The sequence below is a fragment of the Syzygium oleosum genome, unplaced genomic scaffold, assembly GCF_021117445.2.
Source record: "Syzygium oleosum isolate NSW1041296 unplaced genomic scaffold, Sole_v2.1 Sole_v2.08, whole genome shotgun sequence".
In the NCBI taxonomy this organism is placed as follows: domain Eukaryota; kingdom Viridiplantae; phylum Streptophyta; class Magnoliopsida; order Myrtales; family Myrtaceae; genus Syzygium; species Syzygium oleosum.
In genome coordinates, this window is record NW_026607492.1 from 4076719 (window position 1) to 4211795 (window position 135077).

Consider the following 135077-nt stretch of genomic DNA (forward strand, 5'->3'; position numbering starts at 1 on the left):
TCTCACTTTATCATGCCCGTTTTGTATGTTATGATTAAATCTGTCTGCCACATTAATTACATAATTGACAATTCTATGAAAATTTTCGACGAAGATTGGAATCACGCTCATTTTTGAAGATTTTGGAAATCAAATCAAACCAACTCGTTTTTTCCTTTTTTGTTTTTTCCTTTTGCTATTTGAATCACTTGTCTGCATTTGGTCATCTGAATTTATAGCCACGATAGGAATGGATAGGATAGGATAGGATATGAAATCCAAGGGATTTGCTATATCTTATCTACTGTTTGGTTAATTGTGAAAATAAAGCTGGATATTTTCACATCTTATCATGTTCATTATTTGCTATGAATGTCATATCAGTGCAAATGAACCTAAAAATTGCACAAACGGAGATGATAAAAATCTCTCACAACACTCTTACCTACTTCTTTTTTATTTGCTTATTTTTTTAATTTTTCCCTCTCTTTTTTATTTTTTTTTATTTCTTTTTTCCCCTTCCATCATTCTCTAATAAAATTTTATTAAATAGTAAACTATACTAATATACCTAAAATATGTAATAAATATATATTAGTATTGATTTATATATATGAAATTTATATAACAAGATATAAAGAAAATTTGAATATATAAATAAACATAAGAATAGATAAAAACGAAATTATTTTTATTTTTTTGTTATTTTGAATTAATTTAACAAGTTTGTTATTCAAGAAAATTAAATTTTATGTTATGGATATTAGAAATCATATTCATCTTTATCTCACCTCCCCCATGGGATAATTTTATCCGGGTTATATCCCTCATTTATCCGACTTTATCCTATCTTGAGTAGACACCAAACACAAGATATGGTAAAATTTATCATATCCTAAATTTTATTCCAACTACCAAACGTAGCCTTGTTGTTGTTGAACTTATATGCCTCAATTCTCAAATTGGCTCTTGTTCCTCAAGGGAGCATGCTCGCAGATTGAGCGGTTGATGTTGGAGCTGTGAAAATATTGAGATGAACTATTGATTTGATGCGCCATGAAGATTTTTGTCCATATTAATTTCTTTAATTAAACTGATAGATTTGTATAATTTCATTGGGACCTAAAATTTTGGATACATATAATTTGCGTTGTCGGACTTGTAACCGGGTCGATTCTGGAATGTTTGTCTTTGATTTTAGTCTTTACTTTTTACATGTTACTTGCGAAAACTTGCGCTTCACGACGGGTATGCTTTTATGAAGAGTTGTTGCTTCGATATAAAAGAAAAGGGATGTTAAATCAAGTAAGAGAATTGTGTTTCATTATATCTAGATTATAAACCCTTTTTTTGTCTTTGGCCAACATCTCATGATTGCTAGAGTGATCCCTAGCCACTTTGCGAGGATTCCCCAAATGGAATATACCATGAACTTCTTGAAAAATATGAAAACAAACGAGAAAGTTATTTTAATTTTGATGTGGCCAACAGTGAGATAATTTTAGCACAAACTTTTAAAAAGAAGCATAAATTTATTATATCCACGAGATATATCCACGAGATAATTCTTTTGGAGAAATTGTAACACAGGTCAAAATTGTTGACATCAGTCCGTGTTTCAATGCACATGCCTCTTTGGACTAAGTCTTGCATGGACTAAACTCCATGGACCCAATTGAATTACAATCCTCGATCATGTGATATACGATAACGACATCCATGTCACGTAGACCCGAGTTCAAGCAAATACTCGTCTTCTTTTTCTTTTTTGGAAAGTCGAAAGTTCGTCCCGCACTAAACTTACGCCTCCGAGGACACTCGAAAGTTTGCAACAAAATTGTTCCTAGGGGGAAAGTGTATTATTTAAGTATTTTTTCCAATCTCTATAAACTCAATAAAAAAAATTTCAATAACTTTGTGTATAGCTTTTTTTTTTTAACATATCACCACAAGTTATAAAAAATATTTCAGTCAAGGAAAAAAAAACAAAAAAAAAAAACTCATATGGTGGGACAGACTCCAATCAGATCAACAGGCCCATGGGCCTCAAGGATGGATTTATATTTCCCTAGGGTTTGAGTTTCGCACCTGTTTTGTCTCTTTAAGCTCGCGCACAAGCTCTTCTTGCTCTCCATCTTGTCGAACCTGCGATTCCTTATTCTGCGTTAGCTCCGGTACGTCGCCGATCTTGGCCTTCGTCTTCTGCGCTCCATGTTCTTTCTTGAGAATTTTCTGTAGCTTTGTTATTGCTTTCGTCCGAAGACAGCCGTCGACAAGCTTCTTTGCTTGGATTAGGTTTGATCTTTGTCTTTTTTTTCAAGAATCGAACGACGGCGCAATCTGTCGAAAAATCTGTTCTTTCGATTTGAAACTGTTAATTAGATTGGATTCCTTTATTGGGTTCTCTTTGTTTTTGCGAATTGAAACCGGTTTCGGAAAAGCTAGGCGGACGCAATTTGTCCGGACTAGGTTTCTGTCTTGTCGGGAAATAAATCAGAATTGTTTAGATAGGGGTTCTTGCCTTTCTCTGATGCTGGTAAGTTCTTGTGTATGAATTTCATGGCGCTTGTCTCTTGTATTGCTCATGTCTTGTTCTCCACTTTGTGATTGCTCTTTGGTGCCCTCACTCCAATGCCTTTTTTCTGCAGTAGTTATGGCTGACGAGAATTCCAGCAATGTCAAGGAGGAGGTGGCGGAAGTAAGTTTACTTTTCTCTTTAATTATCGGAAGATATATGCTGAATCATGGTATTTCAATTTATGCGAGTTTTGCTTTTTTTTTTTTTTATTGTTTATTGAAGTTCTGCCGCCTGAAGCAGCAGATTAGATTCTTTTATCAGCCAAGTAGATGACAAAGCTGTTGCTTTAAGCGATTGAATGATTCGCACTCACGAGGGTGATACTTTGGATGAGCCTCGGAGATTAGGCTTGCCACTTGTCAGAACTGAATGATAGGGTTAGGATGTCATTGTGGGGAAGGGTTAGTTTGTCTCTGAGTAGATGATGATTACCTTATAGAAGCATACGACATCACTTGATTGTTTTGTAATCAAATTGCGGGTTTTTTTGCAGTAGCACATGCTTTCTTCAAAATCACACCAGTCAACTGTATAATGGCAATTTCTGCTGCTTTTGTTATTTGCTATTTCAGTACTAGATAGATGTCTACATAGCTAGATGTACTGTGGGCCATCTCTATTGGTAGGTAATGGGCTGTCTGAGATTGCAGTTTACTGATTTTTCCCTGCATTGTAGCTTGCCCCATTCGATCCTACTAAGAAGAAAAAGAAGAAGAAGAATGTGATTCAGGACCTTGCAGATGATTCGGTGGATAAGTTGGCTGAAAAAACGGAGAATCTGTCAGGTAAGATGAGTGGACGCTCATTATTTTACTGCAAGCACATTTTCTTCTACAATTGATGAGACATATTGTAGTGCATTCTCCTTAGCTTTTCAGTCTAATCTCCTCTTTTAATCACTTTATGCAGTTTCTGATGGTCTTGATAATAGTTTTGCTGGTCTGAAGAAGAAGAAAAAGAAACCAGTGAGTCTGGAGGCTTTTAAATATTTCAATTTCAATTTCAGTTTAGTGTGAATGGCAGTACTGCAGTAGGAGGTATTCACTTGTTATGACTCTTGTAGGTCGAGACTAGCACAATGAATGATGAAAATGAGGGGCCAAGGGAAGATCATGATGGTAAGAATGCTTCACGATAAAGTCTCATACAGAACATGTGTCTCCAAGTATCGGAACTGATTTCCTCTTGGCACTTTTAGATCATCCTGGGGAGGATGATGAAGGAGAAGGAGCTCCCCTTCAGGAAAGGTACCCTTGGGAAGGCAGCGATAAGGATTACGAATATGAGGAGGTATATCTCTGATAATGATGTTAATTCTGATTGTTATAGGTATGTGCATATGTGGGGTCTTCCCACCCCCTCATACCCCCTCCCTCTCCTTTCCTCCGAGTCCCCAGGTATTCTATTGCCATGAACAACAGTGTCGAGATTGTATTTCCTTCTTCGAGTCTACTTATGTTTGTGTTCTTTAATATTTTGTTGTAGCAGTGCCCCTAGCTCAGTCAGCGTATGCTTGCATGTGTTTGTCGTGCTGGTTATATACGTGTTTACAATGGTTCTTCCTTGTTTGTGTTTTTAATGCTGTGTCCAATGAGCTTCCCTTCCAACCAAAAAAAAAATGAGCTTCCTTCTTATATCTCGAAACTTCCATTTCATGTGGCCGAAGCACTTGAGTGTGATCTATCTCTACCACAGTTTCTTTCCAAATGAAATGCATGGCCTTTTTTTTGACGAACTTCTTTTTCAGCTTCTAAGTAGGGTGTTCAACATTCTTCGTGAGAATAATCCGGAGCTTGCGGGAGATAGGCGTAGGACAGTTATGAGGCCTCCACAAGTCCTACGTGAGGGAACAAAGAAAACAGTCTTCGTGAATTTCATGGATCTTTGCAAGACGTACGTTTACCTTTATTACTTTTACCCTTTGCATGCTAGAATTCATGAGGAATTCATTAGCATTAGTAGCTAGTTATTGCTTTGATATCTATATCAGTAGCTAATCGGATCTCTGCGTGTGCTCACATTTTACTTATTTCAACATAAGCCTCTATATTTCCTTTTCCAGGAAAGTGATTATGGTTTTTCTTTTCCGGCTATTTTGAGCTCAACTTCCTCTTCTAATTTGGGAATTGTTACATAGGATGCATCGACAGCCGGACCATGTGATGGCCTTCTTACTAGCAGAACTGGGAACAAGTGGATCTCTTGATGGACAACAAAGATTAGTTGTTAAAGGCCGATTTGCCCCAAAGAATTTTGAAGGAATACTGCGACGATACATCAGTAAGCAACTTACCGAGGCAATATATCATGTTTTCGTATGCAATGAATGACCTTTAATGGTGGTTTGTGCTGCCTTGTTTGTCTGGCTTTCTTGGAGATAGTACACACATTTTGAAATGATCTGGCCGGCAAAACTAATTCTTGCATTTAGATGTACTTTTTACTTCCCTTTTGGATTTCCTTTGTGAAAGTTCTAAGAACTTCTGAGTCACTATCAGCATGCAAAGTGGAGATGATGCAGAATAGATTATTACTATCTATGTAAGGATTTGTTTTTGTTTTCTTTTAATCAACATGGCAGTTAGCACTTTGGATTAGTCGGAACTAGCTTTTGGTTTGCATCAGTCTTTCCAAAGCAATTGTATATCTGAAGCAAGCTTTATCTCACCCTTCATTTGGTTATTATTTTCTGATAAGTTTTGTACAGCACTTTACTTTCACCCTTTATCTAGTTCCTGTTTCTGATAAGTTTTGTTTGCTCCTTTCTGTTTTCCTCCTATAAAGCACATCTTGCATCCTAGTCTTTGATATATATTTATCCTGGTATATGTCATTCTTGTTCTAAGACATCGTCGCCACTGACAACATTCCCCTCTTTTTAACTAGATGAGTATGTTATCTGCCTTGGATGCAAGAGTCCAGACACAATACTTTCAAAGGAGAATCGGCTTTTCTTTCTCAGATGTGAGAAGGTAAAATATCACTACTGCTATACATTTTTGGTATTTCAGTCAAATATCCATTTAAGAGGACTCTGTTTCTCTATAATTGCAGTAAAGGACTTATTCTTGTTTTTATGTTGGGCCGCCTGTTTTTGTGGCTGCCTTTCTCTTTCAATTATTTTATCTGAGACACAGGAAAAGAAGGAAAAGTTCTGTAGCATGGTTACCTGCACTGGATATTCTTGAATGAGTAGAAAATCACAGCATATGTAATTTGGTTTATATCGTTGGAATGTTAAGTTGAAACAGCAGCACAAATAATTGTCTCGGCTCTGCACCCCTCTCTCTCTCTTGTATTGCCAATATAAAATATTAAAATCTCTTGCAGTGGTTAACATCTTGAGCGCCCTTTCTTGTTGGACAGTGTGGTTCTGGACGATCTGTTGCTCCAATTAAAGCTGGATTCGTCGCTCGTGTTGGCCGAAGAAATGCTGGGACTTGATCTCTCAAACTTTTGTTTCTCTTCATGCAATAATAGATACGAGTCTTGTCTGTTCTTGCCTCTTTTTTTCCCTTTTTTGGGATGGTATCTATTATGTGTGTTACTCCATGATTTTGACTGACACTACTAAATTAAATGTTATGTTATTGTGGATGTGAAGATCTTATGCAGCAATTACTTTTATTTGGCTTCTTTTTTATAATCTTGGTGAGGCACATGCTGACATTATCGGCTTGATCAAACATCGGGTGCATGATGTATGATTTCTTATGTTCTGTTCCGCAGCATGTGCATGCTTAAGCTAAATTGATTCCATGGCTTGACTATTAAGTTATATGAAAATGTCATTGGTTACTGGACTTCCTGCGAAAGAATGGCTGTAAAGCAATGATAATGACCGAAAAAAGATTCGGGCTTATGTTATTCGGGTAACACCAAGTGATGAAGCTTTTGCACATTCTAGTTGACAAGATTGTATGGACATTTCTTACTCTTCTTAGCTGCTGACGAGCCAGCGAATGGCAACTTTAGCTTAGATAATCTATTATGGTTCATGAAGATGGCTTTGTGGGGATAAGCAAACTCTCTCTCTCTCTCTCTCTGAACTCAGAGCATTGAAACTTGATGAATTATCCATCTTTTTCAGACTTAAGCTGTGAGTCCTAATGGCTCACTTCAGGTGCCATAGAAGGCCCATCCCCATGTAGGGGGCCTGTATAAAACTTTTGATTCTAGCTTGTTCTACTCCTCGGGCAGATTCTTTAGGCTTGAGCGGAAATTCCAGGGATGGGATCATGGGACTGAATGTCAAAGAAAATATCAGAAGCAATGAATGGATTGGCGTTGGCCTCTTCAATTTTTAATCTTGCTTTGACCCAACTCAATGTCGCCTTCCCATTATGACCAATCCTCCCTACTTGCGTGACTCTTGGAGTAAATGTGTGTGGATCCATTTTCGTTTTTGGCTTTTTCCTTGGACGATTGCATGTATCTTTCAAGCACCCTGTTCCTGATAAGGCATCCTTATGTGTTGGTCGTCATGTATCCACTAATTGAATTCGGTCATTGGCGAATTCTGTCCATACCATTTCTTGGGAAAGCATGAAATAAATATCCGACTTAAGTTATCATTATTGTTTGAATTATGCGTTGGAAGAATCCATCTCTCGCGAGACAATGACGAGGTCATTTGATTTTTAGTATCAGTGCTGAAGTCAAGTACTGTCTTTTTTATTGTTAAACCCTTTCCATTAGATTGCTAGCAGAGATTGTGGACTTACGTACTGTCTTTCCTTTTTCCTTTCCGGTTCCTTTTTCCCATTCTGTCTAGTCAAGCCAAGATCCAAACAAGCAGATCTAGGCTGATAATGGATGGAGGGGGAGAGATATTAAATACAAAAGATGAAAAAAAGAATGAAGAACTCGACATAAACAATGGAATCACAGCCAGGGCAGTTGCAGGAGGTGTCCACCCTTCTGCCCACCCATTTCTCTATTATATCTCTTTGGTCGGAAACAGAAGAAATAGAGCTGTCCAATGTCTTCAGATAGTCCACTTCCAGCCGTTACACGGATCCAAACAAACGAGGTTCAAAAACATGAGAAGAAAAACGAAACAATTTGATTAGCATAACTAAGTAATTCTTCACATCGAAAAACAATCAGAAAACAGATGGAGCTGCTTTCAATGGAAACACCACAGCACCCAGTGCATCTCCTCCATTGCCAAATTGGTAAACTCATCTTTGATTCGGATCACCGCATTCACGCATTTACTTGCGATCGCCACGGAGTAATCTCGAATACAGCGATACTCGAGCGGATGCGAGACGAATTATCATGTTCAAGAAGGATGAATCGGGTAGGCAAAAGATTCCTCTCTCAAAAGGTTGAGTGTTCGAATCCCGGGCGCCGCAGGGTGACTTAACCGGTGGCACGTGTGTGGTGGCTAGCACGTGTCGCCCCCAAAGTTTACTCCCCGGTTGTCGGCCGTGCGGGGGTTCCTTGGGTTATAAAAAAAAAAAAATCGGGTAGTCAAAATATTCATTTTTTAAGATTTTTGGGTGTTGGGGGGAAGAGACAAAACACTTGTGATGAGATCAACCCTTAGCCCCCCTCATTGCGAGAGAATAAAAAATTGAACAGAAACGAGTGAGAAACAGCTTCTCTGTTCACAACATCAACATCAACATCAACATCAACATCCCACGCTGTCGCCAAACCAACTCCCCAAAGACTTTGATAATCAACTCAAATCAAATCAAATCAAATCACGGTGTTTCTCTCTTGCAGATAAAGAGAGAGAGGGAAAGAAAATTTCACATCACACGTGCCACCTTCCATTTCCACGCCGGGAAATCCTCAGGCACTTTCCTTCTCTTCTTCTTCCTCCTCCTCCTCCTCAGCACCCCACCCTGCACTTTCTCGCTCCCCCACCCCAAAACAAGCCCAACCCTAGAAAGATCTCCCCCACCGCTTTCTCTAGCTCGCTTTCTCGCTTCCCAAGCACTTGCCCTCGAAGCCCCTCCTTCCACTCGAGTGGCATCACTGTTCAAAACTGGCCCTTTTTGTGGACCTCATGATCCACATCTGAATTAAAATCTCAGACGCATCTCTCTCTCTCTCTCATGGGTCCTAATCAAAATCTGTCCTTTTAACCGTTTTAAGAAAGAAGATCCCATTCCACTGTACTTGCGAGAGGACCCACCAATTAGTTTTGCGCTGAAGTTGCGGAATTTCTGATGGGGGCGATGACGTCGGCGATGGCGGCCAAGTTCGCGTTCTTCCCGCCGACGCCGCCGTCGTACGAGGTGGCGAGGGACGAGGTCACGGGGAAGCTGAGGGTGACCGGAGTGAGCGTGAAGGAGAACGTCGACGTCTTGAGCTTGCCCACGAAGAGAGGGAACGAGATCGTGGCTCTGTACATAAAGAACCCGGTGGCCGCGTTGACCGTGCTGTATTCGCACGGTAATGCGGCCGATCTGGGTCAGATGTACGAGCTGTTTAGTGAGCTCAGTGTGCATCTGCGAGTCAACCTTATGGGGTTAGTTTGTTTCTTGGGTTTTTTCTTTTGTGTGATTTTGTGTTCACTTGATAGATTAGTTTGGTTAATGGTGTGTTGGTTGATTTTTGGAAGGTATGACTACTCTGGATATGGCCGGTCCACCGGAAAGGTAAGGTGATTTGGTTTCCTCATGCTCTGTCTGTTTTTGTGTGGAGAGGTGAAAGGGTTCTGGTTGTTACTGTCTCACTAATATGTGAACCATGTGTTTCCTATTTTATAACACTGCTTGAAGAATAGCATATAGCCCATTGGAAGTGTGGATGTTAGATCCTGTCTTCCTTAATTAACCATTAATGGAGTTCTCACAAAGAATAGCATATAGCCCATTGCTGAGCTGAATGAGCTGTGAGTGAAAGATGAAAACCAAAGTGGGCATTCTTGTTAAATTGAATCTGTCTTGTATGGGATAAGTTTTGCCATGAGTTTCTGTTGAGGGGAGTTTTCTGATTAGTTCTGCTCTGGACAGCCAAGTGAGCAGAACACGTATTACGACATCGAAGCGGCTTATAGATGCCTTGTAGAGAAGTACGGGGCGAAGGAAGAAGATGTTATCTTGTACGGGCAATCGGTCGGCAGTGGACCAACTCTTGATTTGGCCACCCGGTTACCAAGACTGAGGGCTGTTGTCCTCCACAGTCCGATTCTATCTGGGCTTAGAGTCATGTATCCGGTGAAGAGAACATATTGGTTTGACATTTACAAGGTTTCGTATTATCTCTGTGAGTTGATTCTTTGTCATTTTTCTTTTCTTCGCCTTAATTTGGTTTAGTGATTGCCTTCTCCATGTATGGTGCAGAATATCGACAAAATACCATATGTCACCTGTCCTGTTCTGGTGATACATGTAAGTTTTTCTATGAATTTCAGATGTGAGGCTTTGTTATGCGAAGTAGCTTTTGATGTAAGCTTACTGCGATAAGATCTTCATATTGCGAGAGATGTCACTATGGATAATTACAACTACTACCTAAGTTTTTCTCGCTTAGAGACTTACTCAGCTAGCCAATGGGATGATCTTTTTTCATTAGTGTAAATTGATAGTTATGTTGATGGTTAACTACTTCTTGCACTTGATTGAGTTTTACCATATTGCCTTGTGCATTTGATGGGCTACAGGTCATGCTTTTTATGATTTTTTCACTTTCCTGTATTTTCTCTACAGCAAGATTGTCGAGCTTGAAAGTTTGAAAGAATTATATAGTAGTGGATTAAGAATCCCCTTGCCTGTAACACATGGGAATTTATATAGTAAATTATGAAGTTCAGTGACTTCTATGATTGCGTAAAGCATGGGGATGTCGTGGTGTAGAAAAGTCAATGCCATTTTGTATCTTTATTGGAGTTACTTTACATTTTTTAGGGGCAAAAAGAAGAGCCTACTGTTTGTAGGAGTAGTCATGAAGGGCATTATAATCCGTAAAGCAGCTAGTTCAATTAGTGTTCTAGAAAAAGTAGATCATGATGCACATATTTTCTGCAGAGATTAATGATGGAAAGTATCTTTTGCATTACAACTTGCAATTTTGCAATTTTTGACGTGCCACGTTTTAGATGAGAGCCTCGCATTATTTTGTTCTTTTAGTTGAATTTTGTGTGCGTGTTTTCACCTTCTACTGAACCCTGGTGTAAATGGCTACTTTGTGTTTGAGAGCTTCTGTAAATTGCTTGGAGACAAATGTTATCTCCACTGGGCCGTTTTTAATGCTGTCACTAATGGCATATCTCAGTTCTATAATACTTTATTTGTCTATGTCATTGGAATGATTAGTCCTGTTGAGAGAAAATTGAATGGAATGTTATGCAATGGACTTTGGAATAAGTCATAATTAATGTGTATTTTTTACTTTCTTTAGTTAAGAGACTTATCAAGTCCACCCTAAATCCCACATTTTACATGGCTGCTGAAATTTTGAACCTTGTTTCTTTTGTTAAAATGGAAAACTCTTGGTTTCTATGCGGCTCTCGAATTTTTGTTTGGTGAAGGATGGACCGTCAACTTCTTTTCAGAAAACAATTTAGACATTACAGGAAATATAGCGCAAACTTGCTAATCCAGTCTCGGCATTTTGGATGTAGGGAACGACGGATGATGTGGTGGACTGGTCCCACGGAAAGAAGCTGTGGGAGCTTTGTAAAGAGAAGTATGAACCACTATGGATCAAAGGGGGGAATCATTGTGACCTGGAACTTTACCCGCAATACATAAAGCATCTTAAAAAGTTCATATCAGCCATCGAGAAAGCGCCTCATTTGAGGAATAAACCTGCTCTAATTGGAGATCAGCCAGAGAACCCTCGGACTAGCACGGACTTCAGAGAAAAATCCAGATCAAGCACGGATAAACGAGAGAAATCGAGGCCTAGCACCGATCAGAGAGAGAGGCCGAGGTTAAGCACAGATCGAAGGGAAAAATCAAGAGCCAGCGTTGAAAAAAGAGAAAAGTCACAAAAGAGTGTAGAATTCCCTGAGAAAGTAAGTAATGGCACCGATCAGCCAGAAAAGGCGAGGAACAGCATTGACCGGTAAGCTTTAGCTATATAAGTATATGTTCTGAGTTGTTTATGATTCTGTGGAAAACTATTCTGCATCTGCAAGTGGCCACTTGAATAGGAGCATGTCATCTTGACTTCGGTGATGCCACTGTTTTTTTTTGCAGTTTTGGAGGCATAGTGAGATCAAGGTTGCGCAATATAGATTGCTTCAAGCCCCCGGCAACAGGTGTATGATGAAGGAAGGTTTAATTTCAAGATATTTGGAATGTATTTATGCATTTCGTCAATTTAATTTATTTGTTGTCGGGTAATTTTGAATAGGAAAATTAATTAGGCTAATGTATGAAATGAATTCAACAGGCAAGTTATTTATTTCAAATAGTTGTCTGTCTTGCAAGTATAAGGAAAAGAAATATTTTCTTATTCAGATGAATAAAATTGGATCTCTCTCTCTCTCTCTCTCTCTCTCTTTGTGTGAGCACGGGAGCATGGGTGTGTGTTTTCGTCTTTTGGCATTGGGGGGTTGTCGATCTTGGAAAATAGTCCAAGCAATCGCTAGCATCTCTTGTTCGTGCAATGTATATGGATTTTGCCATTTAACCTAAATATGCCAGTGAGCCAAGCTTTTTATGTTATTTGTTCAAGTTTTGAGTTCAGCTCGGGTACCTTTCGAAGCAATCTGAGTATGCCTTGAGCGCTGCCCGAGCTTATTGAGTGTATAGTTAAGTGTTAAAAATACTTGTGCCTCTACTCTTTTCACCATTTACTGGCTTCTCTCTAATGTTTCTATGACCTGAAGCCCAGTTGCAGATAATTTTTCTGCAGAAATTAAGTTGAAGGGGTTCATTCATCTTCTGTTCCTTCTTGCTTTTGTATGTCCAGTCTGAGGTTTCAAGCCCTTTTGTTCTCCTTTCAGGTCGATATTTCTCTTACCCTATGGCTTGTTCTCAAAGGAGAACCGATGTACGTGGATTGAGGCTCCTCTTGCATGGTCGAACCGGGCAGTTATTCAGATTGATGAAGTTTCTGTAGTCTGAGTTATGGTTGTAGACTGTAGATTATGTACAGTAGGGTCGTCTTCCGCGTGTCTTTGAATCTAGTTCATGTGCTGCTAGGATTTGCTTGTTTCTGAAGTGTTTTTTGTTTAGTTAGTTATATCTGCGGTTTAAAATCTGGGAAGAATGTACACAAAAGGATCTTGGGTATGTTTCGATAAAGATAATGACATAAATGGTCCTTTAACTTTGGCTTAATATGCAATGTGGTCCTTGCACTTTTAATTTGTTCAATGTGGTCCTTGAACTTTAACTCGATATGCAATGTGATTTCTAAACTTTTAATTTGTTCAATATGGACCTTAAATTTTTGGTACATATTCAATTTCGTTCCTTAATTATATGAAAATGTTTAATATTGCTTTTCCATTAATTCATGGATCAAATTGAACATTTTCATATAATTAATTAAAAATTCAGGGATCACGTTGCGTATTATGCTACAAATTTTAGAAATTGAGTACACTTATCGCGAGAAAAATCAGTGCATGGAGAATTTTACCATCTCTTTATTTGGGCCATTTAACAAGTGTTTAAGGGTTATTTTTTACAAAATCTGTACTTGGTGGTTAATTTCTTACCGGGAGGAATCATTTGTGGTTGACTGAGGATCAATTTCGAGGGCACCGCAGGTCAGATTTATCTTGAGCGCATTGAGGATCTTTTCAAAATGTTGGCCATGTATGAAAATTGAATCCGATTCAATCAAAAGTGTAGTTGGCTGGAAAAAAGAAGTTTAGTTTGAGTTTTGTTTGGAGCATTATATATTTGAGTCGAGTCGGGTTTGAGCTGCTTTCATTAGGCCTAGTGTCGGGCATATCATATCGAGTGTGGCTCTGCTTGCATGCACATGCCTGAATGAAATTATTTTGATAAGATACGACATAGCATGGTACCAAATGAACATGCACGAGACAGCGCTTTCATTAACCGATGGGCAAATATACAGGTGAATACTACGACGCTTGAGTGAGATACATGGGGGTACGAATACTAATAGTTGCATTCCTTAAAAATGACATAATTTCACAGCCAAAAAACCATTAAATATATTTCCAATGAGTAAATAAGTTAAACCTCAGAGAACTTTTACTCGAGTATTATAAAATGCCACATGAGTGTCGTCCATGTATAAATTGCTTCATTAGAAAAAAGAAACAGTTATTTCTTTTCCATAAATCCGCAAGAGAAGGAAGCTTTGTTAATAAGAGAAAATGACACAAAAAAACGGCACAAATGATTTATAAACTTTGGCTCAATGTGTAATGTGGTCACTGAAATTTCAGTTTATTTAACGCGGTCCCTAAACTTCACCTCAATAGGTAATGTGATCTTAAAGCTTTCAATTTATTCAACGTGACCCCTGAACTTTTGACATATATTCATACTAGTCTCTATATTGTGTGAAAATAATTTATGTACAGTATTAGATTAAAATTCAAAAATCGTATTAAATAAATTAAAAATTTAAGGATCATGTTGTATATTAAATGAAAGTTGATGGACCATTTAGAAGAAGCAGGAAAGGAGGGGAGAAACCGGCATGAGTGTGGCGACACAGCCAAAGGTTCAAGCAGGGTTTTAAGGTCGGCGCGGCTGCTCCTACCTCCTCCTCCTCCTCCCTACTTCTTCTTCTTCTTCTTCTTCTTCTTCTTCGTCGCGCCGCGCTCTATGAAGTTCCCTGCCGCTACGCCCACTCCACCCTCGCTCTCTCCTCCTCCTCCGTCTCTCTTCCACTTTCATGTCCATCTCTAAGCCCCCCATTCCCTTCCTCGCCGCCTCCCGTTCCGTACCCTTCCTCCCGATCGCCGCTCGCCGGACCCCCCGCGTCCGCCCGTCCCCGGTCATGTGGCGGACCGTCGCCAGGCTCGCCGTCTCGGGGGTGCCGAGGCGGGTCCCCGCCGCCGCCGCCGGCTCCCGCCGTTGCTCCCGCGCCTGCAGCTTCCTCGGCCTCCCTCCGGAGCCGGCTGCCGATTCCGGTAAGCTCAGGCTCAAGGAGTTCGAGATGGGGCGGTCGGTGGTGGGCTTGGGTTTTCCGGAGGTCCTCCCGCGTGGTCGGGGCGGGGAGGTCTCGTCGAATGAGGATTTCGCGGGGCGGCCCAGCTTCGGGCTGGGGCTGAATGGGTTCTGCCCCAAGGGGTACGCGAGCGTGGCGGAGGCCGAGGTGGTGTCTTCGACGGATGTAGAGGAGGACGTCTCGGTTGCCGAGGAGGAGGAGGTGAAGGAGCTGTTGGTGGAGATGACCAAGGCGGAGAGGAAAGAGAAGGTGTATTGGAATAGGCAGCGGAATTTGGCCGCCAGAGGAATGGGGAGCACGAAGTATCACAGGCTGAGGAGGAGGCAAGTGAAGGCCGAGTGCGAGGCGTGGCAGCGGGCGGCCAATGAGTATAAGGAGCTGTTGAATGATATGTGCGAGCACAAGCTGGCTCCGAATCTGCCGTATATGAAGTCTCTGTTTTTAGGCTGGTTCGAGCCTCTGCGGAATGCCATTGCCGATGAGCAAGAGTCCTACAGGTCGGGCAAGAGGAAGACTGCTTATGCGCGTTTCTTCGATCAGTTGCCGGCGGATATGATGGCAGTGATCACGATGCATAAATTGATCGCGCTGATGATGACTGGACGTGAACATGGCCATGGCCACGCCCGAGTTATACAGGCAGCTTGCACGATAGGCGACGCGGTTGAGCAGGAGGTAACCCTGTTTAATCTATACTTTTATGCCGCTAGTTGTTTCGATTTTCGCAGCAATTTGGTACTCCTGAATTTCTTTGTTTATTTTCCTTTTCAAATAAAGAACCGTTCTCAATGATTCCTGTGAAGGGAGGTTTGCATCTATATGGTAAGACATACTTTTTCCCTCTAGCTGTGCCGAGTTGATATGTAATAACTGCAAACTACTTAGACCAACTTCAAGACTGTCGTTAATATCTAGGTTTTGTAGCCCAAGGAATTGCAGAATCTAATAACTTCTCAAATGCTTTTCCCATATTTTACTTTAGAAAATTGTGGCGACACACCTTCGTGAATTGATGCTAATATAGATGTCCTTTTGTTTTTACTATCTGAGCCAACCATCTTCTCGTGGCTGTTGTTGCTTGCTCATTTTCATTATGTTTTATGCCATCAAGAGTAATGGAAGTTTCTGTTATCAATTTGTGATTGTGCCATGAAATGGAAGGTTCACGTTAGAACTTTAGAAGAACTGAACAAGTGTGAGGGTTTTTTGGGTAAAATGGCTGTCATCTGGTGTAAGCGACCCATAGGATGTTGGTGTGATAAGTGGACTCCTCTTCCCCTCCCCTCCCCTGGCCGCAATAATTGGGGTTTTTTTTAGGAGCGGTTTCGTTCTGATTATCGTTTTTCAAGTCATTGTGGTGGAAATGAGAGAAGCGTGCATGATTGGGTTGCTGATATACATGTTACTCATCTGTATACATGAATACTGAAAAGGATGCAATCCCATGGTGCATATGAAGAAATCAAACGTCAACTTTTCATGATCTATATATAGCATGTATCTTTTTTTTTCATGTGCCCCACGCCAGCTAAACCATAAAAATATGGTTCCTTGGTTATGCCTTGGGCATAATTTTTCCTCCAGACTGATTTCTTATCATCATAGCTTCTGCAATTTGTCAGGTTAGAATACAAAGTTTCTTGGAGAAAACAAAAAAGAAGAAGGTAAAAGAAGATGATGAGGACAGAAGAGATGGAACAAATGCAGCATCCCAGGAGCAAGAGAAGTTACAAGAGAAGTTAAGGCACAAAGTCACTGATCTGATAAAAAAACGTAAATTACCGGCTGTGCAGAAGCTAGTGAAGGGACAGGATGATTTGAAACCCTGGGGCCAGGAGGCGAAAGCTAAGGTTTTCTAAGAACTTTACAGTTACTGCTGTATGTTTATGTACTTGTGAACAAACATGTTGCTTGGGGACAGTAAGTGGTTATCTATTTCTTTTTCATGAACTTTGTATTAACGAGGTATTACTTCCGTTCATTTCTCAGGTGGGAAGCCGTCTGATTGAGTTGTTGATACAAACTGCATACATACAGCCTCCTGCTAATCAATTGGCCGAAGATCCACCTGATATACGGCCTGCATTTGTGCATACGTTCAGGACTGTTACAAGAGATAAAAAGTGAGGGTTCGTTTTTCCTTTCCTTTTTGGTGATTGTCAATGTAGTTCAATCTTAAATAGGCATTTTTCTTTTAATCCCAGGAGTTCCAGCAGAAGATATGGTCTTATCCAGTGCGACCCATTAGTTCTCAAAGGCCTGGAACGAACAGTAAGTAAATGCACTTCTCATCTCCCATAGGATAATGCTTCCATGCTACTCATAGATTTTTCCTTGGGGAAAGGAAGTTGTAGGTTTTTACTTGTGAGTTGCTTTTTAGGCCGATCTTCTTCTTTTTAGGATGTAAAATGAGTTATGTTTCTTCATTTTCAATGAATAATATCTTTGCTATTTGAGCAGGCAAGACATATGGTGATTCCATATATGCCGATGTTGGTACCACCCGTCAAGTGGACAGGGTATGTTTTCAATCCGACCTGATCAAATTTGCGTTCCTTTTGATTGCATGTTTCATTCTGAGGTGACGGTTTATTGACAATGGCATTCATCCCCCCCCCCCCCCCCCCTTCTCTCAGTTATGACAAAGGGGCGTACTTGTTCTTACCTTCTTCCGTCATGCGCACGCATGGAGTTAGACAACAACGTGAAGCGGTTAAGAGGGCCCCTCTGCAGCAACTTCAACCAGTATTTGAGGTTTGCGAAAGACCAAATATTATTTTGATTCATTAAGATACTTATATAGAGGAATGATCCAGGTACTATTAACATCTTAGTGTCATCATGTCCGTTGCACATTTCTAAATATATGAAGAAATGTCTTCACAGCTCCTTTGATGACTATTCTGTTGATCGGTTGTTATAACAAATTTTACAGGCTTTAGATATATTAGGGGCTACTAAATGGCGTGTCAACAAAAGATTGCTTTCTGTTGTGGATAGGATATGGAATAGTGGGGGCCGCCTTGCGGATCTTGTGGACCGTGATGATGTAAGTCATATGAAACTTATTTTGCTAGAACATTTATTCTGCACGTAACTTCTTCCTTACCAAACTATTTCCGAAATAAAGTGTCAGTTGAGAACAAGTTCCCACTCTTTGTGAACTTTGTCATGACAGATAGCTTTGCCGGACAAGCCAGATACTGAAGATGAAACACAGATAAGAAAATGGAAGTGGAAAGTAAAATCCACCAGAAAGGAAAACAGGGAGAGACATTCACAGCGTTGTGACATAGAACTTAAACTTGCAGTAAGAACACACTTTGCAGTCTCATTGAAAGAATAAAGAAAAAGAAAAAAAACACGGCTTTTGCAATTGATGCCAGCAGTTACTTTCGCCTTACAGGTTGCAAGAAAAATGAAGGATGAAGAGGGTTTTTATTATCCTCATAATCTTGACTTCCGTGGTCGTGCCTACCCCATGCACCCCTACTTAAATCATCTTGGTTCAGATTTATGTCGTGGCATTTTGGAGTTTGCTGAGAGTCGCCCCCTTGGGAAGTCAGGCTTGCGCTGGCTGAAAATTCATTTAGCCAATTTATATGCTGGTGGAGTGGACAAATTGTCTCATGAGGGAAGATTAGCATTTACAGAAAATCACTTGGATGACATATTTGATTCTGCTGACCTGCCTCTTGAAGGAAAGCGATGGTGGTTGAATGCTGAAGACCCATTCCAATGCTTGGCCGTTTGCATTAATCTCACTGAAGCTTTAAGAAGCTCTTCTCCGGAGACCTTTAGATCAAATATACCCGTCCACCAGGTGTGTGAGCAGTCTTCCATTTATCGGCTGCTTTTAGAAATTTTCTTGGCCCTTGCAACGCGATGGGAACACAAGCAGAAGAGATGTGATACTTCATGCACAACTTTGTGAATATTTTCTGAAGGGCAAAGAAGCACCAGTTAGTTGAATGCAAGTTTTAAATTGTTCAAAATACTAAGAGGAATTTAGGAAGCACGGTACTTAATATAAAAGAGAAAAAGGGAAATTGCGGTAACTGGAAGTGTATGGGAAGGGAAGTACCCAGATTGCTGCACCGTGTATGAGAAAATTCTTTGATGTTTTTATTTTGGTGAAATTATTGTCATTATGTTCTTTGTTGCTCAGTTTTGTGAATTGACAATAACTTGAACCAAATTTAGTCATTTCTTTTGAATGATTTAGAAACTGACACTTGTTATTCTCAGCGCAAAAAATACAATCCCCCCCCCCCCCCCCCCCTCTCAGATTAATGATTATATACTTGTCTAAATTATCGTTTTCTTATTTCTCTAGGATGGTTCCTGCAATGGTTTGCAACACTATGCTGCCCTCGGAAGAGACAAGGTAATAGCTCTTTCCTTTTTCTCAAAGTTAAGTATCAAGTTCTGGTGTCTGCTTGTATATCTCTGCAGATAGAAGATAACTCTAGATAACTCTTATAACCAAGAAGTAGTGTAGGCCTTATCGGTGTTATGGGTCAAATGGGACTCCCAAATTAAAGCTTTATGTGCGTTTTTGTATCAGTTATTTTCTATGCTTTGTACTCTCTTCTGTCCACTTTGATTATCAATGATTAGAACCTTAATCAGTTTAAAGTTAAAATAAGGCTTTGTTATGGAAGAATCCGTAGAACTTTTCTGCTCTTGTGATGGATATCATATTTGTTGTACTTCTGTTGATCATGCAAGTGTGGAATCACTTCCTGCTAAAGCAAAATATTGCCATGATGTCAGGTGTTCATGTTGCACCTTGTACCTCTCATTTTGGGTTTCTATTAGCACCTAATATTTTTAGCACATTGTATCACATCGCCTGGCCTTGTGAGAAGTGCATATATACTTGATGGCGAAGACGACCGAGACATCAGAGGATAAGGATAGTTCCTTTCGGTTGTGTTTGTTTATGCTCAATAATCCAAGATGGCTATCACATCTATGCTGCATGCATATGATTGTGTGATCTGGCTTTTATAAACCCTAAACCTCTTTGAGATTGATCAAGGAAAATTCTGCATTCAGTTGGGTGCAGATGCTGTCAATTTGGTTGCAGGAGAGAAGCCTGCTGATGTTTACTCGGGAATAGCAGCTCGGTAAGCCATTTTCATATTCATGCAGCCAGCCTTTTCTACTCCGGTGTTATATTTAAGGGAGCTGCACTTTCTCTGTTAAATACACATTCTGACCTGTTCCTGGACAGTATCTGCCACTTTGACTAAAGCTGTAATTAAATACTTTTTGTTAATTTCGTTGTAATTATTGTTTCTTAGAAAAGATTTAAGAAGTAGCTTATCATATTTACATACCGCCCAGCTTGTATGCTAGAGATTATGCTGGGATCATTATTTTCTAGCTTGCCTACTAGAAATTACACTTCGGCTCCGTTTGTTTTGCGGAAAATGAACAATTTGGAAAACATTTTCCTAAAAATGATCACTCGTATCTTTTTTAAAAATAAATGAACAAAAAATATTTTCATCGTCCACAAAATTGTTTAAACGTAAATTGTTGTCGATAATGAAAAAATTTTCAATTGACTAATTATTTCAAGCTATAAGAATAATCTTTTTCAGGAAAATGTTTTCCAAATGTTCATTGTCCGCGAAACAAACGGAGCCTTCATCAATCTTCCTTAACAAGTTGCATTGACGCGACAGTTGATTTTGGATGAATCTCAGAGAGTGAGTTATACTGTGTCATTTGTGATTTGACTAAAGTGGAATACATACTCTGTTTAAACCCTGAATATCGCCTCCTGTTAAAGGTGTATATCAGTCCCTTTCTATATACTGAGAATGAATATCATCAAATGAGCTAATTACATGCATCAGAAGCCATGCTGCTTGTGTTACCGGAATAAAATAGGTAATTCTGCCTTCAAAATCAATGCAGCATTCATTCACTGAGAAGATGGACTTATGTTTGTATAGACCATAATGGTGCAATATAATTTTCCCTATTTTATTTGAATCTAGAGGTTTCTAGGTCAATCTGTACTTAATTACTTAAGTTATGGTTAACTAAACTTCCATTTCCATTGACCCATGCATATCAAGTTATTAAAATCATGATGCAAATAATAGTTCTAGTTACTTGTTAAAAATCTTCACCCAATATGGAACAAATGGTCACCACTGATGATTTTAGTATAGGTTTGAGAATTTGTGGAATTGAAAATCAGGAATTGGAAGAAGAGGACAAAGCTTACTGTAAGTTCTATAGCCTTCATTACATTGCTGTGTCAGTATCAAGAGTTAACTGAACTAGTGTTTTCTGCTGCCAAGTACTTGATGGGTCTGTCTCGTATCCTCCAATCCATTAGAGGATCTGTTTATGTACCTTAATTGTCACCATGAGTTGAAGGATAGGTTGAAAAGGTGTGTATAATGTAATTATTAGGTAAAAATAATCTTATCGATGAATCTGAAGGGACGATGAGTGTGATAAAATAGAAGCTTTCTACTTTTCTGCCTTATATTTCTGTTTCTTCATGTGCATCTTTTTCCCGTGTTTTTTTTAATTAATTTTGCTGGAATATCTAGTGCAGTTAAGGTTCAAAACTATTAGCTGGTAAATGTTCTGCTTCAGTTTTGTCATTTGTTCTGTTTGTGTCCTCCATGTGCTCTCTTGATAAATATACTTGCAAATGGGATGATCGGATGTTTCCCCTGTGCAGAGTACTTGAAATAATGCAAACGGATGCAAAAAAAGATCCGGCTGTGTTTCGAGATGCATTGCACGCAAGAACCTTAATTCATCAGGTCCAGTCTCAACTTTTGGTTGGGGTTAACGATTAATTGTTCTGATAAAAGATGATTGTATGCTATTATTCTAATACATTCATCAGTTAGATGAAAGATGATAGGACTAGGAGTGCTATTCAGGTACTTCTGCCATAAACCTGATATTCTCTAGTAGTTGACAGCTGACGCTCATAATTGGGCATGCCAGGTTGATAGAAAGTTGGTGAAGCAGACAGTTATGACGTCTGTATATGGTGTCACTTATATTGGTGCGCGGGATCAGATAAAGAGGAGGTTGAAGGAACGTGGTGCGATTATGGATGATACAGAACTTTTCCGTGCTTCTTGCTACGCTGCAAAGGTAGGGGTGATTGTACTGTTTATCTTCGTTCAGTTTTGTTGCTGTGGTTGTTTGTGGAGCGACACTTGTTGGCTATTTGTAGTTATTGCAAAGCCATCTGAAAGTAAAATGAATTGATTGATTGATTGTTGGCTTAACATGGATATGGATTGAAGAAAACAATGCTGTTGGAATGACAATGCTGTGACATTTATGGTTGTGCAGACCACCTTAACTGCTCTAGGGGAGATGTTTGAAGCGGCAAGAAGTATTATGAGCTGGCTTGGTGACTGTGCTAAGGTCACTGTGTTTTTTTGTCCTTTTTCAATTTATACGAGTCTTCGTTGGTCACTGACTTCAATTTTTTTTTCCTGAGGCAGATTATTGCATCTGAGAATCAACCAGTTCGGTGGACAACTCCCCTTGGGCTTCCTGTGGTGCAACCTTACCGTAGAGTAGGAAGACATCTTGTGAGTATCTTTGTCTTTGTTTCTTTAATAAACTCGAAATATGCAAATCCCAATATGAAGTTTGAGTTTTTAAAAATTTTCAGGTTAAAACTTCACTTCAGATTTTGACATTGCAACGAGAAACTGAAAAGGTAATTGTTTTTCAATATTCCATCCCCTTCCTGCTGTAATTGATGTAGATATCCTTTGTTGTGACTATCTATGTATCATTTACCTATCATCTTGTACTCATCTAAACAAGAATTTTCACCACGATCTTGTTTGCTCGAGGATCTCTTTAGTGCATAGAAATCCTAAATATTGAGTATAAAGTAACTTGTCAGCAATAAGAATACTCCACTGGAGTTTAGCAGTCCTAGTATTACCATTTTGATGAGGTGTAAGGGAATTGATGGGGCATTAAGTCATTGACTAAAAGTTTAGGTATATTTGACATTTGCATGAACAATTAATCTTGCTATTGAATGGCCTTTCTAAATCTTAAGTTGTTAGAGAAAGACGGGGTTGATATTTGGGAAAAAGCCACCAAAAACCCCAAACTATGCCCACTGTGACACATTTACCCTAAATTTTTTTTGTGTGACACCAAAAATCTCAAATTTGTACCTGCGTGACACATATATCCTTTATCAAAGTACCATCAATGAACATTGTCAAAAATCTACCTACATGGACAACGGAAGGCAAATGGTGTTGATATGGCGCCCGCGTGACTTGAGCGAAATAAGAACAACATTGTTTTGGCTGGAAGCTTATCTTACGAAACCTTAACGGAGGGTAAATGTATCAAATGAGTATAAGTTTAGGGTTTTTTGTGTCACAAGAAAAAGTTATGGTAAATGTGTCACAGTGCGTATAATTTGGAGTTTTTGATGTTGCAAAAAAAAGTTAAGGGTAAATGTATCATAGTGGACATAGTTTGGGGTTTTTTGTGGCTTTTTCCCTTTATATTTTCTATATTTACAAATCTAATTGAAGAAACTATCTCGGAGATTCTGTAGGACGTGTAGATCAATTAGTGTGAGCAAAATAATGGAACTCGTAAGATAATCTTACATTTTTCTTGAAAGGATTGCTAGCCTGTGGGGTCATTCTACAATTGTCGGTTTAATTGCTAAGTCGTGAAATTATGCATCGTATAGCAATTTTGGCTGTGCTTTTCTGGACTATTAGCTTGAACAGTTACTTAGTTGAGGTTCCATATTACTATTATGAACAGCGCATTTAATGTGAAGAATATGATGAACCAAGCTCTCTCTCTCTATCTCTCTGCGCGTGCGAGGGGTGTTAGGCAAAGTCCCACGACCTATTCCAGCCATGCTTGCCTTTCAATGCTTTCATAATCAATTAATCATTTGAATGAGAAAGCAACCATTGATGCATCAGTGTGTCTCTCGCGGAATTGCTGTGCAAGTACCAATATTGGCGACGCATGCTTTCCAGTCTGGTTTTGCGAGCATTAATGCAGGCGCGCCATCAATTTCTAGCCATAGTAGGAAGTTCAGAATGTTAAATTTTTTTTTGTTTAGTACCTGTGCTATTCTATATTGTCCTGTCATTCTATTGTCTAGCTAAATATTTGAGGTAGTGTAGAGGTCGAGCCTTTTAAAGGAACAATCTGAAGTACCTTATGCCCTAGGATTGTGCTAAAGTGAGGCATCATCATTCAGCTAGTCAAATTTGATCAATTAGTGATGAAGTGGTTTTGGATTGGAGAAGGATATAGATCTACTGTCCCACAAGCCATGTCTACTCTGGTACGAAAGAAGATATAGGTGTTAGTACTCAATGAAGAGTAATTAAAAGTAGATCATTTCAGGATCTCCGCTTTTTTTAAAACTAGTTGTAAGTTGTTCAGAGGCTGAAAGTGACTACTATTGGCATCATTTTTGGGGTTTGGTGGTTAGTTGATGGTGGCTTCGTGATATTTCCCGAATAGAGCTTTTCTATGACTTGAAGAGAAGAGTTTTGGATATTTTGCAAAATTCGGAATGAGCAAGTTTTAGGATTACAACCTGAATCTTATGCGTTGCACTGGGTTTTTCCCTGTCTTTGCCTTCCTCCTTATTTCTGTGACAATCATGTTGAGTTTCTGGTTCTTGATTACAGCCAGGGTTTTCACAGATTTCACTTTTCCCATGATAATGTTGAGATTAAAATTGAGATCGAATTTTTTGGATTCTACCTTAGTTTCTGGCTGCTGGTGATTACTTGTAGGTCCTGACCAAGCGTCAGAGAACAGCTTTTCCCCCAAATTTTGTGCACTCTCTTGATGGTTCTCATATGATGATGACAGCAGTTGCCTGCAAGAAGTCAGGGTTGAACTTTGCAGGTTTTCCCCGAGTCTTCCTTATATGTGACTTCCTCATTACATATTTGCTACTAATGTGGTTTTGGTTATCAATTCATATGATTGCAGGGGTTCACGATTCCTACTGGACACATGCATGTGACGTGGATGAAATGAATAGGATATTGAGGGAGAAATTTGTCGAACTTTACGAAACTCCGATCTTGGAAAATGTACAGTATCTTCCTTGTTGGATATTCTTTATTTATCGAAAAATGGAATATCTACTTGGGAAAAAATCTTTTTTCTAGAGTTTTGATCGGAGTAAGTTGACCTTTTTTAAATTAACATTAGAAGCCTTGGAATATTATCATCTCATTTATAGGTCTGTTTTAAAAGGCACAGCATCTTGAAAGCCTGAACTGACCCTGGTAATCCGGTCTGATTTTTTCACATCATACCCAGTAAAATTTATGTGTGGAATCCAGAGTAGTATTTTTGAGCTAAACCAAGATTAATTTTTTGCTAATTGCTTTGCTGTTTCTTTTATTGTGTACAATCTCCCGGTTTTTTTAGTAGGCACGGCAAAGTTCTACACAGCACTGAAACTCATAGCACGAACTTGCTTAGTTGTGCATGCATGCATCAAAAGTGGACACTTGCGCATGCACGTCTGGGTAAGCTACACACACATGTTTTCCAACCCGTAAAGGAGAAACAATAAGGATAGTTGTTTGTTGGTTAGTCACCTGCAAAAGTGGAGCTCTTTTACTAGTCAGAAGCTGTCCCTTTGCATATTCTTGAATTGGAAGTCGTTATAAACATTGAAATCCAAATATATACACTTTTCTTATACATTCGTCAAATACGACCTCAATCATCTGATCCTTCTTTGTTTGGGTGCAGTTGCTGGAGAGCTTTCAGAAGTCTTTCCCTTCATTATCTTTTCCTCCTTTGCCTGAACGAGGAGACTATAATCTAAAAGATGTTCTCGACTCGCCTTATTTCTTCAACTAATCCAGTATGAGGATTTCAATTTGTACTCAGCTGGCATGGCCCTGTGCCCCTATGGTAGCAGCCATGTTGCGTGACGCATATCACTATAGTTTGACTTGAGGGTTGTCAAAAGGTCTCCTGTAGGAGTTCTTGCATCATGCAACGTGTACATCGTGTACGTGTCCGGAGCCATCGGATCTCTGTCCAGTTACTATGATATGTTGGGCCTTGGTATCGAATTACATCAGACTTCACCAGAAGTCAGCTGTCCTCATCTAGACAGGCATGAGTTGGATCTCAAAAACTTGAAAGTTCAGCCGCCTTATATGCATGGAGATACCGAAATCATGACACATACAAAACTTCCAAAGTGATGAGAGTACCGATCATGGGATGTCAGGCTTGACTTGGGAATTTGCGTCTTGTGGGGAATGTCAGCCTCTCTTTCTTCGGCCAGCACTGTGGATGAGATCCAGGTATTTTACTAGAGAAGCCAGGCGATCTACGAGGATAAGAGAACTCGTCCTGCTTTCCTGTGCTTAGGGACTGTCCCGCTACTATCTGTAATTGTCAAGTACATATGTTTAAAGACTTCTTGTGGTGCTCAGGACATATGCCATCAGTCACTCTCTCAATGTAAAGTGTAGAAAAAGGAGGAATAAGATTTGTTGTATCATGAAACTCATTGTTTTGTGCATATGTAAAAAGGTTAACAAATTTTGTTGGCATGAGTGAAAATCCAATTTCGAGTTGCGGAGGCCCTTTTCCCTTTCTTATGTTCTTTGACAAAAGTATCAGATGGTGGGGCATTGTAAACTACAGCTCTCGGTGAAACCGCTGGGAGAACATTTTCTGTTGATCTGTTCTGGCTGTTACCATATTTCCAGCTAATGCTCAGAGCGTGGAGTGTGACTTTGAAAGCCGGAATTCATTATGAGAACAAAGAGAGAGTCGCCGGAAAAAAAGTGTTTTAAGTCCCATTTTTGAGCCCGCGGGGATCGGGAAGTGGTCAGCCGTGCATGCAGTCAAAATTCAGCATGACCAGGCCAAGAGAACAAAATCTATGGCTGCTGATAAATTGCCAATTTCTCATTAACTATTTGCAAGTCTCATCCAAATTGACCGATTTTTGGCTAGTGCATGCTCTCGCACATATACCTTGCGGAGAAGCATGTATTTTAAAGGGCAACATCCATCACTGTGCCCAACTCTCATGGCTTTATGATTTTAGTCATACTATAAGTCTATAACCATTCATATTAGTTGCACTTTAAGATTGCAAATACATACCTGATCAAGTTTAAGATCAACTGCATGACATCCATAATTGATATTTATTTCATAATGCCTAGAAATAACCTGTCGCATCGCATTTGACTTTCGACATGGTTGCTCACAGCGATGAGCTCACCGGATCATTATTCGATAAGCATCCAGCATACCAAAGCTCGAACAAATATGGTAAGTAACTGAGAACATTTTCCACCCGCCAAATCGGGCAAGCATGTGGCAGTTCTTAAACACACATACATGCATGATACATGCAGCATTCCCTCATGAAAATTAACGTCGCCTTGTATTGTTTTCTCACTCAGTTAACGAGTTGGTACAGCAGACGCTGACCAGCCACTATAAACTTCCAATCCTTTAGAACACTACTTTGAGTTTTCTTACCACCACTATCTGTTCCTAAATATACTGCAGTTTAGTCTATAGAAAGGTCTAGCTACAGAACTGTCCATGTCACCATGGTATGCCTTGAGTTCATCCCAATTCCAACGGAAGAATCTGGAGAGTCTTAGGCATCTCAAGTTGCACTGCTCTATAATTGTTCATTCCAGTTAACTCCACCTAAATTCGCAATTCTTGCCAAATTATGTCTACTATCAGCTGTCATGTCTTTGTACCATCAACCTGCCTGCACCAGTACACGTCGCTATTTCTTGGAGTAGAAAGCATCATGCAAAGGCAGGGGGCAACTCTTCATCCATTTTACAACCATAAATAAGCACCACAATTCTCATTTTCCATCGGCAGGTTGAGTTTATGACCCCTTTTAGTTAGTAACTGCACAGCCATGATGATATTCAAAATTTAGCCAATGCTATCGCGAGATCCTTATGAATCCTAAATGCGTCTCCAAGCATATAAAGGTAAGCTGTGCTTCCAACATAAGTTCCAGACAGGGCAACCAAAAGCTGTATATCTCAGTAACCGTAACGATCATTCAATGAGGTCCGTCCATCACCTGATTGTCCTGCATTGGCAAATGTCTAGAAATTCAGGTTTTTCCAAATTGATATAATGAACTGGTAAGTAAAGAAGTGTACCTTCAGGAGGCACCCATGATTCATAATCCGAGCTAGCATTGAGAAAAGACGGCTTCTCGGGACCAAGAACTCGTTTAGGCTTTTTCACATCATTGCTGGACGGTTGTCCGCTAGACATATCTTCATTTCCTTCACCGTCCAATGAATAATGCCCTTTTTTATGTTTCAGTAACAATGCCACAGCATCCTCTACCGCAAGTTCAGATCCTCTAGCAGAAGAGCTAGAATGATCATTGGGTTTGTCTTCACTGCCTTCAGGTTTCCGCTTCCTAATAATGAGACCGCATGCACTTTCAATCCCTGAAGTGGACCTTGCGTGTGAATCATCACCAGCCAAAATTTTGCTCCTGTCTTTGTAACCAACAAATTGATCAGAATCAGGGATATCTGAAATTTCTGGCTCCTTGTGCGTTTCTCTTTCTTGAATATCATCTATGGCACCAAGCCACTGAGGCTTTACAACAGTATATGGAACAGCTTTTTCCTCCGCCTTATCCTCGAGGGTCTTCACATCTTCCAGCTTTTTGCTTGTTTTGGCATTTTGATTGATAGTTCGTTCAGATCTGGCGCCATTAGCTGACTTCCCCTGCTTATTTTTTTCTTTTGCTTCTGACGAAATATGCTTCTCAATAGGGGCCAAAGGATTATCAGAAGCAATAGATTTTGGTTCTTCCACTTTCAAATCTCTTCTTTTACTAGCTTCTCCTGTTGGATCAGCAAACTTCAAGAGATAGACTATCCGATCCAACTCAGACTGAAGCGAGGATATTTCCTTTTCGATATGCGTAGTTTTGTCAAGGACTGAAATAGAAACAGAGAACCGGCGACAAGGAAATAAGCAAGATGGTCTTAATCAAGTTGATCAAACAACAGTGCACTAAGAAACTTCCTTTAGTGAAATTACTTACTAAGCTGAGATGAAAGCCCAGACATGTAAGCATCAAGTGCATCTCCAGCTTCAGTTTCTGCTGCAGTATCTGATTCTATTTTCTTCTTCTCATTCAGAAGCAGCTCTTTCTTCTCTTCTATTTGTTTCCTGATTGCATCCCTCTTGTCAAGAAGAGTGTCTGCAGTTTCTATGGCTTGGCTTTGAGCAGTCTTAGGGACATTTGCTTTTTTCTTTGATCGGTCATAGTATTCATCGTCATCACTGAAAAAGAACCAAAAAAACATGCATTAAATTCGATGGTGCAGTCCCAGTTTTATTCCTTTGAAAGCTAATTATAGCCCCAGTTATCACTTGTTCTGGTTTTAATTCCCTTTTTACCAGCTAAATGGCAAATCTTCAAGTCAGAAAGAGAAGCTGGCAATTATGAGATACCTCAAATATTCGTCTTCGTCTTCAGTTGTTCCTTTGTTTGTGCCGTGGGATAACTTTCCTGTACGAGCGCCTAAACTCTCTCGTATGCTATCATTCAGGGTCTCTTCTAAGCTTTCAAGTTCTTCCAAGATCTACAGAAAAAGAAAATTGCAATGTCAATTCAAAGAAATGAAGGAAATATTTGCTTGCTAAATGACAAAAACTGAAAAATGATCACATCAAATTGAAAAGAACCAGACCAGTAATGTTTACATTACCTGAGTAATTCTCTGTTCATTACGAGCAATTTGAGTTTGTTGTCCTTGTGTTAGTCCGCCTTGAGAGATGTCTTTAGCACGAATAGCATCTATTTCTTTCTTCATGTGAGCAATCTACAGTTGAAAATAAATGGGGCAAGCAATCAGATTCACACATTACACAAGATAAAAAGCATTCCAAACTGTAGAGCTTAATATTTCAACAGTGACAACAATCTTTCTGTTGATCATATTTGATCTGCTAGCTACCACCAATTCTCAAAATCAAATGTCCAAACAAGAGTTGAAATTTATACACGTGTTTCGTTTGCTAGGAGTGAGTCGGGAAACTACACTGAAGCTAAGAATATTGAGGTTCTGTAATTTTCTTTTAAATCAAAAGCAAGATAGAATAAAAAAATGAGCAACCGCCAAGCAAATCATTTCGACAGTAGATGACTGTAACCATACTATATAACTCACACAGCACAGGATCAAAGATAATCAAGGATGCAGGCGAATCATTTTGACTATTGGATGGCCAAATCACATACTACGAAGCATATGGGTAAGCTTCACTAGTGGTCACTGAACTCCAGTCGATTTTGCAATCAGGTCAATGGATTTTGATCTCAATAACTCAATACACTAAACTTTCATTCTTTTTTCTTTTTTCAATTCATGCACTTTGATCACAATCCGGCCAATTCTCTAGCGACATACTAACATGGTGCCTCGTGACAATGACCAGACTTTGAGAAAATTGGTACATGTCTATCATGTAAGCAATTTGCCCGAATATTTGTAGTCAAAGTGCGTCAATTGCAAGAGTGAAACTTTAGTATACTAGGTAATAAAAATCAAAGTTTAGAAACCTGATTGCAAAATTCAACTAAAGTTTAGTGGCCATAGCAGAATTAACCCAATGCTTGCTCTACATATTTGATCACAGAATGACTTATATTCAGCTTGCACAACCTTCTAAGTGATGTAGGCCACATCGATCCTCTAGCTCCTTAGGCTCTAGTTGGTATCGAGTCCTCTATCGGATTTAAACTGTCTTACTTCTTTCCCCTACACAATGACCTTTTTCCCTGTCATAGAAAAACCATAGAACAAATTTTCCTTACCGCAATTTGGCCAAAAAATACATTTTCCAAAATACAACTTGAAGGATCCCACTCTTGAATTTAAGTTTTTGGATGTCACAAAGCATCACGCAGACCAAAAAATAAATGATGCTACCAAAAAATGACAAATAGCTATGTGATCTCTTCCAACAGAGTACACTTTAAGATCGAAAGCTGTGGTCATCTCAGAGTAGTTGATAATTTAAAAAAAAAAAAAACTAATCCCTCCTCTGATGATATTCTATAGCCTTTTCTCTTTCATGAAATGATCTCATATGCTTTCAAAGCATTTTTGCTCTCTAAAGGGTATTATAACCTGCTTCTCCTCGCTTGTGCTTTCTGGCTATGGTTCACTTTTAGTTTGGGCATGACCTTTATTACTTTAAACTGATCGCTCTTATTGTGCCTTGAGATTAGTGTTTAGAGGCTCTAAATTGATATAATGCATGCAAAATTCATAATGGACTAAAAAACCTGACTGATATTAGAAATTTAACGTCATGCTTCTAAAGCAATGGCATATGAACATTCCAAACACTAACAAAATTCATAATGGACTGAAAAACCTGACTGATAAGAAATTTAATGTCATGCTTCAAAAGCAGAGGCATATAAACATTCCCAACAATAACAAAATTCATAATGGACTAAAAACCCTGACCTTTTGAGTTCGTTTCAACACTTTTTCACGGGTTTTTTCCTGCTTCTCCGTGAGCTGCCCTTTGTAAGTTTGCCAAGTCACTTCCTCTGTATCATCCTGTCGCCCAGCTCATTTGTAAGTTCAATAATCAATCTTTTTTAGATTTCTAACAACAAAGCCTGAACTCAAACTTGATGAGAACTCAGGGAACCATTTGAACAACTCATCTGAATGCCATAATAAAAAACAGATTGAGCGCATTAGATAGAAGCACAAAAAACTGCATATCCTTCCATATTTTTCTGAAACTGCATATAGAAGGGCAAATAAGAGCTGCAAGCATCATAAGAAAAAGTAACTTCTCACAGACCTCCTCTTCTTCAACAGCATCCTCTCCCATGCCCCAGGAGATACCATCCGCAATATACACTTCCTCCTTTGCCCGTCGAAGAGATGCTTCCCTGTCTTGCATATCTTCTCGCATTTTCACATCTCTAATAACTTTCACGTCAGCCTCCTGTTAAAACGAGGAAAAAAATTTACACTTCCCAAGGGCATAACACAAAAACTGCATTACCACACTAACAGGAACCTCTATTCTCTGTTTTTGTGTAGTAAGGTTAAACAACAATAGTCATGAAGTTAAAAACGGACAATGTCAAGCGAATTAGAAAAGCTAAAGCTCGTTGAAGAAGGTATAAATGGATTAACCAAGTGTCCCTACTTTGTATTGATCTGGCATTTATATAAACATAAAATGGTCAGTTCCGCAGTCATTTGGAGCCAGCTCTGGCAGTGCGGACAAGCTACGTATTAAGTCTTCTTTTCCTGAATAATAATAATAATTCTTGGCAGGCATCACCAAGGATACTATCCGAAATAACTTCTTTTCTCCAGCACACTATTGGGCCCCATTGAACTTTTGTTCAGCTTCATAGGAGGCATACCTCTTTGCTGGGCCTAAAAGAAAAATTGAAAAGCTTCAAACAGTTCCAGATTGTAATGACGTTAGAACCCATCTGCCTCCTCCAATTGATTCATATACATTACATGTACACTTACTCAATTAGTTCAAAGTATTTCTCGCAGTGATTCTTCAGTCACATGTAATACCGATAACAAAATTACGCCTTTTTGGAATCCTGTATATTATTTTGATATCTCAAAATGTTCCGGCGGGTAGTGCTTTACCGAAGTTAATAATAAGAAAAATAAAAACTCTATCAGTATGACCATGGCACCAAAAGTAATAGAGAACAAACCTAGTAGCTTTCTTTCATTAATGTGCTATAGTGCTCAATTAGCGAAAGTCGTTAATCATATCAACGAAGGAAAAGTATAGAATTTGGAAATCTTACTGGTGGCATCAAGTCGCTTGGACCTTGGAATATGTACAGCCGTGAAGATCTGCACAAGCAAAGGAACAATAACGCTCATGATTGCGTCAAGCAAACACGAACATACACCTTAAGCATCAAGTGCCCTCTATTTTATGCTCCAGTATATCCATTTTCGTAAAGAAACGTGCCCTTTGTTATATCAATACACCTTGTCAAATGCAACTGAGGAGATTTGGCGTAAGGTAATCAGCTTAAAAGTAGATCTTATATGATATGTACATTCAGCAATAAATTATTGACACATACAAGACTTGAGATCAGTTCCTGATTATACTAATTATATCCACGGGTCCACCTGGCCTAGTTAGAACAAATGGTTCAGGCAACGAAGGCTAGGGGGAACATATAGAGATGGAAAATGATTGAAATTACAAGTAAAAAGATCGAGAAACTCACTGGCCAAATCGAATAACATCACCAACGTGCAAGTCCACGTATACTTTTTTCTTGACCTGTTTAAAGGCAAAAGAAAGACCTATTAAACAAAATTTGATAAGAATTGCTCCTATTGCCTAGTAGAAGCACGAAAATTTAAGTTTCTGCTGATGGTGAAAATTGATATTTCAAGAATATAAAACAGAGAAGTATCTGGAAACACCCATGAACAATTCAAAGTCTTTATCAGGTGGCTCTGAGAAACTTTGGGATCCGCAGAGCTACATCAAATAAAGGAAAGTTATGTACTCTAAAAAATTTCATACTGTCTTATCTCTTGACACGTCAGACTTTTGGTGAAATTCTTAGATACAACAGACAAAAAATATTTCGGCTGTTTTAAGATGAAACTTCCCACTATACATCACATAAACATACGATTCTTTTCGAAAATCGCTATGAATCAAATTACGGTTAATTCCTTCAGCAATTTCAAAGCAAAAAATTTATCGATAAAAACCATGGGATGCAATGCATACTTAAGAGAAGATATTATGCACTCTCTACAGCAGCAAATTGTCTCTTTTGTGAATAAACAATAAAACTGCACTTGAAGGGGGTCTTGAACCAGAGACATAAGGCATGCCATGTGCCTAGCAGCAATCCAACTTATGTACTGGTCGTGATCAATTGTCTGAATTAAGTAAAGAGTTACTTGCCACTATAGTACCTGGTTCTTGTTCACGAAGGTCCCGTGAGTACTCCCAATGTCAAATATATACGCATCTCCTTCCCCATTGAATTGCAGAACTAGCAAAAGAGGTGAAACCAAGCAGTCAGAAGAACACATCCTGAGCAAACATCTTTTAACAGCTCATTTACAAACTTAAGCCATAATTAAGGTCAGTCTTTAGCAATTCCTTTCTCCAATTGCCCTTAGCCAGCAAAAGATTCAAGATTCTTCAGCAGAACGGCATGGATGTGTCCACAAGAAATATTTTAGAGAAAACACAAAGAGGAATCGTCGCATTACCAGCATGGAATCGAGATACGGTGGGGTGCTCAAGCACGAAATCGCACAGATCTACCCGTCCAAACATGTACGCCCCCTTCTCGTGCCTAAAATCCCAAAGACGAACACATTTTGAATTCAGATGACGCGAAAAGAGCGTGGGGTAAATTGAAGGCTACTCGTAGGAACTCGCATCCACGACTCAAGGCACGACGCAAAGAGACTCACACGCTGAGCTGATCGATAATCGCGCCGTCCTTGAGCACTTCTAGGGAAAACTGGTGCCGAGGTGGCTCGCTCCACGGAGGGATCGCGTAAGGCACCGCGGCGCCCGGACGTTTCGCCGCGCGGCTCTCGGGCGCGGAGCCGTCGTCAGGATTCGAGGCGTCGGCGTCGGGGTCGTCGCTGGCGGCGGAGGAGGGTATAAGGTTTCGCGGAGGAGGCGGAGCCATCGGAGCGACCGAGGCGGAGGAGATCGTCGAGGCCGCGGCTGCGGCTGCTGCTGCTGCTTCTTCTTCTTCTTCCGGGAGAGTTTCGGGAGCTTCCGGTTCGGCGGGCGGGTCGGGCTCGAGCTGAGAGGCCCTCGGAGGCGGAGGACCCATGGCGGTCGTCATGGCGGTTGCGGCGAGAGAGAGAGAGAGAGAATTGGAGTGAGAAAGTGGCCGTGCGAGATGAGCAGGGCGGTCTGAAGCTTTGGTTGTGGCGACGGGAGACCGACGTCGGCCGACGGCGTCCGTAAAAATGAAAATGTGCTCGGACAAGATGTCGTCCGAGGTTTGCATGGACTAGAAGTGAGAAATATTTGTTCTTTTTCATGTGTATTTGTTTGGCGAAAAATACATAATATGAAAAATATATATTTTTAAAATAATTACTCAGATCCATTAAAATAATTAATCAATAAAAAAATATTTTTTTATCGACAACAATGTCATTATTATCCTCTCTCGCGCCTTTTAACACTTTATTGAGATGTGATTCATATTCCTTATTGACGAGAACGCATAAGGGTCTCGCTCTCCAGTGAACAAGCAAGGCTCGGAAGTTGCTCAGTGCGGGTCGTAGGAGGTCATGGCCTTGCGATGCTAGAGGGTTTTTGTAATTTGGGCCTATATTTTTTTGGCAGTTTAAACTTGAATCCATGAGTAGCTTACGAGTGATCTTTATACATTTTCTCTCTTGTAATTAAGAATTGTAACAAAGAAGTGGGAGGTTATTCTTGACGTAGCTCTAATTTAAGGGTGGACCGAAATAAAATCTTGTATTTTGATTTCTCTTTCTCACTTTTTATTCTCTATTTTATTGTGTTTGTACACCTAATCCTAACACCGCTCCGCGCCACTATCCTTCCCTCCACTTTTGCGCCTTCTCTCGAGTGTTCTGTATTACCCCCGTGACACCAGGTCATTTGAATACAGCGTTTCGTCCTCCCGCAAGAGGAAGTCATGTGTCTATCTCATGGTCGAGACTGTTCCTTTTTCGGAGTCGGGATGAGTCACAACAATTCGCGCGTAATTGATCGATCTGAAACGTAACTTATCGTCATACTCTTATAGCTTTGCACGATAACATCATAAACCCCCGAGAGTCGCATTTGTTTCGGGCACGAGGTGATGATAATACAACAAGGGTCTTCTTGAAATGTTTAGGATCTACAAAAATGTGCACGAATGTGAAAATTTGAATGTAAAGTAAAGAAGCATTTTGGGGAGCGATTATGTGAAAACACAAAAATCGAAACACCTGAGTAAAAATTAAACGAAATACATAAATAAATGTAATAAATGGAAAATAAAGTGAAACAACAGGGAACGAAACGAAAGCATAGGGGATGATTGACGGAGGAAGCTGGAAGCAATCGCGGAGTCGAGCAAAAGTCGAAGAGATGGAGGAGGAAGTGATTTGATTCGTAGCGACCCCCGAAAGAATCGCAGGAGAAGATGAAGGCAGGAAGCGCCGCGAAATTGATCGTCGACGCTCTCCTGCAGCGGTTCCTCCCGCTCGCTCGCCGTCGCATCGAAACTGCTCAAGCTCAGGTCAGTCACTGCTCCTCTTGCGCGCCCCCCCCCCCTCGCTCGCTCGCTCGATGCGTTCGGTTTGCCCGGTTCTTCGGGCTGAATGGGGTCCCGATTTGAATCGGAGATGGCGTTGTATTCGCCGTGACCGATGGGGGGGTACGGAAGCTTGCAGTATTCGTCAAAATGCCGGCGTGATGCGGCCGAAGCTGTTAGGTGTCGAGAAGTGAACCGGTTGCGGAATCGTAGGGCTTTGTCGGAAGTTTAGGTCGTAGAGAATGTCTGTTGAACTGTTAAGGAAGGGGACTTGTCGAGTGAGAAAGGTGTTGTGGAAGGCCTTATTGATGAGGGACAAAGGTGAAGTATTTGGCAAATTGTGGGTTTTAGGTCTCGGTCTCTCTTGGGTGGCGTAATAGAGGTCCCTTTTCTCTGCTAGTTGTTCGTGTGCCTCAAGGTGAGGCGGTATAAGATGGGATCCTTAGGCATAAATGCGGGTGAAACGAGCGACGGCTGCCTGGTTTTTGCAAGAGTGTTAAACTGGTTCGTCTAGCTATAGCTGATTACGGCGAGCTGAGTTCATTTGTTTGGATTGATGCGGGCACCATTATCTCCGAGGCGCATGCTGATAGACGGAATTTCCTGCTGTAGCACTACTGGCTTTCTCTGTCATCCTCTTTTGACCATGGGGAATGGATTTTCTTCCAACAGCATAACGGCATTAGCTGCCGAACGTTTAGGTTTGATGGTATGTTGAGTTTTCTCGTAATTTGTATTCACAGGATGGGCAGTACCTTCGACCATCAGATCCAGCCTATGAACAAGTACTCGATTCATTGGCTATGGTTGCACGGCATACGCCTATACCTCTTCTGGAAGCCCTTCTTAGATGGAGAGAAAGGTACCTTCTCATTTCTTCGTCAAGATAATTGACCGCGTTTGCAAATGCATTATGAGATGTCTTTAGGGACCTAGCGTGTGAATATTGTTAGTGTCCGTGTCTTCATGACTTCATAGACATCGGGTGACTGAATTTTGACTGATCACATGCAAAGACTCTAATTGTTTCTCTTAATATAAATTATCTTTAAAAATGAACGTCATCCTATCCAAGATGAAGAATGAATTTGAGTATTAGTATTATGTGTGTGCTTGTTGTTCCATCTAGAAAACTATTGAGCAAACCCGTGTCCTGTTACAATCAAATATACTTTGGGTGCAGCCTTTTTGAACAAAAGACGGGATCATCCGTTGATGCAAGCTGAAGTCCACCCAATAGACTAATCAGCCATTTTCTATGGGCTTCGCTGCACCTCTCTCTCTATTTCTGCTTTTCGTTTATGTCTAGATGGTGTCACAGAGATTCGATGTATTTTTATCTGAAACCTGTTTCTCTTAAATCAGTTGAATTTTGAAACAGAAAGAATGAAATGTAAAAAAACATTATTCCAGTCTACTTCTTTTCTCTCTTCTTGTTACAAGCCACTATTGTTGCTTCTTTGATAATTGAGCCACCATCTTTATGATTATTGTCGTCCGCTTGTCCTTTACCTAGTCCAGCAAGTGGGGCTTGTTTTTGGGTAGGCAGATTAACGCTGGACCAGCTGATCTGAGCGCATGCTTGTTGCCGTTGTGGCAAATAATTTACTGAAAGTAATTTACACGTGCCCTTTCAAGAAAGTGTTCATTTGTAGTTGGTGGGACTGACATCCATGTCCTCTTAGGAGTGATGCCACGCCTTTGCCGACTCATTTTGAGCGAAGTTTCTGTCAACTTTTGCATTAAATTATATATAGTGAGAATTTTTCTTGATGAACTTGCTAAAAAAACCCTGGGTTTAACTGTTTGAATAGGTTAAACCACATACTGATTGGCCATCTGGTATGAACACCAGGACACTTTCAAAACACTGTGTCGAGAGGAATTGCAGACATGTCATACCAAGTTTGCGTTGTGCTTAGTTGGAAGTTTCATTTTTTTTTTGTGTGTTCAGCCAAGTCAAAGCTAGTACATCTTTATTCTGTGTCATATGTCATTGAAAGTTGTAAGGGTAGCTATATTGTGAATGATAGTTCAAAGAGATTATCAATCTCCTTGAGGTGTTATAGTAGCAAACTTAGAAAGGTTAAGAACTTGTCACTTTTTTCATATGCTGTGATATGGGTGAAATAAACATTTTCGTTATCTTATTGCTTATTATACTCTTTCTGGATTTCTTTTTCAGTGAGTCCCCAAAAGGTGCGAATGATGCATCTACTTTCCAGAGGAAGGTATTGCTTCTATTTTTGACATTTCAAAATCATTTGTGACTAATTACCGTTTTTCCCTACAAAAAGGATTTTGTTGCATGTGATTCTATGTGTGCTTGTGCATGCTCATGGACATGCATGCTAGTGCACTTGCTTGTCTTTGCACATGCATGGCTTCTCTAAATATCACAGTTTAAGAACGAATATATGTCTCTTTCTGAAATTTGATTGGTTGATGGATTATCTCAACAAATGTGATACTCAACTTCAAACTGCCTTTGCATTGGACAATACCTTGTAATGCGTGAAAACAATACTGAAATACTACAAGTTCGTGTTCCCTATCTTCAACACTTATGTGTATTAATGCCACCGTCTTGAGTTTTGTGATGACTGCGTAATACTTTCTCCTTCAGCTTGCAGTGGAATGCATCTTTTGCTCGGCATGTATTCGGTTTGTAGAATGCTGTCCTCAGGAGGGACTCACAGGTTTTGTCACTCTTTCAATTTCTATTTTGGTTGTGATGGTGTAACAAATTGCTTATGTGTCACTATATCGTTGTTTGTATTGTTGCTCTTTTGCTAACGAACTAATTTGGTGGAATTGTTTTCATGGCAGAAAAGCTTTGGAAGGGGCTTGAAAACTTTGTTTTTGATTGGCTAATTAATGCCGACAGGTGAGGCTTCGCTGTAATGTTTATATTAAGGAACTATGACAATTATAGGCGCCCCCATCTTGTAGAAGACCATCTCAATTTAGAGACTTCGATTACTGATGTGCAGATGATGCTTTCTGGACCTTTGACCTAGGTTTACATCTTACTTTCTGTATAAACTTTGTATCATGAAAATGTGCAAATTGAGGCAGCAATTTTCTGGTGAAAAATATGGTTTGTATTATTAATGTGAGCACAAATCGTGATGATTTCAATCTGTTGTTTTAGGCAAGATCTACTATGAGTGTAAATTTTGTCTTTCCAGTTTTCTTTTCAAATCAAACTGAGCCAAAAGTTTTAATTTGGATAGTTCCAAACTCAGAACGAGAAACCGACTGAAATATCAACTGTTGAACCGATTGACTTGTAGCAGTTTGACTTGTTTAATGGTTGAGCCTTTGTTTCTCTCTCCTTTTAATCTTGTTTTGAAGTTTCTTTCTTTGGCCGAAAGGCAAAAGAAGTTATATTGAGAGAGAGAGAGAGAGAGAGAGAGAGAGAGTGGAGCGCGGAGAAAGGGGTTGGAAATGATTTGCAAGTTAGACTGAGGAGTTAGTCTGGTTTGTTGAAGATGAATGGAATTAAGGTTTTCTGATTTGAGGAAGACAAGATTGGAGTTTGCATGTGAAAGTGAGAATCGAGAGGTGTCAGAGCGCCCATTAGGTTTCTTTGGCAGTGTAAATTTATACTAGTTGTTTGTTGCAAGTTGGAGTGATAAAGTGCATGTATGGAAAATGGTAAAAAAACACAAAAATGTTGACCTGAAAAAAGAAGAAGGGGGGAAGTGAATTTAATAGGTATGGTGAAATTTTGTGATTTCAAATCCATTCTAGCGACTTCCTATGAGACTACTCTAAATTCAATGGCCACTTAGTCTTTACTTCAGTTCAACTTTGGCTTTTCATTCTTAACTGATGCAGACAAATTGTGTCAGTTTTCCTTATTAGCCGCCAAGTGTTTAATTAACAATCCCATCTTCAAGCTTTTGTTTTGTTTGATTGCGTATTGAATAGCCACGACTTTAATTTGATTGGCATGGTTAGGCAGCATCATGCCTGCAACATGCATATATAGCCATGACATCCAGCAAGCAGACTAACTTATGTATTGCAGGTTTATTTTTTATGTTGTCTTTTGAACAGCTTTTGATTTAGTGCTTGTTGCTTTTCTATCTATGAGTTGACTAAACTGCTATTCCAGGGTGGTAAGCCAGGTTGAGTATCCCTCATTAGTTGATTTGCGCGGGCTTCTTCTTGACTTGGTAGCTCAGCTTTTAGGTGCCTTATCTCGGATCAGGTATAATTTGTTATAAATAATGCTTTATTCTTCCCTTGCTTGGTAGAAGTGGATGAGCTGGTTCTTGAGAAAGCAGTTGTTTCCTTTTCTTTTTCTTAGTTTGGTTTTGTTACCTTTGGTTGGATGAGAGGGCAAGAAGATGGGTTTTCATAGGATGGTTACAGATTGTCATCACTCGAAGGTCCTAGGTGCAAACTTCTGGTAAATGAGATATGTACCTTTTGTTTTACCTGCTATGGAGTTGGCAGGTCCATCTCCAAGTTGTGCACAATTTATGAATGTTGTTTGTGCTAATTGGCAATCTCTTTTGCCGGACAAAGTCAATTCCATCGTCAACAAAATCGTCATGTTTTTTTTCTTCTCATTAGTATAATCATTATTATGAAAGTTCCTGTAAGAGAGAGGGGGTTCTTCTGCTGAGTAGGTTCTCTATAGATTTCTGTCCTTCTCGCTTTTTCTACCTTGGCTTTATTTGGATGCTGTTGTAGTCCAGTGTGGAAAATGGCATCTGGGTTCTGATAGTTTGGAAAGAAAAAAGAAAAAGGAGAAGAAGAATGAGAGCTTTCAGCTGTTGGTGGAATGTCTGTATATATCAGTCTGTTAAGTATATCCCATATTGCAACGACGACAATAGTGTGCTGGTCAACTGCTGAATGCTCAGTTATGTAACTGAATAGTCAAACTCTTCCAACAACATAGTTCTTTCTCATTGATTTCACAGATTCAGTTCCGTCACTGAGCGCTTTTTTGATGAACTCAAGACTCGTTCTATCGATAGCAATGTTGCTCGAAATGAAACTCTTTGTATTATAAATGGCATGCGCTACTTGAAACTTGGGGTAAGTGGCATATCCATTTATTTTTCTTCCTCTCAGTGAATATCAGTGTTGGAATTTTTTAACAGAGTGGATGCCAGGTTAAAACTGAGGGAGGATTGAATGCATCGGCATCGTTTGTGGCAAAGGCCAACCCTCTCATACGGGCTCCTCATAAACGGAAAAGCGAGCTTCATCATGCACTGTGCAATATGCTTTCAAACATCCTAGCCCCACTTGCCGATGGTGGGAAAAGCCAGTGGCCTCCATCAGGTGTGGAGCCTGCTCTTACATTGTGGTATGAAGCTGTTGGCCGTATAAGAGGGCAGCTTATGCAATGGATGGACAAGCAAAGCAAACACATTGCGGTAAGTGACTTTCTATCAAATTTTACTCTTTAGTGAGATTCATATTTTTTGCCATTTGTTAACCCATAGAGAGAAACTTCTATTTCTGGAATTTCTATCTCCAAAAGTATTGACAGCCTTCATCATGTATTTACGCAATTTATCACACCAACGTGTGCAGCATGAATGCCAGAACTTTCAAGATTCTTTTGTCACCAACTAAAGGACTTTGAAATGCCAGAGTGGAAGATTAACTCATCAAGTTCCTTGAAATTTATGTATTTTGCATGGAGACTTTTATAAAATTTCTACCATGTGAATATTTTACTTCGCAAGTTTTATTTTTTTAGTTCTCCTCGATTCACATACCTTCTTGCATCTCTCTGACTCTCTGAATCTTAATGATTTCTATTATATCGACTCTTACAATGTTCTTTTGACTAGGTTGGTTACCCATTGGTAACTCTTCTTCTCTGCCTTGGAGATCCTCAAACCTTCAACAGCGGCTTAAGTTCTCACATGGAACAACTCTACAAGCTTCTCAGAGTAAGTCCTGTCAGTTGTCAGTCGACTGACAAGAGAGAAACATGGATGAGATGTTCTGATGTCGAGCTGTAGATTATAGATAGTGTTTGCCTTTTATTGCATATTTACTCATATTTTATCGGCATTACTGCAGGACAAAAATCATAGATTCATGGCCCTGGACTGTCTTCATCGAGTAATGAGGTTTTACTTGAGTGTTTATGCATCTAGCCATGCCCAAAATCGCAGATGGGACTACTTGGATAGCGTGACCTCTCAACTTTTGACAGTTCTGAGGAAAGGATTGCTCACTCAGGATGTGCAACATGATAAGCTTGTTGAATTCTGTGTGACAATGGCAGAGCATAACCTTGATTTTGCCATGAATCACATGGTGTTAGAGTTGCTTAAGCAAGATAGCCCAAGTGAAGCGAAGGTGATTGGCCTCAGAGCTCTGCTCTCCATTGTGATGACTCCTTCAAGCCAGCACTTCGGCCCGGAGATATTCAAAGGTCGGCTAGCTTGTCAGTTAGCCTGTTGTTCATTCCAAAGGTTGACTTTGACCATTTAACTGAACATGTTTGACATTTGTTGCATTAGCAGGTCACGACATTGGCCACTACATTCCAAAAGTTAAAGCTGCCATTGAGCTGATAGTGAGGTCTTGCCATCGGATTTACAGTCAGGCTCTTCTAACTTCCTCAAGGACCGCAATTGGTATTAATTTCTATAAAAGTTCCATCAAAAAGTCTAAAACAAGTATAGTGATTGCTTCCTTGAATTTTGACCTCAAAGAGGGCTAGCATTTTTCAACTTCACTATGAACATAGCCAGAATGGATCTCTAAGAATGTTTGTTGAGTGGATCTCCTTATAACAATAATCAGAAAAGTGATCATTTTCTTATGGTTTATCTATGTGTTGCTCGTATAATAGAATAAACTGTGTACATTTGTCTCGTAAGCTTGTGGCACCTGGTTTGACTTAAATTAGTTCCGTTCCTCCCATACGCTCGATTGCTTAGTGGCATTTTGTTCCAGTTGTAAGCCACTACAAATTGAGCTTTATAAAAATTGGAAAGAATTTAATGTGCACTGGCCTGTTAAATTGCATGGAGTTTCATAAACATCTGAGAATTTATTTGCTGAAAAAACACACACAATCATGCTGATCTATAAATCACGGCCTATGAACATAGTGATCCATTTTTTTTCTTATGGAGGATTCTGTTTATGATCTGTATTAACTTGAAGATGCAGTCAACACCACTTTTCTTAACCAAGGAGTTGCTTACTGGTGGATCTGATTAGAGTATACAAAAGAAAGTATTAACTGTTATTGCTGTTGGACAAAATGGTTGAATCACGTTCTGTGTGTATAAGGAGTGCAAATAACTTATTTGTTAAATATAAAGACATTACCTGAGAATAGGCTTGACCTTCATGACCTGCTTGGCAGCCATTCCGCATGAGAAAAAAGAGCTGTTTAAAGCAAACGCCTTTAGCCGTCTTTTGATGTTTTTTCTGAGACTGGTAGTCTTGGAAACTTAAATCGGCCCTTCTGATAGCAAATCCAGGAATGGTGATTGATGTAAGGTTGCTTGAAACAATGTTTGAAAGCAGCTGTGTGAAATACTTGAAAGTTCCGGAGTGCAACAGCTTCTTCTCTCCATAAATTTGGGACCTTTCATATGTGGTGGTGTCTTATTGATTAAATAATTTCCAGGATCAATATCCAAATTTACTTACTATTCATTACTTCTCTGCTGAAACACTTCGATTGACGCATTCTGCTACTCTAGATGCTGTGACCAAAGACAAGGCTCAAGGATCTCTCTTCAGGTCAGTGCTGAAGTGCATACCCTATCTGATCGAAGAAGTTGGCCGAAGTGACAAAATAACCGAAATAATACCTCAACATGGCATAAGTATAGATCCTGGTGTTCGTGAGGAAGCAGTACAAGTACTGAATCGGATTGTGAGGTATCTTCCCCATCGTCGTTTCGCAGTTATGAGAGGGATGGCCAACTTTATTCTGCGACTTCCTGATGAGTTCCCACTACTCATTCAGACTTCATTGGGGCGCCTATTAGAACTCATGCGTTTTTGGCGAGCTTGTTTATCTGAAAATAGGGTTGACTCCAATGTGGAAGAGGTGAAGAGTGTCGATCGGGCATATGAGGGATTCAAGAGGCCTTCTTTCCATCATTCAGCTGAGAAAATAGAGTTTCATGCTTCAGAGATAGATGCTGTGGGTCTTATCTTTCTCAGTTCTGTTGACAGCCAGATTAGACACACCGCACTGGAGTTGTTGCGTTGTGTTCGTGCCTTGAGGAATGATATAAGAAACCTTTCAGCACGTGAACACTCAGAGGACTATTTTGTCAGTGAAGCCCAGCCTATTTTTATAATCGATGTCCTCGAAGAACATGGGGTGGGCAATGACTTTCATCAACTCTTTCTCAAATTTTTGCATGGGGATTAGTGTGTGAATTGCAATGTTCTTACTATTTATCAGCTGTCCTTACAGGATGAAATTGTTCAGAGCTGCTATTGGGATTCTGGGCGTCCTTTTGATTTGAGACGAGAATCTGATGTCATTCCTCCTGATGTGACGCTTCAGTCAATAATATTCGACAGCCCTGATAAGAATAGGTGGGCTCGGTGTCTGAGTGAGCTTATAAAGTATGCTGCCGAGCTATGTCCTAGCTCTGTTCAAGAAGCAAAGTAAGTTAATCATGTCGGCTGACGTTAATTTTATCCTCCTAACCACTGGAACAAATGCTATCTGACATCTCCCTTTGCTCGATAATCGATATTTGTCTGTTAGCCTTGATGTAAGCATAAAGGATGCTAGCTCGTCAGAAAACCTTGGTCCATTGGTTGGGATGCTATACTGTCCGAAGTTGAGAGGCGGCATGGAACATAAATTAAATTACGATTGCGAGCCTAATCAAGCAGTGTCTAGCCAAAAGGAGGGGGTGCTCTCCAGTCCCATAAGCCCTCATATTTTCTGCAAAATTGTCTAGAACAAAGGGCAATCAAGTTATAACCAAAACTGACCAAAGGCATGGCAGAGTGTGTGACCAATCTGATAATGGAGAAGTTTCTTGTTGAGATATCATTCTGTTAGCAGGGAGGAGAGAGATGTAACATGAGTTATCAAATGTTACTGGTGATGGCTCCATTGTACAATATCTCAGAAGCCATGTTTCCAGAGCTGTACTTCAGTCTGCTTTTGTTTGCCTAGGAGTATAGGATCTCTAATATTTTTGAGTGAACTGTCCTGTGCCCCTTCATCCATCAGTTTACTGTGGCAAATCTTTATAGTCTATCAGAGTGTGAAAGCTAATGTACAAGTTGCAACTTATAGAAGCTATGACTTTAACAGCCCCTTATAATGTTTACAATCTCAGATTTACTTATTCACTGTGATCTCTGATTTGTGCATCTTGGAAAAGGGTGCCTTTGATTAAAAGACCTTAATGGCAACTACTTATGTAGGGTGGAGGTCACGCAACGCCTTGCTCATATTACACCAGTTGAGTTAGGTGGAAAGGCGACACAGGCACAAGATATGGAGAATAAACTGGATCAATGGCTTATGTACGCAATGTTTCTATGTTCGTGTCCGCCAGATGGTAGAGAAGCTGGTGGCTTGGCTGTAAACAAAGATCTCTACCATCTGATTTTCTCCTCATTAAAATCTGGATCAGAGGCCTACACGGTAAGTACACGGATATCTCTGCAATCTTGAAAATTCTAGTGCATATTTATGCAGATATTTCCTTACATTATTTCGTGAGGGTTCTACATGAAGTTCCTCATAATGTCAACATCCTGGGTGGACTAGCTGTTTTTAAATGTGGAATGCACAAACTGTGTCAAAAGTTGATGGATATTTGTGAAGATGATGTGTGATGACAGTCTTAGTCTAGTTTGATGGATATGCTACTTGTGGATCAGTTTTAATTGCCTTTTATCAGAATATAAAACTGCGCCATTTCTTTTTCTTCTATGGCATATTCTATTGACATGGGGTTAATTGCTGTGCTTTCAGCTAAGTGTTTTTTCTTCCGTCTGTTTGGTGTAGCATGCAGCTACCATGGCACTCGGTCACTCACATCTGGAAGCGTGTGAAATCATGTTTGGTGAACTTTCATCTTTTATTGATGAGATTTCAATGGAAACGGAGGGAAAACCAAAGTGGAAGGTACTTGAATTTCCGGCATATTATATCTTTATCTGTGACTTTTGGATAGCAAGAACGTACTTGCCATCATGTTCAGTTTTATCTCTCACAAGGTCAAGTGATGCACGCAGGAGTATTGTCCATAATTAGGAAGTCAATTTTGTAATTTTCTATATATTCTGACCTTTAAATGAAAGTTAATTGTGGGTTATTTTTCATTTTTCTGGTTAACAGTCTCAAAAAGCTCGGCGAGAGGAACTCCGCATTCACATTGCTAATATATATCGGACAGTTGCTGAGAGTATCTGGCCTGGCATGTTGGTCCGTAAACCTGCCTTCCGTCTCCACTATCTGAAGTTCATTGATGAGACAATGAAGCACAACACTTCAGCACCTCCTGAAAGTTTCCCTGAGATTCAACCTCTCCGTTATGCACTTGCTTCTATTCTAAAAACGCTTGCCCCTGAATTTGTTGAATCAAAGTCTGAAAGGTTCGATCTTAGAACCAGGAAGAAACTATTTGATCTGCTTCTCTCATGGTGTGATGATGCAGTGAGCACATGGAGTCAGGATGGTGTTACTGACCATCGTCGTGAGGTTGAGCGGTACAAGTCCTCGCAGCATTCTCGGTCAAAGGATTCTGTAGATAAACTTTCTTTTGATAGAGAAGTTAGCGAACAGGTGGAGGCAATCCAGTGGGCCTCGATGAATGCTATGGCTTCACTTCTATATGGGCCTTGCTTTGATGACAATGCAAGAAAAATGAGTGGCAGAGTGATCTCTTGGATCAATAGTTTATTTATGGAACCAAGTGCGAGAGCTCCTTTTGGTTACTCACCGGCTGATCCACGAACTCCCTCTTATTCCAAGTACACAGGAGAAGGTGGGCGGGGAACTGCTGCTCGTAACAGAGGTGGTCATCTTCGTGCTTCACTGGCAAAGTTGGCCTTAAAGAACCTGCTTCTCACCAATTTGGACCTGTTTCTTGCATGCATTGATCAGGTAATGTCTTTCACACACTCTTCTACACCAATCTGGACCTGTTTACAGCTGTATACTGTAACACACTAGGCTCAATGGGCTATTTTAAAAACTGCCTCTAGCTGGCATGGCATAGTCATCTCCTCTTGGAACTCACATAGGTTTACCTTTTCTGCAGTGCTACTATTCAGATCCTACCATTGCTGACGGATACTTCAGCGTGTTGGCTGAGGTCTACATGCGGCAAGAAATACCAAAATGTGAAATCCAGCGACTCTTGAGCCTTATCCTGTACAAGGTGGTTGATCCATCTAGGCAAATTCGTGATGAAGCGCTTCAGATGCTAGAGACGCTTTCAGACCGTGAGTGGGCAGAGGATGGCATTGATGGTTCGGGAAGCTACCGAGCTGCTGTTGTTGGAAATCTCCCTGATTCCTACCAACAGTTTCAGTACAAGTTGTCATGCAAGTTGGCTAAAGATCATCCTGAACTAAGTCAGCTTCTGTGTGAGGAAATTATGCAGAGACAACTTGATGCGGTTGATATTATAGCACAGCATCAGGTCCTGACATGCATGGCTCCATGGATTGAGAATCTCAATTTCTGGAAACTCAAAGAGTCTGGTTGGAGTGAAAGATTGTTGAAAAGTCTTTACTACGTGACATGGCGGCACGGTGACCAATTTCCAGATGAGATTGAGAAGCTGTGGAGGACTATTGCTAGCAAGCCTAGGAACATTAGCCCAGTTCTAGATTTCCTGATAACAAAAGGGATCGAAGATTGCGATTCAAATGCATCTACAGAAATTAGTGGTGCATTTGCTACGTATTTCTCTGTTGCAAAGCGAGTAAGTTTATACTTGGCTCGCATATGTCCACAGCGGACAATCGATCACTTAGTTTTCCAGTTGTCTCAGAGGATGCTGGAAGATAGTATTGAACCTGTTCTGCCAGGTGGAAATAAGGGCGATGCAGGTGGAAACTTTTTATTGGAATTCTCTCAGGGTCCTCCAGCAGCCCAGGTTGCAGCTTTAGTGGACAGCCAACCACACATGTCACCGCTGCTTGTTCGAGGTTCCCTTGACGGTCCACTTCGGAATACAAGTGGCAGCCTGAGCTGGAGAACAGCAGCTGTGACTGGAAGAAGTGTATCAGGCCCACTTAGCCCAATGCCTCCTGAGCTGAGCATAGTTCCAGTAACTGCAGGACGATCAGGTCAGCTGCTTCCTGCTCTGGTGAACATGTCAGGGCCATTAATTGGGGTCAGAAGTTCAACTGGAAGTATGAGAAGCCGCCATGTTTCTCGAGATAGTGGGGACTACCTGATCGATACTCCAAACTCTGGAGAAGAGGGGATTCATTCTGGTGTTGCAGGGCATCCCGTAAATGCAAAAGAACTGCGATCGGCATTGCAAGGGCATCAGCAACATTCACTCACCCATGCAGATATAGCATTGATTCTGCTTGCAGAAATCGCATATGAAAATGATGAAGACTTCCGTGAGCACCTTCCTCTGCTATTTCATGTCACGTTTGTGTCGATGGATAGTTCAGAAGATATTGTGCTGGAGCACTGCCAACACTTGCTTGTTAATTTGTTGTACTCGCTTGCTGGACGCCACTTGGAGTTATATGAAGTTGAAAATAGTGATGGAGAGAACAAACAGCAGGTCGTGAGCCTGATCAAATATGTCCAGTCAAAGCGTGGGAGCATGATGTGGGAAAATGAGGATCCCACAGTTACTAGAACTGAGCTTCCAAGCGCAGCTCTTCTATCTTCCCTAGTTCAGAGCATGGTTGATGCAATCTTTTTTCAAGGAGATTTACGTGAAACTTGGGGGACCGAGGCACTTAAATGGGCGATGGAGTGCACCTCAAGACACCTTGCATGTCGCTCCCACCAGATTTACCGTGCACTTCGACCCACCGTTACCAGTGATACATGTGTATCACTCCTCCGCTGCCTTCACAGATGCTTAGGAAACCCGGTGCCTCCAGTTCTGGGTTTTGTTATGGAAATTCTCTTGACATTGCAAGTCATGGTGGAGAACATGGAGCCAGAGAAGTTAATACTTTATCCTCAACTCTTTTGGGGGTGTGTGGCGATGATGCACACAGATTTTGTTCATGTGTACTGTCAGGTACTTGAGCTCTTCTCCCGTATAATCGATCGCTTATCGTTTCGAGATAGAACAACAGAAAATGTACTCCTCTCAAGCATGCCCAGAGATGAGCTTGATGCCTCTGGTAGTGACATGGGAGAATTTCAGCGGATGGATTCCAGAAGTGCCTCTGAAATTCCGCCATCCAGTGGGAACCTGCCAGTTTTTGAAGGGGTTCAGCCTCTCGTGCTAAAAGGACTCATGTCGACTGTTAGTCACGGCGTCTCTATCGATGTCCTCTCACGGATCACCGTGCATTCCTGTGACTCAATTTTTGGGGATGCAGAGACAAGACTCTTGATGCATATCACGTGCTTACTCCCATGGCTCTGCTTGCAGCTGAGCAATGATCTAGTGGTGGGTCCTGCTTCTCCGCTCCAGCAGCAGTATCAGAAGGCTTGCTCGGTTGCGGCCAACATATCTATCTGGTGTCAAGCAAAATCGTTGGAAGACTTAGCTACGGTATTTATGGCTTACTCCCAGGGTGAGATCAAGAGTGTCGATAACCTCCTTGCCTGTGTGTCGCCGCTTCTGTGCAACGAGTGGTTTCCAAAGCACTCTGCTCTTGCTTTTGGGCACTTGCTCCGGTTATTAGAGAAGGGGCCAGTAGAGTACCAGCGCGTGTTGCTTCTCATGCTTAAGGCATTGCTTCAGCATACTCCCATGGACGCTGCCCAGAGTCCACACATGTATGCGATAGTGTCCCAGTTGGTGGAGAGCACATTGTGTTGGGAGGCGCAGAGTGTTCTGGAAGCCCTCTTGCAGAGCTGTAGCTCCTTGACAGGTTCCCATCCACAAGATCCAGGGTTATTGTCCGAGAATGGCCTCGGGAGTGATGATAAACTTTTAGCTCCTCAAATGTCCTTCAAGGCGAGGAGTGGACCTCTTCAATTCCCCATGGGGTCTGCATTTGGGGCAGGTCTGAGTATGGCCTCGCAAGGAGGATCGACTGAACCAGGTTTGCCACCGAGGGAGGTAGCTTTGAGGAATACACGCTTGATCCTTGGGCGGGTGCTTGATAACTGTGCTCTTGGACGGAGGAGGGATTATAGAAGACTTGTACCATTTGTTGCTAATTTTGGTAATCCGTAGTGACTTGCAGTCTCTTAACAGTTCAGACAGACACCATTCCATACATATTTATCATGTTAGTTACATGTACAGTGTTGTATATAGTCATTGTAAGCGATGAGTAGATGTCCAGGCTTGTAATGTGTTGGGGTAATTGCACAAGAAGCTTTAAAACTTATGTATCAATTCAATTGATTTTGCTCGCTCTAATAAGTTAAAGAGGATCAAGTACTTCCTGCAACTCCCCCGCATATGTTGTGATGGAATTTGAATTGTCGTTGATCATTTCTTATTCTTCTTGAATCGCGTGCATTCTAAGTATATTGGTACAAGACCACAAATTGGCTTATAGCTCGTGAAGAACTTGTCTTCATTACAATCCATTTGTTTCAACTCTATTTATAGCAGTATGTAACTGTAAGTTTGTAACGACCGGAAATTGATGTTTTATAAATGAGCTAATTCAAGTTCATTATGGATTTTCTCGTACAATGATATGAACAAGGGTATAAGATTCTTCAAACCTTGGAGCTATTGTCCGAATGAGAGAGCTTTAAAAGATAGTTCTGTTTTTTTTTTTTGGTAAGGAAAAGATAATTCTGTTTGTACACGCTCAAATTGATAATCAAATCTTTCAGAGGCTTGAAGTATTTCCATGTTGCCGGCGAATGTTCCAATCATTTGTCGTCATTGTCCATTCTTGTGTAAGGCTGGTTTAAGACAGAACCGGGCTTATTTTCTAGGGAGGGGGCATCATTTTGCTTGTATACAAGGTGCATTCACGGTTGGTCTGATAGTCAAAACTGGCATACGGACAACACAAATTAGTCTTCCTCATGAAAACAACTTAATAGCCGTGCAAAAGGGGGAAAGAACGAAAGGTAGTTCAGATGATAATAAGGGTGACCTCTCGCGAATGACCAGTATTTTAAGAGAACAAGCAAAGGGAACAAGAAGAATAATCCGAGTACTTAGATATTAGATTTTGAGGCAATGCGCTGGTGTCAAAAGATGCCTATTTTGATTCCACTTGTAATGAGAAAAGGATAACTTCCCCACCGCATCCTTCCTACTTTGCTCCGACGGATGCCAACGGTGCTAGTGAATGCAGGTAAGAACTAGACCCATGATTCGAGTAGTTTCATGCCATAAATAAACTCGAACAAGAAATAGGGAGATAAAGTCTAAATCACAACACTATTATTTCGAGTCTATAGTTGGTAAAGCAGTATCGAGCAGAAGACAACAATACTAACCCCAGTCCTCACACGGCTTTATACATTTTTCAAACTAGCAGATTTGTACAATGACCGGCGCGACACGTTTCCGGGTTTGAATCCTACAGAGTAAGGATTCCCATGTCTTCTCTGTTATTAAAGTTGACTCAGCATCCATTGCTATCTCGTTCTCCACATGACCAAGTCCAGATGCTGTAGCCATCATTCACGGGGAGATTCATGCTTCTTGAACAAAGCATAAGCATCGCTGTAGATAGCCACCAGGTTTGAGAAGACGGCAAGAACAATCATGAAAATGGCTAAGATCCTGTCCTTCTTGGTTGCTATGCTGTGATGATCCCTGCAATTAGCACAGTGGAATTGGTGTTGAGTTTTTAACGATTCTTCCAACGAGAAACAGATACTGTCAGATTGAAATTTACAGGTAGCAAGAAAAAAAGCAGCAAGAAGAATCGAGAACTTATCTACCATAGAATTTAATTATGTCACATGGCAAACAAAGCAAAACCATTAGAGTAAAATGAGATAAACTTCATAAACTCTCCTGCCTGCCTGCCTGCCTGCCTCTCTCCCTCTCTCTCTCTCTCAAAACTGAAAACCTAAAAGTACTGCCATTCTTAGCTGGCAAAGGCATGTTGCATTGGTGGCATCATCATTTCTTAAGCCACAAACCAGCACATTACACTCCCAAAGTCAGGGACCTCAAATATCCTTTTCCAATTAAGTGTGGAGCTGATAATGAACATAGTTCATTGCTCAGCATCTGTCTTGTCAGAAAGGCCCAGAGAGATCAATTTATAAGGAAACACTATTGAAGGTGCCAACTCAATACGTTCAGCAATTGAGGGAAAGCAAATGCTCACCTCAGAGTAATAGCAGCGGGAAAAATGAACCCAAGGCAAACAGCAGCTGTCGCTCCAGTAAATTGAAAAGCATCCCAGATGCTGGGGATAAAATTTGCACCCATGAATATTACAGTGATAAGACCGGTTGTGAGCAATGTAAACCTCAGGTTAACTAAAACAAGTGGCCTTGCAGAGGGAAAGAGAAGACCGTCCATGTTCAGTCGCAGTGGATAGAAGACGATGGGAAATACAAGCATAAGATGCGCTGCGTAGCTAACACGAACAGCATCATTGAGCAAGGAACCGTAAGGAATGCCAAGGTTGGTGTCAAAATTAGCAAGCACATCGTCAAGTGTCCCATCACCAAAGAGGAGGAACCCAAAGAAGCTAGTCATTATATACACAGACGAGCACAGAGCAAGTGATGTTCCCACAACTGCCTTTATCTGTGTGGAATCTTCGAGTTCATTGTCGATGCTGTGGACTGCAAAATTGTGAAGAAAATCAAAAGTCAATTAACTGGTCTAGCTCTTTGGTTCACATATCAAAACAAATCATGCGATTTGCCCGTATTTAATCAAACTTCTCAGGTTCAACTTCTTGCAAGTTCATATTTAATAGACCAATTCTCGTGCAGGGTTAAAACTCACACAAATACTAATTACAAACAATAGCTCCGAAAGAATAATAATCAATACTACTAAGATCGTCAAAACAACATAAAAAAACAAGGATCAGCCAACACCAGGAAAAAATTAAGCATGCACTTTTACAATGCAAGCACATTTGGAATGTTCAAGATCTTATATTAAAAAAGAACCTCAAGCATCAACTTGAATAAATGCCAATTCATTTGAACTTTTAAGTTGATGTCGAAGTTTAAATGACTAATCATGCAAATGATGCTTTGCCATGAACACATGTAGATTTGGAAGTGGGAGCAATAATACAGGGACATCATGAATTCCCAGTCACAAGCATACCATTGTAATGGCAGATATATGCAGTGACGAGAACAGGAACTACAGTGAAGAGATTCCAGAATGATGCCAAATCAGTTATATCAGGTAGCATTCTGGGCATTGCAACGCCTCCCGAAATCAATTTAATGATTGAAATTCCCGCAGTGATAACAAGAAACACCACTGCCAGTGCAACAGACAAGGCAGATGTGAATCTCAATGAATCTGCAACCAGAATAAGAAAATCACATCAGTCTCACTGAGTCGTGGCCAAATATAACAAGAACAACATCAAGTTATATCCGTGAAGATAGCTTCACTAGAGATCTGAGATGCAGCATAGAATGCATTAGAGCAGTAAAATCAAGATCCATTCTTGAGCACTCTGAAAGACACACCATAAGATCAAATTACTTCCAAATATGACTAGCAAAACTATATATCCTAACAGGCGAGATCTTCCAAACCAATCGGTAGGTAATTTAAAGTAGACTAAACCGTACACGCGCACAGGACAAAAACGATTGTTTCAATTCCATTAACAAGTAAAAAAAAACACTAAGATCAGACCAGAGCGAAAGCATACAAGATGCCCCAACCAAATGATAGAAGATGCAAGGCTTACCTATTCGCTTAAAGCATGCCAAAGGAGCAAATATTCCCAGTGTCGTGACAAGAAGAACAAAGGTACGGCCATTCCACCAGTGTTCTCCAAACCACCCTTCAAGAACACCAGCATGGTGAACCCCGCTCGAAGATGTTCCGGACAGCACATCCCCTTCAAATAATGTCTAAACGTCAAAACAGGATGATACTCCACAATTTCATAACCTAAGTCCAAGTGAAACCATTGACAATATTCCAAAATATACTGAAATGGTTCGAACTCGTACCGATAATGATCATGTACACGATGAGCACACCGATGTTGTTGACCATGACGCATATCTGCAACAGAATCCTCCCGTACTTGCCGAAAGCATCCCCCATGAGACCACCGTACGAGACGGATTTGCCCGCCCTGCTAAACCGGAGCAACATATCAATGGACGCATTGGTCAGGAAAGCCATGAAGACGATCATGGCGATCCCCAGGCCGAGACCCAGCACTTTCATGGTCGCCGGCAACGCCATGATTCCGGCACCGACGATCGTGGTGGACAGGTTGAAAACCGCCCCGGTGAAGGAAGCCCCATTGAACTCATCGAAGCTGGCCTCCTCCTCGTCTTGCCTCTTGGGCAACAGCGGAGCGTTCTCGTCCACGACCGCCTTGCTCCTCCGCGACTTCCTCTCCTTCTTCGGCGCAATATCCCCGATCGTCATCTTCCGGCGATCTTCTCCCGTATCCCGACTCCGACTAAAGCCTCTCCGCGCCCCTTTATCTGGTTCACAAACAAAAAAAAAAAAAGTCAGCTTCAAAGCTCAGCAGCATCGGATTCGCAGCAAACTTCAAACTTAGAAGCAAAGACGAACTCACCTGCAACAACCAAACACCTCCGAGGTCAAGCAATCGCAAGCGAGCGGGAATCAAGCTCCGACGTGTTCTCCGGGGCAAGGCGAATATCGACGGGATTCCAAGCGATCCCGGTTTCAAAAACCCTCTGCAACCGAAGCGGAACGTCGGCGGCGATCGAGCTCCGCGGCCGCGGGAAGCGACGGGGGCGCTTATCGAAGACCCCGAGAAGAGAAATCCGGCCGGCGACCGGCGACCGACCAGCTCCGGCTGGTCGCGGCGAACGATTGAAGCGGCGAACTTCGCCGGAATCCGATTACACGGCGAGGTACGGAGCGAAAGATGGTTGCTTCTTTTTGTTCGCAATAACCGAGCGTCGTCGGCGAGCAATTTATGGAGGAATCGGAGAGATGAGGACGGAATGGACGACGAAGAAGACGGTCGGCGGCGACGACGTACGAATACGAATTGACTGCCACCTAATTCAGAAAAAAATATACTAAAAAAAAAATCCATGAATTTTTTGCATTATTCGAGTATTTAATATTCATGGATTTTTTTTTACTTATGCAATAATATTGTGCGAATATGATTAAATAATGGGGAGATGCAAATTGCACAAACGTGAAACATTCCGGAGTTACTATGTTTTACTCCACTATCCCATGTTTTTTTTTTTTTTTTCATGCATCTCGTGATCATAATCTGTCATTAATCAAATCGTTACTATACTACAACTTTTGCAAAAAGTAATGTTTCTTAAAAGGGTCTCGACGGGTGAGACCCTGTCTCCGAGTAAGACCGTGGAGCGGGCCGTTAAGTCTTGAGATCACGGCTCACCGGCCCCGACTAGATCTTCGCCGGTCGGTGAGCGCGTGCATCTCACGTGGCACTTTCCAAGCCATGGCCGGCCGATGAGCCGAGGGGGTGATTCGAGACTAAGTCGCCTCGCTTTAAACTCTTATTTGAAAATTTTCCTTATTTTCATTAATACGAAAAATAAAAGATATTTTTATATTTATTTATACATTTTTAAGGAGTGCCCAATTTGGACTTGACAAGCGGGGTGCTAAAGTTTGGTGGAGAGCGAAAGGGCATTTTGAATCGAAATTTCATACGCTACAGGTCAAGCAAGGCTAGCTTTTGTTTTCTTTTTCCGATTTGCTTTTGTATTTTTCTGTATTAATGGTCAAAATTCAAATATAGTATCATAAATCAATGTTCATATCTTATTCAGCAAAAAAAAATAAGATAGAAACAAATTCATTATTTAATGGATGAAATTGAGGTAATTTTATCGGCACACTTCCCCTAATGCATCATTAAAGTCACTCAAAAACCAAATCAATGGCCAGCGCAACAAATCAGAACGCCATAAAAGGCGAGGATTCGGCGTGCCGTCTTGGATCGGCAGGGCTTCCCGCAGGAGCTACAGATGAGATTGAGGACAGTCTCGGTGGACTCGGAGAAGTTAGAGTGAGAGGTGAGCTCGGCGTGCCCTTGAGCTTCCTCCGCAGACTTCAAGAGGGCGCCACAATCGCCGCAAAAAAAATAAAAAAATATTTTTCAATAAAAAATATTTATAAAAAAATATTTTACGCCAGTGGCCTAAACCACTGGCCATGGCAAAAAAAAAAAAAAAATAATTTCAATAAAAATATTTTAAGATAAAGAATATGAAGGAAAAAAGAAAAGAAAAGGAAAGGAAAAATAAAATAAAATAAAAAATAAAAAAATTCGAAAAAAATTCGAAAAAATAAAAAAATAATATTAAAAAATTAGTTTTCAATAAAAAAATTTTAGTCAAATATTTGTAAAAAAATTATTAATAAAAAAATTATTTATGAGAAAATTTTTTACCGGCATGGCAAAAATAAAAAAATTATTTTTAATAAAAGTATTATTAATTAACCCTATTTATTTATACATTTTTTAGGAGTGACCAATTTGGACATGACAAGCGGGGCGCTAAAGTTTGGTGGAGAGCGAAAGGGCATTTTGAATCGAAATTTCATACGCTACAGGTCAAGCAAGGCTAGCTTTTGTTTTCTTTTTCCTATTTGTTTTTGTATTTTTCTGTATTAATGCAAAATTCAAATATAGTATCATAAATCAATGTTTTTTTTTTTTTTTGGTAACAGGAACCCCGCATGGCCGACAATAGGAGGTAAGCCGGGGGTGACACGCTAGGACCCACCACCACGACGTCACGCTTAAGAATCCTAACTGCGCCAGCTGGGATTCGAACTCCTACCCTTCGTGGGGGGAGGGGAGCGCTAAGCCAATGCACGGCCGAGGCGGTGGTATAAATCAATGTTCATATCTTATTCAGCAAAAAAAAAAAGATAGAAAAAAATTCATTATTTAATGGATGAAATTGAGGTAATTTTTGTCGGCACGTTTCCCCTAATGCATCATTAAAGTCCTCGCTGGCAATTATTGTTGTTAAGGCTCGAAGCTAGTTGGCTTGAGAATCGATCCACTTGAGTAAGCGCTTCAATTGAATGCACATCCAGGGTTATATCTGCAAATTGCCAAATATATAGCTCCTCGTAAGGAAAGGAAATGTATATGGTTAATGGAACTCTAGGGCATGTGTTGTGCTTCCCTATTGAGTGTCCCAAATTTCGTGAAATTGAAGTTTCAGCCCGCCGATGAGGTGTCGGCTTAGATGGGAAGAGGGTATGTTCATCTCAATTGTGATCTTGGATTCGAGTCTTGTTAGAAGCAGCGTTGCATGAGTAAATCCTAAATACATTGGCCGATATGAATGACCGAACCTTTATGATCGTTTAGGGAAATGGACTAATCGAGGTGCACGACAGTTGATCTAAACATCACTTTACCACTAAATTAAAAGAAAAAACTTCTAAGGTAATAAAAGGTGAATATGTACTGTCCTAACCTAAGAAAAGACTTAGTAAGATATTTCGATTTCGATTCTTGGAAGTTTTCTTACACTAGCTTAATATATCTCTCCAACAAAAAACTGCAAAAAAATCATGGATATGCGCGTTTGAATTATGGGTGATCGATGATAGATCGGGCCAGTTTCCATTTTGGAACCGGGAATAAGTCTAGAAAAGTAGTCCATCTAGTCTCGAAACCAAACCGACCGATCCGGTTCCCGGATGGATTCAAGAACCGGCCGTAATTTGTTTTTTCTTTTGTATTCTCTAGACTAGGATCAGACGAGAGATTGGAAAGAACGTTGTTTCTAAAACTCTTGTAGAAATGGAACACTTTGCAGAGTGCAAGTGTGTCTATGAACACCGTTTTTGTTCTCTTCTCCAGCCTCTTGGCATTAAAAAAAGACAAACCATTGATCCGGTCAGGATGGTTCGGTTCACATCCAGAATCGAGAATTAAACCGATTATTACCTGTTCCAAATTTAGAAACCGGAAACTGCCCAGAAACCGGCCGGTTCGTTCCCGTGCTCATCCCTAGTTTGGTTTAATTAAAAGCACAGTAGTACTCCCCACTCATGCCAAATATTAAAACGATAATGTGGAATGCGATAGGAAAGGACCCGTGAATGTTCAATTATGGGGACTAGGAATATCTGGGACCAATCTCAGGATGGATGGACGGCTTCCCCCTGACGTGTAGGGCCTGTCGCCCTGTCTTAATTAGCAAAAGAACAAAAACCATTATTATTATTATTATTTATTTTTGGTCGGAATTGTTATTATTTATTTGATTGTTCTACTTTTATTATTTACTGTTCTTTTAGTCAACGTCAAAGCGTGAGAAAAAATCAACGGATTTGGGCCGAGCCGACCAGATCGGGCCGCCGATAAAAGAAATCTCAACAGCTACGATTCTGCACTCCGACGTAGAAGATTTCTCCACGTGGTCCCCGCCACCCGCCTTTTTTTTTTTCTTTTTGTAAATAAGTATTGCTCGTTTTCGTTTCGAAATAAATTTTAAATGCGTTTGATTGTCGGATTTCAACGGATAGGTGAATAGGATAGGATAAGAAATCCGGATTTCTTCTGGCCATTTGTTTGGTGAATTGATTTAAAGTCGGATAGGATAATTTTTTTTTTTTTTTTATTCACGAGTTCGGAGGAGTCGGTGAAGGAAAAAAGCGAGAAATTTTTTGGTGAAAGCGCACAAGGTGTGGGGATGAAGATGAGCGAGTGGAGTGTAGGGTTTCTGGAAAAATAGGCATTAGAAATCCTATCCAGGTCTATCCCACCCCCCTCGGATTTTTTTATCCGGTCTATATCCGACCTTATCCTATCCTGGACCACCACCAAACACAGGATAGGATAAAACATATCTTATTCTGGCTTTTATCCGGTCGACCAAACGCAGCCTTAGTTCATTTCGCGGAAGAATAAACGGTTTGCAAAACGATTGCTCGTATTATTTATAAAAATAAATAAACGAAAATTATTGTCCTCATTTACGAAAATATTTAGGTATAAGTTATTATCGGTAATGAAAACAAATTTTCGCTGACTAATTATTTTAAGCGATACCAATGATCATTTTTCGAAAAGTATTTTTTAAATTATTCATTTTTAGAGAAACAAATGGAGTCATAATTTATGTGGTAACTCATATCAATCACCATTGATATGGATAATTAGTTAACGCCAATAGATACAATTGTGTGAAAAAAGACCACAAATGTTATATAATATAAAGGGAAAATGCCACAAAAAATCCTAAACTATGCCACTTGTGACACATTTACCCTGAATTTTTTTTTGTAACACGAAAAACCCTAAACTATGCCACTTGTGACAAATTTACCCTGAACTTTTTTTTATGACACAAAAAATCTCAAACTATGCCATTTGTGACACATTTACCCCACAATACTTTGACCCATGGACATTTTTGTCTTTTTCTTTTTTTCTTTTTTTTTGCCTTTCTTCTCCAGCGGAGGGAAGCCAGCGAGGGCAATCCTCGCCGGCGGTGGGTTAGGTGAGGGCCCTCGCCGATTTGGCGAGCCACGGCGTGAGCGGCGCCCTCGCCGCCGGTGATGGCGACCCTCGCTGGCCGGCGAGGGCGGCCCTCGCCCACCCACCGCCGGCGAGGATTGCCCTCGCGGCTTCCTCCGCGGAGAAGAAAGGAAAAAAAAAAAAAAAAAAAAAAAGACGAAAATGCCCATGGGTCAAAATATTGTGAGGTAAATGTATCACAAGTGGCATGTTTGGGGTTTTTCGTGTCATAAAAAAAAGTTCAGGGTAAATTTATCACAAGTGGCATAATTTGGGGTTTTTCGTGTTATAAAAAAAAGTTTAGGGTAAATGTGTCACAAGTGGCATAATTTAGGGTTTTTGGTGACATTTTCCCTAATATAAAATCCTTTCTCCTTTCGTTTCTTTTTTGTTCCCATAAAGCCTTACATAATCAAACTTCTATTACACTTGTGCTAATTTAATCGTAAATTTTTCAATTTGGCAAATTTAGTCTTAAACCTTTTGACAATTTGCCAATTGAATAATTCTAGCCAATTTTGGCTGGAAATCGCTGACGTGGACGCCGATCATCTTACGCGACATGACTAGCGTTGATGTGGACAATTAAGTCTTAAAACTTTTCCTTCCTATAGACGTGTGAAAATTGATACTCTTTCGAGCATGTTAGAAGAATTGCCATTTAGGAACGAAGAGAGTGCTATGTCATGCGCGGTCCTTTACTCGATGGCAGTAGATTTACAAATGACTACTTAAAAAAATCCCACTCTCTTTTATTTTACTTGGAGATCTAGAATTTCGATTATAGTCTCGTGAATCTCTCGTGCTTTGGAGCAATCAACACGCCCGATAATTTAACTTTTTAAAGTGGAGCCATAAAGAACTTCTCCGCAAAAATTTGTGTTCATTGCCCGAGCTCTTAGATCACGTGGCTCCCACGTGAAAATCATCCGTAAAACGAAAGGTCCGGAATATATCCAAGTCCTACTATGTCCGATTACCCAACACATCGATCGCCAAGTCCCGATCACAAACACTTGGACAAAAATTCACGTGCATTTTCGTAGATTATGTTCCAAGCTAACCTCCAGCAAATGTCAAAATCAAGCACGGACCATCAAGTTCAAACCGCACAAAGTACCGCAATACCCTACCCTTTATCATCGTGTTTCCTCGTCAATCAACGCACGCCTCGTTCGTTAACGAGCATCATTACGGATTTAATTAATATAATCAGCTCACTAATCATAAGTACCATTATCAAATTCGTGGCTGTGGTTGCGACACGTGTAGTTAGCTGACCCAAGCAATGTCAATCGATCGCCTATTGGGCCACCAACATTTTTTTGGCGCGTTCCCTTGGACAAAACAAAAATGGCCCTTCCGTCTCTCATTGCCCAATTTAAGAATTTATTTATATTAATAGAAAGGAAAATAGAATTGCTCTGGAACACGGTGCTTATAAAATAAAATTAAAATTAAAGTTTTGTGGGTCGAATCCGGGTCGTGTCGCCACATGTCGCTTGTCCTATGGAGATTGGATTCGCGGGTTGAGAGATGCCGGGCATCGTGGTGGGGCCCACGGGCCCCGCCGGCATGGTTAACGCCATCTCCGTGCCGGCCTGCGGCGTTTGGCAAGTTCCGCCATCAAAAGGGCCGCCGTACTGTTGGGGACGCGGCGTCACGCTCGTGTGAATTCGACCCTCCAAAGATATGCAAAGTGTGATGGCAAGATGGTGTGGTGCATTGAGAGTGGAAGATGACAAGGAAGAGCATGATGTGAACTCCACAAGCCATTTGTGGCCAGAGGTCTTAGTTAAGATGTCCATTCGATTGCGACTGGAAACATTAGGATGTCATCTTTACCGTCCTCAACTTTTTCGCCAACATGTGACAGATCCGTAGACAGCTGCCGAAAAAATGACTCGGGTGCCGCATCGCTTTCATTGCGGCCAGGTGCCGCTTACCTCTGGACAAGGGAATGAACAAAAGAAGATGCTGCAAGTTGCAACTGATGAGGAGGGTGTATTACTCTGGGGTTCAGTTGCTGTTGCTCTTGGTCTAGGGAAGGCTTATGCCCCGAGCAAGAGTCTGAGCGTGCATGGCGTTTTAGAAAAGAAACTCGGCTGGTGGAAAGCTACTCCGAAGTTGCAATGTATCATTTGTCGAACTCCGGATTTTTAGGACAATTATCACGTATCTCATCAGGAAAGAATTAATGTAGCCCAAAGAAGTGAAAAGATGGAGGTTCTGTCCTCCTGCAATCAAAGATACTCCGTGACTTATAATCCTGAATCCTGCATTTTTGCATGCGCTTCCCATTCAGTTTTCAGGTTCCCCTGAGAATCTCGAAGTAAATCTTCTCTTTGAGATTAATCTCGGACCTTGCTGTCATCAACAGCGGGCATCCCGAGAGTTCTCCGGTCAGCAGTAATTGCTATCATGAAGATCATTCACAGAGAGACCAAATACTGTATCTGTGCTAAAGAGATCGTAGTTATGCTATGCCACCTTTTCAGTCGCTTCCCTGTATCGACATGCGGTACAATTTGCCAATGGCACTCTCTTTTCCCTATCCACGACTTTGCCTCTTCTTGTTCAAAGAAATCTAACAATATTTCCAAACTACGACTAGACATTCATTCTCAATTCTTCCTCAGATTCGTTTTCTTCTGCCTCCTCATCAAGAAGGAAATTGGCAACAGGCACATAACCAGATCCTTTCATTTCATTGATGAGCAGATCAAGCTTCCCGTAAATTTCTCTTGATTTTGGATGAGCCCTCTCTCCCACAAGAAATGTATGTACCTCATCTTTCACCTCGATCCAGCTACATCCCGGCTCCTTCCTTAACTTGTTACTCTTAATTACTTTCCTCATCTCCGAAACTTCGTTCCACAATCCTGCATTGGCATATATATTCGATAGGAGGATATATGCAGAAGAATCTTCCGGCTCCAATTGCAGTAGAGAATTTGCTGCCACTTCTGCTATTTCCACATTACCATGGTCACAGCAAGCGCTAAGTAGACTTCTCCAAATAACAGCATCCGCTTCAAAAGGCATGTCATAAATAAGCTTTAGAGCATCATCAACTTGGCCTGACCTCCCTAGAATATCCACCATACACGAGTAATGCTCCAAATGGGGATCCAAACCATATGCAGGTTGCATAGAGTGAAAATACTGCAATCCTTCCTCAGCAAGTCCCATGTGTGCACAAGCTCGAAGAACTGACACAAAAGTAGCGTGGTTTGGCTTCATGTTTTCAAGTTGCATCCTCTCAAAAACTTTAAGGGCATCTTCACCAAGCCCATGATGTGCGTACCCACAGATCATTGCATTCCATGTCACAAAGTCTCTCTTAGGTGCTTTCTCAAACATCAACTGGGAATCTTTCAAATTTCCACACTTCGAGTACATGTCAACAAGGGTGCTGCAAATGTAAGCATCTGCTTGCAGCTCTAATTTCAAGATTTGAGCATGGATTTGCTTCCCTAGACCGACAGTAGCAAGATTAGCACAAGTATCAAGAACTGTTGCATAAGTGAAGTTATCGGGCTCTACACCAATCTCCAACATCCAAGAGAAGTATCTCTGAGCATCCTCACTCTGCTTTTGCATTACGAACCCAGATATGATTGCATTCCAAGAAACCATCGTCTGTTCTTCTGTTCTAAAATGGATCTTCTCTGCCACTTCTATCATCCCACATTTACTGTACATGTCAACCAATGCACTCCCTACAAACCAGTTCAACCCCATTCCGGATTTGATTACTCTATTATGAATCTCCATGCCACAACTCAGAGCTTGATTACCTGCACAAGCTTTTAAGACACTTCCATACGTGAATTCGTCAGGTTCCATCTTTGATCGAAGCATCGAAGCAAATAGCATGAGCGTTTCCTCTACATTATCATTCTGCTCATGTGCTGCAATGATCGCATTCCATGATACAGCATCTCTAATTGTCATTTCCTCAAAAATACAGCATGCTTCCGATAAAGCTCTACATTTTCCATACATATCCAACAGGGCATTTGCGACGCATATATTGTTATTCAAGGTGCTCTTAATTGTTAGTGAATGAATTTGAAGCCCCTCAAAAAGCCCTTTAATTATCGCACATGCACTTAATGCACCCGACAAACTTATTTCATCAAAACCTTGACCAGACTTCTGCAAATTTCTAAATAGATGCAAAGCTTCAAATCCTTGACCGCTTCGAGCATACCCAACAATAATGGCATTATATGACTGCAAGCTATGATCTGGCATTGAGTTAAACAACTTTCTAGCATGTTCCATGTTGTCACACTTCGCATACATGTCCAACGTGGCTGTCGCTACTACGATATCAGCTCCAAAGTCACTCTTCAATGTATGACCATGTAACTGAGTGCCAATTCCTAATGCTGACAACCCTGCACATGACCTGAAGACACTCGCGTAAGTGGATTGGCTCACTCCACATCCGGCTCTCAGCATTTCCCTGTATATCTCTAAACCCTCAATCAATTGATTGTTTTGGACACAACCGGCAATTACAGCGCTCCATGAAACCCAATTCCTCTCTGGCATTTCTGCAAAGAGCTGAAGCGATCTATCTAATTTCTTACACTTGGCATACATGTTAATTAAAGCACTCGCTGCGACTACATTTTCATGAACTCCCATCCTCACTGCAAGTCCATGGATCTGAATTCCCAAGTTCAGATCTTCTAAGCACGAACATACTTTCGAAACAACGGCCAAAGTGGTGTAATCGAGCGCCACTCCCGCTCCTCTCATCTCCATAAAAACACCAACCGCTTTCCAACTATCACCATTCTGTAGAAAACCGGATACCACAGAGTTCCACGAGACGACGTCCTTTTCGGGCATCAACCGAAAAAGTGCCTCCGCGGCTGCCATGTTCCCACTCCCCGCATACCCAAATATCACCGCGTTCCAAGAGAAGGTGTCCCGAAGCGGCATTCTGTCGAACACCTTGAGTGCGTGGTCCAAGCTCGAACATTTGACGTACATCTGGATCAAACAATTCGTGACGAACACCGTCGGCGAAAACCCAGTTACAATCATGCGCGCATGAGCCTGTTTCCCGGGCACCAGGGCTCTCTGGCTCGAGCAGTCCTGGAAAAGATGCGAGAACGTCTTCCTCAGATAGGACAACCTCGGAGCTCCCGCGGCGACCGTCGAGCATCTCAAAACTTGCACGGCACCGCGAGAGGGCTGCGAGAAGAGCGTGAGAAGTGACAGCGCGTTGACATGAAAGTGAGGAGAGGAGGAGGAGAAGCGAAGGGCCATCAACAATGGCGCTCATGCTTTGGCGGGTTCCGTTACCTCTTCTCCTTGGTTTGCAAGCGTTTGAAAATTGGTTGACTTCCGCATTCCGGGCCGGGCCCAAAGGCCCGAGTTTTGGCCCGCTACCGCTTTCATGGTCGGGTAGCGTCTTCGATGCTTCTCCAGTACCAGCTCGTCAACTTTCTGAGTTCTCCGCACTCGATTCTTCTTCTTCTCCTCCAATTTTTTTGCTTGGTTGGTCATGGAAGCTGTGGCAGAAGATGGTGCAACTGGAAGAGAAACTGTCACGCCGGAGGAGGTTATACAAACGAAGTCTGATCAGGTAAAGTCATATTGGATCGCCAGTTCGTCCTAATTGACCCATTAGCAAGTTAATTTCTCTCATTAGCAGTGTCGATGGGCGACAGTATATTGGCCCAAACAAGAAGTAGAAAGATAGCTGGTATTTTGGCATGTGTTTGGGTGCTGTCAATTGTATTGGCCAACGGTTGCTTTTGAGTGGCAGGATGCAGGGGATGGCCATCCCAATGAGTACAGGGTTGTGTATGTTTTAGGTAAATTCCGCAACTTTCTTTCTTGCTTGCTCTCGTGATGTTCGGTTTCGCACTTCTTGCACATGCAAAGGATGATTCCCTGCATATGGCGGTACATGTCGTTTTTGTGGGTTCTTCCTGATGGAGTGTTTAAATGGTTCGTCGCTTCGTCGATCGCGAAGCGTCGGTGGTGGATGTGGCAATTGAACAAGGGAAACGGATGAGGGTGGATTGATTTGATTTTTTGTTTAACTCTTATGTTGATAGCTTGGCCTCTAGACAGATCGAGCAATCCTCGGTCGGACTGTGATGCTAGTTGTGTGTGTCAAACCATCAGGTTTCAGACTTAATTTGGATGTTCAAACGGCTAGACTGACGGTAGCTGGGTTTTGCGTTTTCCTTATCTCTAGTTGCAATTTGGTGAAAAGCTTAAAAGAAGGAAGTGAACAAAGAATTAAAGAGAAGAGAGAATCGTCTTTTAATAAAGCAAATCGACTTTGATTTTTGAATGATCCACATCACTTTTGCTTCTATTGTAATAAAAGATAGAGCACCATGAACCTTATGCAAAACAAATCTTGTTGGTCTGAAGGCTATATGCTACACAGCATCAATTCATTTTGGGTGACGAATTGTTCATCAGTGGACAGCACGATTCACAGGAGTGGCTGAAATTCGAGGAAAAGCTCGATACTACTTAAATCCATATAGCATATTCTCTAATGTTCACTGTTTCGTCCATTAAGTTTGCGGTGATTACGTCAATAGTGATCTGGCAGGCGGTCCCGGAAGTGGGAAGAGCACGCAGTGTTCCAAGATTTCTTCGGAGTTTGGGTTTAGCCACTTGAGCGCTGGTGATCTTCTGCAAAAAGAAGTTGAATCTGGTTCCAAAGAAGGGTATTTGATATTTTTGAACTTTCTAATACCCAAAAGTATAAAAACTTTCTAAATTGTGCATGTTGTAGAACCGGCTTCTTAGTTTCTAATTTGACAATGTCCTAAGGAAAGGCGTTCTGTTAACCCTCCGAGGATGGCTTCGCTGTAACATTTGCTTTTCATTTAACAGAAAGATGATCCGGGACTTAAAACAAGAAGGAAAGCTGGTTCCCTCGGAAATAGTTGTCAAGCTTCTGCAGCAGGCAATGCGCAGAAGCGAAAGCAAGAACTTCCTCATCGACGGTTTCCCACGTAACGAAGAAAATCTCGCTGTGGCCGAGAACATTGTGCGCCGTTACTTCTGTTCTATATCATTCGCCACTGTTCAATGATTTCTCATACTTGACTGTTTATTGCTTTGGTCATTTCTTCATAATAATTTTCCATGCAGATGAAGATCGAGGCTGATGCCATACTATTCTTCGATTGCTCAGAGCAGGAATCAATGAGGCGCCTTCTAAGCAGGAATCAGGTGGGAATGCTTTGCTATTTTTTCACTACTTAGAACAAATTGTGAAGTTAATAAGTCTCTCCGAGTGCTAAATTCGCAACCATGAAGGGAAGAGCTGATGACAATGCTGAGACCATTCGGAACCGTCTCAAAGTTTACTCCGAAGCGACTGTTCCTGTGATCAATTACTATAACTCAAAGGGCAAAGTTCGAAAGGTAAGTGCTGATTCTTTGCTTTTGCGTTCATCTGCTTGTAGAAACGAGTGTCGGTAATCACTGGCTGACTTGGTTTTTTCCCTTCTGGTCGTCCTCTGGGCGGGGCTTAGATTGATGCTGAGAGGCCGATTGAAGAGGTATACAAGTCTGTAAAGGAGGTCCTGTCTGGTATTGTAGGTAAGGGACAATGAAAGAGCAACTCCATAGCTGTACACTCCAGAAACTAATATGCTTGAGCTGTAAAGATACAGCGCCTTTTGACCTTAATAATCTATCTTTGCGTGCTCCTAGAGGCGTAGTCGACACCTATTTCTACCCGTTCGGTCAAGTCGATCGATCTTCTCTAGTCAGTCTCGTAATCAGAGGTGTCGACTTGCTGAGCACTTTCTCCCGGAGACTCTGGTCAGTCTCGTGGCTTACTTGATGCGGAAGAATGCTATGCCGTTCCTCATTCCATGTTATAAAGAGCACTAGAATGGCAATGAACTGAGAGCATTTTATGCTGACCCTTCATAGATTCAATAGAGAAAAAAAGGAAAAATTTGCCGGAGAGATGGGATGTTCCTAGAGTTCGGTTCGGCGATCGGCGGGTTGGTGGTCGTATGGGTGATTTTCCAGCAGTACATGCCTCCCCAACTCCGCAACCACACAGAACGGTACGCCCGCAAGTTGGCGAGCCTGGTCAATCCCTATGTCCAGATCGCGTTCCCCGAGTTCACGGGCGAGCGGCTCAAGCGTGGCGAGGCCTACGCAGCTATCCAAAACTACCTCACCGCCACCGTCGCTTCCCGAGCCAGGAGGCTCAAGGCCGACTCGGTCCAGGACAGCCAATCCATCATCCTAAAGCATGGACGACCACGAAGAGGTCACTGACGAATTCAAGGGCTGACGAATTCAAGGGCGTAAAAGTCTGGTGGTCCTCCGACAAAACCGCCTCCAGGAGCTGTTAAAAATTGTTTGGAAAAAATGTGTTAGTAGGAAATGGAATCGGAACGTAGTTGGACTTTGAGTCGTGTAATCACTCTCTTTTAGGATCAATTTACCTCACGAAGCTATTATAGGTTACTGGCAAATTCCCTTCAAAATATAATAAAGTTACGGTGAGAATACTGGATGGCAATTCCAGTAAATCTCCTAAAACTCTCTGCGAAACAATTGAGAAAATGGCTGTCTCGTTTTTCTCTTAAGGAAGGCGAAAATGAAGAGAAATCTCGTTTGTCCGAACGGTCATAAGTTAAAAATAAATAAATAAATAAATTGTTAATTAATTGCTAAGCGTGCCTAATATGTGCGTTAAAATCGCACACCCGCACGCGAATATCATGAGGTCTAGCCCACTCACCTATTTATCTCCATTTACAATAAATGATAATATCTTAACTTATAAATTGACCAAAACTTTCCTTTTTTTTCCAACGTGGGACAAGAAAAAAGCCTTATTTGTTAACACCAACAGGAGCATGTCCTTCTCTTTCTATCCCGTGGCCGATGAGCCGAGGCACTACCGGCTCAAGTTTCACCGGCACCGCCGGGAATTGATCGCTCGATCTTATATCAAACACGTTTTGACGAAGGGAAAGGCGATCGCCGCTAAGAGCCGGTAGCCGAAGCTCTACACGAACAATCCGAGCGACAATTGGTCGAGTTACAAGAAGAACAAGTGGAGCCACGTGGTTTTCGAGCATCCCGCGAGCTTCGAGACTCTAGCAATGCGGCCGAGCAAGAAGCGGGAGATCATGAACGACCTCGAGAAGTTCAGCCAGGGGAAGGAGTACTACGACAAGATCGGGAAGGCCTGGAAGCCTGCCGGGCACCTGCAAGTCCACCATGATCGCCGCGATGGCCAATTTCCTGAACTACGACGTGTACGATCTCGAGCTGACAACGGTCAAGGACATCACGGAGTTGAAGAAGCTCCTGATCGAGACGTCGGGCAAGTCCGTCATATCGTGATCGAGGACATCGACTGCTTGCTCGACCTCTCCGGCCAGTGTAACAAGAACGAGAAGAAGGACAACAACGACGGCGACCGGGAGGCCGACCCCATGAAGAAGATGGCCGAAGAGGAGCAGAAAAGCAGCAAGGTCATTCTGTCTGGCCTCGTCAACTTCATCGACGGGATTTGGTCAGCTTGTGGTGCAGAGAGAATCATAGCATTCACCACCAACTACATGGACAAGCTCGACCCTGCTCTTATCAGAAGAGGAAGGATGGACAAGCCCATAGAGATGTCCCATTGTTGCTTCGAAGCGTTCGAGGTCCTCTCGTGGAACTACTTGGACGTCGAACGCCATCCGCTGTTCGCAACGATTGCCCGACTGCTCGAGGAGGCCGACATGACTCTTGCCAACGTCGCTGAGAACCTGATGCCCAAGTCCGACGGCCAAGACACGGCGGAGGCCTGCTTGAGGAACTTGATCGAGGCGCTCGAAGCGGCGGCGGAGGAAGCAAGACGAAAGGCTGAGGAAGATCAAGAGAGGAAGTCCGATGGAGGAAAGGAAGAGAAGGAGGATAAGATTTCTGGTGAAGTGAAATAGAATGGTCATGCAAATTAGAAGGGATCACTTCCTATAAGTTTAGAAATTTGGGGTGTCGGATACAGAGCTCAAACTTAAAAGGGAAAATGAGCTCAAAACACCCATTTGCCATTGCGAAGGATAGCTCGAAATTATTTGTAACGCGGAGAAAATATTACATGAACTACTATTTCTGTACTATGGGCTTAAGTAATCCTAAAAAGTCGAGACTTTGCTGACACAAATCGCTAGTATTTAAGAAAACAAACACGAGAAAAGAGTCGAGGTGTAAGTAAGTTTCATCGACAAAAGCTCTTGTAATTAGAAGTGATCATTGATCGGGCTCGAGTGAGGTCAAGCCTAACTTGTTGCTCAGGCCTGCCCATAAAAAGAAACGCAGGTATAAATCTCCAGGTCAACAGAGTTTCTAACTCAATACCACCATCCAAGCCCGCCCCATAACTGCTCTTCCAAAACAAGGCTCGGGCAAGGCCCGAGCGGGGTCCGTGAACTGTCTAACCGACCTATGAGAAGGTCTTCTCGTAACATATGAGCATCTTATCGAATTCTTGTCATCATATTTACCTAGATATCTCTAATAACATGTCATTTGGAATCATGAAATGGCAGAAAAAAATCTATTCCTAGGAAAGATCCTGGTGATGTTATGTAGCTCTTGTGCATGTCTTTCCATAGGAAAAGAAATCAAATAATCTAATAAGATATAGAGACACATAACTTAATGGCGGATCCGACCCGGCCCAAACTCCATGCCCCGCGGCCCCTCCCCGACCCGGCCCGGCCAGGCCCGATCCGGAACACGAAAAACCGTTTCTGCCCCTCCCTCCATCATACGAGAACGCCTCTGCACCTGAAAGCTGCGCACGGAAGCCAGAAAATGAATTCGTCAGGATCGCCGATGAACGACAAGGATTCGTCAATGGCGGCCCTCGTGATCTCGTGATCGCCCGAAGGATTTCGAGCGGGATTCCCCGAAGCGATTTCCCCAGATGGCGCGCTCGCCTGAAGATCCCGAAACCCTAGAATCCGGCGTGCTCCTCGACTGGTACGTCAGCCGTTCCCTCTCCTCGCCCTTCTACGTCGCCGGGGGCGGCGGCGGCTCGCCGGCCTTCGGTTCCGAGTCGGGATCGGAATCGGAATCGGAATCGGACGGTTCCGGCTCGGCGGCTCGCGATGCGGAAGATATCGTCGAGGTCGGAGCTGCTGCTGGCGCTGGCGGTGCGGAATCGGGGCTGGAGATCGATTCGGATCGGCGCGGATCGGCTCCCGAATCCACCCGAGGCGCCGCGGCTGGGGAGGCGAATCCGCGAAGCGCTGGGTTGCGGGTGGTGAGCATCGATTCGGATTCGGATTCGGGTTCGGAGTATCTGGAATCCGAGAATATTTGCACGGTTGACCTGGAATCTCAGAGGAACCTGGCGGAGGAGCTCGAGTGGGAGGAGGTGAGCGAGCAGGCGCACGATAGGGACGGCGAAGAGGTGACGGTCTCGTCGGAAAGTTTCACCGAGGAGTTGGAAGGAGGAGGAGAAGACGATAACGATTCCGTCGCGCGTCATCTGGAATGGGAGTTTCTCCTCGCGGTGAACAACATGCAAAGGAACGTAATTTGGGACTCCGATCCTCATGCAGCAGCTCCCGATGATTTCTTTTACGCCGCGGAGTTTGACATTTTGTTAGACCAGTTCGTCGAAAACGAAGTCGCAATCAGGGGAAATCCACCGGCTGCGAAAGCAGCTGTCGATGATTTGCCTCTGATTATTCTGAATGAATCAGACGTACAGTTGGGCGGTGGAGTTTGTGCGGTTTGTAAGGACGAGGTATCGGTCGGGGATGGGGTGAGGAAGTTGCCTTGTTCTCATTACTATCATGGAGATTGTATCCTGCCGTGGTTGGCCATTCGAAACTCGTGCCCGATTTGTCGATACGAGTTGCCCACGGATGATTTGGAGTACGAACGAAGTAGAGGCCGGAGCAGCGGAGGAACGGTCACGTGGGATTCGCAGGTCAGTGAGGATTTCGAACTGTTTGCGTGAGATTGTCTGTGGCGCAATGTAGATAGTGCTCCTTTGGCTTACAATGTGTAAGATGGTTGAATTGCTGGCGATGAATGGATATGTTTGGCCGTGTTGTTTTTGTACATAACAATGATTTATACAGGAAATGTACATATGTTACATTGGGAGTGTCACCTTGGCCTGGTGAAACAATCAGTATAAGGTTAGATAGTCTTATTGTGTAGTTGGTGAATGATTCGCTCTCTTCAAGAATCAGCTGCTTATTGCCATAAGTTATTGTAATTTATTACTCGCTACTCTCTATGAGAAGGATATGATAAAGCTTTAGCTATAGTTGGTGAAGTTTGCGCTTGATTTTGCGTGATATCAGGAATATTGATGCTTTCCTCCATGCTTTCTCGGAGATGTCGGGAATAATGGATCAAACAATGCTCTTCATCTCTGTGGGCTCAAGAAAGAGTAGTTTGTGTTTGGCACTACATATAGTCCTGAGTAGAGAACTTTAGCAGAATTCGTCAAGCATTTACCACAAAGGAAGCTAATAATGGTCTGGCTACTAGTTCCTATTTGATTGTTGTAGGAGAAGTTTAGTTTGAGTGTTATCTTTTCATGAACTAGTTATTCTATTTGGGAGGATGTCGAGGGAAAGACTGTTAGTGTATAGTCTGTTTGCTTATAGGAGAGTATTAATTGTTGGTGGCGGAATTTTTTGGTAATTGTTTAATTAAATGTAACTTTAGAACATAGTTCTGTACAGATTCTGTTCAGTATTTGGAACACACTCAAACAATTAAATATGACCAAGCACCAGGATGAGTTGAATGTATTATCAAGCTATTACAATAAGTTCTTCAGTTTCCAACTCTCCGAGTTTCTAATAATCAAAGAGAACGGAGATGATCTTACCAAAAAATGGGTTTTTTTCAGTGGCCGTAAAAGTTAAAAATCACTCGCTCCAAAATAACAAGCAATATAAAAATACGTGAGAGGATGATTCGAAGGTTATAAACACTTCAAAGTTTCCAAAGCTTCTACCTCAATGTGGATGACAAGAACTAAACTTTTGGATACTATTTCATGTCCAATGTGATGTATCTCCAGGGATCTAAACCAAACGGTTCTCCCGGTAATCATGTCAATGAATTCTATGAATGCAGATTGGCTTCAAAATTTGAGTATCTGCAATAAGGATGCTGACAGTAATAGGTATATTTCATTTCCTATCCTCATCATCACTCAAGCAGAAAAAATGGACCAGGGAGACGTTGGATATCATCTCTGTTTTCTTTTTAATCATTATTAGAAATCGAGAGAGTTGGAAATCGACGGGCTTATGGATATTGATGTTATGGTGGCCTATTATGCTAGTCCAGTGCTTAGTCACACGAAGTGATCTTTGCGGTTTAAGTGACTTATAGTGTCTTGTGAGGCTCGCATAATTGAAACGCAATATGAATGATGTTTTAGACAGTCTTTTGGTAAAATGATGTTCCTTTTCTTTGTTCGGAAAAAACACATGGTAAGGTTGCGTACACCTACTTCTACCTGTCTGCGTTTTTTATTGGAACAAGAAATTCTGGAGGCAAATAAAGTGAAACTTCGGATACACTGCACATGTTCTCTAGAATGCAAGAGATATAGTGCAACTGATATGGCGATATCAGTTGCATTATCACCATATCCATAAAAAAATATGGCGATATCATCTAGGCGGGCATGGATATGGTATGCTCAAGCTTATGCTTATACTTATGCCTGTGTATGATAGAAATATAGGCTGAATAAAGATGGGTAAAGGGTTCCGTCGAGTGTTGATGGTTGCTAATCCTCACTTCTGTGTACCTGTTCTGAATATGCATTAGCACTCTCCAGGATGTTTCTCCAGAGACACTAGCAAAAAGATGCGTGCTGGGGTTCAGGCACGTAGGAGTTGATTTCTAGTACGACTAAAGTCAACTTGCTTTCAGTGGCTAAAGCGAATTTGCCATTCGATTTTGTAATATTATTATGGATTAATACCACAAAGAATTCTAAACTGGTACACTTGACAAATTTACCTAAACTAATTTTTTGACAACCGGTACACCTGTGACAAATTTATCTAAAATTAATTTTTTGATGACTAAAAATCCCAAACTGGTGCATTGCGGCAAATATACCTTCCGTTAAATTGGATTAATACCACGAAAAACTATAAATTAATAAATATGTGACAAACATATGGGTAAAACCTTAAATTAGTGCACTTGTTAACTTCTATATGTCATCTGACTTAACATTTTGCTAGTAAAATTTAATGGAAACTAATGGAGGGTAAATTTGTCATAAATGTACTGATTTGGATAGTTTGGAGTTTTTTATGGTGAAAAAATTTGTTTGAGGTAAATTTATCACATGTGTACCAATTTGGGATTTTTTGGTATTAGCTTTGTTATTATTTAAAGCGAATTAGTAAAAAAGAGCATATGCCATCTCATTGGTGTTATTTTAATGATAAATCCAAAAAATCCAGTTGTAAAATCCACCCACATTCTCGAAAGTAAATGAAAATTGCTTTCATAAACGATTTTTATCTTTTAATCTTTCACATTTTCGTAAAAAATCACATCTTTTACTATTATTCAATGTAAATATCGATTTATTCACATGTATTTTTTCAGCAACTTTCTCGAAATTTACATAATTTTTTTTTATCCGAGTGAAAACCCCCAATAAGTAAAACAGGGAGGAAGAACCAAAAGTCGGTCGTTTTCGCACTTCGATGGCTCTGAAAAATTTAGCATAAGCGCGTAATATTAGGCTTTTAGGTTTCAAATTTTCATACCTTTAACTAAAAAATTAAAATTTTACTAGTTTTTAATGTTCTTTTTAGTCATCCACAGCGACATTGAAATTTAGAAATGTCGGATCCGATTAAAAAAAGTTTCATTCTAGGAAGCTTTGGAACCGATGGACAATTCAAAGCACGACGCCGTATTAGGATCGTGCCACCTGGCACGACCGCACAAAATCCCCAAAAAAAGAAAAAAGAAAAATCCTATTGATTTTCCTTACTTAAAAGTCTTGGTCCGGAAGACAAAGACAACGGTGCCCTCGTCACACACGAGTCCCTCTCTCTCTCCCACTCGCTCGACCGCCACCGACGCTCCAGCCCAAAAAACCGAGCGGCCCCTGTTTTTTTTGGGGGCGCCGCCGCCCTGCTCTCCTTCGCCCGAGAGGCTCGCCTTTCTCGTCCCGTGCCTCGACGGCGGCGACCGCAGAAGGCCCCCCGGTTTCGCCTGAAAACCAACCCTTGCCGAGCAGCAGATCCGAGGGTCCCCTGTTTTGCCCCGTTTGTTTTTTTTTTTTTTTACCACAGGGACGGCTCCTTTTTTGTGTCCGGAAATCTCAGGGTAACGGGACGTTTTGCTTGGAGCTCGTTCGGCGTTTGCGGTTTCGATCCTCAGCGGTAACGGAAGTTTCACTCGCTCACTGATCCGGTCGTCCACCGCGGCTTCGCCTGAGCGTATCGACCAGGTGACGCTTCCCCCATTCTCTCCCCTGCTTTGAGCGTGAGCCGTGTTAACGCTACTTGGGTAAAATAACTTGGAACCTGAGTCTTTCCTGGATGGTTTTTGATGATATTGTCGTTCTAGCGTTGTTTTGGGTAGAGAAATTTTTCTTCGGTTCCGTAGCTAGGTCCAACATTCGCGGTGCCCGTGAACCGTTCGATGATATGCCTCTGAGAGGAAGGTATAAAATAGTTCCTGGAATTGCTAAAACTGAGACGCTTTTGATATGGTTCGCATGATACAGAGTTGGTTGCGTGTAGTTACTGAAATAACTTAATCCTTTTTTTGGTAAGACCTACATAGAAATATGCTACTGGCGTTTGTTTCATCAGCCGTTAGAAGACGTTTTGATGCAAATTCCCTGAATCCAATCCTTGTTTTCTCTATGTTCCCATGTTATCAACGGCGTTCATGGACGAGGTGGTGATGCAAAATCCATGGCCCAAGTGTTGACCATTACCCACGTATGCACCGATTTTCTTATCGTGCCTCTTTTATCTGCTTGCATTAATAATGCCGTGTATGTGTGGGTGTTATGCGGTTGGTGATGGAGGTGGGGATTGACGGCTGACGGTCCAGGTAGACGGTGGCAAATCGGTGATCGGTTGTGGCTAATGGGAGATGGTGTTATTCTCGTTTAGTATAGGATGTGGATTTATCGTTGTTGAAGCTTTGGTGTTTTGGAATAAATGTGTAAAGTGTTGGAGGATTGTGGGGAGTAAGAATGAGGGCTAATTCCAAATAGAAGCACCAACTTTACCTTGAGCGACAATTTTGGCCCGAACTTTTTTTTGTCTTGATAAAAATCACTAACTTTTACTTGAGTTTCAAATGTGGCCCCCGTTAACCAAAGCCTGAGATCTCGTAGATTGTTACAAGCACTTTGGCAAGGCATAGCTTTAGAATCTCCTTCGCTATACTTCCCAACAAAATCCATTTATTAATGTCCATCACTAGCGCCCGATATATTAAATGAGATCAATTGATTAATGTCAATTCAACATAGACTTCGAAGTTTCAAGGGGAGGGCTTGGGCTTGTTTCAGAAAAAAAGTTCTGGTCGTGAGCTTGGCGGATCTCATCTATGGCCGTCAAGAGACGGGTGGTGATCCACAACTTCATACTACAATGAAACGGTGGAGGCTGGCTAAAGAGATTCAATTTGGAGATCTTTATGACTTGTTAGTGAAGTAATGGAGACCATGAACAATTTCACCGTTATTCTTCAAGCTGTGGCTCAGAAAAGAAAATAATGAATAGTGTTTTAATCCAGCAACCAAGCGATGTAGATTTATTGCTGAGGTGAAATAGTCAAGTTGGACAATTAACAATTTCAAGTCAATGGAGCCAGATTTGGGATTTAAGTGAAAGTTGGTTATTTATTATGAGACAAAAAGAAGTTCGGGCCAGAATTGCTACTCAAGCTAAAGATGGTGCTTTTTTTTGGAATTAGGCCGTAAGAATGAGCGTAAAAGATGGTGAGAGAAAAAGCTAAGAAAAAATAGAAAAAACGTAATAGGAAAAGAAGACAAAAATGTGGAGGAGGATATAGGATGGGGGCTTAATTCGGTTAGGGTAGGAGATGGATTTAAGTTGAGTTTTATGGGCTAGTCATTATTTTGGTTGATCTGGGCTTAGCTTTGTTTACATAAGTTTGGGCTGTGTTTGAAGCCCAGCCCAAGTCTGTATTTTCGGATTTTAATTAAATTTTCTTTTAAAAAAATTTCGAACAAGTTTTAAATTATTAAAAAATCAGAAAATAGCATAGAAATAGGTCGCGATTTGGTTGTATGATTTTAGCACTTGATTTAGCCTAATTTCATTTAGTTGGTATGGTTATTGTTTTGTGATTTTAGTGGTTACCTTTGATATAGCTTAGGTTTAGGTAGATTGATCTTTTGGATAAGAAATCGGACTCAATTTGAATTAAGCTCATGGGAGTTGTTGTTCTGGGGCTTAGAACAGAGCCATGTATATTCTTTGCCCAACAAGTATCGGGTTTTCTTTCTCGTACTTTACTTTAATCATTTCAATACTTGGGTGTTTAATTCCCGCACTTTCAATTATTTTTTGTTCTTTTCCTTTTTAGAATGTTTAGGATAAGCCTTAGGACCATAATAAATCCAATGCATGAACACATAGCAACCTTTACGGTTCAAATTGGTAACAAAGAATGTTCGATCAATTTGATGAACATACCAACCAAGTTAAAGGTGCCGAAAAGGTGCTAATTAGACTATCAGCGTAATCAAATCCCTGATCCTGGATAATCTCTGGTAGCGTGGGAAGTGAGACAATCTCTCGTGTCTCACTTGGTTTGTAGCCGACCCCGATATTTTCGGTCGAGAACTTTGGATGATCGTAAAGAGTGGGCTCTAGAGTGATTTAATCTGTTCAGATTATGAGCGGACAGAACTTGATGCTATGAAAGTGAATTGTAAAAGACAAGTAAAATTGTTAATGTTGTTTTTCACTCAAATTTTGTAACGATAGCAATTTTTTATCCTTTATATTTGCTGCAAAAAAACAAAAAGAATGAGTATAATAGTGTTCAGAGTCTGCTCATTATTCTCACCACTCAATCCGTTGTAGATTTAATGGGAAGTCTGTAATTTGATTTTGAATTTGAAGGAAGGCTGCCAAATGGCAGGTCTATTCTAGAATTCTATGATCATATTTAGTCAATCTCAAAAGTGGGCTTTGACTACTGCAGGATAATGGAGTTCGAGGACGGGTATTCGGCGCAGAAGCTGTTCCATCAGGGTTATTCCTACACATATGATGATGTCATTTTCCTCCCGGGCTATATAGGATTCCCAGTGGAGCAGGTTGACCTCTCCACCAAGCTCACCCGCAACATCTCCCTCAACATTCCATGTGTCTCCTCACCGATGGACACTGTCACAGAATCCTCCATGGCCCGAGCCATGGCAGCTCTTGGCGGCATCGGCATAATTCATGCCAATATCCCTCCCTCCGACCAAGCCTCCTTGGTCAAAGCGGCCAAATCCTCCCGCATCCCGGTCCTCTCCAATTCTGTCTTTCGATCTCCCTCAGATTCCATCGTCTCCCTTGAGGATTTTGCTGACACTCCTTGTATCCTCGTCACAGACTCTGGCGATTGCCGTGGAAAGTTGGTGGGCTATGTGGCCAAGTCTGATTGGATGGACCTCGCAGACAAGGAAACACGGCTGGCTGATTACATGGTCAAGTCCTCTGATTTTGCCCCTTGGGATTTTGATTTGGCAAGGATGATCTCCTACTTTGAGGAGAAAGCAGGGAAGGAATTTACGCCAATAGTGAGTGGAGGAGAGATAGTAGATGTCGCGGGGAGAGAGGATGTTGAGAGGTTGAGAGGCTACCCCAGATTGGTGGGAGGGGGTTCAGTGGGTCCCAATGGAGAGTGGATGGTGGGAGCAGCGATTGGGACAAGAGAGGCCGATAAGGAGAGGCTGCATCACCTCGTCAAGGCTGGTGTCAATGTGGTGGTGCTCGACAGTTCTCAGGGAAATTCCCTTTATCAGATTGACATGATCAAGTATATGAAGAAAACCTACCCTGAGTTGGATGTCATTGGTGGCAACGTGGTCACAGCGTACCAGGCGGATAATTTGATCAAGGCCGGGGTTGATGGTTTGAGGGTTGGCATGGGGTCTGGTTCTATTTGTACCACCCAGGAGGTCTGCGCCGTTGGACGTGGGCAGGTAAAGCCACTTAGCATATTTTCTTTTAAGGCTTTAGTATAATAGGTCGGATGCTTAATATCTTTCTTTTTCATGAGATATGACTTAACACAGTGAGTGGACGACATACTCTCAGGGCAATAACTTCTTATAGAATAATTCTTTGTTTTCCAATTACTATGTGCTGAGATGATGGGACGAGTAAATGTCCTTGAAGTAATTTTGTCAATCTTCCTTCAAATTGCTTCCTTTAAGCACTCCTTCTGATTAAGATTTCCTTATTACCTTATTCTTGTAAACTTTTCAGGCTACTGCTGTCTACAAGGTTTCATCCCTTGCTTCTCAATATGGTGTGCCCGTCATTGCGGATGGTGGCATTTCAAACTCTGGGCACATTGTCAAAGCTTTGTCCCTCGGGGCATCCACTGTGATGATGGGAAGCTTCCTAGCCGGAAGTACTGAGGCTCCTGGTGCTTATGTGGTTCAGGTAATTTGCAGTAACTACTGTTTATGCGTAATTTTTATGCTCTCCATAAGGTGCCACATGTTTCTCATTGGTGAAAAATGATCTCTCTTTCCTTTATATCTCTTTTGCTGTTGACATGTGCTGTGGTTGGATGAAGAGCTCTGAAAGTCCTGCCCAAGTGTTGTTTGCAATTGGTTCTGAATTACTTTTGGTCAATTGAGCATTGTTTTCCAAGTGCTCTCTAAATAATATTTTTTTATCACTTTCCTAAATATAGATATTCTGTTTGTTGGAGTTTCAAAATGAAGCTTTCGCTTGTTCTGACTTCTGTCCTCTAACACTTGAAGAAATAGATGCAAGAACTGAGATCGTAATTTTTTATTAAACTAGATTTTTGGCTAGGGGAACTATACATGTTATTTCTTTAGCAGTAATTTGATTGAAATCTCCCAGAAGCACTTCAAAGGCAAGCTGAGAATCCTACTAGTTTTCGTTCAACAATGTTGCTAAACGAATATTCAATTTGTCATTTGACGATTTTGTAAGGGTTAATATGGCGGGGTGTGCTTCTTACTTCTTAAATTCTGTCTATACAGACTTACAGCTACCTCTTGCCTTCCCTGAGCCAGGAAAGAAACACTACTACTCATATGACTATCCTTTTGTGGAACATGTCAGGTTGTCCTATCTTGTGACACGATGGTTGCAGGGTTTAATCTTACTTTTATCTAGCTTCTATTAACTACCATGTGCATCACGTAATGGATACAAATGGATCAAATTGATATAGTCTAAGTGTTGATTTGGCTGTCATTGACCGCAACCATGTCATATGAAAAGTTGGTTATGGGCTTGGTCTTTTTTAAGAATTGTTTTAGCAGAAACATTTTCAAAATTAAACTGATAAGTTTGCATTTATCATCTTTGCACGGACTCATTTGGTTCCTGTGGATAATTTCTTCTGTCCTATATTAGTGAAGCATCTTTTGGCTTATTCAGGATGGTCGTCGATTGAAAAAGTACCGAGGCATGGGTTCACTGGAGGCGATGACTAAAGGGAGTGATGCAAGATACTTGGGTGACACATCCAAACTCAAGATTGCACAGGGTGTTGTTGGCGCAGTTGCAGATAAAGGGTCGGTCTTGAAGTTTGTCCCTTACACCATGCAAGCTGTTAAGCAAGGTTTCCAAGACCTTGGAGCTCAGTCTTTAAGAGATGCTCATGACATGATAAAAACAACTCTGAGGCTAGAGGTATGGCCATTCTATAGTGTTATGATTTCTAAAAAGGTTTGTTTTGGTTTTTACTTTTCTCAAAAGTCTTAATAGGTTGTCTGAATTTTAATTAGTGCTTGAAGTTTTATTGGAATCTGTTGAATGGTGCCGGGTACTTGTTAAGCAATTAATTAAGGGAATATTACAGTTTACGTTGCTTTAAAATATTATATATTATGCTTAAGTTGTGCTCAATGGTATCCTTTTATCCAATATTCTAGAGCATTCCCTTTCTCTTTGAAACAATGCTTGTTGAAGGGGAACAGAGAGATTTTTTTTTTCTTCGCGAATAATGTTGCTTGGATCCTATTAATGAAACTGAGGAAAATGGCACTATCATTGGGGTGTTTTACATTGACAATAAGTGTACTGGTTCATCATTTATTTTGTAAGTGAACGCTTGTCATAACTGTTCCCATTACAAAGAGAAATGTGATTAGTAAAGTAAACCTGACGAATTCTTAATTGGTAAGGATTGTCAGAATAATTTCAACATTGTTGTTGGATTGCTATTGCAATCAAAGACAGTTCCAAATATAAGTGAACCCCGAGAGAAACGTGGCTTTTTATGTCCTTACTTACATGTATTAGATTACGAAAGGTCGATGGATCTGTTTGATAAATTAGCTGAACTTCACTGTTTAGCATTTGTGTACCTTGCTGGATATACCACTTGCAAGCCAAACCTTTTACTAGATGGAAATTAGATCATAAAATCCCACTATTTGTAGTGGAAGCTTTAGTGAAATGAGTAATCGTTTGGTCTGTTTGTAACCTCTCACAGGTGCCTATGAGACGTATAATTGCGCAGTTTCCTCATGCTCTTCTTTTGTTACAGGTAAGAACGGGTGCTGCCCAAATTGAAGGCGGAGTCCACGGGCTGGTCTCCTTTGAAAAGAAACCGTTCTGAGGTTCCTCTTCCTGTCGGAAGTTGATCTTGCCAGGTCAAGCAACATCAAATTCAAGGAGCTGGCGATTGAATGAGCCATTCATTGTGTTATTGGCATTGAATGAGGAAGTAACTGCTCGGGAGTAGGTCATGGTAGCCAGAGCTCTCTTCGCGTTCGTTGGAACTTATCTCGAGCTCGTTTTTACGCCCTCACATATTTTAAAATAACATGGCGGATTATATCAAAGCTATCTGTAGCCGATTCTTAGATAAGGTTATGTAGGGATTGAAGCGGGGAAGCATTGGGGTTGGTTTTTGCTATTTAAAGGTTTTGCTGTCAACTTGATGAAGAGTTAGACCATTCACATTGTATTTTATCCCTGCATGTGAAGGGCCGGCAGGTTCACGAAGGTCTTTCAGTTTTCATTTTTCACGGAAAACGAAAATAGTTTCTGTCTTCATTTTTAATTTTCTTAAAATGAATTTACCACAAAGGAAGCTAATAATTGTCTGGCTACTGATTCCTATTTGATTGTTGTAGGAGAAGTTCAGTTTGAGTGCATCATTTCATGAATTACTTATTCTATCTGGGAGGATGTCGAGGGAAAGACTGTTAGTGGATAGTCTGTTTCATTGTTTTTGGGAGAGTATTAATTGTTTGGTGTCGGATTTTTTTGGTAATTGTTCAATTAACTTGATGAAGATATGGTATGCTTAAGCTTATATGCTTATGCTTAAGATAGAAATACAGGCTGAATAATGATGGGTAAAAGTACCGTGGAGTGTTGATGGTGGCTTAATCCTCACTTGTTGCGTACCTGTTCTGAACATGTGCATTAATACTCTCCAGGATGTTTTCTCCAGAGACATTATTAAAAGATGGATGCTGGGGTTCAGGCACGAGCTGATTTCCAGTACGACTACAGTCAACTTGCTTTCGGTTGGTAAGAGTTTTTCTTTCCCACGTGATCAATGACTGCCCCAGCCTGAATTTTACATCAAATCAAACTATCTGAGAAGTGAATGGTGACTTGGAGACAGATTTCCCGGTTCCCCCAAGTTATGGAATTTGGAGAATCTTTCGGCCACGGGCTCGCTGCTTCGGAGTTCAATTTAGGATTCACCTAAACAGTAGACTTGTCGATCGGCTCATATTTGATGGGCTGTTAAATGGATTATACATGGGTTTATATTCGCAAAGCCTAAAAAATAAGAGTGTTAAATGGGTTCACAAAATCACAATTTATCCAAACTCAATCCATTTTTGTAACTCTCTCTTTGCCTTTTATGAGAAATTAATGGACTTCTCAGGCTGTTTCAAGTTCAGAAAAGTCTTGGTGGACTTACAAGAGGAGTCTGACTTGACCCTTATTAATAATATCAAGAAGGCTTCTTTTTTTCCTCATAATTTCTTATTTTTATTAATATTGTAAGTTTCGTCTGTTAGTTATCGGAGTATATTTTTCCTTGGTTGCATTTTGCATTGTTATTTTTACGTAATATTCTAATATTAGTTCTTGTCATTGCAATCCATGGTCGCATAAATCATCTTCTTCAATATCTTACATTCCATTTAATGAAAATATCGATATCACGTTATTTTTTTTTTTTTGGTAATCGAGGTGTCCGGGTCAGCTTGCGCGTATCTCGACTATTCCTCGGGGGAAACTAGTACAGCAACCCACCGCCATGACCCTCCACTTAAATCACAAGTGCTCAACTAGGGAATCGAACTTGGGACCAGTGCGCCTAACCACACAATCCCAAGTACGCCATAACCAACTGAGCTACCCATGGGTGGGTCGATATCACGTTATTTGTTGCTATAATTTTATAAATTCACTATTAAGTATTAACTTTCTTTTATTTCTTCATTGTGAATCAATACAAAAATTGAAAATTCTGTGCAATATCGAAAGCCAATTCTATAACATCTTATAGTCCAAATGGCGATTTTATCCAAAATAATATATACACATGAAGAGCTTAAAGTGGTTAACTAGGTGGATACGGATTATCATAAGCCGGATTAAATATGGAAATATTTAGTAAATGGGTCGGATATGATATGGGTCACTAAATTTGTATTGCATATAAATGGGTTAAAACGAGTTAAATAGATCAATTTGGGCCGGACCATTTTCGATCCAAAACCCCACCCGATCCACCCATTTGACAACCCAACTTAACAGTGACTAATTAAGTGTTGTTCTTCTTGTTGCTTTTGCAATTGAGAACTGGAATTTCCCGCTTTGAAGGCTTGAAGTGGCTCAGCTGAGCGATTCTATTCCTGCTACTATGCGATGGCACTTTTGGTTGTTCTTGGATGCCATTGCGACGAAAGTAGCCCAACCCGAGGCCACTATACTCACGGAAGAAATTGTCTAGCCTGATTGATCATGTGAGATTTCATTGCCATGCCAACTAATAATCTTTCTGGTTTTAAGTTCATCGCATCAGCCTCTTCCACTTTCCCCATCATTGTCACCAAGTTTATGAATCCACGTACTGCAAGATCGATGTTATGTTACTGCTATAAGATAGCACGAGACATGCCCATTTCTTCTGCGGCAGAAATGATCTAGCTCGGCTGGAGAGTCGGTACGACTCCTCGGACGATCATTCACCGAAGATAGAGGAAATCGGTACGACTTCGGGACCAATGGCATCGTTCGGGGAGCGATGAAATGATTGTATTGTCGAGCGATGTCCTCGTCATCAATGTTGCTTCTCAAACATGGTAGAAGATGACAAATCAGATATGAATGGGAAGAACTTTTCCATTTGCATTATTTGGTTGCACATGTGATCAGCAGCCTAATGTTTCACGTGAACTAAAACTCATCATGCCCTACTTGTACCTTCTGCCCTATTGGTAGTAGGTGTGGATTTGTAGCTGCTCTTTCCTCGGATGTTCGTCTATTTACTCGCGCATTTACGATTCGATTATTATTGTCTGAAGCAAAATAATAAAAAAAGAGAAAAATTATCCAAAAAGTTATAAATCTATTATACGATGACCAATTCAGTTTTAAATTTTTTATTTTTTTAATTTAGTCCTAAACATTTTGACAACTTGCCAATTTAGTTTTAAACCTTTCAATTATGCCAATTCTAGACCCAAAAAAAAAAATTTATGTCAATTTAGGCTCCGTTCGTTTTGCGGAAAATATTCTCCTTTTGGAAAATATTTTCCCGGAAGTCATTTTCCTGGAAAATGTTTTCCGGAACATAATTTTCCGGTGTTCGGCGACCAATATGAAAAAGTTTAGGAAAAAAATTTTCACTGACCGTGGCCGGCGGCAGCGGGCGGGCGGCAGCGCGCGGCGGTGGCGGTGCCGCGGCGGCCAACGGTGGTGCCGGCGATCAACTTTCTCTCCCATGGAAAATATTTTCCCTCCCATGGGCAATTTTGCCTTCAATTTGTGGGAAAATGGTTTCCTCTTTGTGAAAAGAGGAAATCATTTTCCTTAAAACAATGAAGGATTTGGGGTGGGGAAGGAAAATGTTTTCCCACGGAAAACATTTTCCGCCCCGAACACGGAAAGCGAGGAAAATATTTTCCGAAAAAATATTTTCATAACGAACACAATTTAGTTATAAACATTTTGATGATTTGTTAATTTAGTTTTAAACCTTTTAACAATTTTTCAATTTAGTTCTTTCGGCCAATTTTGGAGGGAAATCATTGACGTGGAAATTTTTTTACATTTTTTTGAAAAATTTTCCAATTTTATTCTTTTTTTGCCTTTTTTTTTTCCTTCTTCCTCTGGCTGATCGTCGAGCCTTGGTGATGGCCAACGACAAACCAGGGACGAGGGCCGCGAGGTCGACCTTGCCCAACGACGGCGAGGTTGAGCCTTGTCAATGGCTGGACGACCCTCACCCACCACTGGCGAGGTTCAACCTCACCCACCACTGGCGAGGTTCGACCTTGCCCTGCCCCTGGTGAGGGCGAGCCTTGCCTGAGGTCAGCGATCGGCCAGAGGAAGAAGGAAAGAAAAAAAGAAAGAAAAGGAAAAAGAAAAAATCTATAGGTCGATTGACGTTGATTGGGAAAAGTGCCAAAAAAGTCTTAAACATTTTGCATTGGTGTCAATTTAGTCCTAAACCTTTTTTTGGTGCCAATTGAGTCCTAAACCTTTTGCATTGGTGCCAATTCAGTCCTAAACCTTTTGTCTTTGTGCCAATTCAGTCCTTTCGGTCAATTTTGGTCGGATTTTGCTGACGTAGACGCCGACCGGCCGGCGGCCGGTCACCAGCGCTGACGTGGACAACTTTAATAATATTTTAATATTTTTTGAATTTTTATTAAATTTTTTCTTTTCTTTTTTTTCTCTCCCCTCCCTCCAGCCGGTCGCCGGTGGCCAGAAGCCAGCGCCGGCGAGGCTCGCCCACGCCTGCCACTAGCGAGGGCGGCCTCGTGCTGGGCGAGGCTCGACCTCGCCAGATCCGGCGAGGTCGTGCCTCGCCCAGCCGGTGGCGAGGCTCGCCCTCGCTAGCGACGGTGAAGGCAAGCCTCGCCAAGGCTGGGCGAGGCCCGACCTCGCCCGGATCCGGCGAGGTCGTGCCTCGCCCGGCCCGCCGGCGAGGTCGACCCTCGCCCGGCGCTAGGCCGCCCTCGCCAATGGCCGGCGAGGACGAGCCTCGCCGGAGCCGGCCTCAGCCCCTCCCTCCGGCCTTCGGTCGCCGGTGGCGGCGAGGGCGAGCCTCGCCGGCGGCCTCGGCCGCCGGCCGGTCGCCGGTCCGACGATCGGTTGGAGGGAGGGGAGAGAAAAAAAAAGAAAAGAAAAAAATTAAAAAAAAAATTAAAATATTATTAAAGTTGTCCACGTCAGCGCCGGTGACCGACCGCCGCCCAGTCGGCGTCCACATCAGCAAAATCCGGCCAAAATTGACCGGAAGGACTGAATTGGCACAAAGACAAAAGGTTTAGGACTGAATTGGCACCAATGCAAAGTTTTAGGACTCAATTTGCATAAAAAAAGGTTTAGGACTAAATTGACACAAATGCAAAAGGTTTAGGACTCAATTGGCATCAAAAAAAGGTTTCGGACTAAATTGGCACCAATGCAAAAGGTTTAGGACTTTTTTGGCACTTTTCCCGACGTTGACTAGACAACCGCTTTAGCGATTTCAGGTCAAAATTGGCCAAAATGACTAAATTGACAAATCGTAAAAAGATTTAGGACTAAATTGATAAGTTGTCAAAATGTTTAAAACTAAATTGCCAAAGTTAAAAGATTTATGATCGAATTGGTAAATTTAAAAAGTTTAGGACTGAATTGGCTACCGTACAATAACTTTTTGGAATTCGCATAATATTTTTTTTGTCCTTGAATGTGATGCACAAGGAAACAAAATAAGCCATCAGAGCCAGCAACAAGGCCAGAGCAACAGCAACCCCCAATAAGAAAAGAAGGGAAGAAACAACAAATGGGTCGTTTTCGCACTTCCATGGCTCTCAATTCCCCTCATCAGCGTTCCACAGAAGCAATCAATCAAAGAGCACTCAAAACGGGAGAGACTGTCAAGATAGAAACATTGCCATTGGATTGGCTTTTGAAAAGAAAAGAAAAAGCCCAAAATAAACAAACGAACAAATGAGATATAATTCACATAAAAAATAGGAAGTGTTTAAGATACGGGAAGATACATATTGAAGAGGGGCTGACATAATGGATGGGCCTGCCTTGCTTTGTGCTGTCTCTCTCTCTCTGTTCTTAGCTAATGTTCCCCCAATTTCTTCTACAGTGGTCATTTCTGCTTATCAATTCAAAATTGGGATGCAAGACAAGTAATCACTGCTATTTATTTGTCCTAATGGATTTATTTGACAATGAATTAGTATAAGCGACGCGCGCCCCGATAGGTTGAGTCGATCATCGTGAAAATACGATGAGGCTGGGTTTCAGGATCGGTCGTGGACTGTGGATTGGGATTAATGTTCTCGACATTTGTTTTTTCTCCGTCGGCGATGTTTGAGAATATGTTAGTGATGAAGAAAACGCAATGTGTTATACATTTGCTTATGTAACACATTGGGCCAAGGCAAGACAAGAGCGAAAGCTCGATTGAATGGCATGGCGCGAATGCATCGTTTGCCTTTGATAGCTAGGAGGATTTGAACGCGTGCTGCACGTCTAGTTCACACAGAGCGCGCTGAGTCTTTTTTAATAGTTTGCTCAAGACAGCTCTCTACAGTGTCCTAGAGTCCATGTTCTTTCCAAGGGGGTTTTCATTACTATGTAGACCGAGCACACGGGTCAACAAAAATAGATTAGAGAAATGATCACGGCTCGTGCATATCCGAACCAGAAAAGGTAAAAACTGAGGTGGGCAGGAACACAGAGGGACAGAAACATCAGGAGGAACAAAGTAAGGAGATATCATGATGAGGCATGAAGCAACACAGTAGTAGAGTTTCAAGTCTTTACTAGAGCACACTGTCTACCAAAACGCACGCACGCACATCACGACATTTTGCATCTGTCGAGCAAAGGCATGGCCCCCTGAATGAACTTCACCGTCACAGACGATTTCGAGATCACAACGAGACATCTCCGGCCCAGATTTTCGCTCGGGATCTTGCGAATCTTGTTCGCCATTGAGAGTAGGGTATCTGCAACTTACGGCCTGGCCCCGGTTCGTGATATTGCGACAGCTCAAGTTGTCAAGAGCAGCGATCGTTTCACTTGATCCACTATGAATGTATGCGAAATGCCCGTGTAAGGATAGAATCGCCCGTCGGCATCAAGGGTGTGTGTCATGTGAATACAGGAGCGAGGAAGTGGAAATATCTGATAAATGACGGGTTTTCATGCTCGGGATGAAAAATAAGAATCACAGCCACTGATGGTTGGTTCCCTCAGCAGTCCAAGGGCTGTTTGCTCAGGCATCCCGCGTCCGCTCAGATGACCAAGAGGAGATCGTTAGAGCGGTCGATATTAGTAAGGGAAAATTACCAAAAAAGTCCTAAATCTATTATATTTGTGCCAATTCAGTCATAAATCATTCAATTTTATCAATTTAGTCCTAAACCAACTGATGATGTGGGTATTGGCCGTCCTACATGACACGATCGACGTTAATGTGGAAATTTTTTTTGAATTTTTTCTTTTCTTTTTTTTATTGTTAACGACTAGCAGGGAGCTATCGGCCACCAGTCAAGGCCCGGTGACCCCCGCCGACCACTAGACTAGGGTGTTCGAGTCCTTGTCGGTAGGTGGCAAGGGTTGCGTTCACAGCTAGGGGAGGGTTGTGAGCCCTTGCCTGCCACTGGGTGAGGGCTCGTGACCCTCGCTCACACAGTTGGGCAAGGGTTGTGGGTCACCGGTCCTTGGTCGGCGGTAGGCGACCCCCTGTCAACCCTTAAAAATAAAAAGAAAAGAAAAAAAATAAAAAAAAATATACCACATCAGCGTTGGGTATACTATGCAAGACGGCCGGCGTCCACATCATTAATTTTGGGCCAAAATTGGCTGGATGTACTATTTTGGCAAATTGCCAAAAGGTTTAGGACTAAATTGGACAAATTGAAAGGTTTAGGACTGAATTGGTACAAGTGTAATATGTTTATAACTTTTTGGTTCACTTTCCCGTATTAGTTGCCGTTGGATATTTGAAATGTCCAAAACTAAACTTCGAATGGTAACATCCAACTCGAACCATAATAAACCGTCCTGTTCCATTTGAAAAAGTTTCATCTAAACACACAATTGGAGTCGCAAAATATATTAGTGAGCCTTAAGAAATATGAGGACTATTTACCACCCAAGTAAAACTAAATCTCACAATTTTATGAATTAGCCTTCCTAGCTTCGATAATTCTTTTTAACTTAGGCAAATTTAGTGTTAATACTGTTCTAATTACAAGAGCAGTCGGCACCTACACATTCTGCCCTTGCTGCCATCAACATGACAAGTGGCCAAAACATGAACAGTTCTCTCTTCCGGTTCTTGGATAATCTAAGATGATCTTTATACCAACTTCATTAACAACAACGATAACGACAAGACACCATCAATTGCAAAACTACTGTGGTCTCCTAATCACCCAAAGCACAAACCAATTAATCAAAGCTAAAAAAAACAATTAACCCACTAACCTCCATGGATTAAGACCTCCTTACAAAGTCCCCAAGTACGTAAGCATCTCTAACTCGGCGTGCAAGTTAAAATGTAGCCCTGAATTAAATGAAGCACCCAACTTTCTTATAGACCAAAAGGCCACATGGATACATTGCACCTTGGTGTAAAAGATTAATAAATTTATAATCTAAGGTATTATTAAACAATGACTGTGTGATGAAGGTCTTGGTGGGCACAAGATCTGTGATGGGCTAATCCACCACTGGCCAATTGCCTTCATATCTTTGCTGATGTTAATGGGAAAGTTTAAAAGGAAAGTTTAAACATAAAAAGAAAAAAAAAAAGGATAGGCAAATGGCTTTTGGGTAGAGGGATGCTTGGACCATTTTGACACGAGTGATCCAATCAACTTGCTCCCTCCACATCCCATCACTTGGTGCCTTAGGGGTGATGCAATTTTATCTTTGTTGCATTGCCACTGCTGGGGTAAAGTGGGATTTTCCTTGACCACCAATGCTTAGCAATTGGGATGTTGGTCAACAAAGAAAAAACAGGAAAGTAGTGAGGATAAAGAAAGATAATTGTCATTATTTTCCGGAATGACAGTCGGAGTCGGGAGGTGTTCGGGTCGGTTTTCGCGCATCTCGATTAGTCCGGCCCTATTTTTCGTTATGATAATGTTTTTGTTAATCGAATGGGAGATTATCGATATCATGCACGGAGGAAGCTATAATAAAACAACAATTGAGGACAATCAAGGAAGGTAACACACACGCATAAATGAAATTCACATGATCGTGTGAGATCGTAACACCCGAGTCAGCAGTCGACACAAAACATCTATGCCCACTTAAACGATCGAAACGATTATCCCGTCCGTACATGCTTTCTTGTCCCGCACGCAACAGCCGGCTATCCCTCCACTGTTCTGGATCTCGATAAGCACACCATCCACGTTAATTAAACCTCGCGAGGTAGCATGATCAGGAGCTGGTTTATGTCCTAATTGGTCATAATTGGAGATACATGGGTGTGAAAATTTCTTTGGCAATGGGTCACCTTAGTGGGGTGCACGATTGGTGCAAGTGACATTGCCCCAAATTTGCAAACTCCTTCATGGTTGTGGCAAACCTTGAAAAAAATTTAAAGAGAGAGAGAGAGATTTGCTTTTGGAGATGAGGTGACAGGTTGTGCAATGAGGGAGCCGAATGGTGCATCCGACGCCCATGCGCGCTTGTTAGCACGGGACCCACACGTGACATCTATCATGCGCCCGCGATTTTCTCTTCCCTTCCCTTACTTTTCTTTTCTCATGATTGTTGCGTATTTTTTTGGCAGTACAACTTTTTCTAGGACCTCCATATGAGGTAGTGGTGCAAGCCTACCTCACATTTTTTTTTTTTATAATCACGTAAAATATGAATGCGTAATTTAATATTTTAATAAATTATTATTATAACAATAGATATTGACCTAGAGTCGAGACCCATAAGGATTCTTTTTTTTACTTGTTGGAAATAAAAAAAAATCTCATTAGTAAGAAGTTATGTCTTCACACATGGAAAACTTCCTAAGGTTTGAATTAAAATAAAAGGAAAACAAGTCGGAAGAATTGACTCAAACTCGCTTAGCTTCGGAGTTGGCGACTTTGACTTTGGAAGCGGGAATCGAATCGGTCCCGGCCGATTTTGTTTCCCGGAGCATAACTTAGAACCAAACCAAGAACTGATTTTAAGCCGGTTGTGATCTTCAGAGCGGATTTTGGAACTGAATCGAGTCTCCTCGGAACTTGCTTTGAACAAGATCATCCGAGAATAAAGAGTAAAAGGACCACTTCAAGCAATCTTTCGAGACAGCGTGACGCCATATCTTTGAAAAACCCATTTATGCCTTGAAGATTTATAGTGGAAACAATTGTGTCCGCAGTGACTTTCAATTTTGACTTTCGCTTTAATTACTCTTATTTTAATGAAGATATCCCTAATTTCTTCGATGTTTTCATGAGAATGTAAAACGTGTTTTTCTCGAGGCTTGAAGTCTAACCGGGTGCATCTTCATTTTTCATCGATAAAATATGATGAGTATGTTACATCCTTTAATTAACTCACTCAAGATACTGTTCGCTTAGACCTGTTCCCTACTAAGGGTCACGGTTTTGTCCTTTGACATGTAGACAAACACTTTTCCCAATAGGTTACCCATCTTGGTAATGCTTTAACTCGAGCATGCTTAATTTTGGAGTTACAAAGCCAAAGAAAAGCCAGTCGTTATGTTAAAATGCGTTTCGTGAGTTAATTATGGTTTTCAAATGTATATCCCAGGCACGCTTTGTGCAATTTGGTTCGTTCCTGCCCTCTTCGCCATCTTAGACGCCTACTGATAGCCTCTCCTTGTCTGAGTCCTCTGGCTCGGCAATCACTCTCCACCCTCATCGGACTAAGCCGTTACAGGCCCATCAGCTTCTGCATGGTTCATCCCCGAATCACATACCCACTAGAGGGGGTCCCGCTCTGATACTATATTGCAACATTCATAGATTAACTTACTTGAGGTATTATCCGCTTTGGCCCATCTTGTACCAAATCTCATGATTTTTTCCTTTGGCGTACAAACATGTACTTTTCCTAAGAGATCATCCATCATAATAGTGCTTTATCCTGAACACATTTAACTTCGAAGTTATAAACAAAAAACTTGGCACCCTTGTGAGTTAATTCCAATTTTGACATATATATCCCGCACACGCTCTTCCTCTGTTCGGTGTGCAATTTGGTTCATTCCTACTCTATTCGCCATCTTAGAGTAGGAGCCGCTTCTTATTTGAGCCCTCCGGTCCCAATGACCACTCCCCCCTCTTGTTGAATCAAGTCATCATAGAGTTTATCATGGGATTGAAATTCATAAATTGGTTTGATGAATTTCGCAATAATGGGGAGGCATAGGATCGGATCCTTTATGCTATGGGGTGGTGATTTCGCAGGAGAGATATTCGCATGTGGCCTTTTTAGGGTTAAAGAGAATCTTGGGATGGTACTAAAAAGGGCGTCGCCGTTAAATCAAGTACCCTTCCCTCCAGGACCACTTGCGGAATTCTAGGGCAGTGTCCCACGCTGAAAGTAGAATTATTTCGTTCCTCTCCCAAACATTAGTCATTGGCAATTATTCCGCATGATAGTGTACAATTTCCCAAGAAGAAAGGGCATGATTGAAAAAGGGATAAAGAACATATTCTGTCGATGGTAGTTTGTGAACATACTAGCATAACTCCATCCAGCCGTGTAATCCCACAACTTTGCATATTCTTCTCTAAAGTTACCATCAATGTGAAGAGCTTGTGAAGATTATCATGTACACTCCGAGAAAACGTTTGTCGCAACTTTTGAAGAAATGATAGTGGAATACAAAACTATATTTCATTTAATTGATCTTGCCCCATTCTTGTTTTTCCCCCGTTTTACGATCTTTGTCTGAGAGCTAACTCTACGCCCTATTCGATGCTATGATGCATGTCACAATGGCCGCCATGTAATTTAGTAGGAAATTTTTAGTAAAGTCTTAGTACGTGTAGTCGACTCTTTACCGCAGATTGCAGTTCTCTGGAGATATTTAATATTCTCGCCCATTATAGATACCGACTGAATACCCATAACAAGCCGATGAAAACTCATTCATGAGGTAAATTCTAATCTCAACGTTCCTTACACTTGCCACTTTATTGTTAACGGTGGAAACTTAACTGTGTGGTGAGCATAGAGCAGGACAAGGATCCTCTACCTTGCTCAGTGCCTCGATTGGTGTCTCAATAAATACCAATCACTTATACATTATGAGAGACCCCTGGGTTTGCTAACTCCATGAATTGTCGACTTTAGCCTATTCCATATCAAGTTTCATAGTCTTGTCTTTTAGCATATAAGTAAGTACTTTTTCAAAAGGTCATCAATACCGATAGTGCTCTTCACTTAGCATGCTCAATATTGGAGTTCAATGTCGAATGACATCACTGTTTCAAAAGGTGCATCTTAGTTTCCAATATATAGTCCACGATCGATCTACTCCTATTCTAGAAGTTTGCCAAGAGTTGCACTTTATTCGAGCTTGCTTGCCCCGATGGTCACTCTATCCCCTCGTCGGACCGGGTTGTGACAAGCTCACCAGCTTCCACGCAGTTCGTCCTCGAACCACTCACCTACTGGAAGAGGTTGTACTCCGCTATCATATTGTGATATCTCCGAATTAACTCAATTTCACTCGTAACCATTTTCTGATGAGGTCATCTATTCTAGATGTGTTCTCTTTTGAGCAAACTTAACAATGTAAGTTAACTCCGTTTCACATTTGTAATCCACGAATGCTTTTCCCTTATTTGGTGTGTTACTCGATTTATTTTCTCCCCTTCTCTGCCCTAGAAACCCGCTAGGAACCATACCTTGTCCAAATATTCTTGCTTCGGTGATCACTCCCATCCTTTTCGGAGTGGATCGTTACGCATTAGATATAAATTTCATCTCCACCCTTGTTCAAAGAGATCAATAATTTGAATGGAAAGACACTACCTGGGGGAAAGGATCTCATCCCATGGAGCAAACTTTAATACTTTTTCTTGCATGATGAGAATATTTTATTGGTGGATAAGTTTAAGACGCATCAAACACCCATTAGCCTTGTGGACCAGCAAACTGTAGTTTCATTCAACCTCAGGAGCATTTTGTCAGTACAAAAATTTGAGGGCAAGGGGACAAAAGTCCAAGAAGAAATATCACTCCTAACACGCACTCACTGATATGGTTGGAACTAGAAACACTGAAAGCATATCTAATGATGTGATACCACATGAGGACCAAATTGGCATAGTAACAAGGCATGAACGATGGAATGGCTGTAATCAGTTCCAACACAATATTAAAAAACTATTTCTGTAGACCCAGATTTGACCATATGGGCTTCGATCTAATCCCATCCAAGTAGTTTATATAGTTTATGCTTTGCTAAGCAAAATGCCCTTTTGACAAAAGCATGTATTTCGATGAGCCATCCACATCTCACGCCCGCTTCACAAAAAGACGAAAAAGCAAAGCGAATTCAAAGGTGAAAGAAGAAATCGAATGGAGACGAGGAGCAAAAGAATGGCACCAGTCAAGAGGAGAAAAAAGAAGGAAAAAGATGAGCAAAGGGAGAGCAATCACTGGACAAGAAATGAAAGGCTAGTCTATGTCTGTCTCATGATTTTGTTGACTATATTCCTTCCTTCCACAGAGAGAGAGAGAGAGTATTCCCAAGCATTGTTTTCCAGAGAAAGATTAGGTGTACTAAGACTGAATTTACGGTACGGATCTACTAAGTGACGCAGCTGATTCTTTCTAAGTGGCCTCTATGATATGATATGCTTATTTGAATGTCCACTCGTCATCAATCATATTAATTGGTACACCAATTTTTAAGCGAATCTTCCTATACATGCATTGCTTCTTTAACGCGTTCTAGAGCTTTGCATACAATGGAAGGATTGCATTTCATAGTACATTTACACCACATTTTCTCCTCATCCATGGCTCGTTTAATGTGTATAAGATTGATTCACACAATTGATTGGCTCATTGTGAAACCGTACATGGCCTATTTATCTCAATATCGATTCTCAATCTATCATATTATTCGGTATACTAACTTTATAAATACGTCTCGACGAAATGAGCATGAGTGGTTCTACTCAGTTTGGGGCTTCACGTATGATGGAAAGATTGCATTTCAAAGTACATTCACACCACCATTTTCCACTCCCCATTTCACTAGGTCTCTCATTCATTGTGACTGAGACCGGTTGAGTGCATCAAGTGCCAAAATAGTCAAAATGCAAAATGAATAGATGGAGAGATCAATCATCTCCATGTTTGTGGCAATAATTTGACCAGAGGTAAGTGATCATGCTTCCCTCATACATCATACCCAAATTCGCTGCACATTTTCTCAACCATGGGAAATGGGGTTGGTTAGAAGTATTTGGCACCTCATATTTAGTTCTCGGGCCCCCATACCATTCTTCCTTTTCAGAAATTCATCTGGAGGATCAATATCTCGGTGCGTAAACAGAGCATATGGCTGTTTCAGTTCCCATTGCATATTGTTTGGATTTATCCCCTAAAAGTTCAGAATATTAGGTGTGGAGAGAGACTATGTATATATGACCTGGGCAAACCCCATGTGCAAGTAGTGCTGAATAATATAACATCCCATCTCACACGCAAATTGGGTGGAAAATGTTGCATAGAATTCGCGAATGGAGAATAAGTCAGACAAGATGCGTAATTGGACTCTGATGCCATATTAGATTTTCAAGCTAAAAGTTTAAGTTAATAAGCATCCATATGGATTTCAGCCAAACTGGTTATTATCTATCTTCCATTGTGTTGCTTCTTTTTGGGTAAATTGGTTGGAGCATTATATTAAGCTTAGCACATCATCTTCATCCTTTTCCTGCCAAGTTCAATTGCACTGCTTGTACTTTGGTTTGTCCTATTGAGGTCAGCCAATATATGGCATTTTTCTGGGTTTAAACAAATGCGGCAACCTTTTTAAGCTAAGCGATGAGTGGCCAAGAGAAACCATTGTCCTCCTACAAGTAAAATTAAAATCAAAATGTAGCAACTTGGGACACTCCTACTTAGCCCCCACTAATTGATTGCCATCTTTTCTCCCTCCTTTTCTTTGCTTTTGAGTTCTCATATCTGATCTGGTTTTATAGGATTAGTTAATATTAGGATTATCTCTCTCTCTCTCTCTCTCTCTCTCTCTCTCTCTCTCTCTCTCTCTCTCTCTCTCTCTCTCTCTCTCTCTCTCTCTCTACATCATCCATGGATATACGTATCTTGAAAGAGTGGTTGCTTCTGTCATCAACATCAATAATATGACTAGGTTTTCTGCAAGATAGATAAACTATTCCTATCTATTGCAGAAAAGAGCAACTTCATATTAATGAAGCAGGGTGGTGCGTTTGCCAGTACATTCTAGAAATGGAAAGCCTAGAAAGGTTATGTATATGCCCATTTTCACAACTCTGCTAGTGTAATTGTACTCGTTAGTAATGGCTGATTTTTGTGTTGGCAATTTGGACGCGCTAAATGGCTGGAGTTGTAAAGCAAGAAATCAGGTGGACCTGCAAAACCTTACCCATGTTCATGGGCAGAGAGGAACTGACCAGAATGAGAAAATAATGACACCTGAGTGAACCCAGAGTCCAAAGACCTTGAATTGAACACCATTCTCTGCTGAACTCAAAGAGTAACAAGATAAGACTATTCTTCGATGACATATTCAGTACCTGCAGATTAAGAACTTCTAGTTTCTTGATAATATATTATGATTCAGTGGTCCATAATCTAAGCATATCATATCCAGTACACTTCTGAGGCATCTAATTTAGCGATATCTGCACAAAACTTGATCAGCAAAAGCACCCTTAATTCTGAAATCTAATGATTTCTCAAGGCCATCTGAAATCTCGGTCCGTGATTGATGTTTCAACATTACACTACAACTCCGCTGCGCTCTGCTTTTTTGCTTCTTGAGTTCTTGTTAGTTACAGTTGCCGTCTTCATTCACGACCGGTTAACCCCATCTTGACTTTTGTTTGAGAGGAAAATTTCAGGACATGTGTTTGTTGTGATTTGGACGAACAACACCTGCACTTGCTTATATTTACTCTAGTCATGATGTGTAATCAATTGGAAGTGGTTTGTTGAGTCATTAGAACACATAATCTTTCTGCAACTATAGGAAAACTGGTCACCTTTTCAACCTCTTTACACATCCTATTCCATACGTCACAGTGCTTTATTGGCTAAGAACGGTTAAGTGAAACCATCCACTTCTTTCTGAGATTGACTTCTCCAAAACTCCATTCCTCTCATCTTTTATGATCATTATTATTATTGCTGTCACTATTTTTCCCCCTCTTTATGGCCATATCATATATCTCCATTCAGATAATAACACCCCCCACAACATGATTAATTTCCCCAGAAAGCCATTCTCTCTCTTTCTCTCTGATGTAAGCATATTTTGTCTGAAAAAAATGATTATACACAAACCCACAATGGCCTTGTCCCCATCTCATAATTATTATGATCCATATGCAAGGGCATGACCTTGAGAAGAAGCACATCTTCTTCTAGACATGGACTCACTGATGTATGCACAGTAGACTGTTATTTGAAGCGAGACGAATCCCGTGTGAGGCGAACTCGATGCTATTCCTGCTGTTCACAGATCAGACAATCCTTATTAAGAACTAAACCCGAACTAAAAGAAGGTACCCCAATGGACACAAACCAAACGCCCTGAGAAAAGATCATGTGTCAAACACATAATTGGGAGATCAATCTAATCTTCTCATAATCAAATGTCCTAGGGTTCATGATACCTCTCCTACAATCAAACTTGATTTTGTTTCTTTCTCAAGTAGTGGGGTATGTTGAAGCCTTTTCCCAGCCTATAAAACCCCCTCTTCCTCCTCCACATCCCTCCCCCCTCACTCACTCACTCACTCTCTCTCTCTCTCTCTCTCTCTCTCTCTCAGAAACTCACAAACTAACTATTCCACTTCCTCTAAAATATTTGCAAGCAATCAGATTCGCTTGAAAGGTGTAAAAAAATGGAGCCTAATGAAGTTGCAGGACTCCATTACATCATATCTTCCAACACATCCCAATTTCCAGTTCATTTGAGCATGATCCATGACCAACCCAACACGTACAATCACTACAACACCTCATCTCGTACATTCTACAATGGTCAATTCCCATCTCAGGTCCAGGAGCTCGGAGCGCCCTCGCCTTGCTTCAGCAGCAACCACTCCACATCCGATGAGGCGGACGAGCAGCAGCTGATGCTGATCAACGAGCGGAAGCAGAGGAGGATGATATCCAATCGGGAGTCGGCCCGCCGTTCCCGAATGAGGAAGCAGCGGCACCTGGACGAGCTCTGGTCGCAGGTCGTCTGGCTGCGCAACGAGAACCACCAGCTCATGGACAAGCTGAACCACGTGTCAGAGATCAATGACAAGGTTGTCGAGGAGAATGCCCAGCTCAAGGAGGAGACCTGCGGGCTTCGCCAAATGATTACTGATATGCAACTGAATAACACTTACTCAACTCTGAGGGACCTCGAAGATGTTCCTTGCAATCTTGGAACTCAATCCTCGGACTAGACCGTCACCGGTTCTGTGGATTCCTTAGGCTAGTTTTAATGCCGGAAATGGCCTGGTTTCATTTTTTTTCTTCTTCCGCTCCAAGTGGATTTTTCCTGGTGTATTTGGGAATTGAGCCAGTCCTTTTACCCCCTATCTCTGAGTGCATGTATGAGACTAAATGAATTGTCAATAACATATTCCGAGGATTTCGTCAACCATTCTTATCAATCCCGCAGTAGCATTATTAGATCCCAGGTGGTTGTCTTAGCTAAACTAGATTCCTAAATCTCATTTAGAACCATAACTTAGTCATTGCAAGAATTCCTGGAAGGAACCCTGCAAGAGGCTTCAGGATCTATCCCTTTCTCCAGAAATAGTCCTAGCGTATCACACTGTACTCATAGAGTCACCAGAAACCTAGATCACGAAGCTTGATAAAATGAGGAATGAACGAATGAAGTTCACAACTTCTGATGCATACAAGACAAGATGCATTATTGAAGAGAAAAGAAAGGGACCAAGTAATTGGTGTCAGGTGTGTACAGGATACAGAGGAGGAAAAATGTTTTAGTGGGCTATTTGGGACATGACATAGAGAGGTCTCAAAGAGGTGGTGGGGGTGGGTATTGTCGTTCTTTGTTTGATACACACGCGCACACACAGCACAGAAAACAAACAGCGACCATACAAAGAAAAACATATGAAAGTGCTCTCCACTACTTATCTATCTCCCTCTGCCCAAAAGCGAGAACTGTTTACTACTTTTTTCAGGTGCTGTGCTGATTTCATTCCTTCTTTTCCATCGAAATGTGGTCCAGAATCGCCTCCGCACCCTCATGGTCGGGGCTTCTATGTGGTCCCTTGAGAGACCGATTCCACCTTCATAACGTGTCTTGCCTAAGTGCCATTTTTGTTGTAGTTCCTAGACAAAGTGCTGTAACATGCAAACTGTCATGGCTATTGGCGATTGCTCCTAAAACACAAGCATCTTAATATTTACTTTTCCAGGAATCCATACCACGTTTGCAATGCCTTGTGGATTTACCTCAGCAGTTTACGTGGAGAATACGGGAAGATTTTACAAACGGTAATAATAGTCTGAGCTAGCTAATTGATAAAATTGCTTGGCAGTTGGGCTCAAGCAAGGATCACTTATCATATTGCATATATCTTCTACTGTTATATTCTCTAGGAGTTCGTCCTTCTTAAAACAGACAGGACTGGAGACGCAATTGTTCAACCTGGTACCGGGAAACTGCGACTGTAGGAGCTAACCATGGCTTGAAGCCTTCTTATCCGTCTCTAATTTGGCACGATGTTCATAAAAATCATTTCCAGTCATGAATCTATGCCAACGCTCCAATCAAGGACCCCGTGTCGGACATCGCCTTCATCTTAAAGCCTTCGAACTTTGTTCTTAGTGCTTCTCTAAATTAATGCACCGGTTGTACTGACCTGCCTGAATTCTCTTCAGAAAAGCTGCTGGCCACTTTATATACTGTTACCTCACTGAACTACAGCAAATTTTGATAAATTTTGATGTTATACTCTCAATCTCCGGCGAGCAAGATAGCTCCTTCACATGAGTATCTTCAGATTTAATCGGGGTGGATAAAAGGAGCTGGAAAACAAAGGCATAAGCTGTAGCCTGCTCACACGACCGCAAATATACTTGACATACACGATACCAGGAGAAAAATTACAGAGAGTTGATTGTCAAGTACAGAATTGCCGGATTTTTCCCGGTAAGACTATGTTAATAGGCAGATGCAGAGTACTAAAATAAGACATAGACAAAGAAACTGTCATGGCTAGGGCGAATTTCACTTCATTTTATCAACTCTCCTATCACCTCACAGATTAAAATCTCAGACAAGTTGAATCACGCGACAACCTAAGGTTCCACGACCTTTTCGTGCTTTACAACAACAGTTGACTCGTTCCTGCACAACCAAATTTTGACATGATGTATGGATCACAGACTGTCTTAGGGTTACTGCACAAGAAGATCCTGAAGTTGAATGTCAGCTTAACATATATGGGCTGCCTGTAAATGCCTAATGTCTCTTATTGATTTTGTGCGTTCTCTCAAGCATAAATTTCGCTTGGAGGGGTTTGCTCCTTTGGCATAACCCTACGTAACCGTGTTCCTGCGACATGATCTGAATAACGCGCAGACAAATCACGGGCTTCGGACATTCATGTTCCTCTGCATCATAGTCTTCTCTGTTGCTGTGTAACAACAGACATCTACAAGTTCAGCTAACGACATCCTGAACGGTAAATCACGCCGTGCACAATGCTGAAATCCCTCGACTGAGAATCTGTTCAGGAATAACATCCTGGCGGTGGACTCTCCAATCACGTAACCCCCTGATCACCTTATCAAAAAAAGAAACTCGCGACATTCGGTGAAAATATTTCCGTTAACATGGCAAAGCCTCGTGGGTTACTTGGTGGAAGAAATGTTCCAGTAAACAGACGAACATCTTGTGCATAGATTGATCGCGCTAGTATTCGAGTATAATCCCAGGTCCTAAACCAGCAGAAGCATCCTTTGCCTATCCACTGAACTAGGGGTTCTAGGAAGTGAGCGAATCATTCAGTGCAATTCGGGCTACTTCAAGATGAGCATCATTCCATCCCCCAAAACCATGACTCGCGAGTAGGCAAGGGCCTGCGATCATCAATCGCGCCCGTCGAGAGACCGGTCCGCTTCTGGTTCGATCCGATCCTGATCGGCAGCGCGCATCGACTTCGACCTTCTTCAACCTCCCCCGGCTCGTCCCCTCGACCTTAGGCTTCCCCAACAGATCGGGACCTGCACCGACATTGCTTTCTTGTTCGCCGTTGTCTCAGCCTCGCCATTCCCTCTTCTCTATCAGCGCGTCCCAAGACATCCAAACCGCTTCGCTCCGTATCCTTCGATTATCCCGAGACAGCTCCGGAACGTCATGCGACCGCCAAGCCGGGATCTTGGTTCTGGTTCTGCACAGATTCGTAACGTTACCCAAATGCTGGTGACAGTGGCGGAGTGGCAGTTGACAGTTAAGTAATGAACTCGGCCGTGGCTCATAAATATCCGTGCTTTACGAACGTTTCGCGTTAAACAAAATTCGAAAGAATAGAAAAAAAAAAACGCTCGATTATAATTTTATAATAATACGATGCAATAAAAAATGAGTTAATATCACGAAAAACCCCAAATTGGTACACACGTAACAAATTTACCTTACGTTAATTTCTGTTAAAATTTACCGCCAAATTGCTCAGTTAAATGACACGTGGCCGTTTACGGATGTACCGATTTGGGATTTTACCTTCCGTTAGTTTCCGTTAAAACTTACTGTCAAATTGCTTAGTTAAGTTACACGTGGCAATTTACGAATGTACCGGTTTGGAATTTTACTCTCCGTTTGTCACAGGTATATCATTTTGTGATTATTTTTTGTATTAATCTAATCTAACGGTGGGTAAATTTGTCGAAGGGTTCTTAGCGGTCAAAATATTAGTCCGGGATAAATTTGTCGCAAGGGGTACCGGTTTAAAGTTTTTTGCGGTTAAAAAGTTAGTTTTTGATAAATTTGTTACGGACGTAGCGATTTGAGGTTTCTCGTGGTGTTAACTCGAAAAAAAAAAAATCCGTAAAAAAAATTCGAAAAACGAGCCCCAAGGGGGGGAAAACAAAAATCGCCTAAAATTTCCGTCGTTCTTCTTCTTCTTCTTTCGATTGCGCACTCGGCAATAAAATATAAATAAAATATAAATAAAAAACGAATAAAACAGAACGTACCGTCACCGACGACCGACGCGGTATGATCTCTCTCTCTCTCTCTCTCCCAACCGTACGAACTCTCCAGATCCTTCCCCCTTCCTTCTTCCTCGATCGAACCCCAAATCTCTCAGATCTCACCTCCCTCGCCCTCACTTCACTTCTCTGCTACTAGCTGCCCCCGTTCATTGGAGCTCCGCCACGAGCGGCTGAAGGAAGGGCCCCCGGCGGCGGCGGCCGCCATTGCCGAGATCCGACCCGGTCCAGGGAGCCCGGATCGCGCCGGAGGGAGCTCCGAGAGGAGAGGGAGAGTGTGTGCGGGCGGGCGGGGGCGGGGGCGCGCGGTTTTGGTTGGTTGGTTGGTTGGTTGGTTGGGCGTGCGGGTGAGAGAAAGTAGGGGGCAGGTGAGGGGGAGAGCTCGCGGCCATGGCGGTACCGGTGAGGGGAGGCCGTGGAGGAGGGGGAGGGGGAGGGGGAGGATCGGCGTTCGGGGGACCCGGCGGCCTCCGCGGCTTCTGCTCCTACAGGGTCTTCATCTCCGCCATGTTCTCCCTCCTCTTCCTCGCCACCGTCTCCGTCCTCTTCTCCTCTCGTCGCGATTCCGTAAGTCTCTCTCTCCCTCTCTGATCTCTCTGATCTCTGATCTCTCTCCTCGCCCCTCCCCCCCCCCAGAAAAAGGTCTATGAATTCCGGCGTTCCTCGCCGGAAATGGTGTCGCCGGGAAGGCGAGAGATTGCGTCTCGGGGAGTCGGGACCGAGTAGTAATCGGCGGAGTCGGTCTCGATTCCGTCTGTGACAGTCGAATGAGAAGGCTTTGGTCTTTGGGCTTTGGGCATCGCATTTCCTTTGTTCGTTTAGTGATGTATGCGCGCGTGAAGGCTTAATTTCTCTATTGATCTGGGCTAATTTAGTGCATTGGCTCAGTTTCTTGAATCCCGTAAGCGGAACACTTAAAAATGAACAAACTTTGAAAGAGCAGACTTCATAAAGATCCTCTGTTTTTTTTTATTTTTTTATTTTTTTGTGTTTGCTGTTCTCTAAATTATTGCGAATCGTCGGATTTTCTCCGCAGGCGCCGAGCGAGAAAGGGTATGTTCACCACACAATTTTAGCATTGAACTCCGACCCGCTGAAGACGAGGCTAGATTTGATTTACAAGCAAGCCAACGACCACGTCACCCTCGTGAATGCTTATGCCGCGTATGCTAGGAAGCTCAAGCTCGAGATTTCGAGGCAATTGAGGTTGTTCGATGACCTGGCGAAGAACTTCTCGGATCTCCCGATGAAGCCGAGTTATCGGGCTTCCCTGTTCGAGCCGGAAGGTGCGGTGGACGAGGATGTGCTGAGGCAGTTCGAGAAGGAGGTTAAGGATAGAGTGAAGTTCGCGAGGTTGATGATTGCGGAGGCGAAGGAGAATTACGATAATCAGATGAAGATACAGAAGTTGAAGGATACTATCTTCGCCGTTCATGACTTGCTTATTAAAGCCAAGAAGAATGGGGTTGTCGCGAGTTCGATCGCGGCAAAGTCGATACCAAAGAGTTTGCACTGCTTGGCTATGAGGCTGGTGGAGGAGAGGATCGCTCATCCAGAAAAGTACAGGGATGAAGAGCCGGAACCTGAGTTTGAAGATCCAAGCTTGTATCATTACGCAATAGCTTCGGATAATGTGATTGCTGTGTCGGTGGTGGTGAATTCGGTCGTGAAGAATGCGGAGGAGCCATGGAAGCATGTTTTCCATATCGTGACGAATAGGATGCTTGTTGCGGCAATGAAGGTGTGGTTCAAGATGAGGCCTGTCCAAGGGGGTGCGCATGTCGAGGTGAAGGCAGTGGAAGATTTCTCGTTCTTGAACTCGTCGTATGTACCTCTGTTGAGGCAGTTGGAGTCTGCTAAACTCCAGAAACCTAATTTTCCGAACGAGGCTGACAATGCTAATAAGGATACAAGCAGCGTTAAGTCAAGGAACCCCAGTGAGTTGTCCATGCTGAACCATCTTCGGTTTTATTTGCCAGAGACGTACCCTAAGCTGCACAAGATTTTGTATTTGGACGACGATGTCGTGGTTCAGAAGGACTTGACAGGGATGTGGAATATTGACATGGCGGGGAAGGTGAATGGAGCTGTTGAGACCTGCTTCGGGTCTTTTCACCGCTATTCGCATTACTTGAATTTCTCGCACCCACTCATCAAGGAAAGATTCAATCCGAAGTCCTGTGCCTGGGCTTACGGAATGAACTTATTTGATCTTGATGCCTGGAGGCGAGAGAAATGCACGGAAGAGTACCACTATTGGCAGAACTTGGTAAGTGTAAATCAAGTCGGATTACAATACATTTTTTACTCCCGGTTTTTTGGGATTAATATTTACTAGCGTTGATTCAAAACTGGAATGCACGTTTAACCACTGTTTGAGAGTAGATAATAATTATCTCATGGTGCTAAGACCCGTGGTTCTTTCAAAAGCTAGAACCTTGTTATTTGCTTACAATCTCACTCTCTCTTTGCACCTTTACTAACCAATGCTAGATAGTGGCATCTGAAATCATTCATTGACTGTTTTGTTCTGACGTTTCTTCACAGAATGGAGATCAGACATTATGGAAATCAGGCACTCTTCCACCTGGCCTGATCACCTTCTACTCGTCAACAAAATCATTGGATAAGTCTTGGCATGTTCTCGGGCTTGGGTATAATCCAAGCATTAGCATGGATGAGATTAACCATGCGGCAGTTATACACTACAGTGGAAACATGAAACCTTGGCTAGATGTTGCTTTGAACCAATATAAAAACCTCTGGACCAAGTATGTCGACAATGACATGGAGTTCGTCCAAATGTGCAATTTTGGCCTTTGAGAAAGAACTACGCCCTATCAGACGAGGTAAAATACTTGGTCATCATGATTCGCCCATTTCAAAAGTTTTGGAGCCAATAGTTGTAACCCTGTGAGCAAAGCTCAGTGATATGATCCATTCTTCAAATTATGGAGTCGGTCTTTTTAGATTTGTTTAAATTCTTTTTCCAAGAACTCCGTCAAAGTATAATCAGCTCGATTGCTCAATGTACCTGCTGAACTTTTTTGTCTGATTAAGACGTTCGTGCATATTGACTGAGTCTCAGTTTCTCACTTCATCATGGACACCATTATGTTTGATTGTCAATTTTTTTTTATGATGAGTAAGCCTGTCATAGGAAGGTTGGTTCCATGGGTTGGCCTACTGGTTAAAATACACAAGGAACTGTGCTTTGATGTACCAGGCAATGCTCTTGCATTTATATTGTCCTGTGTTACTAATTCGAAACATGTCAAAAGAAATCTGATAGCTAGTTCTGCCAAACATGGCGATCAGCACTAATTTTTTATAGAATGGACCCGAAAAGAGAAGGGATACGGAGGCATTTCATTCTTTGCTTGTAAGTAATTTTTTAAACTTTTTTCCCACCGTTCAACGTGGATATTTAGTATAACAGCTTGCAAATGGCCACTATTTTTCGCTCGTAACAGCAGAATATTGCAAGGGGAGAAATATACATTTAGCTCATCTTTCTAAAAGGAAGTTCGTCATTCTTTCGCGAAATTACTGCTAAGGTTGCCTGGAATTCATGCTTTGCGAAGCTGTAAGGTGTCCGGGAGGGTCAAGGGGACTCTTGCGCTTGCTTTCATTGTGTCCATGTACGCTAAAATTTAAGAGGCCGCTCATTGTATATGGTAGTATGTGTGCAGACGAGCTTGCTTTGCGGGTTTTCTTCTTCTTCTTCTGTACTAGGGGAGTTTCATGGACATTGGTTACGGTATAGTGCAGCCTCTTGAAGGCTAAGCTAATTAAAAGCAGAGGCCCGCAATCCAAAAGGTCTTCCTTCTGATTTTTACGCCTTGTCCTAGCAGGAAAGGTGGCTGCGTGCTCCGGCTTTCCGCTAGGGAGACTTGAAGGCGTGGGGTTTCCGTGTGGCCCTCCTCCACGATCCTCCTTGCTGTCGGGATCCCGTCGAAATCGTATGCATTTTTGGGATAGCTTGTACACAAAGCTCGAGCACGCGAAAACGTAAAGATTTATGGGGCGAGCTTTCCTCGCGTTTTCATTCAATGGCTAGCCCCTCCGGAAATTACATCGTGCAAAGTGTAACCATCAATAAGCAATGAGATCACAAACTTCAACTGCCTCCGAGATTTTCGGCTCCACGCTCATGGTATTTAATTGCTTACGGATAAGAGTATGAGCAGTCATAATTTTCAGAATTTCTATTAGTTTGACTTTCTTCGGACGACTCCATTTGTTGTTGTACGTCGATAACTAGCCTGGTGTCCCTTTTATTGAAGGCATCTTTGAGTACCTGAGTCAATCTTACACTGGGGCACTTATCGATCTGTAACCACGTCACTTGACTCTTTCATCGATAATTCAATCCCAACATCTCTCGCTAAACCTTGAATCATTTGTCGGTGTCAAACACATGCATTTTGTGATAACTCAAACACAAAGTTCGAGCACGCGGAAACTTAAAAGATTTACGATCTGACGGGTGAGCTTCACTCACGTTTTCATTCAATGGCTAGCCCCTCCAGAAATTACATCGTGCAAAATAAGGTAAGAACGAAAATATATTTATTCCGGCCAACTTTCCGGTCCGTGTTTCCGTACCCGGCCCGGGTCATCGCGGCTTGGAGACGGAGGCGGCATCCTTGCCGGACCTGCCGTCGAGGCCGTTGCCGAGGGCCACCGACTGGACGGTCAGGACCGACACGCTGGGGGAGGCGGGGGGCCCCTCGCCGCCGGGCCCAAGGGCGGCCGGGTTGCGGGTGCGGGCCGGGGCGCTCCTCGGCCGGTGGGACGTGGCGGAGGATATTGTGGTGGCGAGCGATATGGGCATGAGGCAGAGCCCCTTGCCCTGCAGGTACTGCATGGCCGACCCCATGTCCTCCTCCATGAGCTTGGCCACCTGGTTCTCCGCCACCATCAGGCCGTCGCCGGTCGATGACACCGCGGCCTGATGGTCGCCGTTGCTGCCGTTCCGCCCCGCTTGGATGCAGTCACCACCTCCTCCCTAGAAACAACCATCCGCTCTCATTCTTTAACGATCCAATTTGTAATTTTATACATAAAAAATGGCTGCGCATTCAATGTAAATAGAAAATTTCTCTCCATCATTGAAAAGGGTAACTAGAAATTTCCGCATTTTTTCCTATTTTCTAATTTTCCAAATAATTTCTTTTTCTATCGGGAAAAAATAGGGAGAGAAATGGAAAAATGTACCTCGGAGGACATGGCAGCCACGAGAGGAGCCACCCCGCTAGCCGCTCCGCCCCACGCGGCAAAACATGGATTCACTGTTTCTGGACTCGAGTCGACTTTTCAGGACGACCCAGCCCACCCCGAATTCAGTGATCGAGCCTCACCAATATCGTGTTGATCGAAAGGGAAGACGAACCTACAAGCCTCACCAATTGGTCAATTTGCTCATCGAAACCATATTATATAGTTTATCTCAGTACCCAATTCTAACCTTAGCTTCAGGGTATTCGCCGGAACATCTTCACTAGTAGCGGTGCCCGGGGGGACTCTTAAAGGAACTCGGCAAAATAGCCTCGAGGCCGAGGCGCGACGTCGTTCTCTGTGTAAGCATATCGTTCTATGGTTTCTAGTTGCGAACCTAATAAGTCTAACGACAGAGATCGTTTATCTTTGGGAGGTGGCTGGTATAACACCATTTGTAGGAATGATACAGTGTTAGAAAGCAATTGGGACGCCTTTAAAGTGGTTCAAAGCAGTCTATCAGGACGGCTTCGAGCGGGCCGAGGACGGACATCAGTTTGTCGACATCGGAGGTGGTCGATCGCCATCGGAGGAAGCCGCCGCGAGTCGTGCCCGAGTCGGCGGGTGTGAACTCGAAATTGAGCGCGTCTTCCGGCGTCGGACCGACGGTGGAACCACGGGGCGACAGGCAGTAGCAACACACATGGGGTGCCTTCTGTCGAGCTCGTATCGATTCGAATCTCGCGAGCCCGTGTGTTAGGCCGAACAGCTTCCTCGGTCGCTTGTCTCGACATTGAGCTGGCGGCGGCGACGCCGATGCCGTCATCTTCCGCCCTGTCGAGGGGTGGGGGATGCAGCTTGTGCCGCGACGCTCCGACAACGATGGCGAAACCACAAATGTTGGCCCCGCTCCAAGATTTTCCCTTACGCGAGCATTGCGTCACGCTTACGTGGGCAAATTGCCACTTTCCTTGACCTTTGACCATTCCATTGTAAGGAGGTCCAATCAAATCCAATTGAGAACTTGGCTAGGACCCGCCTCGCAGCCCGAACTGAAAATTTGATCTTCGTTTTTTATTTTCCCAATAAATGATTTACATGTTTTTCCCATTTTTATTTGGACTGAGGGGCCCACTCGGTATCTTTTGAAATTATTCTCACAAATTTGGGCATAAGAGCCTAAACGTGCAAAAAGGAGCTGTATAGCCTTAGCAGCATCTCGTTTATACGACATGATATCATTTGACCCAAAAAAAAGGGCGGGGCGAAAAAGGTTGGAATGGGATGCAAAAAGTCTAGATTATTCGGCCACGTGGTAAAGTAACGAAAAAAAAGTCTCATTTTTCATCTTGTGTCTCGCCTACCCTTCTTTCTCCGCCGTAGTATTTGGAAGAAAAATCTCATTGCAGCACGTAAAGAGAAGGGATAATGACACAAATGATCTATGAACTTCTATTCGATGTATAATGTGTTTCTTGAACTTTACTCAAATATGCAATGTGATTCCCGAACTTTTGATTTGTTCAATGTGGTACTTGGACTTTTAGTACATGTTCAATTTAATCTTTAAATTATGTGAAAATGTTCATTATAATCCTTCAATTAAATCAAGTTTAGGATAAAATACATGGACTAAATTGAATATGTACCAAAAATCGGGAGATCGCATTGAGCAAATCAAAAGTTCAGGGAACCACGTTGCGCATTGGAGTAAAGTTCAGGAGTCCCATCGAACAAATTGAAAGTTCATGAATCACATTGTACATCGTGCCAAAGTTCAGAGGCCATTTGTGTTAGTTTTCCTAAATGGAAAGTAAAACATAAAGTCGAAGGAGTATAAAAGTACCAAAATATAGCATCTCATCATATAGGTCGTCTTGAGTTTTTCACGGTTGTTCAGGCAAATCCTATGCCTATTTGCTTTTAAGCTCGAGCATATCTAGTTTTCTCATTTTCAATATTCTGAAAAAGCCACGGTACGAAATCGCTCCCGACACCCGAAATTGCAAATAACCCCTCGAAGTTGCGCGATTTCGCAAGATAACCCCTCGGGGGTCTGAGTTTGTTTTTGAATCCACCCCTTTGCCTTTACACAGATGGACCGCGGTGCGCGAGTTTCGTGGGGTTACATGAGAAAATAGAAAACAAGGAGGGAGTCCCTCGTACTCGCCACGTCAGCACAGTAGCGGGGCTGTCCGATGACGTGGCAAGTCCTGACCTGTTTCTAGGTTTGAGAAAATATTCGGTGGTTTGCGAGCGCTACGTCAATCACTGATGTGGCGTGCATGTTTTTTTGACTAAAGTCCAATAACAAATTTACACGTGTCTGCTCAGTTGGATTAAAAAAAAAATTTTAAGTTTCATTGTTCTTTCTTCTCCACTCATTTTCCTTCCAGATCCGGCCGTCGTCCATGGTGGCCGGCGCTCGTTCGCGGCCATGGCTTCTCTCTTCTTCATCCTTCATCCTATAGTACTGCCGGTGGTTCTCTCTTCTTGCTCCGTCCATGGCTTTGCTCACCAGATCTCGTGGAACTCGCCGCCGCTGGGCTCCGTCTTCCCAACGAAGAGCTCCATCGACAAATCTGGAGGAACTCGTTGCTGGTCCATATCCAGATGGCGATGGCGGTTCGTCCATGGCCATCGGCGTTAAGGAAGCCGTCGTCGCTCGCGGCCATGGCTCCAGATCTGAAAGTTCAGCCGAGCAAAAAACAGAGAAATGGAGAAGGCTCGTCCATGACGGCGACGGCGCACGGGAAAGATTCGGCCATGAGTTCCAATCGTGGATGTTCTTCTTTGTTTTCGTTTTCTCCCAAGCACGGGAAAGGAAACTGCCCTTCAGATTTGGCCATACCGGCTCGTCCATGGCTGCGAGCGACGGCGGTCGACTTCAGATCTGTAACTTCGTCCCCACGAACGCCACAAATACAACGGAGAGGTAGAGGGGTTGGACGCCCAACCAGTGGTCGCCTCAGATGCGGCGCCGGCAACTCCGCCTGCGAATGACAGCACGGGAGGAAGCGATCGATCGGTTTGAACCAGATGGAGGAGGAGGAAGCCATCGGCTTTGGACCAGACGGAGGAGGAGGAGGACGAGGCGCCGGCGGCAACGCAAACGGTGGGAAACCCTAGATGGAGGAGGAAAAGTGAGGTGGCCGGGCGATTTTTTCCGTTTTGTTTATGTAAATCCAAGTCAGTATATACGTGTCAGCCTGTGATTGGTTCAGGGAAAAAAAAAATGCACGCTAGCTTGCAAACCACCGAATATTTCCTCGGTGTCTAGGAAGAATATCCCCCCCTATCTATTTTCCTTTTGTCTTTTCTTTTCTTTTTTTTTGGGGGGGAGGGGGCGCACCTACCTACCGGAAGGTGGCCAAATTTGACTTGCCGACGCTCGCTCCCCTCCCCTCCCCCGTTGATCTATTAATGCCCCCCGAAGCGTTCGTTCCCTTTGCGTCTTCGCGTCGGGGGTAGTTGGTAGTTGGTTGGCCACTGTATATCTCTACGCCCCATTTCAATTCCTACCCTCCTCCTTCTCCTCCTCTCCCTGCAGCGTCTCCTCTTCAGAACCCCAGATCTTCGTTCCATTCCCCCATCTTCTTGTTCCTGGGTGTCGTTGGATCGGAGCATCACGATCCGGTCTTCAGTGCGTGCCGTCAGCCGAGACGAGAACGGGGCACATTCCTCAGGTTGGGGTGGTGGTCTCTCTTTCTTTCCCCTCTGTTCCTCCTTTTATTGCGGCCCGTCTCGCACTTTTCTAGTAATCTTAGGAAGAGGGAAATGGATGATTTCCTCAGGCTGGTTTTTTGTTTCGTTCTTTTGTCTTGTCGTGATCCGGTGTGATGATTTTGCCTGGACTGGAAATGCTTTTGTACCGCGAGTGGTTTTTCTGGGTCGGTCGAATTTGGTTGCGGTCGCGGTGAAAATTGGGGTTCTTGATCGATCGCTTAGTTTTACAAGATGGCTGCTTGGCCCAGGGGGGGATTGGTTGGGGTTTGGAATTTGCGATCTGGGTTTTTCCTGTATGAGGATCTGATCGGCTTTTGGACGGAGTTGATCCGGTGCTTGTGATTTTAAGGCGTGTAGATCTCCGTACCTGTGATTCAGCGTAACTTTTGATTTCTCCTCTGTTCTGCACGAATCTGGGGATCTTCAGATTCTTGTCCTCCAGAGAATTTTCGTAATTTGTTGTGTCTTCTACCTCTTTCTTTACTTCATTCAGCGTATTCTTTCTTTACTTCGTTTATTTCGAGGCCTTCCCGACGAGGATGGGTGCCTTTGCTCGTGATTGCTAAAGATGTCTAGATTTTTTTGGGGTTTAAATAAGAAGTTGATATTTTGAGAAGGCCCTACCAGGACAGCGGACAACAGTAGATCGGGTCACTGACACACGCACACACTCTAATTCTATTTTTCATTGTAGGACTCCTACAATTGCTTTGCCACATGAAATGTAAGAGATGCCTATTCGCTATTCTATTGGCATAGATTAAAATGCGCTTTTCTCTTCTCCACATTTAAAATTTGAAGCATTTGAACAATGGTTCTTATGGAGGATAACAATATTTGGTAGCACTCAAGGACTTATCATTGGTAGAGGCTAGTGATGCCGTTTTGTATTCACTTCCACCTACACGACAGACCAGCTGGGTACCTTGGTGATGTGGGAACCATAAAACGACCCTTGCATGTCCATTGTCATCGTGGCGACCAATGACTCTGCACGGTTTATTATATTTTCATCCAGTATAATCTGAGCAGAAAGCAAATTCGGCCGGTGAAATGAGTTGTTTACGAATTAGCTTTCTCTAGAGAGTTAACTGTAAATTTTCTTACGATATTTTGTATTGGGCAGGGAAAGAATGGCTGCCCCTTCACAACCCCCAAGAATCGGCCTTGCTGGCCTCGCTGTTATGGGCCAAAACCTAGCTCTCAACATTGCTGAGAAAGGCTTTCCAATCTCTGTCTACAATCGCACAACCTCAAAGGTTGATGAGACAGTTGAGAGAGCTAAAGTGGAAGGAGGCCTCCCTGTATATGGCTTCCATGATCCGCAAGCTTTTGTTAACTCAATTCAAAAACCTCGAGTCATCATTATGCTTGTTAAGGCTGGGGCACCTGTAGATCAAACCATTAAGACACTTTCTGCATACATGGAGGAGGGTGATTGCATAATCGATGGTGGCAATGAGTGGTATGAGAATACCGAGAGGAGAGAGAAGGCTATGGCAGAGTTGGGTTTGCTCTACCTTGGGATGGGAGTTTCTGGTGGTGAAGAGGGTGCTAGACATGGACCCTCTTTGATGCCCGGAGGATCTTTTAAGGCCTTCAAGTACATTGAAGATATTCTCCTTAAGGTGGCAGCTCAAGTTCCAGACAGTGGACCGTGTGTGACATATATCGGCAAAGGGGGATCCGGTAATTTCGTCAAGATGGTTCATAATGGTATTGAGTATGGTGATATGCAGCTCATCGCGGAGGCATATGATGTGCTGAGATCTGTCGGGAAGCTATCAAACGAGGAGCTGAAAGCTGTTTTCTCAGAATGGAACGAGGGGGAGCTTCAGAGCTTTTTGATCGAAATCACTGCTGATATATTTGGAATTAAGGATGATAAGGGTGAGGGATATTTGGTCGATAAGGTTTTGGACAAGACTGGCATGAAGGGAACAGGTAAATGGACAGTTCAGCAAGCTGCTGATTTGTCAGTCGCAGCTCCCACAATTGCGGCTTCGTTGGATTCAAGGTTCCTGAGTGGGTTAAAGGAGGAAAGGGTCAAAGCTGCCAGAGTATTCGAAGCGGGCGGTTTTGGTGATATTCTGGCGGACCAAGAAGTTGATAAGAAGAAATTGATTGACGATGTGAGGCAGGCTCTCTATGCATCGAAGATATGCAGTTACGCCCAGGGAATGAATTTGATACGTGCCAAGAGCATCGAGAAGGGATGGGACCTGACGTTGGGCGAGCTGGCTAGGATTTGGAAGGGGGGATGCATTATTCGAGCCATTTTCCTGGACAGGATTAAGAAGGCCTATGACAGGAACGCAGATCTTGCGAATCTTCTTGTGGATCCAGAGTTCGCTAAGGAGATCATCGATCGACAATCTGCTTGGCGCAGAGTGGTTAGCCTCGCTATCAACTCGGGTATCAGTGTCCCGGGTATGTCCTCCAGTCTTGCTTACTTCGACACTTACAGGAGGGCAAGAGTGCCGGCCAATCTTGTCCAGGCTCAACGTGATTACTTCGGTGCTCATACATATGAAAGGGTCGACATGGAGGGATCTTTCCATACAGAATGGTTCAAAATTGCTAAGCAATCAAAGATTTAAGCCTCCTTTCCGCTGGCGCTGAGCATGTCAGCGCTCTTATTTGTGCCAATAACTGCTTCCGAGGATGCTATTTTCTGGGCTCGTTTATTTTTCCATCGTCTTTTCACAGTAAATCCTCAATAAATAAGACATCAAGCATAGGATGTTTTGTTGCGTTACTGTTTTGGGATGTGCTTCTTCTATGATTGAGACATTAATCATTGGTGCCCATAATTTTGGGGTCTTCTACTGCTACTTTATCCTTTTAATCCCCTGCCATGCGTATCAAAGACATGTTTTATCTTTGAGTGTCTTGTTTTCCTCCGGAGAGATCATTGCAGAGATCTTGCTAAGGTATGCAATAGAATTCCCAGTGAGGATTCTGCGCCTCTCGTCGTCTTATCATCAAACAAACTCAGGAGCTAGTATTTGTTTCATCATCTTGGATCTAACCGATTGCTTTAGTGCCGAGGTAACCTTAAATTATGGACTATGGAGCAAGCTGTATCTGCAGAGTAGAAGGAACTTAAGCACAACAGCTACTGACATATGCTACAGTTGCTATTCAACCCACGCATGATCGAAATCTGGTTCTCTACATTATTCATATCCTAATAGGCAAATAATCAAATTCTGGGTTTGCTGGGTACGCATTTCAGGACCCATGTTAGGCCGATCCACCAGGTTCTCGACCCAACTGCGTCCTCAAATTTTTGGGTTCGGGGACACACATCGGGATCTCTGTAATCTAAGACTGCGTTTGGTCATTAGGATAAGAATTGAGATAGGATTGGATATAGTGGATAAAAACTTTCCCGTATAGTAATGTGAATATATCTAATCCTGTCAAGTATTTGGAACAAGGTAAGACCGGAAAATACATTAAAAAAAAATTCAATTACATTAAAAAGCAGAAAATTAGAAAAGTTAATTAAATTAAAAGACCGAAATAGAAAATTCTTAGATTCAGGGTTTGCTGGAGACGAGCAGCACCAACGTCTCCTCTGCACGGTGGTGCAAATATGAAGATTTGATACCGCAATCGTGAGAGAGGGATCTCCAGCGACCATTGGCATCGCCTCTATGTTGCGTCAGAGTGATCGAGTTCTGGCATCGCCTCTATGTTGCCTCGGAGTGATTGAGCTTGGGGTTGTTGACCATCCCGAAGAGCTTTAGCAAATCCTTCACCATCTTCGCCTCGCTTATAAATACTTAACAAGTGATCTACCAAAATCGCACCATCAAATGCGAAGAACAGAGTGTAGAACCGCAATGCTTGCTTAAGAGCTTCCTCTACTACGTTAAGTGTCCGCAATGCTATGCGATTTGCAAGTATGGTCAATCGGGCTTTTGCCATCAAATGATCGGCATCACATTTTGCTGCACTCCTTGAGGTGTGTCATCCTAAATTTGCCAGGATGCTTTGTCTTTGCATATAAGCAAATGGCCTATTCTACTTCAAACTTTTGAATTTGATAGGACAGATGTTTCTATAGGAGAAATTTATAGGTCCGTTTGGGAAGATTGTAAACAATGATTCTCATTTTGTTAAAAAAATTTCTTATAAATTTTCTTATCCATTTTGTTAATTTTTTTTATAAAATTTTCTTGTCCAATCGTCTTATCCCACTCCTCTCCCGGATTCTATATTTATCAAGTTCTGAGTACGTCCCCAAATATCATATAGGATATCAACTTATCGTTTTCATCAACTTATTATCGTTTTCATCAACTTATCACATTTGACGAGTCTTCATTTGTGTAATTTATGTATTTATTGGTATTCAAACGAGGTTGGTTTGGATTTTCTTATACCTAAATGAGTCGCATTGGAATTCATTTCCAAACTTAAATTGGATTTTATTTTTGGTTGAAAACTTAAATTGGATTGGGAACGAATTCTTTTCGCTTTTTAGGTTAACTAAGAAATTCCATGACCTAATAAAAATCGAAATTACGGAGCCCGAAAAAGGAACAAAATATTATATTGTGTTTGGAACGAAATCTTGATGCAACAAAATCTCAACAAAAATAAATCACACAACTTTTGTTTTTCATTATTAATGAAATTTTGAAAACGGAGGCCTCAGAGATCTTGGTGGTTATGGAGTCATCAGATGGGTCAAGAAACCCATCAAGAGTAGCAAATATCTTTCATCCTCACATCACCGGCCGCTCCATTTTCATCCGACCCAATTCAGTCAAAACCCCAAAAAAAAATTGATTTTTCACACTTTGCAAACTGATCAAGAACAACAACACAGACAAGAACAAGAACAAGACCATGAATGAGATCGAGTCGCACGATGTGTCAGAAGTAGCTGGTTGTTTGATATCATGTTCAACAAGAAATCATTGGGAATCCGTCTGATTCTTCTCATCATCCATCGTTCACGCAGCGACCGACCCAATTCAACCAAACACAAAAAAAAAAACTTGATTTTTCTCACTTCCAAACTGATCAAGAAACAACACAGACAAGAACAAGAACAAGAACAAGACCATGAAGGAGATCGAGCCGCACGATGTGTCAGAAGTAGCTGGTTGTTTGATATCATGTTTAACAGGAAAATCATTGGGAATCCGTCTGATTCTTCTCATCATCCATCATCGTGCAGCGACGGACCTCCTCGCGAAAAACGTTTCAATGGGTAAAAGAAAGAAACGCGCAGAAAACCAAACACCCAGTGCAGATCGATGGAAATGGGAAGGGGAATGTATCTGCCTTGTCACCGAAAAACCCAATCTTTGCAGAGGATGATCGGAGCTAAAGGCAGACGATGCATATAAGGAATGCGTATATGCATCTCATGGCGTCGCTGTCGCCTAACGATAGATTCGTTGACCCACCATGTAATCTGGGTCAAGGAATTGCAATATCAGGCTTTCGCCACAGATAGCGTCGATGATCGAATGGGAACGAACAAAGGGAAAAGGAAAGAGATGATTTTTTTGCAGGAGAGGGGACTGGGAAAGAGTGTCGAGAGCGAGAGCGCCAATGGCTGACGGCGGAGACGGAGATGGGGGAGGGATCGTCTGGAGGGGTCTTTATAATGTGGGGGCGCAACGAAGGAGGTCCGGCTAGGGTTTTTGGTCTTGGTGGGTGATTCGGACTGGATCCGATCGTGGGTCCGATCCGAAGCCTTGATGGGCTCGATGGTTCGGCCTTCGTCAGGTGGGCCTTGAGCAATTCTGGGTTTTCTCTCTGAATGTTCTTCTGTGATGACTCGAGGATGAAGGGGGTGTCATCCATCTCGATGGATCAGCAGGTGAATTCGGGCCAAAAGACGACCAAAACAAGTGAATGATCTGATGTTAAGCCTTTCTGCAACTGACTAGAAATAGAGAGAGAGCTCTAGTAGGATGTAGTAGTGTTTTGTGCCTTTTGCAATAATGACTGTTTGCAAAAGAAAAAAAAATTGGGATATGAATTTGTGTAAATTTATGAGTACTCACTCTATGAACAGCTATCTGATTGACTAGTGTTCGATTCTAGTGTGGAGATCCATTGTGTTCTCCATAACAGCAGTTTGAATGAGGCTTGTGCCAGTTGCTAGCGAAACTAGGCTGGATTGAACTTTGCTGTCCGTTGCCTTGTGCTGTCGATAGTCATGTTTTGCGGTTTTTTTTTTTTTTTCGCCCCCGATGAAGAGCATACCTTGGGATTAGACTAGGTGGGAGTGTCGATTTTGGGGCATTTACAATCTAACTAATACGCGCATGATCGACGATTATGATGCCGTTACTAGCTAGAAAGTGGCTCTGTCTTGTCAAACAAATAGTCGGTCTTAGTCAGTGCTGTTTGAACACTAATGCCAACTCTTGGCTGGAGTAGGATGATTGTTCATGGTTTCTCTTATGGGCATCGCTATGCGATTGTATGCCCTAGCTAGGGCTTACATATATTTAATCTTTGCTACGAGTTCCATGACATTTTGCAGGAGTATGTTTATATGCTGGTGACGATAATGTATTGGTTGAATTTGAGTTGAAAAAAGGTACATGCACCTTGTTCTTGTCGAATGAGTCCACCGGCCCATAAGTTTTGAGACTGGATGCATTCTTATGGGAATCCTGAGGCAAACGGTTATTCGACTAATAAGCACCCGAAGGAACTTGCTTCTGATCTAGGGAATCTTTTCCTTCCTTTTGAATCGTTAAAAATGTAAAAACTTTGTGAAGGAGCATGCAAATCCGTGTCTAGAAAGAGCTCATAGAACTGGTTTCTGATCTAGCTTTGGATTGCTACTATTTTCAGCTTTGATCATTATTCATCTTAACCATGAGAACTGATATTCTGGAAAATCAGTATAAAACTAGGAAGACTCTGCGTAGGTTTGGACATGAAGATGTGTTATGAATCTATGATGCAGTTCTCTCCTAGTTTTAAGCATAGGCGATGCAGCGATAACAACTTTTGTCAAAATACCTTGAAGGAATTCAATGAATCTCGCCAACATAAATGAATCTCGTGAACAACCAAAGAACTTACGGGATATCAGAAAAAAGTCTAAGGAGAATTATCGGGTCAACTGTGGGAAGACTTTTATTTGAAGATGTATTTGAAACAGATAGTTGTTTGCAGCAATGGCAATATTTTTTCAAAGTTTTTGAAAGCATCAAAAAAATATTGAGAAGAACCAACAAAATCGATACTTTTAGGAGAAAATACCAGTGAAGGAATTTTTCATTTTATTTTGCTATGATATAGTTTTGTTGTGCTAGGATTTTAGGCTGAGTAAATCTTAATTGTTTGCACGTACATATTCTTCAATATGTTTTATTCTTATCCGGCAGGGAAAGAACTTGTGAATCTTAATCACAGTTCGCTCATGGCCTATTCTCTGGTCAAGCATGGGATAGGAGCTATGGTGCAACGAGTACTGAATCAACATCTACTGATATTTTCACCTATTGAAGGGGACGACTGAAATAGAGAAACTAGTTCTAGGAACTTTGAAAGATTTTTCGCGCTCATGGATTGTTAGAGAGGGAGGCTTTTGTAACGTTTGTGTTTCTTTTTCCTCTTTTTGTTGCTTGGCGAGGTAATTGAGGACTGGGGTGCAAAACTTCCTAAGTCCTGGTGGCACTAATAAAGCTTCTGAAGCAGTCTCTTGCTTTCTTTGCTTGCAAATGTAATTTCTAGCTTTTCCCGTCCTTGCTATTTTCATGCATAATAGCAAAGAGTGCAGTGTGCTTTTTCTATGAACTTTAAGTACTCTTATATATACTGTTTTTAAGGTGTGGAGGTAGTTCCTAGTACAGGGAGGAGGAGAGGCTATGGTGGAGCTGGACTTATGGTGTGATGTGAATTTTGCAATATCGCTTTATTGGTGCTGTATTGCACTATGTCAAATTGATTTGTGGAAGCAGCCTGTCCCAGGAGCATATTGAGTCAGCATTGAAATCTGCACCCTTGAACACCAGTGGCTTTTACAGAGTGACCTAAACAAAGTGTTAGATGAAATTGGATTTACCTTTTTAGGCTGAAGTGGTAAATGTATTAGCAGTTGGTTGATGTTTTTACTTTCATGAGGCAGTATAATGATTGCCCAGAAATTTGAACTTCTGAAACAGCAGACTGTCATGCTTAATAGAACAGTCGTGTACAGAAAAACTTTGGTTGGAACTGTGTATATTAAATTCTTATAAGTTTCTTCTTAGAGTTAAGCTCTTGGAAATGGTGGAAATGGTAATTCATAACTGTTGTGGAGATTGATGCTTTATGAACTCTTAATAAATCCAATAAGTACCTTGTAATGTTAGAACAGGGTAGTATGCTTAAATTTCTTCTTTCACTAGCAAACTTGGGCTTTGTTCAGTCTCTATCTGGAGACATCAAGGTTGGAAATCTCAAAGTTATTACATTAATGCAGAATAAAGTGGGCCTAGTCAATCCATAATACAGTGGAAGAACCGCTCCTTAAAGCGCAAAGATAGATGCATTGTTGCGTTAAAAGCAGCAAAGGTCCATAAAGCTATAACATGCTATATAAGATGCAAAAGGGTCCATTGGCTCATTGACAGGTGAGATCATTATCACTTTTTTCCTGCTGATATTTAGTCTCTTCGGCTCATTTTCCACTGTTCTTCTCTGTTAAGGGAGTTTACAGCACTGATGCTATCAAGAGCCACCCTGCTCCGCAATCCAGTCTGGTAGTTTGCAAATGCTATTTTCATATTATTGCATAGGACTGAAATTGTTATCAATCCATGTTTATAGCTTCAAATACGGTGCCACCTTTTGGGAATTCACTATGCAAAACACATTTTGATTTATGGGTACCTCCCCTCTTCCATTATGACAGAGAGGATCTTTTGCTGATGTTTCTATGGTTATAACCCAAGATGAAGTACCTTTACAGGTGATGCTGAATATAAAGCATCTTGTGGTTGAGGATTTACTTCATATCTAGACAGTGGATGATTTTGAACCAAAAGTAGGCATTTTGATATGAAAAGTGCGCTGAGATGAGGAATTTTGTGGTCCATTTTGGCACTCTCTATTAAAGTTGTATGCGCTGTACTCGCTGCTGAGCCTGTAACTTGATATGGAACTTTATTTTCAAAATCTATTGAATGGAGAGAAATGCACCACCTGCACCGGACAAATGGAAACGCAGATATGGATTTTCTAAGGTCTTTTGAGGACCTGATCTTTAAAGAGGAAAAGTTCAGAAATGGATAATACTCAGAGCATACAAAAGGCATCAAGTGTTACAGCCGTGAAGTAGTAGCCTCCAAAAAGTTTTGTACTTTTACTTCCTTTTGAATCTAACATTATCTTTTTTTTTTGTTCTCAAATTTTTAATCGATGACAAGAAACAGCGCCACTCCTTTTTCGGCTTGACCTAAGTCCCTTAGAATCAGAATATACTGCTTTTGATGGGGCAGAATTCTCTTGGCACAAGCCGAAGAAAAGATTTTGCGTGAGCCTCAAGTTACGTAGATGATTTGAGTGTCCATATGATTTACCAGTATTTCCAGTGCCATAGGCTTCTATGATTTTTGGTAAGCATCCCACTTAGTAGAAAAACTATTCAATAGTCAGATGTCCTAGTCTGCATCCTCCAACTTCAAGGATATTTCTAATGAAATGATATCTTAGGCCTTTGCTGTATGTAGATTGTAGAACCGATACTAAGATTAACCTTTCAAGTCTAGTGTGACAAAGCTATACCCTAAGCTGCAGCCTTTGGACCTATAAGATATTCCTTCTCATTTCAGTTGATCAAGAAACAAGTAGACGCAGAAGAATGACTCCAGTAAAAGCACTACTGAAGCAGGATAATTTAAACATAGAAGTTTCATAACGACAAGCCATGATATGTAGAGGTATCCATTTGAGCCATTGCCCAGGGACGAACATTGTGCATCTGTACTTCATTAAAAGAGGCTCTCTTCTGGGGTATATTCTGTCTAATCTCTGTCATCTCTTTACAGAATTAATGGTGTATTCACCATTGCAGCTGGCGTGGAAAGCAGAGTGAAGATTCCTCATTTCATAAGGTGGAGCTTTTAGAGAAGTTTTAATTTGATGATTCTGATCTACTCAATCAGCAATAAATATCTGCCACTTGGTATGAGTATCACATGTTAAGAATCTTCCTCTTTCGGGCAGTGGGGTGTTCTGAACACTTGAGAGTTTTTTTTTTTTTTTTTTGGGGGGGTTGGGTCAGAAAAACACTTAAGAGTTGATGCAGTAAGAGTTGTGTGTGTTTCTCATTGTCGCTCCCTGGTTCAGGTGTTCTCAGAGAAGTCTTGGAAATGGCTTTTATTTAGTGAAAGGTCATTTATCCTTGTAGGGCTTAAGATTGTTAAATGGATTAACCAAATTCACATTCATTTCTGTGATATTCTTGTAGGGCTTAAGATCATCTCCTAGTACACGATGAAAATAGTTATTTGCCTTCGCCTGCAGGCTTATCTTTCAGCTCTTGCAGCATCATGTTGTCTCTTGGATGGCTATTCTACAAGTGCATATTTGACTGCTACTAGTGAGTTCACACTCTAGTGAGAGAATCCTTCTTTAAGGTACAAAAAGGATGCTGCAACGGAGACTTGAATAAAGCAGGAGAATACCATAAAGCTATTGCATAAACAAAAGGGTCTGTGGGGCTCAATACTTCAGTAGGCATGTGAGATATTTCTTACTCTTATTTCACATTTATTTCCTTTAGTCATCCTTTATGTGAGATACTATTTTCCATTCCAGTAATTTTAATCTACTTCAAAATCTTGCTCTTGCGATCTCTGGATGTGAATGTTGTTGAATTTTCTCGTTAAAAGACCACGGTTACAACTAATTGAAGAAACTTCAATTAGAGATCAACGAAAGCACTTGGATTTTTAGAAAAATATAAGTATATACAATATGGAGCTGCATAATATAGGCATTAAACCATTACAAGTGAATTAACAGAATCACCCAGCATTTATATCAATTATACGTAATAGATCAAGAAAGATACAGTATAAGCAAAAGATCTCCACTACTAGCTGCTACAACTCCAATCTGATAGTCTGATACTCATTTCACCCTGAATCTAGAATGATGGGACTATGCCATATGCATTTTCTGTCATTAGTGTTGCAGAGAACATCTGGTCGACTTCGATCTCAATGTCTGTTCTCTTGGCAAAACGTCCCTTGATCCGAGGCCTGGTTTCTGCATATGCCTTCCTTGAGGCATACCTAATTGTCTTCTCAAATTTCCTTGTCTTCTTCTTTTCTCTGTACCTCAAGACCCTAGCCTCCCTGTCCGTTGGTGAAAGTTGGGATGGCATCTGAATAGGAGGTCCCGAGAAAAGGTCAATTGTTCCTTTTGGAGGCCTTGGATGGGAGATTGAGATGTCAGTTTGAGTTGATTCTGGTACGATGCCCACATCCATGGATGAAATGCAAACCTGGTAGCATTCTCACAGAAATCACCATACAGTAATATGCAGAATAACTTAAGGAGGGGATCATGTAAACTGAACGATGATACTTTGTTAAACTTGAAAAGATGAATTCTATATGAACAAAAGGATGGAAAAGCATGACTTAAAATTGTTGCATCATGTCTGTTGCTAAGATTTTTCCTTTTACTCATGAATTAGTTGAGAAATTTCTGAGTGATTTTTCCCTCTTATTGAACATATACACATGCTTCAATGGGTGAAAATGTCTCAAAGAATTCACTGCTCATAAAAGGATATTACGTGTATCAAGGATATTAGTGCCTCTTAAGTACTTGTGATTCCTGCGCATGCATGTCTAATGTGTATGCATACTTTTGTGTGTGTCTGTAGTAGAAGGTGAAGATTCTGTGGATTATAGCTTCGCTCTTTTCTCTTTACAAAGGCAATAAAATGAGAACTTTAGTGCTCTTTTCTCTTTACAAAGGGAATAAAAAGAACACTTTTAGCCTTACCAAAAAAAAAAAAAAAAAAGAACACTTTTAGTGCTCTTTTGCTCTTTTCTCTTTACAAAGGCAATAAAAAACAGAACTTTAGTGCTCTTTTCTCTTTACAAAGGCAAAAAAATATCTTTTTAGTTGAATACCACTTGAAAGGCGATATCTCTCTATTAAATGAGGATCCAAGGATTGAATTGCTAAGAATCCAATAATTAACATAAGGATAAGGGGATTGAAGTGCCGTGTGAAGCTCCTAGGACCAAGTAATGGATGAGATGATTCATGATGCTTATTTCTGTGCATTTGATATAAATTAGCAGGAAAAGGCTTACAGCGTGGCTAAGCGATCCGGTGTAGCTGTTGGCAGCTTTGGAGGGTTCATAGTCCAAATTCAACTGAAAATTGTGTTGTTGACAGTCATTATGCTGAATGGGCACAACACTGTCACCTCCATAATTCTTCCTAGAAACACCATAATGTTGCTGCTGCTGCTGATGATGATGATGTTGGTTATACTGATCAACGTACTGATTCTCAGCGCCAGAATTGTACTCCACAAGGTCCAGGTAGTCATCAACCTCACCACCAAACATGAATCCATTAGTATGGTTATTGTTGCTCTTGACCGGATTTGTCAGCAACCATGAAGCTGCTTCATCGTCATCCTCCTCATCAATGGCTTCTTCATCCTCCGGGGCTAAAAAGCCTTCCTCAGTATCCGCTGCGTGGCCCATCACATGCCCACCAACGTTGCCAGCAGGGGGGCCGTGAAGGCACCCGGAGATCGGCAAGATGGGGACACGATGATGGCGGCGCGCGAGCGGGTTGGCTGAGTGTATGTCTGTATCGCAGGCGGTGCAGAGTGATGCTGCATCGGCCTTACAGAGGAAGGCGGCTGGGGCACGCTCGCATGCTTCGCACACCCACACGCGCTCATGGCGCGAGGCCACGCGGTTGGCTGCGTGAATACGAGCATCGCAGCTGGAGCATAGGTAAGCCAAGTCAGCCCGGCAGTACACGGTGCATGCTGCCGAGCGGCAAGTGTCACACACACGTGCCCAGCTATTACTGCTGCTACCGCCACTGCCGCCACCGCCGCCACCTCCACCTGGGCCTTCCTTCAACATATTGCTCAATGAACTCTGAAATTGGGGAGTGTATGAACTGAATGCAGTTGCAGTGGGAGGGAGGGTGGGGGTTAAGTGAAGGCCAGATGAAGAGAATCCAAGCAGTGCCACTTGGCGAGGAGTTAGTGGCCGCAAAAAGTCTTCACGTTATTTTGTGGCTGGCTGTTGTTCTTGGTGGGTCCAGGTCGAGACAAGAGGTTCTTGTTTGGGGGCCCATTTTTGCTGTTTTGGCTTTTCTCTCTAAGGTTGCGCATGACAACGATTCTGTGCCCGGGAACAGATTCTGCTCAGAAATGATTCTTTTTTATTCTGTGCCCGGAATTGATTCTGAGCATTTTAAGGCGTTTGTTAACGGCCCAAAATTCCATCCCTGGAATAGAAAAAGAATAGAAATGCGTTTGGTAACGCAACAAAATTTCTTTTTATTAATAATATTTTAAAATATTTTAATATTTCTTTCTTTTTTTTCTTTTCTTTTTTTCTTTTCCTCCTTCTTGGCCATAGCCTGCTCGCCGGACATGACCAGGTAAAATATTTTTTTTATTAAAATATATTTTTTTTAAAATATATATTTTTATTTTTTTTTGCCATGGCCTGATTGCCGGCCATGGCCGGTAAAATATTTTTTTTTAATAATATTTTTTATTAAAATATTTTATTAAAAATATACATTTTTATTTTTTGGGCCATGGCCTGGTCGCCGGCCATGGCCTGTAAAATATTTTTTTATTAATAATATTTTTTATTAAAATTATATATTTTTATTTTTTTGGCCATGGCCTGGTCGCCGGCCATGGCTGGTAAAATATTTTTTTTATTAAAATATTTTTATTAAAAATATATTTTTTTCTTTTTTTTAGCCATGCCCTGTAAAATAATTTTTTTTATTAAAAATATACATTTTTATTTTTTTTTGCCATGGCCTAGTCGCTAGCCATGGCCGGTAAAATATTTTTTTTATTAATAATATTTTTATTAAAAATATATATTTTTTATTTTTTTGCCATGGCCTGGTCACCGGCCATGGCAGGTAAAATATTTTTTTTATTAATAATATTTTTTATTAAAAATATTTTTTTTTCTTTTTTATGGCCATGGCCTGGTCGCCGGCTATGGCCGGTAAAATATTTTTTATTAAAATATTTTATTCTCGTCAGATCCGGCGAGGGTGGTCCTCGGGCCGGACATTATAAGCTAAATTAAAAACCAAGAAAAGGAAGAAGAAAAAAAAATTGATTCTCAAAATTGTTCCCAGAATCAAGAAGCTACTTTTTTTTTATTCTTGATTCTGCTCCAAAACTGATTCTGGGAATAATTTTTGACAAAATTGTGCCCAGAATCAAAAAATTAAACAAACGCATTTCTGTTCCCAAACTGATTCTGGGAACAAAAGAACAGAATCAAACACTGTTTGGCAAGTTGCCATGCGCAGCCTAAATCCCATCTATGTTGGAGGACTGTTTGGCTTCACTGTCAGAGTCACATTACGGACTGTCTTCACTGTGGGGGAGCTGCTTGACTCAGCATAGTTTTTCCTAGGCTTAGATTCTGCGTGTGCATGTGGCAGTGACGGCAGCACGCTAACTACTGGTATAGTTCTGTAGGGTTAAGTGTGAGTCCACGTTGCCATTTGTCAGGATCTAAGAGGCTTTTTGTTGCCACATTGGCAAACACATCAGCTGTGAGGTATGCTCTTCTTTACTTCCGGGCTTCTTTGTTTTCCTCTTTCCTATCTAGTCTTCTCTTCTCTCTGCAGTTTAGAGTCCCTTCTTGTGATGAATTGTACTGCAACTTTGGCACCATGTAGAAGTCATTGGCCGTAAAATTTTAGCATCTGTGGCTTAGTTAGCTTTTTTTACGGCCTCCGGTGGTTGAGCAACACAGTATACGTCCGATTAGTTTTCTGTGAACCCTCCCATTTCTAATCAAGACAGGACAAAAGTCAAGTTTGAACTATATATTAGTAGATTTAAGAAAGCGCCCTGGCTACTACTAATTGATTCGGTTAAATCAATCTAGGAGGTTGGGAACCTCTAACTCAAGTATTACCTTCAACATGTGTAAATATTATTAATTACCTAGCTCTTTTTTTGATCTTAGGTGTTTGCCAAAATGTATTAATTACAATGGAGTTCTTGCCTTAATTATGAACAATACCTCGACATCTTGTAGCTAATCTTTCTTTTGGCCATGACATACTACTGTACCTACTCTCTCTCTCTCTGTCTCTGTGCGACAATTTTTGGAGATTAGATTGCTGATAAAAATAAGCATCATGTGTGCTTGCCCTGGAGTCTGGTAAATGCATGATTGGCAGATGAATAACCTCAGCTTTTTATTCAAGGTTCTTGCCAATTGGCATACACTATTCTAGATCCAGATTAAAGGAATGGCAAGCAGGTATTATTGGCATAACATCTATGTTTGAATTCGAAAAAGCGTAGCCATCCTAAGAAGAAACTTTATATGCTTCCCTTAGAAGAGTTATTCAGTGTTAGCAAATCCTAGATTACTACTTCTCAAGTGGGCCAGAGATAATGAGAACACAACAGCAATAGGAGTGAAGCTGACCCATATCATTCTCGTGGAGCTTATGTTTCTTAATTTTTTCCTTTCAAGGTTCGATGCAGAACGTAACTTTTACTGTTCATTGAAATGCGACCCACTTAGCTCAGAAAAGTGAGCCTAAAACAGTAATCTTAAGTTTTGGTGGCATTTCCTTGTCACTCTAGGGGGTGCTGACATGGAACCAGTCGTGGCCACCATGACAGAAAGAAAAGCTGAGTTGGAGGGAGATCCAAGTTGGGGGTTGCAATTCCATCCCCCCAATAGGAAAGTGCCTAGAGGGAAGAGGAAAAAGATGAGGATGAACCACCACCACAAGTTTGACTACACTAAGGAACAAGGAGACATGATCTCTCCTGCTATGTGGCCCCTGGTCTTTTGAAAGGGCCATATTGATGATGTGCCATGGTGTTTTAGGCCTAACCAAGAGACTACTCCCTCTCTCACCTCGCAATAATCACAGTGGCTTTTGTCAAAGTCGATGATTCCCACCATGAGTCATTATTGAATGAAGCACTGCATGGGGTCCAAGAAAAACAAGGGTTTCTTTCAACCCATGTCATTTTCTTGCCTCGCTTGCCCACTAAATCACATTGATTGCTCCTGCGAGATGCCACCATGGTTGATGCAGAAGTTAAGACGAGCATTTTTCTCCTGTCCTTTTATCTTGTAGCGAATGAGGAGCCATTTTTCCGGATAAACATGTAGTGGCTACCATTTCACAGAGAAAACCAGCAGACTCTCACTGAGGATTTATCTGCTTTTGTTTCTAGTCAGTCATATGTTGTTTTCCACATATATGAGTTAGGGAAAGTGAATGTGCTGCTAATGTGACGAGAGAATAAACATAGATGCTCAGTGCAGTCCTTTTGTTTCTGGCCTAAGATTATAAAGAACCACAATTTTTTAACATAAAATATAGAACTCTATGATAAAAGGTGATCCCGACAGCTAGCGCTTCGGACATCAAGAACGCAGCCAAAGGCAAGATCGACCCTTGATTGTCCTTGAATTCTCTCGTTCAATTTTGTCAGGTCTCAGTCTTACTTGGCCAAGTTTTGGCCATTGATGTGTAAGTCGATGAGTTTAGGCTCTAATGACGATTTGCCTGTATGTAAAGACAGGCACGGGACCAGCTGACTATTTTGTCACCACTGGTATGACAAACCCTTTAATAAAACAGATAAATCTCAAAGTCTAAAAGAATGTCAATTACATCAATCAGAGACAACTTCAAGATCCTTTACTTTTTAGGCTCGTGGACAACCCTTAAAAGAAAATCTAAACACCAAATAGCGGAAGAAAAATTTTCCACATGCGGCTTTGATCTCCTTTTAAAGTGTAGAGGCTATCTTTTCAAATTATAAGTTCGTCCATAATACAAGAATACATTGATTGTCATCATGGCTGCGGAGGCAATTGTGGTTGAAATAATTCTATGGGCTTGCTGGCTCAAAATGGACAAAGTAAAAGACTGAAACCACTCACAGTTTATCTCCAGAAGATGTGAATAAACTCAGATAAAACCTTCATTGATTTAGAATATTATGAGGTGGAATCCCCGTGAACAGAGTGTTTCCACTTTCAATGAATATCAAAGAAGATAAAAACGAAAAACACAAACCCCTCCCTAATTAAGCCCCTGAACAAGGACTAAGGAGCATGTTAAGATACACATGCTCTGGAACAGGACAAGACACAAATTCCTTGGAAGTATGCCAAATTCTTATTCTAAGTGCAAAATTGGGAAAAAAAACAGGAAAAAAAAATCCATTTTCCTTTTTAGCTTCATTTGTTCATGCCAGTTGCATTCTTGACTGCATCTGCAGCATCCTGTGCCTTAGCCATCATCTGCTGTCCAGCCTGCAGATGTTAAGGAGAGTCCAGGAAATTACCCTTCAAATAAGGACTAAATCAACTATGTGTAATATGTGTGTAGAGTAACCGCATCATTAAGGCGTGCTCTCTTATGCGTTGAGGAATCGGTGAATCGAGCATTGCAACGATAGTCCTAATTTGGCAAAAAAAAAAAGTTACCTGTTGCACTGTGTCCTTAGCTGATTGAGCAGCGTTAGCGACTGAGTCCATCATTTGGTTTCCCTTTTCCTGATTTAAAGATAGACATAATCTTAGCATCGCGGTAAGACTGATCAAAGAGGACAATCAATCCGCTGGCAAACTCTTCAGTCGTATGGTTCCCACTGTATGTGCATCATGCACGTAGGGAAAATTCATTGAGCGTCAGCACTGTTTTGTTATAGACAGCACAATCAACATGCATAATCAAAATTTATCTTCAAGATGCGATCTATCTAGCCTGAATGATAATAATCGACTTGTCATGTTGATCAATGGAAACTAGAATGGCCTAATCCTTATGCTTAATGCCTTAATCACATAAATAATTACCATGCTCAAAAAAGAAATGGTATTACTGACGTGATTAAAACTATAAAGGACAGAGTGATTAAGCAAAAAAGGCCAGACCTGAGCTTGGCCCTTGGTCGCACCAGCTTGGAAGCTCATGTTGTGAGAATTGTCTGCCATTGTTTCGGATGATTTACTGAGACTCAAAACGACAAATGTTACGAACACTGATGATTAGATAGACACCAAGTTTGTGAATCATTGTAATTAGCTTGAACATTATATAGCTCTTGGATCTAGTCTCAAATCTTGACACGTGTAAATGGCAGTGCCAGGTCAAAGAGCCGAGAGCTCGCACCTGGGAGCGCCACTTGTCGCCTCATCCTTGCGACAAGGAAACATGTTTGCCTTTTGACTTGGGCCTGTTATGGAATCAGAAACTTATGCTTTGGAAGGACAAAATTCAGTTAAGACTGGGCACTTGTTCAGCTCCTATCAATACAAATCGCTCTGCTCTATTTGCATTTCACGATTAATGAAAGCTTTTCATTCCAGAATCTCTACCAGATAGAAAACATGAGCCACGAAAATTTCAACATCAAACTTTTTCCAGAAAAATACTGTGAAACGTGTCTATATAATCGTAAGATCTGTTAACGTCACAGATAGATATAACAAAATGGAAAAACTCGTAATTTAACTAGTGAAGATTATTGACATGCAACTGTCCCTGCGAAGTGACTGCATATTCTATAGAGGTACGATGTTTCATGAGTTAAAAAGCATCCGCAATCTAGGAGGATTACTCGGTTCCCTGATTTGGTTTTATGAATAATGAACATAGTCCAAATCTCAAGAGGCAGGTTTAAATGGCATGCGTGAATGGAAACCATCAAGTGCCTTCTTGTCAGCAACATGAAGTTATCACCATGTTTTACTGGTTTTTGCTGGTTCGGCGTGGACATTGTCCCTTTTTGCCGAGGACTTGAATATGTTTGTGCATTCATTCTTGTATGTGTGGGTTTGGGGTTTGTCCTGAGCTGAGTGAAGAATTATCATCACTCTCTATCCACCTAAGCTTGAGCATTTCAGTTTTTTATTTCAGTTTGTCCGGCGGATTTCGGTTAGCCCCACTTGTATTATTCTTGCTCCACAGGAAAGAAAAGAAAGACAAGTGTGAGGAAGTTGTGTCGGATTTCTACCGAGTTCAGAGAACAGAAACGCAAAGGTATGGTATGATAAATTGCTCTCGTAGCTTAGTTCCATTCTAGGGCAAGAGCCAAACTTGTCGTCGAGGAACTTTGTAAATTTTACATTGTATCAGCTTTATCCTCCTCCCTCATTTGCTTCTTTTTGTTGCATTTTAGTGTCTATCTAAGCTCACTAATGAATCTCAAGTGGCACATGCTAGAGAAGTCCTTGAGGTTGATCAAGATGCTTTCAGAAAATCAGGAGAAACTTCAGCAGCTGAAGTGGAATGATATCATTGTACTTATCTTTCAGTTGCATGTACCATACACTTATACAAGCATTAGGATAAGAAAGTGACCTTGCTAATTCTATGCAAACTCAAAGACCGGCTTGTGACCAAAAGGTTTAGGACCCCGGATCGAGAAACGAAGGAAAGATGGCACGTTCACGCATGTCAGCACCTTTCAAGTGTTGAAGGCACGACTAGATCGTTCAGTCCTCTGCGGGGTTCATTAGCAAAGCCCAAATCTGCCATTGCCAAACTTGAGGAAAGACAAAGGAAGATGCGGAGTGACTGGCGCGCCTCTGGACATTTCCCAGATAGAACACAGCCAAATTCAGTTTCACGAGGTCAGGATTCGCTATTCACCTTGCAAGTACCTAACACAGCAAAAGTGGCTCAGGCCATGAATCACCTATCCCACTCCAATGCCATAAAGGAGAGATCAAAGATATTAACAATATTGATAGTAACAAGTCTGCACTGAAGAGAGTTGTGATTGGTTAGTTTGATATCAAAAACAATTTGTGCTTTAATTTTTTATTGGGTTGGTAATCTTCATGCCACATAACAAAAATCAACATGTATAAAAATCTATCTATCTATACTAACATAATCAGCAAAGCAAGAAAAAATATCAAGGCTGCGTTTGATTTGCTTTTGGGAAAATGCAAAATACTTTAGCCTAAAGGGTTTTTATGAAAGGCAAATTCTATTTGATAAACTGTAATTGAAAAAGACTTTGGTAAAATAATTTTGAGAGAAATGCCGTTTGGTGAAACACTTTTGAAAAGTCCTTTGAGGTGATCAATTTAAACTTTTTAATTTTTAATTTGTTTAAAATTGGAAAAAATAAAGTCTGCAACTTTTACAATTTAAATGTTGGCAACAATGTAAAAGAAATGTATTAACAAATTAATTTGTAAATAAAAAAATAAAATTTCGTTTTTTGCTTAAAAAATCACATGGAAAACAATCACATCTTAGTTAAAAAGATAGTAATTTCATTATAATAAACGTGGTAAGATATGCCTCGAGAAAAAGATTCATTATCCTTAAAAATTACAAGCATTCTTAAATATTTCCTAAACTTAAGGCTATTTGATCATGTAAACGTGTCATGTCAAGAGTTGCATCATCATTTGAAGCACTACTGTAACTACCTAGTCCGACGTGGAGTGGTCGCCGGGCTTAGAGGGCTTGGACAAGAAGCAGCTCTTAGCAAACTTCTAAGCTGGCGAAGGGGGCAAGAATGAACCAAAATGTACATCGAATAAGGAAGAGCGATTATGGAATATATATATATATATGTGTGTGTGTGTGTGTGTGTGTGTAAAAATTAGAATTAACTCACAGAGGCTCTTTTTGACATAATAACAATGCTTAGCTTTGGAACTGCAAGGTTAAGCGTGCTCTGGTGGAAACACTCCCATGACCACTATTACAATTTTCACTTGCTTTTTACTTATTTTTAAATACTCCAAAGGCTCGGTCAATTTTTAATTTTAGTGAGGAATGGGCATAGTTGAACACTTTTGTATAACTTGCAGGTGCAAGACCTCATTGAAACTCAAGCAAATGATATCTAACTTCTTTCTATGATCCCAAATAACCAGTGGGATTCGGATATCTAGCATCTACTATTTACCTACACAAAAACAATGTAAATTTAATCAACATATACTATATACATACATATTAATGTATAAAAATCATTAATTAACAAACCTATCGGAGAATGAGGACATTGTAAATCATATCTTCCGATGACTTGACAGAAGATACAAGTATCAAGAGCTGTTCCCTCCCAACCAGCCCAAATATAAGTAAATTCCATTTTAAAGTTGCACACAACCAATACATTTTGAGTTGGCATTTCTTTTCGACCAATAAATGAATTTGATCGTGCATAGGTACCACCGCTAGGATATGTGTATCATCTATAGCTCCAATGAAATCCCTAAACAAGAACACAAATATTACTTGATTTAAATTTAGTTTTTCCTTTCTAGTGTATAATCATAACTTACCTTAAAATATGAATCAAACCTTCAATTATCACTAAACTTGTTTGGGACTTCCCTAAATTGTCGATCGTATGGTTTGATCAAATTTGCTCCCATTTCACATACTTTATCCAAAACTAAGCTAAATAACTTGCATATGGTTTCCCTAGAGTGCTGAAAGCACTAATGCGCTAACCCGTTTCCTATATCATGTCCAAAAATATGAAGAAACAGTCTAAGTATTTCTGCAACATCAATATTCCTAGATCCTTGGAGACCATATCATGCTTTAAATTATTAAATACGGTTCTATTCATTTTTAAACGGTTAATAATATCTTATCGGATTAGCATCAATACCTGTTAACTCTCTTCATCATGCACTTCCTGCATATGATAATGTGATGCAAGGTTCTTTATGAATGTAATTTGCTTAATAAACAATTGAAGCATGGACGGCTGCACAGAGTTGTCAATATTCCTTTTCCTCTGTTTCATGGTTTTTTCTTTTAGGATAATCATCTAAAATTAGTTAAACTAACAATAGATAGAGTTAAGGTAAGAGATGTAACAAATTATCTAGGTCATTCATCGATAGAATAATTATCAACCATCATATATATGCAAACTCCACCCAATAAGGAGAGCACCAATTAAAAACCGGTCTCACAATTGAACACAAATAGAAAGAGTTCACAGTTAGAGCAAACACAGCCCTAGACATGTAGAATCTTTTTCATCGAACCAACTCACGCCATGCCTTGGACTGTTTCATAAAAACATCCCATCAACTCTTCAAATCATCTCCACCTCTTATTGTCTTTTTTCTTATTATTAGAAAGGAAAGCTTGAAAAGTATAATTACGTAGATAATTGGGTTTTTTCACTTACAAATAACTTATGTTAAAGTAATATTAAGGTTTCGTTTATTTCGCATAAAACATTTTTCCTCATTTTTCGGCGTTTGGATCGTTTAGGAAAATGAGTCAACGGAAAATCTATACTTAAATTTAAAAAAATAATTTCATCTTTGAAAAAACAGAAATCATTTTCCATAATACAACTATATATTGGCGTCTGGACCAGAAACTCAGCGATTGGGCAAGGCACGAGAACCCCAACACTTGTTCCTGAGCCCTTAACAGCGGTGCCAGGTTTGTTAGGATCCATTGAGGCCTAGCTTGGGTTCACAAAAATTGGGCTTAGGTCACCAGCGTCCGTGGTCTAGCCTCCGACTCTGATATCGTTACTCGACTCCCCAACGCCCCAACTCAAGTTCACAGAGGCTAGGCCCAAGACCCCGGTGCTTGTGCTCGGATCACTAACACCTAAGCTAGGGTCCATTGAATTATAGCTCACATCATTAATTGACATATTTTTTATATTTGAATTATAACTTACATGTCATATCATTAATTGATTTAAAAAAACGTAGGGAAAATTGTTCAAAAAAGTACTAAATCTATTCTACGGTGGTTAATTCAATTATAAATCTAAACCTATTGACAATTTATCAATTTAGTCCTTTCACCTAATTTTTGTCAAAAATCGCTAACATGGACGTTGACCGTCCTACATGACATGGTTGGCGCTGACATAGATAATTTTTACAAATTTTAATTAATTTTTATGGATTTTTTTTATTTCTTTTCTTTTCTTTTCCCCTTGCCGGCCTTATGGAAAGAAAGAAAAAAAAAGAAAGGAAAAAAATTAAAAAGTCAATAAAAAATTTAATTTTTTTCCAAAATGGTCAATGTTAGCACTAAACATGTATTGTAGGACGGCTAGCGTTCACGTTAGCGATTTTCGGGCCAAAATAGATCAGAAAAACTAAATTGGCAAATCGTCAAAAAGTTTATGACTAAATTGGCATAATTTGAAAGGTATAGGATCGAATTTGCTGCCGTTTAATACTTTTTGAACAAATTT

At 41.5% G+C, this 135077-nt stretch overlaps 15 protein-coding genes, 3 non-coding genes and 1 pseudogene across 22 annotated transcripts; 10 read left to right on the forward strand and 9 right to left on the reverse strand.

The window, feature by feature from the left end:
• The first annotated feature begins 2047 nt into the window (after nt 1–2047).
• LOC115687350 (eukaryotic translation initiation factor 2 subunit beta) lies at nt 2048–6160 on the forward strand. Its single transcript, XM_030612876.2, has 10 exons — nt 2048–2153; nt 2628–2677; nt 3234–3342; nt 3467–3522; nt 3621–3675; nt 3756–3847; nt 4305–4450; nt 4695–4837; nt 5444–5529; nt 5924–6160. Exons 2-10 carry the CDS (start codon nt 2633–2635, stop codon nt 5999–6001), a joined length of 810 nt encoding a protein of 269 aa, XP_030468736.1. The 5' UTR covers nt 2048–2153; nt 2628–2632; the 3' UTR covers nt 6002–6160.
• Nucleotides 6161–8242: 2082 nt separating this feature from the next.
• On the forward strand, nt 8243–12810 carry LOC115687475 (uncharacterized). Its single transcript, XM_030613080.2, has 7 exons — nt 8243–9044; nt 9138–9174; nt 9532–9768; nt 9862–9909; nt 11142–11587; nt 11722–11783; nt 12474–12810. The coding sequence occupies exons 1-7, from the start codon at nt 8743–8745 to the stop codon at nt 12587–12589; spliced, it is 1248 nt and encodes a 415-aa protein (XP_030468940.2). The 5' UTR covers nt 8243–8742; the 3' UTR covers nt 12590–12810.
• Nucleotides 12811–14138: 1328 nt separating this feature from the next.
• On the forward strand, nt 14139–26224 carry LOC115687445 (DNA-directed RNA polymerase 2B, chloroplastic/mitochondrial). Of its 3 annotated transcripts, none has more exons than XM_056313672.1 (19): nt 14139–15304; nt 16252–16479; nt 16619–16752; nt 16834–16900; nt 17090–17148; nt 17266–17383; nt 17565–17678; nt 17808–17939; nt 18036–18452; nt 18966–19016; nt 19691–19761; nt 21345–21429; nt 21620–21772; nt 21977–22051; nt 22132–22221; nt 22305–22352; nt 24439–24553; nt 24641–24835; nt 25418–26224. In XM_056313672.1, the coding sequence occupies exons 1-18, from the start codon at nt 14354–14356 to the stop codon at nt 24820–24822; spliced, it is 3090 nt and encodes a 1029-aa protein (XP_056169647.1). In that variant the 5' UTR covers nt 14139–14353; the 3' UTR covers nt 24823–24835; nt 25418–26224. The 3 variants fall into 3 exon arrangements, with proteins under 3 accessions (XP_056169647.1, XP_056169648.1, XP_030468884.1); XM_030613024.2 differs by having other exon boundaries at nt 14140–15304; nt 24641–24744; XM_056313673.1 differs by lacking the exon at nt 24641–24835.
• A 742-nt stretch (nt 26225–26966) lies between these two features.
• LOC115687451 (uncharacterized) lies at nt 26967–34686 on the reverse strand. Its single transcript, XM_030613036.2, has 12 exons — nt 34180–34686; nt 33973–34058; nt 33670–33749; nt 32961–33016; nt 32523–32571; nt 31535–31681; nt 31186–31281; nt 29416–29529; nt 29159–29289; nt 28746–28987; nt 27838–28638; nt 26967–27764 (listed from the first exon to the last, which is right to left on the reverse strand). Exons 1-12 carry the CDS (start codon nt 34563–34565, stop codon nt 27715–27717), a joined length of 2238 nt encoding a protein of 745 aa, XP_030468896.2. The 5' UTR covers nt 34566–34686; the 3' UTR covers nt 26967–27714.
• A 1065-nt stretch (nt 34687–35751) lies between these two features.
• LOC115687436 (cell morphogenesis protein PAG1) lies at nt 35752–50552 on the forward strand. The gene is made up of 17 exons (XM_030613001.2): nt 35752–35987; nt 36746–36864; nt 38188–38233; nt 38629–38701; nt 38832–38889; nt 40126–40221; nt 40943–41060; nt 41138–41404; nt 41828–41929; nt 42063–42420; nt 42512–42625; nt 43709–44340; nt 44437–44633; nt 45411–45633; nt 46000–46119; nt 46333–47100; nt 47258–50552. The coding sequence occupies exons 1-17, from the start codon at nt 35892–35894 to the stop codon at nt 50330–50332; spliced, it is 6462 nt and encodes a 2153-aa protein (XP_030468861.1). The 5' UTR covers nt 35752–35891; the 3' UTR covers nt 50333–50552.
• A 937-nt stretch (nt 50553–51489) lies between these two features.
• Nucleotides 51490–54763, reverse strand: LOC115687459 (amino acid transporter AVT6A-like). The gene is made up of 5 exons (XM_030613046.2): nt 54250–54763; nt 53982–54134; nt 53378–53581; nt 52413–52878; nt 51490–51889 (listed from the first exon to the last, which is right to left on the reverse strand). The coding sequence occupies exons 1-5, from the start codon at nt 54677–54679 to the stop codon at nt 51751–51753; spliced, it is 1392 nt and encodes a 463-aa protein (XP_030468906.1). The 5' UTR covers nt 54680–54763; the 3' UTR covers nt 51490–51750.
• Nucleotides 54764–61110: 6347 nt separating this feature from the next.
• LOC115683611 (pentatricopeptide repeat-containing protein At3g02330, mitochondrial) lies at nt 61111–65254 on the reverse strand. The gene has a single exon (XM_030608164.2). It carries the CDS (start codon nt 65052–65054, stop codon nt 62376–62378), a length of 2679 nt encoding a protein of 892 aa, XP_030464024.2. The 5' UTR covers nt 65055–65254; the 3' UTR covers nt 61111–62375.
• Nucleotides 65225–67496, forward strand: LOC115683980 (UMP-CMP kinase 3-like). Its single transcript, XM_030608653.2, has 7 exons — nt 65225–65373; nt 65557–65605; nt 66364–66481; nt 66651–66807; nt 66912–66992; nt 67080–67187; nt 67298–67496. The coding sequence occupies exons 1-7, from the start codon at nt 65293–65295 to the stop codon at nt 67376–67378; spliced, it is 675 nt and encodes a 224-aa protein (XP_030464513.2). The 5' UTR covers nt 65225–65292; the 3' UTR covers nt 67379–67496.
• Nucleotides 67497–67621: 125 nt separating this feature from the next.
• LOC115685605 (AAA-ATPase ASD, mitochondrial-like) lies at nt 67622–69724 on the forward strand (annotated as a pseudogene).
• A 1717-nt stretch (nt 69725–71441) lies between these two features.
• LOC115687795 (inosine-5'-monophosphate dehydrogenase-like) lies at nt 71442–82108 on the forward strand. 3 transcript variants are annotated; one of them, XM_056314171.1, is made up of 5 exons: nt 71442–71727; nt 78003–78993; nt 79280–79459; nt 80438–80692; nt 81552–82108. In XM_056314171.1, exons 1-5 carry the CDS (start codon nt 71591–71593, stop codon nt 81621–81623), a joined length of 1635 nt encoding a protein of 544 aa, XP_056170146.1. In that variant the 5' UTR covers nt 71442–71590; the 3' UTR covers nt 81624–82108. The 3 variants fall into 3 exon arrangements, with proteins under 3 accessions (XP_056170146.1, XP_030469325.1, XP_030469333.1); XM_030613465.2 differs by lacking the exon at nt 71442–71727 and adding an exon at nt 74876–75255; XM_030613473.2 differs by lacking the exon at nt 71442–71727 and adding an exon at nt 75385–75754.
• Nucleotides 82109–98084: 15976 nt separating this feature from the next.
• LOC115688076 (basic leucine zipper 43) lies at nt 98085–99098 on the forward strand. Its single transcript, XM_030613810.2, has one exon. It carries the CDS (start codon nt 98344–98346, stop codon nt 98896–98898), a length of 555 nt encoding a protein of 184 aa, XP_030469670.1. The 5' UTR covers nt 98085–98343; the 3' UTR covers nt 98899–99098.
• A 3959-nt stretch (nt 99099–103057) lies between these two features.
• LOC115688051 (probable galacturonosyltransferase 9) lies at nt 103058–105788 on the forward strand. The gene is made up of 3 exons (XM_030613787.2): nt 103058–103255; nt 103725–104957; nt 105236–105788. Exons 1-3 carry the CDS (start codon nt 103079–103081, stop codon nt 105509–105511), a joined length of 1686 nt encoding a protein of 561 aa, XP_030469647.1. The 5' UTR covers nt 103058–103078; the 3' UTR covers nt 105512–105788.
• A 1481-nt stretch (nt 105789–107269) lies between these two features.
• LOC130138853 (bHLH transcription factor RHL1-like) lies at nt 107270–107946 on the reverse strand. Its single transcript, XM_056314183.1, has one exon. The coding sequence runs from the start codon at nt 107610–107612 to the stop codon at nt 107307–107309; it is 306 nt and encodes a 101-aa protein (XP_056170158.1). The 5' UTR covers nt 107613–107946; the 3' UTR covers nt 107270–107306.
• A 4806-nt stretch (nt 107947–112752) lies between these two features.
• LOC115688058 (6-phosphogluconate dehydrogenase, decarboxylating 2) lies at nt 112753–114485 on the forward strand. Its single transcript, XM_030613801.2, has one exon. It carries the CDS (start codon nt 112768–112770, stop codon nt 114232–114234), a length of 1467 nt encoding a protein of 488 aa, XP_030469661.1. The 5' UTR covers nt 112753–112767; the 3' UTR covers nt 114235–114485.
• Nucleotides 114486–116295: 1810 nt separating this feature from the next.
• On the reverse strand, nt 116296–116387 carry LOC115688355 (small nucleolar RNA SNORD24). Its single transcript, XR_004006566.2, has one exon. It is a non-coding gene; the product is annotated as a small nucleolar RNA SNORD24 (small nucleolar RNA).
• Nucleotides 116388–116519: 132 nt separating this feature from the next.
• Nucleotides 116520–116601, reverse strand: LOC115688366 (small nucleolar RNA R12). The gene has a single exon (XR_004006570.1). It is a non-coding gene; the product is annotated as a small nucleolar RNA R12 (small nucleolar RNA).
• Nucleotides 116602–116738: 137 nt separating this feature from the next.
• Nucleotides 116739–116824, reverse strand: LOC115688360 (small nucleolar RNA R12). Its single transcript, XR_004006568.1, has one exon. It is a non-coding gene; the product is annotated as a small nucleolar RNA R12 (small nucleolar RNA).
• Nucleotides 116825–122628: 5804 nt separating this feature from the next.
• LOC115683714 (zinc finger protein CONSTANS-LIKE 2) lies at nt 122629–124791 on the reverse strand. The gene is made up of 2 exons (XM_030608306.2): nt 123946–124791; nt 122629–123119 (listed from the first exon to the last, which is right to left on the reverse strand). The coding sequence occupies exons 1-2, from the start codon at nt 124738–124740 to the stop codon at nt 122760–122762; spliced, it is 1155 nt and encodes a 384-aa protein (XP_030464166.2). The 5' UTR covers nt 124741–124791; the 3' UTR covers nt 122629–122759.
• Nucleotides 124792–128812: 4021 nt separating this feature from the next.
• LOC115686644 (stress-induced protein KIN1-like) lies at nt 128813–129937 on the reverse strand. The gene is made up of 3 exons (XM_030612012.2): nt 129793–129937; nt 129343–129411; nt 128813–129168 (listed from the first exon to the last, which is right to left on the reverse strand). The coding sequence occupies exons 1-3, from the start codon at nt 129850–129852 to the stop codon at nt 129094–129096; spliced, it is 204 nt and encodes a 67-aa protein (XP_030467872.1). The 5' UTR covers nt 129853–129937; the 3' UTR covers nt 128813–129093.
• Between the last annotated feature and the right edge of the window lie 5140 nt (nt 129938–135077).

Bases quoted from the DNA above. Each gene is read 5' to 3' on its own strand.
- LOC115687445 (XM_030613024.2), top strand. From the start codon at position 14,354: ATGTCCATCTCTAAGCCCCCCATTCCCTTCCTCGCCGCCTCCCGTTCC. The intron at 17,384-17,564 runs GTTTGCGAAAGA...CAAATTTTACAG, and splicing joins AACTTCAACCAGTATTTGAG to GCTTTAGATATATTAGGGGC. The intron at 22,222-22,304 runs GTGAGTATCTTT...AAAAATTTTCAG, and splicing joins GTAGAGTAGGAAGACATCTT to GTTAAAACTTCACTTCAGAT.
- LOC115687795 (XM_056314171.1), top strand. From the start codon at position 71,591: ATGGAGATTGTATCCTGCCGTGGTTGGCCATTCGAAACTCGTGCCCGA. The intron at 78,994-79,279 runs GTAAAGCCACTT...TAAACTTTTCAG, and splicing joins GCGCCGTTGGACGTGGGCAG to GCTACTGCTGTCTACAAGGT. The intron at 80,693-81,551 runs GTATGGCCATTC...CTTTTGTTACAG, and splicing joins AAACAACTCTGAGGCTAGAG to GTAAGAACGGGTGCTGCCCA.
- LOC115683980 (XM_030608653.2), top strand. From the start codon at position 65,293: ATGGAAGCTGTGGCAGAAGATGGTGCAACTGGAAGAGAAACTGTCACG. The intron at 66,993-67,079 runs GTGGGAATGCTT...GCAACCATGAAG, and splicing joins GCCTTCTAAGCAGGAATCAG to GGAAGAGCTGATGACAATGC. The intron at 67,188-67,297 runs GTAAGTGCTGAT...GGCGGGGCTTAG, and splicing joins CAAAGGGCAAAGTTCGAAAG to ATTGATGCTGAGAGGCCGAT.
- LOC115687436 (XM_030613001.2), top strand. From the start codon at position 35,892: ATGAAGGCAGGAAGCGCCGCGAAATTGATCGTCGACGCTCTCCTGCAG. The intron at 38,702-38,831 runs GTTTTGTCACTC...TTTTCATGGCAG, and splicing joins TCCTCAGGAGGGACTCACAG to AAAAGCTTTGGAAGGGGCTT. The intron at 41,061-41,137 runs GTAAGTGGCATA...AGTGGATGCCAG, and splicing joins TGCGCTACTTGAAACTTGGG to GTTAAAACTGAGGGAGGATT.
- LOC115688058 (XM_030613801.2), top strand. From the start codon at position 112,768: ATGGCTGCCCCTTCACAACCCCCAAGAATCGGCCTTGCTGGCCTCGCT.
- LOC115687459 (XM_030613046.2), bottom strand. From the start codon at position 54,679: ATGACGATCGGGGATATTGCGCCGAAGAAGGAGAGGAAGTCGCGGAGG. The intron at 54,135-54,249 runs GTACGAGTTCGA...CATTATTTGAAG, and splicing joins CGTGTACATGATCATTATCG to GGGATGTGCTGTCCGGAACA. The intron at 52,879-53,377 runs GTATGCTTGTGA...ACAATTTTGCAG, and splicing joins ATATATCTGCCATTACAATG to TCCACAGCATCGACAATGAA.
- LOC130138853 (XM_056314183.1), bottom strand. From the start codon at position 107,612: ATGGTGGCGGAGAACCAGGTGGCCAAGCTCATGGAGGAGGACATGGGG.
- LOC115686644 (XM_030612012.2), bottom strand. From the start codon at position 129,852: ATGGCAGACAATTCTCACAACATGAGCTTCCAAGCTGGTGCGACCAAG. The intron at 129,412-129,792 runs GTCTGGCCTTTT...TCTTTAAATCAG, and splicing joins CGACCAAGGGCCAAGCTCAG to GAAAAGGGAAACCAAATGAT. The intron at 129,169-129,342 runs GTAACTTTTTTT...TAACATCTGCAG, and splicing joins CTAAGGACACAGTGCAACAG to GCTGGACAGCAGATGATGGC.
- LOC115683714 (XM_030608306.2), bottom strand. From the start codon at position 124,740: ATGTTGAAGGAAGGCCCAGGTGGAGGTGGCGGCGGTGGCGGCAGTGGC. The intron at 123,120-123,945 runs GTAAGCCTTTTC...GAATGCTACCAG, and splicing joins CCGGATCGCTTAGCCACGCT to GTTTGCATTTCATCCATGGA.
- LOC115683611 (XM_030608164.2), bottom strand. From the start codon at position 65,054: ATGGCCCTTCGCTTCTCCTCCTCCTCTCCTCACTTTCATGTCAACGCG.
- LOC115688076 (XM_030613810.2), top strand. From the start codon at position 98,344: ATGGAGCCTAATGAAGTTGCAGGACTCCATTACATCATATCTTCCAAC.
- LOC115688051 (XM_030613787.2), top strand. From the start codon at position 103,079: ATGGCGGTACCGGTGAGGGGAGGCCGTGGAGGAGGGGGAGGGGGAGGG. The intron at 103,256-103,724 runs GTAAGTCTCTCT...TTTTCTCCGCAG, and splicing joins TCTCCTCTCGTCGCGATTCC to GCGCCGAGCGAGAAAGGGTA. The intron at 104,958-105,235 runs GTAAGTGTAAAT...GTTTCTTCACAG, and splicing joins ACCACTATTGGCAGAACTTG to AATGGAGATCAGACATTATG.
- LOC115687451 (XM_030613036.2), bottom strand. From the start codon at position 34,565: ATGACGACCGCCATGGGTCCTCCGCCTCCGAGGGCCTCTCAGCTCGAG. The intron at 34,059-34,179 runs GTGAGTCTCTTT...TTGGGATTTTAG, and splicing joins ATTATCGATCAGCTCAGCGT to GCACGAGAAGGGGGCGTACA. The intron at 31,282-31,534 runs GTCTGTGAGAAG...GCTGGGCGACAG, and splicing joins ATGCTGTTGAAGAAGAGGAG to GATGATACAGAGGAAGTGAC.
- LOC115687350 (XM_030612876.2), top strand. From the start codon at position 2,633: ATGGCTGACGAGAATTCCAGCAATGTCAAGGAGGAGGTGGCGGAA. The intron at 2,678-3,233 runs GTAAGTTTACTT...CCTGCATTGTAG, and splicing joins TCAAGGAGGAGGTGGCGGAA to CTTGCCCCATTCGATCCTAC. The intron at 3,523-3,620 runs GTGAGTCTGGAG...TGACTCTTGTAG, and splicing joins AGAAGAAGAAAAAGAAACCA to GTCGAGACTAGCACAATGAA.
- LOC115687475 (XM_030613080.2), top strand. From the start codon at position 8,743: ATGGGGGCGATGACGTCGGCGATGGCGGCCAAGTTCGCGTTCTTCCCG. The intron at 11,588-11,721 runs GTAAGCTTTAGC...TTTTTTTTGCAG, and splicing joins GCGAGGAACAGCATTGACCG to TTTTGGAGGCATAGTGAGAT. The intron at 11,784-12,473 runs GTGTATGATGAA...TTCTCCTTTCAG, and splicing joins CTTCAAGCCCCCGGCAACAG to GTCGATATTTCTCTTACCCT.